The sequence below is a fragment of the Gambusia affinis genome, linkage group LG02 (assembly GCF_019740435.1).
Source record: "Gambusia affinis linkage group LG02, SWU_Gaff_1.0, whole genome shotgun sequence".
Lineage (NCBI taxonomy): Eukaryota > Metazoa > Chordata > Actinopteri > Cyprinodontiformes > Poeciliidae > Gambusia > Gambusia affinis.
In genome coordinates, this window is record NC_057869.1 from 6,216,988 (window position 1) to 6,357,072 (window position 140,085).

Here is a 140,085-nt window from a genome sequence, read left to right on the forward strand (position 1 = left end):
AGGAGACAGATGTGGTTTCTCTGTGAGACACTGGCAATTAAACTAAGCAGACACAATATAGACCTGCTTCCTAACACTTCAGTGACTGTTAAGCTTTGAAAGCAGAGGCATTCATTAAATACCATGTATATCCATGGTAGTATGTCACTTGTATGCTTTTCAGTACACTGGCTGACTCTTTCTAAGCAGAGCCTTCCCACTATTGTGGACAATTTTGTCTTGGAGATCCGTAAATGGTGCACCGAACACTGTCAGGGATGTGATTGTTAAGATGCTTTGACACACTGCATCAAGGTCCATTTTGTTTCTGACTGAAAGACTGCAGCTGATTGTATGTAATCTTATAGATATAGATCAACATCATAGAGGCTCTTTTCACTTGCTTCTTTTGCTAATCATCTGAATATGAACATCTTGACGGACTCCAAAAAAATTAGTGTGTTCAACTAAACTGGTGCAAAAAGAAAATGTCTTAGTGTGGCAGTTTTACATGGTTGCAATAGGATGAAATATGTTAACATTCAAATGTTAATAATTTTGTAAGGCTAAAATTACACATAAATATAGAAGACTTGTACAGAGTTTTGTCACACTTTTACATTGAACAGCATATTTTAACTGTGTTTTGCCTTTCCTCTGCACCAACTATTGATTATAGAATTTTTCAATAATTCTGAGGAAACAATAATTGAGAGTTAGAATTGTCCAGCATGTTTTTATCAGTTCAAAGGATATTTCAAGAATGATAGATGCGTAATTTTGAAAGACCACGTGTGGGCATAGGCAGGAAGCAGCATAAACAAGAAGTGTTCCTTATGAATCAATCCCAGTGCTTTGAACTAGGCCCAATTCTGCCCAATTACTCCCATGGCACCTGGGATTTTTAGATAATGAGCAAGGGTCCTGCATTCTGTCATTACTGGCAATATATTGGGCCAGAGGAAGTAATCAGCGCCAGGCGTGTTGAAATTGTGAGGAAGCTTGTCTAATCAAGCCTCCCCAGACATGCTGAACAATACAGACACTCTTCTATGCAGATGAAATCCTCAAACATCTCAAAGCAGGAGGAAAGGTACGGGTTAGCATAATGGCCTCCGAACGCTTTTGTCTCTCTGAAAGAAGGCAACTCACGTGATGTAAGGTCTGGTACCTGATATTGCTTTCCACTGGGTATGACTGAACAGAATATGAAATGCAGTTCCGTTACAGACAAGGCTGTTTTGTACCCTCATCGCCCACTCAATGCTTTCAAGCCATGATTCTTATTCTGCCTCTTTTTCAACACTTACTTTGTCCACAAAGCTTCTTTGATGAATTTTATCCCAGGTACTTTAACCCTTTGACGGAGATTCTCTGGAAGAGAAAAAGGCTGCAGCAGAGTGGAGGGAAAACGCTGCACTTCAAAGTAAGCGAGTTAAGTCTATTTCCATTGATTTTTGAAGTTTGCTCTTCTTTTGTTTTTGTTTTTTTGTTTGTTTTTTTACCAGATTTAAGTTTTGCGTTGCTTAAACAGAGAGAAAATCTAAAATTTAATATTGTACACAGTCATATTAAGAATGAAATTCTGGGGTTATTGTCAGAGCCAACTTTGAGGTTTGTGCAGCGCAGATTTCTGCCAACAATCACAGAACTCGAGATGCTTTCATCAGCCCCCTGCGTGTGCTCCTTCCGCATGTCAGCCAGCTGCGCTCTGGCCAAAATGTGTTGGTAAAAACTGCTTTACCGTCACAATGCAGTAGTTCCAAAAGCAATCGCAGAGAAGGAGGCAAGGGATTTAACTGTTTAAGCTGCCTTCAGCTGTAATGAGCTCTAAACTGCCCGCCTTTGCCAGGTGAACAGTGGCGCTATGTTTAGTGACAAATGAATGTATTGAAAATACTGTTGCTGCATTGCTAAAGTAAACTGGATATTTTGTTTCAGCATTGTTGTAGACTGGGAAATTCACAAGCAAAACTTAAAAGCCTTATCTCACCACTACTCAGCATCTAACACTTCTTAAATAGTTAGTGAAGTTTTTTTTTTTTTTATTATACCAGAATCTATCATGCTTCCTTGAAGAGGATTCATTAGAAGAATAAATAACACACAATCTGCTGACCAATTGGGAGACTTCTGAAGGCATTTATAAGTTTGAGGTATTGTGTGTCTGAAATGTGACAATTTGTGAAACAGATCAATAGGAACAAACTTTAGCAAAGCCCTGGATATATCACAGAACCTGGCAGCAACAAGGATCAATGAACAACAAGTGGTTGAATACTGGTACTGGATTCTGTCCTTGAATCAAACAGTGGTTCATCTTCCCTAAATATTGAGAGGCTTCACCATGGTAACCAGTGCTGATAGGAATCCTGGAGGAGGCTTTTCCTTCACAAAATAATGATGTTTTCGTGTGAGGGTGCAGACAGGAAAAACACAACATCATAGTACACATTAAACTCATAAACCCAACTTTATTTATTTTGCACCATGATGCCTCTACGTCCCCATTTAATACATTCAGTATATACATTTGGCCATGGGGGACTTTACAGAGTTGCGTTACACTAGTGCATACATACGTGGCACGAAAATGTACACAAGGAAAACTCAGACATGCCACGTTACCACAATAAAGCAATAACACAAGAGAAGACCCGGGGCGAGTCGATGGCTGATGTATGCAGCCACACACGCGCATTCACACACCCAGTTCATGGCTTTATGCATGCACAACAGTTTTTCAACACACACACACACGCACGCACACATAACCTTTAAGACACTTCCGATGGAGAGAGGGGCTCTTTCAGGTTTCAATAATAGAAATACCAGGATGTTAAGAATGTCTCTGCTGACTGCACATTCTTCCCCCTCGCCACAACTCTCTTCCCTCCGACTACCTTGTAGTCTTCCACTACAAGTCTAGTTTCCTTTTTCCCAAAGCTAAGGCCTCTCAGCAGGCATTGCTGCCATCATACATGGGCTCTTTCCTTTAGTAGAGTAGTACTCATCAGCAGCAGAAACTTAATAAAGAGCCACTTCTATCATAATCATATCTGCTAAACCCTGAACATTCGCGACAAAAAAAGACACGATACATAGTTTATTTTAAAATTAGCTTTCTATCAGATATCTTCTCTCAAGAGAACACAGGTCCACAATGACAACATACTATTCCTCATTAAAGCACAAAGAGACACCCTCAGAATGCAACGTCTGTCTGCCCACTTCCTACGCCTCTAACCAGGTCACTCTTCCGATTACATCTCCTCCTCCTCCTGCCGGACCTATTGTACCATCATAAGCTTTTCACTGAGGCACAAACTCCACCCACAGTTTACCATTTTAATGAGTGCAGTTTACAGTTGCATAGCACACAGCAGGAGTAATGGTGAAAGCCAAAATGTATTACACTTTTAAAATAATTTTTTTCAGATATCTTGGGTCATTTCCAGCCTAAACCATTTTACTGTTACGTACTCATTAAAGCACTGTACAGTATTTGAAACATGCGTATTAGACTGCATTTATGATGTCACGTTTTGACAGATCAAATTAATTTAAATCCATTTGATCTGTCATAAGAATGATTATTGGTTTGGGACAAAGTAGAAAGATTGAACCAAAAGCCTAACAGTGCTGCTTTGTGGTACTAAAAAGATACAGGACAAAAGTGAAAAAAGAAAAATCACCCATAAGTGCTTTTTTTTTTTAGAATTTAGAAGTGAAACAAAGAGCTAACATCCAGAAAAGTTTGAGTACAAGCAGTAAGCAGGTCTCAGCAGGGCTAGACTGAATGTGAACACATTCTCTTATGCATTCAAACAGTGGTTTGAATGCATTTGTGGACATCTGAAGGTTTTAATGCAAAGTGGTAGCCTGATCGGCTGAAGGAAGGTGTTCATATGGTTCGGACAGGCAGTGCTGTGATTGATGTGTCGGCTGGGTGGGTTGGTGGGTGGGTGAGTGCTTGACAACCTTGTTGGACATGTGTCTCAGAGGCAAGCGTGCACTTAGCAGAGCAGGAGACAACAAAAAAACCCGCAAAGTTCCTAAAAACCCCAAGATTCCATCAGAACAAGGAGGGCGAGCAGGTTGAAGCGGGAAAACGTCGGTAATAATTACCCAGAATAAATAACAGTCACAGAACAATCTCTGAAAGCAGGATTGGGAAATTAGCTGATCTAAGCGGACTTATGTGACCCCATGCATTATAAGGCATTAAGCAAACATTTGTTACTGACATCACATAATATTTAAAACAGTGACGATACATACAGTTCCTGATCTGAAACAAAAAGGCTTGTTCTTATAATTCTGATCATTTTTATAAAGAAAGAAAACATATATTCCTAAAACCAATGACACAGTTTTAAGGTGATTGGGAATGTCACAGGGAGAGCAGATCGATGTCTACAATCCCATTGTACCTATTGATCTGCAGATGGGGGAATGAAATTGATTTTTTGAGGTAGACAATGCAGGCATATTTCATTCTCCCCCATGCAAAGCCATTCCACACAGGGGTAGGGGGGATAATTTTGTCCATTTGGACAGGCTCCGGTCTCCAGCCTTGGCCAATTTTACTGTGTCAGATTAGTTGACCCATCCATCATGCTTTTCCTGCCTGTCTCACCATCGTGGTACTTACATTGTCAATGGCGTGATACACCCACTCAGTGATGGATAGCAGACAACATGCACTATGACAACATAGAGATATCAGTCCGCTCAGCGCCCAGGCCTGTTGTTTACCCGCAGCTGGGGATTCATACCTGGTTACATTATTCAATATCTGGGTTGTTGCGCAAGGTCTGCGTGAAAATATTGTGCAACAGGCATCATAAATGTTGTCGTCCTTGTTTTCTCTTCAAGTCCCCTTTGAAGTAAAATTAAAGCAACAACAGTGCCTATCCAAATGAGATGCTCAAACAGCTGGAACAGACACAATAGTTTAGGAGAAAAGACTGACCCCAGTGACCAATGATGTGTTGTACCTCTCTTTTCTTTGAGTGTTAAGTGCTACGAGCTCTCAGCTCAACAATTACTGAAATGACGGTCATCAGATAATCAGTCTCCAATGCGATAAGAGTACGTCTGCATAAATAAAACACAACAAAGTAATAAAAACATCTGGAATATTGAGTCTGTTTGTATGAGTTAGTATGAAAGTGGCCTTCGAAACCCATTTGGAATCCGTCAGCCAGTGAGGTGAGTCAGAATCAGCAGTTTCGAATGCCGATGTTCATGTTCCCGTAACTTCAGCCCAGACAGAAGGGAAGCGCAGAGGCATGATGACGGGCCCACTGAGTCCTGCATTGGGTCGGACGCCTGCCACATGCCCCACAGCACTATAGTGTCCTGATGCCTACGGGGTACAGCAGGGACATGTGTTCAGCCCCCTTAATGGGCAGCTTGCGGCTTGAGTAGAAGTGTATGATCTCAGGCACGCTGTCAAAGGGGCCACTGTTCTGGCCCAGGATGTACTTGTTCTCCTTGGTCCGTGACAGTTTCATGTGCATGAAGCCCTGGCTGCTCCTGGACACAGACAAGGGAAGAAAATAAATACATACCGTTAGCAAGTACACAAGAGGACATCTTTTAGACTGCCCAGCACTGAGATTAGAAATAAATCACATACATTCATAGCTTAAAACATTAATGAGATAGGGATGAAAAGAATAAATCTCTCTGTGGATCATCTCTTCCTGATTGGCACCTGCTTCTGTTTTTATATCCAAATCATAACAATGCTCTAAAAGCCGGATTACCTCTGATAAGGTCGAGGCCACCTGGGGCGCAGACTAAAAGGGCAGGTTGCTTAAAGTCCCTAGAATTCAAGCAGCACATAAAGATTGGGCTGATGAACCCCCTGGATAAATCACTTAAGCTACAGCAATAAAAGCACAGTAAATTAAAAGCCCCCAGTGTGCCAGGAGCTTTGGATCAATACATTTTACACTGTGCCAGTAATCTGCTCCCTAAAAATAGAAAGTTTTTTGAGCAGTGTAGGAGGTGTTGAGTAATGCAACACTAGGCTTTAGTGAAGTAAAATACAGAAATGCTTCCTTTAAGCAGCAAAAATATGCATTAGGAAAATTTGTCCTTGCACAACACAGTTCTGCATAAAATCTCTTTCAATCATCGGATGCTTCTAACAAATTAATCTCAAACATATTGTAGCACATAATGGCATGTGTTTAACATGATCTGAAATGGGTTTTTTTTCACCTCACTTAACTTCCACCTGCTCTGTTTTTTCTTCTTATTGGAAATATAAGCTCTGGATTTAAAAAAAACTATGGGAGAAAAACACAGCATTTGTTTTAGAAAAAATAAATGACCGAAAAAGGAATAAGAATGATGATAATTCATAAAGCAATCAAATAAGCAAACTATAGATGCAAGGATTGGTGGATTTCTCTCTTTTTCCATGCTTATGTAGACTTGGAAAATGCTTCAGTCGTGTCATAGTTTTTCAACTTTTAAATTAATTCTCCAATGCCTTTTTTTCTACCTGTATATTTATAAACAAAAGAAACAAAATTATGTTATGCATGTTTTGTCAAATTGAGCTAAACATGCTATTTAAAAACATGTCATTGTGAATCTGCTATATTTTTATTGAAGGATATCAAGCCCTTGGAATGTCACTGTTTTACTGTACAACTACAGAGCAGACATATTTAAGGCGCCTTAAATATGTCTTATAATAGATATATGGTGTATTTATGAAGAAAAAGGGAATCAGTGATTGATTTATATGAGCAACAAACAGGCACATATTTCTGTTTCAGGTTTATAAATATGAAATGCAGCTGTCAAGCCTGGTGATATGATTTACAACCACTTTCCTTTTTTTATTTAATCAAGACACAAAATTCTTACTTGTAACCACTCACCAGTATATCCTGCTATGTTTACATACATATTCACATAGTGTTATCTGTGATAAACAGGAGCACAAACAAGGCTTTAGGCACCTTATAAGCAAGTCTGTACTTTGCAAATCATGTAATTGCATGACAGAGCTGGCGGTAGTTCTTGCTTCCTGCATGCTAATAAACAAACCAAGGAAAAAAATCGACAGAGTTCAATTAAAGGACAACCATTAAGAATGAATAAAGAAGAATATATAAATACAGATTTAAATGAATGAGCACAGTTCTAGTTTTAGGAATTCGCTTGCTGTAAATTCAGAGATTACAGAGAATACATCAAGATTCAAGTTTCTTTTTATGGAGACTGAATGGGGGTATGTTTCAAATCTACAAAGCACTTCATAGGCAATTCAGAAATGCAAGATTGCTAAGCTACAAACTGAAGTAAACAAAACTATGAGACTGCTCCATTACTGCCCCTCTGATTCCCATTTCAGAGCACAATCATTAAGTCTATCACAGTTTGAAGAGAATGCGACAAATACTTCCCCTAATGCATTTCTTTCCAGTTTCATGATTCTGCAAACACTTACTTAAGAAAAAAAATTGCTCTCTAAAATGCGTTTGATGAATCTTCAGCATGAACACTGGGTGTTAGGTTACTCAGAGCCACACTTAAAAAGGCAAACACATCAATAGCAGCATTTTTAGATTCCCAGCTGGTTTCCCAATTGGAGTTCAGAGATCCTTTACAGAGATCCGTTACAGTCCAGCAGAGACAGAAACCAGGACACAGCAGTGTTGTTGATAAAATGAATGTGGGGTTGTTTTTAGAGCTGACAGGCCTTTGTAGCGTTATCATATTCCTCTGTTTGTGGACCCTCTATTTGTGTAATCAGAATGAATCTCACCAGGGAGGTCTGCTGTCGTGTTTATTGAGGTTTATGACTTTGATTTGAACCGAGCGGCACTCATAGCAGGAACAGCCTGACAGCTTATCTCCACCTCCAGCATATTGGATTGCTTAGTGAATGATGCTCGCTGCATTATGAATCCACAGCAGCTGAAACTGAGAAGTCATCAGCCAAAATGATGATGACCCCGTGTGACTTTTATTCAGGCATCAGATATTGTATGGCTATTATTTCAAATGTGGACAAATTATAAAATAATTGGGATGATCTATGCCAAGCTATTAGTCACTAATATTATGTAATAACAACTTAGCACTGGATGTTTTCATTACAGGTTTCTCAACAAATTACATCATATTTAACAAGTATAACTCATTATTTAGTTTCATTATACACAAAGTGATAAAGTTCTTATCTATTCATTTTAAACATTATGGCTTACATCCAATGAAAAAAAACAGATTTTCAGAAAATTAGAACATTACATAATGCAGAAATGCCAGTGTACCAAAAATTATGTCTATGTGCCATATACACTCAAAACCTATTCAGGTCTCCTTTTTAATCAAATTTTGCAATAATGCAGCATGGAATGAAGGTGACTAGTCAGTTTCACTGTTGATGTGTTAAGGAAGGCCAAGTTGCTTTAATAATAACCTTCAGTTTGTCTGCATTGCTGCATCTGATATTTTTTTTCCTCTTAAATTTTCTTTTAGGTTTTGGTCAGGCGAGTTTGGTGGTCACCCGTGTACAAAGATATCAAAGTACTGATACTTTTGGCATTGGAGGCATGTGCTCCTCAAAAATTAAATCAGTATCTCCTTTAAGCTGTTAATTAAAAAGAAGTTTGGGGTCAAGAGTACAGTTCTCCCTCGTTTGTGCATCTTTTTCAATCATATTTTTCTTCCACTATACTTGGCACAGCACCAAGAGACTGGTATTTACTGGATGGAGTTTTGGTTAAATGGTTTCTCTAAATTGCCTAAAGGTCCTAATGAAAAATGTATGGATGAACTTTTTCCTCCCATTCAACTTTCCATTAATATATTTGGATACAGCACTCTGAACACAGTTTTTGTATCAGTGACATTTTGTGCCTAACAGTCCTTATGGAGGGTGTCAGTGATTGTTGGACAAATGTGGTAAAGAGAACACTGACATAATGCATCACTTCTGTATTAAAATCCATTTTTATTGGTTGTACGTAATATTAACATTTTCTGAGAATTTGTGATGTTTCGTAGCTGAAAATGATAATGAAACTGTGTGCATTATATCCACACAGTTCATATGTCTTACCTTTGGTATTACTATATGTAATACATTCATTCGCTGATGATATTGTAATATATTGAGATGCACCTGTATATTATGAAAAAGGCCTACATACACATATGCAAGTTTTTGTTACCAGATGAATTTAGCTTTTCTATGTCTGCAAACTGACATCAAACAGAATCTCCTGGAAACATTTGACTCTCTCTCTATCAACTTCTCCACTTAGACAGCTGAGACAAGCTGCACAAATCTGTTCTGTGATGTGAAAAATGGGACAATGGTGCGCTCTGAAAACCTGTGAGGGGTTTAAAAATGTTTCAAACATGCCAAAGGAAGGAAGAATGGGGAAAAGGTGTGGGGCAGGTGAGCAGACACAAGGGTAAAGAGTACTCCTAAAAAAAGAGAAAAAAGGTTTCTGTTTAGACCAAATAGCTGAATAGGCAGGATGTCTTGGCGACGCCTGTCCTTATCAATAATGCAATGCACATTTGTGCCACCTCATGGCCTCATACATTTTTCAGTGACCTCAGACATGGAGGCTCTTCACCTTGGGTTTCCGCTCATTTTCTGTGGCAGCAGGAGCATGTGTCAGGAGGCTGAACCTGGAGCCACTTCTGCCTGTAAGGGTAGTGGCACCTGTCACTCCATTGAGTCAGATCTGTCTCTGGGTTTCACATGATTGAAGTCAAGGTTACAACATGTTGCTCTGTGAAACCCAGGAGCTGAGATACTGTACAGTACAGTATAATGTCACAGAGTATTCACACTGAACTTATCCACATTGTGTCACATTACAAGCACAAACTTTAATGTGCTTTCACTGGATTTTATGTGTAAACCAAACACACACAGTACAACATGGGTGAAGCAGAATAAATATAAAATTTGAAAAGGTGTGGTGTATATTTATATTCATCTACTTTCCCTCTCATATATCAAAAGAAACTATGGTGCAGCCAATTGCCTTCAGAAGATTATTAAACAGAATCAAACAGTGTGAAAGTTATTCTCAATATATATTCAGCAGTTCTATGAAGACCTCAAAAGTTTGCTAGAGAATATTAGTGAACAAATATCTTAATAGAGGAAACAAAATACACCAAACAAGTCTGGGATAAAAAAAGTGGTCAAGTATAAATAGGGTTTGTTAATAAATAATACTACAAGAACTGCTAATACCAACACACTCTCCTGGTTTAAGCAATTCACCAAAACTGACAGACTGGATAATGGCAGGATAAATATCAGTGAATCAGCTGTAAGGCTGTCAGAAAGCATATTCATCAGGAGTGATGAATAGAAGTGCAAAAATAAACAAAACCCAAAAAACATTGAAGTTTGTTGATTTTACTTGACCAAATGCAAGAAAATGTCAAAGGAAGTGAATACTTTTTACAACTTGTTTTATTGCCTTACTGAACTGAACTGAAGTAACCTTTTCTTAATGCCTGGTTGTAATTGGTCTGGGGAAAACAACAACCACAAATTGCCACATATTTGTCAGTAAATCCTATAATCTTGCAATCTGATATTTCATTTGTGGCTGTAAAACCCAGAGCATTAGCTCATCTGTATTTCATTCTTATGGTGCAAAGGGGAGAATGGATTCTTGGTAGCTTCATAATTATTACTAAAAGAAAAAGCTTTATCGAAATTGAATGATTGTCTGTTTTTTCTGTGTCTTAGCTTTAGTGAATTTATATGGATTTATACCAATATTATTAGCAGACTTTAAGCCCCAATCTGTAGGTAAGACAATCAGTAAGTCTAGATCCTGCCATTAGCAGTCCTGTATTTATACATGGATAAAATGTGAGGGGCAAACCCCAAGTGTTAAATAACAATATACTTTTGGGGAATGAAATAAGATATATGTCAGCGTTTAAGTTATGAAGAACACAAATCCTTTTGTAAAACATGTCAAGGCAGTGTTATGGCAATGCATGGTTTCCAACAAGAAAGGATATTAAGAAGTGATGCAAAGTAATTTCTGCGAGTGCAGAAAGACATCAACCCTAAGAATATTGAGAACATTACAATCTGAATGTAATTCCAAAACTGTGAATATTTATTTTCTTGGAAAATAAAAAGGTCAAATTTCTTATTTTACCCGCTTTTCCATATATATCTTCCCATAAGTATTCAGTTGTATAAGCCTGCTGAATGACAGGGTTCATCTACATTTTATAAAGTAACACATCCACACTTTTCTGAGCTCAAATATTCAGAGATCTCATTTCTTTCTTTGTACATTTCCGAAATAGAAATACAAGTTCACCTAATTTCCTGCTTAGAGTTTTCCTTGGATCAGGCTGTATAAATAGAACCAAAAAATAAAATAATAATAAAAAAAAGACAGAAGAAGAGACATTTCTTCCTACAATGCTTAATTGTATGTACCATTACATATGTTTGGATCTTTCAGCTTGTTCTTCAGTTAGACATGCTCAGAACGGCAGCAGATCTGTGTTTTAGGAGTCTGTTCATCTTTTTATCAGTAGTTGTAGAAGAAAAGCAAACAGCCGCAGCCAAAAGCAAATGATCATTCAGTGCAACAGAAAGTAACCCAGATAGCAACAGTAGCATGTAAAAAAAAACTACATAAGCAGTGAACAGAATCGTTTTCTCTTCCAAGACATGTGAGCCCCAAGCAAGCTGAGATCTGCTCTTATTGCAAAGGCTAATCAGTGTCTCGTTGCATATTCTGGTTTCATCTCATATCAGGATTGACAGAGGGTTGCGGAGTATTACTCATATCTAACTGTTTTTTTAATCAACAAAATGTTCTTATTCAACCACGATACTGAAATTTTAAAGCTGAATTGATGCTGTTTATTTTGGAAAGCTTTGGATGGTTAAAAGTTTCCGGCTATGTTTCCATGTCAGTTTGTCCTTATTAGCTTGTAGAGAGAAACCAAAAGTGACTGCTCTGCAGGGCTTTGACACAGAGATAACCTCTCCCCAAGAAAACATTTGTGTCTAAGCTAATTAGAGAGGCTCCTTTTAACCCCCAGCAGGATGCATCAAAGAGTAGGGGGTCACCAACGATGGGGTAACCGGTAACCAAGCCGTGAGCATGTCAGCAAATTAGGGAGAAAATGCTGTGAATTGGAGGAAACAAAGGTGATGTGGAGGACAGAGTAGGACCAGGAGGTACAGCAAGTGGAAGAAAGAGGTTTGAAGGGTGAAATTATTTCCATCCAAAAAGTAAGAATCATCAACACAGCAGACCACAGGTAAACAACTTGTTTGTGATGTCCTATCAGCCACCAGCTGTTTTTAACAGATGGTTGTTCACAATGAGCCAGGTCCTGCTGGAGGTTGCTTCCTTTCAAAAGGAGGCATTCTTGGGACACACAATATTGGAAAAACATGGAGTTGCTATATTATTGCTCAATGTTGCAATTAGGATTGTGTTTTTCAGTAACCTAAGTTTGCCTTATAAAACTCTCTGATCACTCCAATGCTACTACAACACTCCTTGAGATTTATGACCTTAGCCACTAAGGTCTATTTCAGGCATAGGCACAAAGGGCACTCCGGTGGCCAAATATTCAATATGTTGCACCTGAAATATTGCAGCTATTTAAATAAAGCATCTCTTTGCAAATGCAAAATGGGACGCATTGATATTTTCATGTGGTTTGTTGTTCACTATTAGGTATTGCTCTACTTTCCACTGTCATTTCATACTTACTCTTACAGCAAGAGATTGGTTGTAATAGATGCCATAAATTAAATTAATGTAGATATAATGTTCCATCCTTTTAATACCACTAGACTATATGTATTTTAAACCACAAATTTTCTTTAACAGACATGGCCATCTGGCACTGTCTGTTAAAGTGGATAATAGGAACTCTCTAATTACACATGAACAAAATATTAATTACACAAACACAACCAAATAGATTGTATATATATGTGTGTGTGTGTGTGTGTGTGTGTGTGTTATTTTCTAATTGGAAATCAATTGGACGTGTTTTTCTTCTAAAGTGCATTGACTGAATATGTAGTCTAGTAGGTACGTGTTGCTGATATCAGATTTATTTGAATGTCTTCTGTGTACAAATCACAAGGTAGGCTGATCTTGAGTAACACTGTAAAATGGAAGTACTGCTTTAAGTTTGCTATTTGGTGGAGAAATGTGTTGTTCTTACTTAAGGGAGAGGGAGTAGTCGTTTTTGCTGGTCTCGCTGTTCCTAACCAGGTAGCTGGCCTCCTTGCACATCCTGAGCAGAGACTCTGCATCTGTTCGGCTGATGGCTCCGTGGTACCAACTGCATCCAGCAGCAGGGAAGAAGGATGAACAAAATGTTGGCAAGATTAAAAAAAACTGCAACAAAGACAAAAACAAACAAACAAAAATCACACTCACAACTGGCTTTCCAGAGGCATCGTGGGGTCAATACGTTCCCCGAGAGAGGAGTTGCTGTGGTCCAGTGAAGTCATTTTGGTGTTGACCAAACAGCCACTGGAATGTCGCTGCAGCGGGCGAGTTTTCCCATCCTTGGTGGGTGACATTCGAGACTTTTCCACTCCATCAAACTGAACTACAATGAAAAAAGTATTTTGTAAGAAAAGGTTTATGTAGCTTAAATATATAATAAAAACTAAAAACGTGTAGGAGACATGGGCCAAGGACTGGTATAAAGACCTACCGAAGTTTTAAAATGGTGAGGAAAGAAATGTTCTGAAATGTTCCTGAAATTCTTTAAAGTGCTCTTGATCATAAGACAGAAAAAGTTCCAGTGAGACTAGAATGTAATGCGACCTTCCCACCAATGTGCTGTACACTGCTGGCCAGCTGGCTACTACAAGAAGAATTGTTTCAACATGTTTCCAGTTGTGAAAGGGACAATGCCAGGGTAACTACGCTTATCACTCTTATTAAAGTAAAGCTGTTTAAAACTACAGTTGAGAAGCTACTAGTAGTGTGCTTTTTGAGAAATCAACTGCAGGCTTGCAACCTAAACAGATAGCATAACACATTGAGCAGCTAAAATTAGCTTGTTTAACTGGTCTTAATATAAAACAGCAAAGAGGGTAAAACATTCTATGCAATGAGCTTTTAAAAGCACTAAATTCATTTTGAGTGTTTAACTCTGTATTTCTACATCAATACATCAAAATCATAATGTAAACATAACAATAACAGAAAATAACAAAATTAAAGCTGCACTTATCCATGTACCGTGTTTTTGTAGTAGCATGTGAAATACCTTTTTCAGTTGCTTTTCTGTTTTAAATAAAGGTGTGCTTTAAATTTTTGCTTAAACATTTCAGTAAACCACTTCATATTTACTCAAGGTTATCATACCATGAATGTCTCATACTGGCCCATGCCTGCTGCCTCTACTCCAGCTAGAAGTCAAGTTAAGGTCATTTATGTGCAGTAGGTATTTGTGAGGCTTACGACATCATGTATTTGTCAAACTACACCAGTGCAAATGTGTGAGAACAAAAACCATGGTTGTGCTTTCGCAAACACACACCCACACACTCACTTTGTGTAAGTCATCCAACAGAAGGACATGTACACACTATGGAAGACACATAAATCAGTCTGTGCACACATTCCAGTGAGAGAGAGGGAGAGAGAGAGAAAAAAAACACAGATAAACTTCCTTCAAAACATCCAAACAACTCCATGTGTCCATGAATACTTCTATGCCAACTAAAGTATTTTTGAGCAGTTGCTACTTTAGTACATGTAAATGTCCAAACAAGCAAATCTGAAGAGTTCATATGAGTAACCAGTAATACACACATGCAAGTTCCACAAGTTAAATATTAAACTGGCTTTTCAAACTCCCACGGTCAGCTCCAGGCATGAAGAGCTCCCCTGGCTAGGCCACAGGGAACTGTTTGATGGCAGATGGGGGCTTGAGGTGACCTCCTCTCATTACATCACTGCCAGAGTATATACCATGTATTTTCTCAGCCAAATCAACTCATGGAAGAGAGAAAGGCATGCAGGTTTGTTCACTGAAGCGGACAGAAGAAAAAATAACATTTACAGACAGAAAAAAAAAAGCAGATACGGCTGAAGGTTCCCTGAAACACTGGGCACCGGAGGCTGGAGTGGTGATCATGAGAGGTGGTCAAGCTGTGTCTGTGTGTGGGAGGGATTCAGCTGTTTTTCCCCGGTCATCCATCACTATAATTGATGTCAAAACACCCCAAGGTTTGGGGAAACTAAACTGTTTGCAGCCACTGACACACTTCCCAAGCAATAAGAGAAAAGAGGCTTATAGCATCAGACACACAAGCGGCATCAGGTGGGGACTGTTTTTATGGCTGAAGGCACTCAGGTTTGGATGGAAATGGTTAATGTAGTGAAAACTTGACAATGTCTGATTTTGTTGCTCTTAGTCACTCATGGTCAATCTTGCATTTTGTGTTTTCATTATCTGGTTGGAACATAGCGCTGATGGTCAGACAGACGAGCGCTGAGATCTTAACAGCACATCGATGGAAACAGCCCTACATCAGTCTAGACTCTACAGTCCACTTAGAGCGGATTGGCTTGCATGGCAGTTTGTGGCTCGGTCAACCTCTAAGCTCTACACTGACCTAAAAGGATGGCTATTAAAAAAATTCATAATCAGACATTGTAACATTTTTAGCATGACTAGAAGTACAACTGAGTTGGTCAGGATTAGGATTAAAGTGACACATTATGTAAAAAAAGGTGAAAATTAGAGACTTAAAAGCATTTTTCATGGTTATTAAGAATTTACCCATTTATTTAATTCTGTTTTAAATATGTTATGAACAAGTTGACATAAAGATACATTTTCTTTATTATTGCTGTTATTTACACTATCATATGAATATGTGTCTTGAACTGTCTTGTCAGGCTGCTGAGGAAGACAGCTGTTACCTCACGTTCAACCACCAGGGGCCCCCCTTGACCTCCACACTCAACCCCAGACTGAACTCGATGGCCTTAAGCTCACTGATGCATTTCTCCAAACATAAACTCATGGAAATGATTATTCCAAATGACTGATTGTTATCTTGGCCTCTGCGCTTCTGTTTGTTATAGGGCTACGTCTGAGTCTTACAACGAGAGCCAAATTGTACCGCTGCATGACAGCTGGGTAAATTGTGGGTCTAACCTCGGACCCATGGAGGAGTATGAGCTGCAGCTCCAATTTTCTCCAGTCTGATGCTTCAACTGCAGGCCGTCAAATGATGCCCCTCCCCCCCTGTTGCATCTAAGTAAATACGAAAGGATTTTTGAAGTTATCCCCTTCCTTCATATAGTCAGTGCTGACTGCTTGAAAACATAAAGAAAGTTAGATGGGAATGCAGTTTATGTGTTCGGGTGAGAAACAGCGTTTCCATGGAAACTGACTGAGGGGACACAGGAGATGCATGTTTGCTCCACTCAGCCCCTGTCAGTGCTGACAGATCACAACATGAAGATGCAGCCAATTGCTCTCACTCCTTCGCTTTCAATTTTGTTCATCCTGTTTGCATATGTCCGGTCCTACCTCTTCCTCTGCTGCTTCCTGTCACCCTCCCTTTTGATCTCTGCATCTAACACTCTCTGGCAAACACTTGGAAACTCTTGCCCTGTAGGCTCCTAACACTTGCTTGTGACAGAAAGAGGAAAATGGACTGTAGAAAAGAGACTGTTACTCTTTTATCTTCAATGTGTTGGTCTAAAGAGAGGAAATAAAAACCATTATAGGCTAGTAAAGTTCACTGAACCTTACTAGTTCAGTGAAGATGAATATGGTTATCTTGGTATTATGACATAGTCCATGTCTGCATTGCAACTTTGATTAACCTCAATTCTTCACATTTCCTCTGTTCTACAAACACTATGCTACTTCTTACCAAATTGTAACAGTTTCCTTTTGACCTTGGTTAAACTTTGGTCTTTTACTCCAGTTGTATTAAAGGCTGAGTGCCTGATCTCTATGGAATTTGTCCAATCAACCTTACCTGTCAGCATTGAATGGACTAGTTTTTGCTTCTATTGCCAGCCATCTCACTACGGCAGCTTCAGACGATTGAAGAATTATGTTTTGAGGTCGAATACAACCAGGAACGAGGGAGACCAACTCCCTTTTCTTTCTCTGGAGAGCAACGTCCGAGACATGGCCGACAGGAGACTGACAGGGGGATTGGCTCACCGGTGAACAAAAGCCCTCGGAGGCAGCCCTAAGAGTGGAGCAGCGGGGGTGCATGAAGACATGCACACTCTGGCTCGCGTGCACACGCGTCATCCCGTAAACACACTAAGACATATAGTGAAATGTGTTAGGGTATCTGGGATTGTTATCAGACCTGCTGCTTGTAAAGTGCAGCAAATGGAATCTGTGTATCAGATTGAACTGTCAGTTAGATGGTGACTGATGGCTGGAAGGCCTGTCCCCTTCAAACACGCATCTCCCTTCAGAGAATCTCACGAAGAAACACGAACCCAAACACACAGAAACACATTTACACAATGCAGAGGGGATTGGTGAGGAGCAACGAACTGATTTATTTGGACACAAACAAACATAAATGTCAAAAGGCTATTTCAGTGATGGAATCTGCACAGCAATATTACTCAACAGACAAAACAAAGCTCAGCACAATAGATTTCTTTTCACAAGAACAATGAGAATGTGTCCCACAGCAGGACCACACAGCTAAAACAGACTAGAGACAGAAGTGAACTGCTCTACATTTTATTACTTTCCAACAAAACTGGTATGTTATGTTGTAGGCCCAGACGAAATGGTGCAGAATTTTGAGAACAAAAAATGATACATGGTTTTCTAAAAAAAACAAAACAAAAAATTCCCAAATCTCTAAAGCTACAAAGTTACCTTTGTAACTAGAGAAATTACAAAGTCATCAGCTCATGTGAGAAAATCTGTTGAGTAACAACTACTACTCTCCAAGAGCTTGAGTTTCATAGAAGAGTGAAGCAAAAAGAAAGTCACTGTAGAAAGAAAGCTATTAGAAATCCAGCTATTAGAAAGCTATTAGGCAGTTTTCCACAAGCCATATATAAGCGACACATTAGACACGAAGAAGATTATGTTCTAATTAGATCAGACCAAAATATAACACTTTAAACCACTTGATGCTGTGGAGATTCTTTTCAACAGCAAGCCAGGAAAGTTGGTTAGAGTTGCTGGAAAAATTGATGGAACAAAACAGAGGGCAATCCTGGAAGAAAAACTCTTGCAACAGGCTGTAAGAGTTCTGAAAAGAAATAAGGACAAAAACTTCTCTATATTAGAGCTGCACAATATGATATAAACATCACAGTAACTGCAATAGTGTCACAATCAGAAAGGACTTAGATTAGATGCAATATTTCATTTCATTTTATATTCCAAATATCAGGCATTTGTTGAAGGATTAAAAATCAGAAAAATTGTACGTTAGTTACAAGCCATATCTCCATAACAGTCTTATGAATTTTCTCAGCATTGTGCTACTCAGCTTTAGAACATGCAAACCTTAAAGAGAAATAACCTATAAGACTTAAATAAGATCAGCAAATGGAGGCTCTGAAATCTGTTGAGAATTGTTTTGTTTACAACCTATAATTATGTATCATGTTGGCATGGTCTGTCACATAAAAACACAATACAATACTTTGAAATTGATGGTAAAATGTAGAAAAAACTCAAGTAATAGATACTTTTGCATAGCACTGTTACATGAAATTAGGAATTGATCATTTTGTTTGATAGCCAAATGAAAGATGAAGTAACACTGATTACTGCTGATTCCAAGCAATGACACCTTATCCCCAGCTGCACACACTGCCGTGCAAATTTCTCTAATTAAGCCAGCTAATTAATTCTCATTTGATAATGATACTCCTATCAAAAAGGATGACTACTCTGAGGTGCGACATGTGTCACCTACGGCTGCATTGAAAGGTGAAAATTACATTTTACAGCCTGGATGTGTGGAATTTAATTCACAGGTCTGCAACTCATCCGAATTTTCTAGACGCAAAAAAAGATCATCCAAAATTTTTTAACTTAGCAAGAAAGAATGTGAAAATAACCACTGTTTAATTTTATAATAATAAGGTAGTAGGTGCTGAAAAAACTGACTAATTTGATAAAAGGTAATAATACAGTTCAAGAACTCTGATCTGTGGTCAAAAAAATCGGTTCCTCTTTCCTGAAGGTTTCAAAAGAAAGCTCTAATTAAGTTTTCTCAGACAAAAGAATGAGTCTTTAAATTTCAAGCTAGTTTATAGATTTTAAACAAAACCTGTGTATCTTTCAAGTACTTTTAAAAGACATCTAAGACAAAAGAAGCAAAGAAAGAGAAACTCTTCATTGTGGATAATTATTTCATACAAAAACAAAGTAGACAAGCTCCTTTTGATACTCAAACAAATATGTCCCAATTTATATGTAGATTTTATATCTGCTGTGGCAATCTGCATTTCAGTCTAGATAATGAAGCTGAACTGACAATGCTGTCTTGTAATACATTGTTCTTCTGCTTATCTCAGTTAGAACAAAGTGATTATAAAATGGCATTTATGAATTTTGTAAGCATTTTACTCCTCATTCAGTTATATGTCTGTCACTGACTGATTCAAACCATTGTCGTCAACCCTGTCCTCAAATAATCTTCAGCTTATCTTCAACCTTCTTTTACCATCTAAAGCCCGTAGATAACAGCACTTGCTAAAAATCACCAAATCATCAACTTCCTTTCTCTGACTGGATTCCTCAGTATCCTCGTTCTCGTTGACCCTACAACAGCCTTTGAAACTAACAAACGTACCACCTGCATCACCGGCTTGGCTCTTTCCCAGTTCAGATTATTATCTGTGTAACAGACTATAATTCATGACATCTCTGTTCAAAGGTGTTCCCCAAGGTTTTTTGTTTGGTCCTCTCTTTTTGATAATGTTATATTGTCCCAATTGCCCACATCATTCGCTATCTTTAACTCTGCTTCCAGTGATTTACATCTCAATTAAATCCATGACCTTCACAGGCAAGTCTTTTTTACACCGACCGCTTCAAAGACATACACTCATGGATGCCAGCTGATTATCTCTGGTTAAACTACAAAAATTTTGACATTACCAAATTTGTGAAAATCTGCAACTAAACATGATTTCCACTTCTGCCTTATTCACTTTGAAGTCTATGCTAACCCATTTCTCACATAACTACGACCTTGAAGTCATCTTCCATCTTCAGTAGCCACCTCATGGGCTACATCTCGAAAAGCACCTGCTTTCACCTCACCACTTTTCCTCCACCTTTTTTTTTTTGAAAAAAAAAAAAAAAGGTTTTCTTGTCTCTAGAGGCCTTTATTTGATAGGAAAGTGGGTAATGAGAGAAGGGAAAGACATGCGGCAAAGGTCAGCAGGCCAGGAATCAAACCTACGACAGCTGCAGCGAGGACTAAGGCCCCCATATATCGATTGTGCTTAACCCCTGTGCCACCACAGCACACCCTCTCCTCCATCTTTTATACTTATTTTATTTTACTAACACATAGATCCATGCATTTATCACTTCCTGACCCAATCACTAAAACTTTCCATGTTTTACCTGTCAATCTCTTTAATAAACTCTGCTACAAACAGAACTCACACATTTTCCTATCCAATCCTGCCTAAGTTAATATATCAACCATTTTCTTAAGGACCTTTACTGGGTTTCCATTCCTTAATTAATGTAAATTAAAATTCTTCTGCTAACCTCAATAACCAAAGCCTTTTTAAAAAAATTTGTCAATAAATACACAACATCTGATGCTTCTGACAAATGTGTCCTTGGCTGAGGTACAATCTGCTCTGTTGGCATGATGTCTCCTACGTGTGTTAAAAGAGGTAATTGATGCTCATCAACTGATGATGCTCCTGATTTACACAACATCCTTAATGCTCCACCCTGTCCCTGGTTCTGAGATTCCTTACCCTCAAGTGAGGACACCCTAGCCCTACATCTGGATATTCAGGGACAAGCTCAGATAATAGGAAAACAAATTGCTTACTTCCTGACTGAGACTGCAGAAAACTAGGAACTTTGCATTAAAATACCAAAACACTTCTTTCAAAAATGCCTACGGTAATTTGTTTTTAGCTTCCATCTTTTGTTGTGTATAAAGCAACTTAGAACTGGGTAAAGATCCTGATGAATAAATATGTCCTACTATTTTGAACACACAGAGAATCTTCACGTTATCTGAGCCTGTTCAGAGGATTTAAGCAACTCTATGTTTAATGGATGTCTAATGTTCTGGTGTGGAAACGGAGGTCAATGGAGCCCATTGTAAATATATTCACTATAGCAGTTGAAGCTTTCAATCCCCTGTGTTTCTGACACATGGACCTTTGACCTGAAAGATGTAGAGTGGGGCCACACTTGCTGGGATGGAGAAGGGATCACTTTACAGGTACAGGACGGGATTCTAAAACTCCCTCACATCACTCAGGGAACTGGAGCGTTTCCCAGGGATCTGTGGGCATAAATCAGCTCCTCGCCCTGTCCTCGCCTATGGCACACAGTGGTGTCCTTTTTCATGGCCCCACTCTGAGCTTTCCCACTGTGCTTGGGGAAATTCCCATTCCTGGCATTACTTCAGAAACATATCCTTCTTTCCCCTGGATAATTAAAGCAGTTAAAGCCCCTGTGCAGGGGCTCCCAATATCAACTACTGCCTGTCTGTTAAAAATAGGTGACATACTTGTCAACTGTGTCCATTATGATGATGAATAAGTCAACAACTAAAATTGCTGTGAAGGAGTCTGTTTTTATTTTTTACCTTTAGTCATCCACTTGCATAGAACAGCAGGTCAGGGGGACATCTGGGACGGTTATGAGTATGTTGACAAGAGGAAATGGGGGTCACAACGAAAGGCAATTACGCATGGAGACGGCAGTTTAGCACAATTAAAACTAATGAGACTTCATCTTAAAACCTGCCCAGCAGTTAGTGATTTTCTGCCACATGTAATCCAGATGGAGAAGTGCAATCATTACAGCGCTAATACCTAAAGCCAAATTATTCAGTGCATCTGAAACCCTTTCAGTAAGTCACCATTAGCAGGAAAATGTTACTCTCCCTCATTAACAACCTTTTTTTAAGATACAAATGCTTGACAATTTTTGTCATTTCTCCCCATAGTTCAAAAATTTAATAGAAGAAGATTAAAGTTGTTCGTGGGGAGTCATTCCTAACAAACTAGTTGTAATGGTAATGCTTGTTTAGAACCAGTTCTGTGGTGTATTCCATAGCCAAGCTCTTACAGCAGCAACATAAAAATTGTACTTTCTCAGGACCAGCTAGGAACTGGGCCAGAGGTAAGAATCGCTTTCGCCTGGAACTCATAAAGACTACCAATCAAAATGTGAGAACCACTTTTAAAGTTGGTTTTCCATTGGTCTGTAAATTTCAACACAATAAAAAGTAGGAAGCAACTGAGTCCAACATTAATAAAAATTCTGAATTAGCAGTGGAATAAAATTTTATCACTGTTCCTTTTCACTACTTATTTTGATACAACCTATCCCAAAGTTTGACATTTCAAACATCACTGTCTTGGTATTATCAGGGAGAGTAAATCAATTCTTGGGATTTGAATTTAACCCATTTTCCAGTTTGGTCTATTTGTAAAGCACCAATTCACATAAATGCAATATGAAGGAACTTTATGAGTAAAAAAGTCTAGTTGACATCCAAAAGCCAATCCAATGCAAAATAAAAAAAGAGAATCAAATTTAATTGCATGCATTCAAAAAAAGTACCAGTCTGAGGAAGATGATCCAAATGATGAATGTTAAATTTTGCAGCAACCCCTTATCATGACCACACAAGTGACAAAAGTGGAAAGAAACAACTGCCTTTAAAACACTGCTAATTGCTCAGTGTTATTAAATTAAGATTAATAAATTTTGCTAAAAGAACGCAATTTGTGAAGTTAAATAGTCGGTCTTCACTCATATTGAGGATGAAACAGAAGTGTTTTACTAACACATTTATAGTGATGCAATGATGTGGTTCTAAGTTACCTCTATGGCTGAGGGAAATCAAATTTGATCTTTGATTAAAAAAAACACACAACTTGATCTGTCAGCAGCCTGAGTAAAGAAAACAAATGAAAAAGATATTGTGCCACCTAATTACTTCCTAAAGTAAACAAATGCGTGTACAGATGAATGGAATAATGGACACACAGAAGGCTGATGGTGAAGGGCAATTAATGGGAAATATGCTGGACACCAACACCCACCATGGTGGTGCTGGTCACAGCTCGTCAGTCCGGGCGACGGCTGAGCTGTCTGGGAAGGAGACTCGAGCTCCTCCGCCAAGGGAGGGCTGGTGTTGAGTTGGCCAACAGGAGGCGGCCATGGTAGGTCCTTGATCACTTTAATCTCTACTGCAAGTGTCGCCACAGGAGAGAGAGATGGAGGGGGAAAAAGAGAACAGCAACAAAAGGTAAAGAAAGGGAAGTAATGATAGAAGAAAAGTGAGGAAAAAGAAAAAAGATACAAGAAGTAAGTTAGAAATACTGCAGATATGAGCAGAAGGTGGAGGCGTGTGGAAGAGAACAGGTTTAAAGTATGATTAAAGAATCAGCAGCACCTGTGGACTAGAAAAGGTAAGAATGCAGCAGGACCAGAAAGAAAGTAAGGTTAGATTTAAGTAAGAGCGGATTGTACTTTTTTGTACGGATTGAAGACACAAAAATGGATCTTGGTGTCCGTCTGTTACATCACAACTCAGAGAAATACCTAAACTGACTTTATGCTAGAGCCAACTTACTACTGAAAGGTTAGTATATAAAACAGACTCTTCATTCTATAAATCTCCTGTTTTCTAAAAGACAATCCATGAGGGCCATTTTGAATACCATTTTAGCATGAGCCGAGATAAAGTTAAAGATAGTCTTCAAGGTCTATTTTATAATGTAGGATAAAAGGCAGCTCAATAGGCTAGAGAACATGCAATACAAAGAATTTGGGTTAAAAGTGCAAGACACAGATGATACCATCAGACATTGTGTTATTATTCTGAATTTAGGCCTCCCTATTAAGATAAAGAGCAGTGCAGATAATATCTATCACTGTCAGGCACCACACACTAATCCATCCAAGCACTGGGCACTACACAGGCTTTTGCCCCCAAGATAATGTATGCCTCATGTCTGGACAAAGCATTAGCAGGATAAATTGAGCACTCTCATGGTAGCCCATCTGTTTCCAACGTAAGGCCACTTGTTAAATGGCTGAAAATAAGGAATAAATGAGATGCTGGAGAAGATTTTTGTTTTCTTTCATCAAAGGATGTCTGCTTCAGAAGGTAAGACTAATAAATACACATGTTTTCCAGTAGCAAATTCTTTGCCCCTGGTTGGGTTATTTAATCTGTTATTATATGGTTGCCTCTCTTAAAAGGGTATTTTTTGGTGGCTCTCAACATAAGAAAATACAGTATATTTGATAGAAGATCAAATATTGCCATTGATACTCCATTTTGGAAGCATGAGTTTATCTAAATAAAGGTGGGGTGTAAAATCCAGTGTTGTGCAATACATAGAGAGAAAAAGTTACTTTTAACAGTGTCACTTTTTTTATGTATATATTTAGAGAAACTCACAATATGGGACACATTTAGTAATCTGAGTGCCACTCATCAAATATTTAAAAGATAAATTAATTGATAACTAGTTCACACGTTTGTCGGTCCAACAATTCATGACTCAGAAATGTTATTAGGCCAATTGTTGGCATTTGCATAGCACTAATCTTGTAGCAGTGGAGCACTAGGCGTTTGCAACACTAAAAGTTGCAACACTCAAGCTGTGAAAATCTTTAGCGTATCCAAAACTACATTGTAATCTTTCTTACTAAGGGTTCAAGTTGTGTATTCTATTAGTGTGAAATGTCAAGGAAGGTGATGCTGGAGTGTGAGCTAAAGCTGTATGTTACGACATAAAAACAAAGCCATTAAGCAACTCTCCACATTTCACCATTCATCCAATCATCCCTCTTTTGGACCATCTCCCAGAGCCAAATGTTGTAAAAGAATTAAAGTATTTTCAATAAATTAGGATAGTGTGAGATAGCAGCCTGGTTAGAGGTCTAATCCCATTGTTCCAATACTGCTGGTCTGTCTTTAATGTTCAAAATTAATTAGCAAAGTAAACAAGAACATATTAACTGAGACGTAGAGCTAATAATAATTCTTCTTGAAGAAGTGCAGTAAAGAAAACTCTTAGTACAAACTGAAGTAAAAAAAGAGAGCCAAGAATGATGGTTGCTCCTTTTTCTGTCTTCAGTTTACATTTGATATTACAGAGCCCTGGGCATTGACAGCAGATCTAACACAAAATGTTCCAGTTCCAAGTTGTAAAACCAGTATGATTTGTTAACTGATATGCTCAATGACCAGGCTAACTACCATTAGAAATAAAATAGATTACTACAACTCTGCTTTTAGGCATATTTACAAAAATATTATATAGTACTGAGTGTGTTTTTGTGTGAAAGATTTGATTCTTTAATCAATCCTGTATTGGTTAGTATTTTTGCTCCTTTTTATTTTTTGTCAAGTAACATCAAACTAAAGAAGTTCCAAGACTTTGGTTTTAAATTGACAAGATATAGGTACTTGGTATCTACCAATTCTTTAATCAATCCTGTATTGGTTAGTATTTTTGCTCCTTTTTATTTTTTGTCAAGTAACATCAAACTAAAGAAGTTCCAAGACTTTGGTTTTAAATTGACAAGATATAGGTACTTGGTATCTACCAAGGTGGTGTTTCTAAAAAAATAAATAATAGAGAACACTTGGTGTAAAAACAATGCGACAGATTTACTGTACGTCACTTGTGTTCAAGTAGACCTTACTGTCTACCTGAACATTTAATATGATTTGGTACACTGGTTGGTTTTCAGTACAAGCACAAGCATGATGTTATAGATTTGTGTGCTTTCTACTCTGCAAGAAAATGCACCAGTGTGGTTATCCTGAATATTATAATGAAAAGCAATATCTACAAGGGGAGGAGGAAAGGGGGAAAGGGGAAAACTGGAGAATATTCAATCTGACAAGCAATTAAATAGCTAGGCTGGCGGTGTCGTGGGGAAAATCTACCAATAGGTTGCTGGAGGAAAAGATCTTTTGCAGTCTATACTGGTGGAAAATGTTTGGGTTGGTGGTGCAATGGCAGCAGAAGGTCAGAAACTCCAAGACCTAATAAGACTTTCTCTATTTTGTGGTGAAGTAGGGGACTCCTTTGCTATGAGATTAAAAGCCCAATTCTCATTTCACATTGCAGATTAGCGTGTAATTGTTTGGGGAGCCAAAGGCTGCCTGAACTCTCCAGCCTCACTGTGGGGATGAGGAGATGCTGTGGGCGAAAGTGGCTAAGACTCGATTGTTTGCACAGCTGAATAATTGCATTTAGTACTGTGAAAATTTATGAAATTGATTTAATGCAATTTTTTCCATTTAAATAAAAATCCGATTGCCTTGCCTTTTATATATTATATCAGACCTGGGCATTTTAAGTCTCAAGGCCAGATATCACGTTCATCTGTCCTCAGTCAAAACAAAACACCGTATTTTCGAGTGCATGCGACACAGCTGTCTTTTATTTTGAAAGGGCTTGACGCACCGCTTATGAATGCATCGCATATAAATGCTAACGCACAGCAACAACAAGTGATGCTAGCAGCCGAATACCAAAATGTCATCTCACGGTAAAAAAGAAAAGTTGATTCGAATTCTGCATTTTTAACAAGGCATGGACAGCGAAATATTTCTTTATTGAAGTCAAAGGCAAGGCCGTGTGTTTAGTTTGTTGCTTAAAGGAATATAATATTTTCCACCTTGTTTGCCAGAAGAGATACAAGAACTTTTCAGAGAAAGAGCACGTCACTGAGTCGTCTGTACTCGTAGCCAAGTTGCAAGCTCAACAAACACTTTTTACAAAACGCCTGGCATCTAGAGGAGCTGCAGTCAAGGCAAGTTTTGTCATATCCCACAAGATTGCTAGGAAGAGCAAACCTTTCTCTGACGGAGAGTACATTAAGCAGTGCTAATATGTCCTGAGAAAAAAGACGCTTTTGAGAACATCTCCCTCTCCCGCAAACGGAGAAGGATGGAGGACATCGCGACGAACCTGGTGCTGCAACTGAAAGACAGCGTGAATGATTTTGAGTACCGGTATTTTCCCTGGCTTTGGATGAGAGCTGTGACATACGGGACACTGCCCAGCTGCTCATCTGTTAGTCAGGCTTTTCCAACACTTAAAACCATTTATTGCTCATATATGCAGTTGATCAGTTGATTAATATAACACACACCATTTCAATTGTGGAGAGATTAAAAAGTTAAAAATAAATTCAGATGTGATGACGATATTTTTTTTAACTATTAATTTGTTAATTCTCACTTCAGCCAAACCACAAATTGTTTTTTTATTTTTATTAATTTTTACTGAATATTCTTCTTAACAAAAGAATATGATTTAAATATTTTATTACAACAAGAGGTATGAGAAAATGAATAATGAGTCAAGATTAAATTTGAGTCATTGCTGGATCGGCCCTCCAACATATTTCATATTTTTCATGCGGCCCCCTGAAGAAATTAATTGCCCACCCCTGTATTATATAGTATTGAAAGTCTCAAGGCCTTCACTTGTTGTACATGTCTTACTGCAGCATTCACAAGCACATCCCTACATTGAAGCTTTCTTTCAAAGCAAAAGCAAATTAAAATTAAAGTCTAGGTGCACTGACTTGTGTTAACCATTTACACTCAATGCTAATTAAACTTGCTTTCTTAAATCGAGCTGGTGCAGGACTGTGAGTTTTGTGGGCAACTTGCTGAACTTTGCATCAATAGCAAGCACACAAAATAAACCACAGTAGGAATGAATCGTCAATGTCTCCTTAAAGAGCCTTACAAAAGTATTAATATCTCTGAAAGTCTGTGACATTTTGTCAATATACTTTATTATGATCCTACGTAGCAGAACAGCATAAATGTGTGTCTGACAGGTGTGCCACAACAACTGGTTTTTTCTCAGTTAAATCTAAGCATCCTGTTCTTTGACTATCTTTTTCCCCTTGTTTGCTGTGTACCCAACATGGCTGTGACTTCCCGTCTTTCTTTCAATAATTGCTTTCAATCTTCCATCATGGACAGAATTGTGGTGTGCAACACTAAATTTTCGCACCTGAGCTGTGGATCTCTGCAGCTCCTGACCTCTTGGCGCTTAATGCTCACCTTGGCAAATTTTAATATGTTCCATGCATTACTTTCCGCATCACAATTCCACGTCGAGTTTGTCTATAGCATAAAATAACCCCAAAAACAGTCTTCAGCTTGTGGCTATAATACGACAATGTAACAAAACACAAGAGTCATAAATAGTTTTCTCTTTGTGATAAACTTTAGGTACTACTTGGGTAGCACAACTCATTAATGCTATCTTGGCACATCTTTAGAGCTACCCTTACAGAGTTTGGAGGGTTTTTACCGTCTGTTTTTCTCTGTGAAATACGAATAAACAATAAAAATTCAAATGAGTTCCTCCAAAGGTGGAATAAAAGCTTTGTGTCTGCCTTGCCATCTAATCTGGTTTCATTGTGATCGATATGCCTCGTTCTCATCTACATAATCCCCAATCCACATTAGTAAATAACTATTTCTATAGACAAAAGCAGATTATTGATTCTGAATCAACAAAGCACCTGTCATTCAAACTGAAAGCACAAAATTGGCAGCACATGAAACATTCGCCCCGTGAAATCTATGGGACGCTGTATGTGTCTTGCTTGTTTATTTATAATGTTCAGCATAGTTAAAATGCTGAACATTTTTGCTACTTTCTCTCTTTTTCTTTCAGAAGAACCGCTATTTTTAATGCTAAGTATTTGTTTACCAGAGCCTTTTATTAGTTCATGACACTCCATCAGTCTAAATAGTTCAGCATCATAAATCATCAGCTCTGCTTGTTTCCACCAATGGCATTCAGTCTAGTTCTGCTTAATTTAGTTGGCTAATTACATGCATATTCACAACAAGCTGGAAGATGGTAATGTTTATGCCGCACACTATGAGCAGGGTAGTTCTGCACACAAAACCCGGCTCTCCTGAAAACGTGTTTTTCCCCATCTGCACCTAAATTATTACAGATAACAACAGTGTAATGCTCCGGGGAAACCGAAATGCCACCTCATAATTCTCTGCACACCGCATCCGTCACATTATACGGTCCCACTCTTTTTCACAAAGTAGATCTATTTTGAAAGATGGTGTGTTTGTATTAAAAAGAAAAAGGTGCAGGCAAACAGGTGATAGAGATGAATGGGCAGCAAAGCTTTTACCCCCCAATCTTCCATATAGAGAAAACAAAAGATGGGTTACTGACAGCTGGCCAGCCAGAGCCTCCATGTGGGTCAAGCTGGCGAAGACCTGCCTGCTTCTGTGCTCCGTGAGGGATGGTTGCAGTGTTGTTGTGTGTGGCCAATGTGTGTGAGTGAAGATAAGACCAGTGGCAGCGGTCTGAAGACGGCAGGACACATTTGAGGCTCATGAAAGAGGGCTGTCAGCAAGGTTATCAGCAGGGGTTGTGGCGAAGCTGCTGTTTTCAGAGGCAGAAGAAGCAGAACTGTAACTGAATCAATTATTTATTTTAGAACATTAAACTCAGGGTTTCAGATTCCTGGGTCGTTAATGTCGTAGAGGTTCACTAAAAAATAGTAAAACTTCTTTTTCCAAGACCTGTGATCTCCTGCAGGAAATGTAAAGGACCCTGGACAACCAGATGAGGTATCAGTGTTCAATCCTACTTCTGTTATTTTGAGGGTCAGATTTCCCAAGGCAAGATGTCCACATCTGTGGGTGGCTGACACTACATAGCTACGGCTAAAACACACAAGCCAAGAGGTGCAAGAAGACCTTTTCTTTGTCTGACTTGCCCATTTCTTTTTAAACAACTGTTGCTTTACACGAAAAATACACTAAAAGCCTGTGAATTAACAGAATAGATTTTAATGAAAAGGATAAACGTGTTCATCAGTAATCAGAAGAGATTTTAAGTTAAGAAGTTAAGACATTGTTATAATAATCCTATGAGGTAAAATCCCGTTTTCAGAGTCTTTGCATTTGTTTTGACTCTAACAGATGTTCTTGTGTCACATACAAAGAACTCTTACTCATTTGTATTTTACATGTTTGACCAATGTAGCCAATCTATTACTTTTGTCAATTTCAATTTCTTTATTATTTATTTTGCATTAGTTGTTATGATTCTAATTGCATTGAATGGATAAATTAAAATTGTGTTGATTTTACGTGTTTGACTAAGAATGTGAAACTACTGTTGTATTTAAGTGTACTGTACTGGTGCAGCGTTATGAAATAAATTTATAATTCTACACATTTATTTCTGTGTAGAAATAGTTAATTCATCACTATTTATTTTATATTGAATCGGTCATTTCTAAACCTCAGATATCTATTTCGGTTTTGAATGTGAAAAAAATGGATCAGTGCAACCCCAGTTTGGCAGATCAAATTTAGTGCAGCTGTCGGTTGAGGACCACTGAGTCATTGTTTACACACTCTCAGATATTTGTCCTCTTACACAGATGGGCATCAGGACCTCCCACTGCTCACTAGAGCCAATTTGTGAAGCTCTCTGAGTAATTGAATGAGATTTTATCCTATTTTTGCAATTTATTCCATTGAAAGGTTAGTAAATAAATTTTACCTGACTGGAATGGATTGCTTTTTTTTTTTTTTTCAATAACATATATTAGTTTTCTTCTGGGATTTTATTGTGGTACCAAAGTTTGGAGCATTAGTATAGATGGTGAAATTCTGCTGGGTATCCATACACTTCATCTCCAGACTCATCCATCACCCTCTGAGCTGCCAGGAGGCAGGCAGGAAGGGGTTGTGGCGAGTGCGTGTTTTCAGAGGCAGAAGAGTGAGGATGAGTGATTAACCAAACTCCAAGTACACAGCCTCCCAACACCCTAACAAGGCAGGAAATTTACATTCCATTGCATACCTGTCAGGAGATAGTCCAGTAGTGAATAATAACAGCAGACCAAGTGTCGTGAAGAGGCGAGTTTGCGAGTGAAAGGTGCGAAAGAAGGGCTGCCGCATGGCGCATTACTCTGCTTCTCTTCTTTTACTGCTGATAAAGATAAATAGTCTCTGAAAGTGATTGTGCTACTGTGTTATTCCATAGAGGCAGCCTGTAGGTAGGGGTTTGTTGTTTCACACTCAACTTAAAAAGTGATTTTAAGGCTGCAAATGTTGATTAATCACCACTTTTTTCAAAGAAGCTTTGTTTCCATCAAATTTATTAGCATATAAAATGTAAATGTTTTTATGCTTCTGAAACAAGAGGGCTGAACATTAAATAAAGTAATGAAGTTAGGGTTAGGGATTTGGAAATCTTAAAATAACCATGGGTACTGCTGTTTTTATAATACTAGCTCTTATTACTAATAACTAAAACACTAATGATTTTGTCTTTACTCTAAAATAATAATAAATGATTTTGGACAAGGCTTAGTAAAAAAATGGAGATTGGTACTGACCACCACATACTCATCAGTGAACCTTTAGCATAAAGTACAGTCAGGATGTTATTGTTTTAATTTGTTTTGTTGAAAACTTCTAGTTATACAAGCCCCCCAAAAAATGACTAATAGTGTACACTAAATATTAAAATATTTCTATGAAAACCAAAAGACCAGAAAATCGAGAAAAAGGGTCACCAGAAACCAGATAAAAATCAGTGGAAGATAGCTCTAGTAATCTGGAGGACGGCTAATCATAGTGGCAGTGGCCATCCTACTCAAGAAATGATAATGGGGATTGCACTACCCATCTACAATCAAGCTCCCAAACAGTTATAAAGTGATTGATGCACTGATGCATCTGAGATCTGTCATAGTTCAAGTATTCTCTGCATATTAACTATCAACCTAAAAAATAAAACTTTTTTTGCCACCAAATTGGAGAGAAAAAAATCCATAAAAATCATGAAAATAAACCATGTTGAAGACTGCTGTACTTTTCTTTGATCCAATATTTTATTGGCATTGATTAAGTCCCAATGTTGAGACAAGTGCAAGTACCTAACAATTATGGAGTTGTACGAACAATAGTATGTGGCTTTCTGCAAATTAATCAAAGGTGGGTTAAATACTTCAATGCTTTCCTCTAAAGAGCAAAGCAAAGTTGTTATTGGAAAGAATTTCTCTGGCATTTTTTTGAAAATTCTTTCTGACTTTTGATTCACTGATATTTCTGCCATAGGACCTGTCATTTCAATATAGTACATCTAAGCTAGATTGCATCATGTGTATGTAAAATATGAAGGGTTTATGTGCACTTCTACTAACAGAAACCAGTTGAAAGAATGGCACAGCCTAGAAATTTACATACCTGTATTATTTCAGATCCCGGAAATAAAAATGCAAGTGTCAGAAGACTATGATGTTAAGATAAATAAAGTAGGTGGAACTGGTTTCCAGGAGCACACTTCTATACCAAAGAGCTGAATGGAATAACATTGAAGTTAGGGAGATTACAGAGATCAGACACACACCAGCTTACACTTCAAAAGGTAGGAGCGTTTGTGTAAGCCTCTTGATGTCTAGATCCAAGGCTGGTCAATGCTGATACCTGAGAAAGCAAACAAGTTGGTTTGGCAAAGCTTGTGTCTAAGATACCTTTCCGTTTTTCAAACTCATTTTCTTTTTTGTCTGATTGCAGGACCTCTGTATGCACCAGTGCAATAATCAAAGCAGACATGCATTCCTCTTTAAAGACACAACTTAACTACCAATGTCTTTCATTCCAAGTCAACCATCTGAAATTCCAGAAGAACTAGGTAAATCATCATCAAAACAGGGGGTACTGTTTTTAAGGGGAGAGCTGAAACAGGAATGTGTTAGTGAACAAAACCCTAAACAATCTCGTCTGAATACCGTTTGACAGAAAAATATTGAGGGGGAGAAGGTAAGGGATTAACTTTTAATTTCAGGCAGAAACAGAGCAATGGGAGGACATCAAAGAAGCACACAAAAGTTAAGCAAAACTTTGGAGTATGACAGACGAATAGATGGTTACATGGCAATTCTTTCAGCTCAGAACTACTTACAGGAATATAAGAAAGTCCTTTGTCATCAGTTTTCTAAAATCTTCAAACCAACTAAGATTTTTCAAAATATTATGATGTTTTGCTGTGTTTTCAGGCTGACTGGGTTCACAAGTGATATGATCTTTATGTAATGTGGATGTTACAGACTGGTACTTTCATCATATGCTAAACACTCCCCTCAGCCTATTCTTCCACCTCTTCAAATGAGATTCATGACTTTGCAAGCTCCCTGTTGTCACATGAGACTACACACACTAAAAGTAGATGCATATTAAAACACAGCCCTTCTATTGGTCTTATGGCTACCAAGTAAATTGTAAGTGAACCATCTCAGTGATTTTAGACAGTTATCAGAGGTAACATCTCTATTTAGGGGTCCAAACTGGAAGAGCCAAAGGAACGTTTATTGCTATTGTTACTGATCTCTTCGAAATTAAATAGTCATGCCTGCACCAATAATCTGATGCAAAATTTATTATTGCTTAAACACTATTTCACAATCAAAAAAGATCAGTATTCTTGGATAATTCTCCATGAAATGGTGTGGCCATACCAAATTTAAACATCGTTTTGCTGTACTGCAAAATATACAAAATCTGGTGTTAGGGTCTGAATGTCTAACACAGTTGCACGTCCTATAAATTTTCCAATTTTAAACATATCATTTTTGAAGTCTGACATTTTTGAAACCAGAAATATGGCAATAAGTGTTCCCAACTATGAAAATGTCCAACAGGGGAAACCTCAAGGTCGAGACATTTTTTAAAAACAAGTTTGTATTTTGAACACTTGTTTCTTCTAATCTTCAACCTGTCTTATTTTGTCAATTTCATCCTAGCTTGTTTATCAAACTTAAGTAGAATTCAAACATACCATAGTGACAGTATGTTTTTTAATTGTAAAAACATATTGTCCATATCATTTCTGTACATGTTTTCCTGATCATCAGGGGATGGGAAAGAAAGTGCACCCTGCAGAGACACTTTTATAACTCCTTCCAAGTCTAATTAACCTTGAAAACATGATGTTAAACATAATGCGGAGAAATTATTTCAGAATTATGTTGCGAATATGGAAATACTGACAACACATGCAGGCTCATTGAGTCCCCCTGACCAGGTGCGAGTGAGGATGTCTGAAGGATTTGGTTTTAATAGTAAATATGGTCTGCTGTGATGCATGGTGAGTGTGTCACCCAATCTTTCAAGCAGTGAATGACTTAAGCACAATGATGGAAAATTACAAAAGCACTACAGCTAATTTGCATATTCTTGAAGAGAGTGTTTAAGTAATTAGTAGTTGCAAAAATAAAGTATTTCTTGATTAACGATTAAGTCACGTCAGTGTCTTCAAACACTTCCAAGTCTGAAATATAAATTTAACAAATATTTTTTGATATACATAGAGAAAAAACATAAATTATTTTTAAACGAAAGCTGCTTGATACAACAATTTAACAAATTAGAATAGTTTTTTTCTATTTGTAAATTACATTTTTAAAGATGTTAAAAGTGTGCTTTTTTGGTATTTTTAGACATAACAGCCAGAATGGATACATGTTGTTTCTGTGTATTCTGAATTATCATTCTGAGTTTGCACAGCCAGTCAGCTGTAGAAAGGAAACAATATGCCGCGTTTTCTGTAACTGCGGCTCTACAGTAAAAGGGCCGTAGAGCATGTCAGTGTTTCTCTAACTGCAGTGTTAATTGTTTTCTCTCAGCTGCGCTCTTGTAGCTGCAGAAGAGTTTCGCCCTGAACACCCATCACCCCACCACCTCTTCTTCTGAGCACCAGCAAATGTTAATTGCACTTGCTACACTTGTATCTATAAAGGGCTAATTTGAATAATTTTTTCCAACCATTTGCCTTTTGGAGTCCACTTCAAACCCCATGCAGCATCCTGATAATGTCATTCGAATTAGGCCACATTTTACATCATTGATTATAGTGGGTCGATTTTGAAAAAATGGCATTTTAGATCCAAATAGGGATGAAAACAGGACTAATTAACCTTCTACAAAGAAGGCTTTTGGTGGGCCGACTCAAAGGCAATCCTACTAAGACCTTAAGGATCCCCAAGGCATTAGTGTCTAAAAAGAGCATACTTTATAAACAGAAAGAAAGACACTTCCCAGTCCATTTCCAGTGGTACCTGTGAGGGATTTAGAAGAAGTGGAGTCCTTTCTTCCAGGGGGATCTGATCCAGTTCCACTTACAGAGCCCTCGTAGCTAATGCAGTCATAACAAAGCAGAGCTGTTCAAGAATAAAAAAAAAGAAAAAAATACGTATAAAGAGAAAATGGGTGATAAAAAATATTCAAGGTAGTAGATTTTTTTCTCTAACTCGAGTTCAATAGTTTTTTGTAATTTGAAGTATATATATGTCTTCCAAAGGCACAGTCTTTAAAGGAACAGCCCTGTTTGATGTTATGGCTGTGTTAGCCATGCTCAAGCTCTCAGGCTACAGTCGCTACCTGCACCTACATGCATCTGCAAACCGACCAGCCCCCTTCTTGAGCAGCTTAGGTATCAACTCATTTTGAAATGGAAGGTGATGGATCATAACAGCAAACTTTAGCCCGGACACCTGCAAAATGAATCTAGCAGGAAAGAAAAAAAAAAAGATAAAAGAAGTATAAACTAAGAGGCTAAAGCAGCAGCAGCACCATCAGAACCATCAGAACCTGGCAGAAGCCTATTACAAAATCGGTTGGAGCTGGAAAAGCAAAAGTCAAGTTAGTAAAGCAAAAGAGAATTAACGAGTCATACATTTGACATATCTATAAAGAAATGTCTGCAAAACTAAACAGAGATTAACTGTAAGAGGTACAGTCTTAAGTTCAGAAAGGACAGCAACATTGCTCAAGAAACAGAACAGAATTTAGAACTGAGCTGAAGTTTAAGTCAGGACCAAAGGAGCACATGCATCCCTCTCTTCACAGAAGTATATCACAGCCAGTTTCAACTGCACCTACTGTTTAATATTCACCATGACTGGGAACAGATAAGTTCAGGCTTATACCTGCAAAGGCTTTGGAAATCCTCTCCTTCTTCCACTCCCACGGTTGGTCGTACTCTTCCGGGGGCCGCTCGTCATCCTGGGGGAGTCGGCTCTCCCTGGGGCAACGTAAGCGCTCAGGGTCGGAGTCGCCGCCATTTTCCATTGGCTCATATGGCGTGTCGTAAAGGGGCAGCTGCCTGACAGATCCATCCTTAGAGCCTCGACCGCCAGATCTGATCTCTGCAGTCAGAAGAAAAGATTCATAATTACTGAGAAGTTTCCTTTAAAAAAGTTTCAAGATAAAGGTAACAAGTTTCAATGCATATACTATGAATCCAAATAAGAAAAGATGAATGAATGGATGAGGACAAAGTCACAATGAACAAGCTGCTTCACAACCAAACAAAAATATGCTGTATGTATAAAAAAGTGACAGTAAAATAAGTTTATGCTTTCACTTGCACTTTTTTTCAGTCAACACGTTGTGTTCTTGCGAATGACAGGTATCTAAAAATTGTTGAATTAATGTTTTTTTTTCCTTTTTCTTTTTAAATTTTGTTTTGTTTATTGCTTTTCAGCTGCTTTTTTTAAACTTGTTATAGAATGGTTAAAAATGAGACATAAAGAAAGTAAAATAAAAAAATATGCTAAAATAACTCAATGCGGCAATATCTTCTCGTTAGTTAAACTGCAGCCAAAACATAACATACCTTTTCCAGTTATTGCAATATCTAGTGTAAGAGGTTCTAATGGTCTCAGGTGCACTTCAATATCCTCTAAACATACAGCTCCCTCCAGTGTTATTACCACCCCCAGGTAGAGATGTTTATGAAAGCTTTGAAATAAATTATGCCACTCTTTATTGCAATTCTCAAACTGTAAACTTTAAACATTTTATCCTAAACATCATGCTTTGGGGTGCTTTTTGAAAAGAAAGCAGGAATGCAAAGACAGAGCAAAATATAGGGTAATCATAAAAGAAAACTTGGTAAAGCCTTCACAAGATTTGAAGCTGCAGACAAAGTTCACCTTCTAGGAGGACTACAATACCAAATGTACACTATGAACTGGAGTGGGAAAATTTAGATACAATCATAATCCAAGGTTTAAAACAAGAATGTGAGGGAAGATTTAAAAATTTCTGTGCAAGACCCACACAGATAGAACATAAAACATATAAAAAAAAGAACACAGAATAAAAATACTCTGAGGGCAATACTTCAACATAGATAATTTAATTTAGTTTAAATTGCAAATGCATGGCACACTGCTGTTTAAATGTAAAAACCCAACAATTGAAGTGTGTGGTTCTATGAGAAAAACTGTGAAAACTTTTAAGGCAAAAATAATCTCTGCAACATGCTATCTACAAGCAAAAGAAAAAAAATGCCAAAATGTCATAATAATTCCACCTCTCCACTAGAAAATGAAAAACACTTTTAATTTTGGCCCAGCACTTTCCAGAGCAACCTCTCAGAGGGATCAATTTGTGCCAAATCAGAGATTTAGAGGGAAGCTGAAATTTGAGGGCAAGAGAAAAAATAGACACAAAAATAGCTGCTATGTCAACAAGAGTAGATTTTTATCTACAATGATTGTTGTGCGAAAACGTGCACATAACGGCTTTTTTGTTTTTTGTAATCTTCAGACAATAATACAGTATGTTTTAAACTTAGATTTTCAAATCATGAATCAGTTTCCAGATCTCCGTCTTTTCTGTAGTTATGCCTCTTGTAATGTCCTCTTTTTAATCTGCAAATGTGCAAAATTATCAAAAACATACAGTTCCCTGAAAGGATGTGTGGGCTGCTGAACTGTCTGAAAAATTTACTTTAATGCAGCAAATATGCTTATCTCAAACACCTCAAAGACGGGATAAAAGTGCTTCCCTGAGAAACAGAAAGCAGCTTTTCAAAAACACTTAAATATAACTTTTTTGTGTAAATAGCGAAAGTAATAGCAAGATCACAATTCAACCTTGAGTCTATACTTTCCTTTTTTATTCACGTTGTAAATCTACTTAACAGCATCAAACCAAAACTAAGACACATGCCCACCCCTTTTCCTTCTCCATGCAAGCAGGTAAAAAAGACCTGACTGCTAATGAAGCCTTGTGCCCTTGAGAGCCCCCCCGCTTCCCTCTCCAGTCTTCCTCTACTCACATAAAGTTGTTAGGAGGCGGCACCCTTCCTCCAAGGCCACATGAAGCTGTTAGACACCAGCACAATCATAGCGCAAGGCAATGTGAAAAGAATGAAATATTATGCCACACTACTGCATAATTGCCTTTTAGCCCAAGGGAGCTCTTGCGGAAAAATGAGCAATGCGTTGAGCCTAATGGAGCTAGCCGCTACTGGTGATGGTGGTGGCTGCGGTGAGGCAGAACGAGGCAAGGCTCGTTCCACAGTGTAAGCCAGACAAACCTGCAGTCCTTGATGTAAACAGTAAAAATACAGCTACAAAAAATTGGGCGAAAAAGTCATTTTCATAATTTAATTAAAAAGGTGAAACACAGACATTTTACACAGTGTGAAGAAATGTGATCATTTCTGCTAATTGTGACGATCATAAATAATGAAAAAACAAAGCTGAGTTCCTCAGAAAATTTAAGTGTTCCATTACACCAAAAAAATTTATTTTCCAATGTAGAAATATCCACTTATTGAAAAGTATGTCCATGTGCTGTGCAGAATACTTATTTAGGATTATTAAATCCGCTATTGGTACTTTTGGATGTGTGATCAGGAGAAGTGGTCTGGTAGAAATCTGTACTGACTTCGAACTTTATAAAACAATTTGGATCAACATCAGGAAATGACATGGCTCCAAAGATTTTTACTATTTCCTAAAGTTTAGAAGGTCTTGAAATACAGTCTTGTGTTGCTTATTGCCTTGAAAATCTACCTAAAACCATTAAATGGAGTTTGCTTCTCTGAATGATATAATAATTTCCAACAATATATTTTCCTTCCACTCAATTTTCCTTTAGTAAGCATTGATACAGATCCTGATAATAGCCACCTGCAAGTGCAAAACACAATTATAGCTTACACTCCCATGGAGAACAACAACAGAAAATGTATATATTTAAAGGAAAATTAAAGTAAGCATGTGTGTAGTGAATCCATATACGGTAACCGAGTTTCAGTTTTTGAGTTGAATCACTAAATATTGCTTATATCATTTTTAGATTTTATTTTGCTTGCAAGGAAACTGATATCTCTAGAATAGAGTAAAATAAGCAAAGAGAAAAAAAAGAAAGGTTTTACTATTGATAAGATGAGTGATTTCTGCTAGGACGAGTCTTTCTCTGTAGTTATGTACCATTTGCCGCAGAGAACTGGCTCTAATCAAGAAGTTTTTGTTTGGAGATTGCTGCCCTCTTGACCCCATTTCCCTTCTACATCCAGTCCTTCCCTCCTCCTGTCATTTTCTGTCCATCTCCTGGGCGGGACACATCTGTCCAGGGAAATTATGGTGATTGACAACACCGTGGGGTTGCATGTTGGAACACAGCTGCAGTCTGTCTTCTGTCTTAGGTTTCTATCCTCTGCTGGGGATCAGAGGTCAGGCAGCCACGCCCTCTCCCTTTCTGCTCCTCCTACCTTTCCTCTCCCCGGATGTCCTGAAGTTCCTTTCCAGATGCGCCGTTTCCCCTCTCTTTTTATAACCTCTCACATCTCTTCTATTGAAGTCTGATTTATTTCCTTATTGTCACTCATGCACTGTATATATCACATGCACTTATGAGAGAATAAGAAACACCAGGGTGAATCATTATTTAAAATAACAGGTTGTTGCTTGAAGTATTTAGATGAAGCTGGCATTCTACCTTTTAGGAAGGAGGGATCAGAGTTTATTATAACTGCAGAGCATGGACAGGCAGAGAGCTCTGGATTAAATCAAGCAACATTACCAGCAACCAACCTGGCAGCAGCATCCTGCTGCACACAAAGAGCTGACCAGACCTCGAGGTCCTCATCGGCCAGACCACTCTAATCTCGATTGTCCTTGTTTTCTAACAAACTGATTGCATTTGCAAGAAAGTGGAATACAACTGGATAAATGCTCTTTGATTGTACGCCTGACGCTTTTGACGTGAAGAGAAAATACATTTATCTGCTATTGGACTTCACTGCCGCTCATCTGCACCCACTGAAATGGAAAGAACCAGTTTTCAGAGGCGTGGGGAATATCTGGGTTTGATTGAGGGCATCTCTTGCGTGCGATAAAGGATTAAATGTAATTGACTTCCCACACCTGGAATACAATGAGCAAAAATCACTTAGACTTTGAAGGACTTTTCCTCCTGCTTCATCCATTGAGTTTTTCTTTAGAAAATGTTATCTTTTCAGGAAGGTAAAACATTAATGAGGTTAACGGAAAAAACAGAGAAAAGCTAGACTTCATTCACTCTCCTTTTGTTTCTCCTGTAGACATTCAGTCGACTTCAACTGCATAACTGTTGTATGTCTGTTGCTGAAACAATATGGTCAATGTGAAAGAGATAAGTCTTAGAATATGGATCTATGTGAAAAAGTTTGCCTGTGAAGAAACAGCAGCGACATGACATTGAGATTTTCCTGGAGTTTTGAGTGAACACAGTTGATCTTGAGATGGAAGCAGGGACATTTTTTCTCTTTTTTTCTGCTTGATCAGCGGTTGTCCACAAATACCGAGTGTCAGAGAGTGGGCTGACAAGCAAAGGTGATTGCTCCTTGACCCGTGGCAGCCTTACTGAAAGTGCCATTCAGCTTGGTGAATAAAGCTGAAAGATACTCTTGTCTCAAGCTTTTCATACAATAAAGTCCCACAGTGTTTGTGTTCAAATGTTGCTCTCATAGTTTAAAAGAATTAATTAACATCAACTCTTGCTTATTTTGATATAATTTATGTCATTAAAATACTGCAGCCAGTCTGTTGGTTTTTTCTGTAAGCACAACTCATTTAACCGTCTTTAAAGGAGGATGTGTTTTTGTGGGTTGCTATGCCTTTGTCAGCCTCCTGTGGTCCAAATAAAAACAGCAATAAAGTGTCTCTTCCTTTGTCTCGACTCAGTGCGCCAAGCCTGCGGTGGCTGCACACTGAAGCATCTGTTTGTCACGTGTGTAAGTATATGTACATGTATATATAGGTACATTAAAGGAAAGCTGTAAGCAAAGAGTGAAACCAATTCTCTTTATCTTTAGCCCAGAAAACAAAACAAAACAAAGAAAAAAAACAACATATTTTTGATCCTGCATTATTTTGGGTTCAAGCCTTCATTCTGTTTTTCCTGTAGGCTGTCCTGTCATCTGGGCTGTTGATACAGAATGACGTAACTTGCAGCAGGATCTACAGAGCCAGGTCACCTTTATCAACTAAGAGATATGGCTAAACAGTATCTTAATGCTTGCACTGATGTGTGTTAGATTTCTTTTTTGCTTCAGTAGACAGCCGAAGGGAATAGAATCTGAACACTGTCTTCACCAACACAGTGACACATACAGAGATTCATCTCCCCATTGGGGCAGAGCGTAACCCTAAAGAGACAACACAATGAAAGCAGAAAACAAGACAAAGGCGGGTGATGACGGAAGTCAACCAGACAAACAAACAGAGATGGAGAGAGAGAAGGCAGAGAGCTTTGGGAAGAGATGGCAGAGATGTTTCAAAAAAAGAAACCAGGACAGAGTGTATAAAGTAAGGGAGGAGAACATTTGAGAAGAAGAAACAGGCAGGTGTTATCAGCTTCCCACAAAGGAAAAGATAAACAAAGAGGCTGATACAGGAAGTTGGTGTGATTGATGGAAAACAGATGGGGAATTCTAATCAACACAGATTATTTAAAAGTAAAGACAAAAGAAATCAACCAGTCAGGAAGGAGACTATCAACAGGATAGTTTCATCATGCACTGCACATGAAAGTGTGGCAAGAAGAAAGCCATCATTAAAGAAATACCAAAGAGTCATATTTGCAGTTTGTTCCAAGCTTTGCAGATGACTGTACTTTGGTGAGACGAAATCAATAAGTTACTATTTTATCCTATTAACAGAATACAATGTGCAACAGAAAACTAACACAGCAAATCATCCTAAGCACATCATCACGGTTGCGGTATTACACAGTCATGAATGCTCAAAATCAGAGAATCTTGTTACAGCTCATTTAAAGATGCAGGGGAATCTCAGAAGAAAACCTCAAGCTGTAAAAGAGCTGATACTGGTTAATGACCCTGAGCATGCAGCCAAGGCTACAATGTAATGGTACACATCAACGCATCTGTGGCATGACAAAAAAAAAAAAAAAAAAGGGTTCGATTTGTTTGTTATCCAGTCTGTCTGAGGTTAAACTATTTTACCAAGAAGAATGGGCATACTAATTGGAGTCTCCTTAAGTCTGCAAAGCTGGAAAACAAATAACTGACTTAAGGGAAATTAATACACGTACAAGAACCCTTTTGCACATTTATTAAATGTGCATTTAAAAATACTGAAAACTAAATTCTTAATCCTTACACACTATATTGTGTTGGTTTATCACAAATATCGTTTAACTTTGTGGTTGTAACGTGAAAAAATGACCAAAAATGTTGAAGGGTATGAAGACATTTGCAAAATACTTTACCCACCAAAAATTAAGGCACCACACAAATCAGTGAATCAACATCAGGAATCATCCCATCAGCATTGGAATATTTAAGATTGGACCAAGGTGTTGAGTTGATTATGGCAGACAGATCCTGCCAGAGAATCATGGTGCTTGTATCAAGACATAAAAGAATAAGCTAATGAGATAGCAAGAGGTCAAGAAATAAAAGACAAACAAAGAAACAGAACTGTCATTTCCCTGCCATTCTTAAAAGATCACTAATTGAAAAAGTCTGGCAGTAATAAGGGATTAACTGGATTTACTGTTTACAAAGAAAGATGGTGCAACACTATAAAGCGACTCTCTCGGATTTGATCCTGCCTCATTGTGTGACGTTAGCAATGCCTCAACTATGCAAATGTGTTCTCACTGCAGGGTGGATGCATGGATGGTGGCATTGATTCTTTGCAAAGCGTAACTGCAATTACGCCTCCTTAGGACTGAGGTGAAAGCTCATTAATAGGAGATGAATTGGTACAGCTCATTGGAAAGATGCCCATCTCCCTACATGAATCACAAAAATCGCCCTCACAGCAAGCTATCACAGCTCTGCAACGAACAAACCAAAGTCGAGCATTATACCACCATCAACACATATGATGAATTATTTGTTGTTCCCTTCAATTCCACCACAGCAGTAAAAATTCAATTTGGATGACAGTCAGGGAGAAAGAAGCTGGCATCTTTGCTTGACTCACACAGAGAATGTCTCAATGTGAGGCAGTGACAGGCTGCTTGGATGATGCTGTTGGATTCGGAGTGCCTCAGAGCCTTCCAACAGCCGAGTGATTTTCCTGCAGGCTGCGAATCGGAGCCACGCTCGTTCTGTCGCTATTGTTCCAGCACCAAGATAAGACTGGCGGCAGATTAGAGGAGAGTGCACCCAGAGTTCAGGTTGTGTGTAGCTAGTGTAAAGAGAACCCTACAACGTGATTGGTTTTGGAAGGCAGAGGCGAAGAAGAGAGGAGATAAGCAGGGTGCAAGAGAGGAAGAAAGGAAACGGACAGAGTGTAAAGGAAAAAGGCAAAGCATTGGATTCAGTGGGCGCCTGTTGTCATGATGCCTAATCTGGTTGGGTGGTCACAGAGGATGCTGATGACACGTGGACATGCCTATGATGAATAGCCACTTTATGCCTCGGCACCAATGGGGGTCAATAGCCCATTAATGGTGATAGGCCTCCAGCAACAGTCAGCAAAGACCCGCTTGCACCTCTTCCTGCCTCAACCTTCAACCAGCTCACATTCCCCCAGGAGATGTCAAGACTGCTCACTCCACTCTTCTCTGCTGGGATGAGATGAGGAAACAAAGAAAAGTGGAAGCCAAGTGTGTTCAAATAAAGACATGGGCTGAACAAGGGTGATGTAGATGAAGTGGTTGCATTTATTCATATTTTGCCTCAAGTTACTGAGTTATAGACTGTCTGTTTGTATTTTTTAACTGGATGTTGCCAGGAGCAGCTGGTGGGAGGTAACCATGTCAACTTCTAGTGTAGGTCAAGTGTGACATCTTCATTAGGACTTTGATATACAATCCTTACAACAAACTCCACTTGCCAAAAATGTCAACAAGAGTCACATATCTGAATCAGAACAACATGCCATCTTGTGCCAGAGGATTTTAGAACCAGGCCTTTCAGTTTTTAAATTATCTTTCTGGATGTAAGCAGTGGCTTTGACATGAATGATGAATTAGTGCTCCTCAAGGCTTAAGATTCTCTACTAGCTAGTAATCTAGGTCTGAATGTTTATACTACAATACACCCCTCTCTATCCTGATCACACAGTCACTTATTGTCATACAAATCCAGATGTCCTACTACGTGTCTTCAAACTGCATTTGGCATTATTCAGTCCAGAGAGAGGAAAACATTGTTGCTTAATATTGCAATGACTTCATTGATTGCAACCCCACATATTCCTAAATCTTCTTTTTAATTTCTCTTGCTTTGCACACATTAGTATTGCAATTCAGTATATTTCACACCTCAAAACTAAACTCCAAATACTCAAAACTGCATTACATTGGACTGAAAATTATTGGACTGTTTTGTAGCAAGCGTCCCCCCAGTTTTTTTTTTCTTCAGTTAATTTCTTGTATGCATTACATTACCACTACTTTTATGTAGCATGTTTGTTTAAAACTGAGAAATCTTGATTGTAATGCTAATTCTAATACTTTAAGTGGTGGAAAAATCTCCTAGAAAGAATATGAGCTCTTAAGTCCCTTTATGCTTTATTTTTTCTTTTATGTGATAATCCGCTAATCTCTTGCCAGACCAAAACAAAAAGAAACTGCAACTGAATAAATCAGGGAAATGAAGTTGTACCACTTGCGAGCTGAGCGTAGCTGACATTCGCTTTAGTCTTGCTGAGCTGTCGCTCGTTAGCACAGACTGATGCACGCTGAGACGCAACACACATATTTTACACACAAACTGGGTTCGAAGCAAAGGTCGACAGTATTCATCGTTTCTTGTGCTACCATTGAACAAACTGAACTCTGCACGACCTAATTTTTAACTAATAGTCAGGCAAGCCTGAACTACAAATACATATCAATATCACTTAAAAAAAACAAAGCATGTTGTTACAACATCAAGCCTGAGGCTCACTAGGAGTCATATCAAATACACATTATAATAAAGATGCAGCAAAAGTAGTTAAACAATTTTAATTGGTTAAATAGTGAAACTTTAATCTTCTCAATGTCAAAAAAAGAGAAATGCTTTGGAGCTTGAGGTTGAAAGGGGTGGTGGTCGGGGGAATAAGGGAATGCTTGGTATTGATTTGTTCCCTTTATCCTGGATGGCTACTTTTGCTGAAGCACCGCTGGGACCTGTTTACCATCCCATCCAGTCTAGAGGACAGGCATGTCCTCAGGGAAGTGTGGATCAGAAAAGCTTTGGCATTGCAAACAGTTACACAAGCAATGACCATGTTCTTTTGCTTGTGTGTGTTGCTTTGACCTTCAGAGAAATCCTTACTCCTGGTCTGCGCTCCCTGCATGATTACACATAGAGAGAGTAAATAACATTGAGCTGGATTACGCAAGTAAGCCGTTAACAGTGTTTACATGGCTGAGTGTGATCTGATCCCGGTCACCCTGCTCTTAAACACATAAAACACAACATCAACAACCAGAAAATTGAACAAAAAGAAGCTTGAAGAGAGCTCATAGAGGAGGAAAGTTTGTAATAGGGTGACATTACATCACAACCATTCACAGGTTTTATGAGCTTCATCAGAACTTCGAAGTTAAAATTCACAACTGCCAGAATTTTATAAAATTGATGCAAAATATCTTGAATAGACTGGTTCATATCCATTTAGCCAAATGATCTACAATCAGGAAATAAAACTTCACCTTAATACAGATTGTGATTTCATGCATAATTCTATTATTTGTGAGCCTCAACAAAAGCATGGTAAAAACAACCAGACAAGTGGCTCCAAATCCATTTTCTGGGATGGTTTTATTAGATTTTCATGCCTAAAGTCACTCCCATGTAAGCAAAATGCTAAATAGATTAACCCAATTGTGAGATATGGCAATCAACCATAGATTAATTAAAATACAGTGCTGAGCAACAATTGCTGGCACCACTAGTGAATATATTAATCTCACACTGAACAGGTTCAACATGGAAGTCTGAGTTAAAGGATTAAAATGATACACTTCACCCAACGACCTCTCTGTCTAAAAAAAGTCTGCCATCTCTGATCCCTGTCTGTGTTCACCAGTACAAAGTGAGCTGCACAGGAATCCCCCAAACCCAAGCTGGTGTGTGTTGCCATGTTGTTTTCGGCTCTCTTCAGTTTCTATCACATCAGCTGTCAGATAGCCCAGAGAGAAACTTCGGATAAACTCCAGTCAGACCTTTCAGTTCGGGCCAGCCTGATTCAGAGTGACGGGGCAGATGGACTGCAGGCACAGAAAATATAATCTGTCTGTAATGCTGCACACCAAAAAAGGATTCTACCCATCTTACTTTGCATGAATGAAATGGGCAGTTCCTTATAAAGAAGAAGACCTGGATCTCAGTTTGCATGTGCAGTGAAAATTAATGTAGCTGAAACTGAAAAGTTAGAACAGATATGCAGATGCATCTCAATAAATTAAAATAACTTAAAAAAAAAGAAAAGTAAAACCCATATACTAAGTAGGTTCATTACACACAGTGGTACATTTAAAGTGTTTTTTTTTTCTTTTATATTAGAGAATGTGGCTTATAGCTAATGAAAACTATAAATTCTACTTCTTTAAATATTTAAAAAGGATTTTTAATACATAAATTGTATGTTCCAATTCTGACTTTAGAGTCATGGTTGTGAAGTTGTCCAGGAAACTTGTAAGTTACAATGGACCCTTGCTAAAAAGCTGACTCTTCACTGATTTTTGTCTTCAAATATTTTAACGGAAAGTTCAATGAAAGGAAAAACTGTGTGAAAAAGTTGCCCAAATGTCACTTTTAGAGGATATTGAGGCAAAGCTTATTAACAATTGTGGACTGATTGTCTGTTAAGCATGCCACGCTCCAAATATGTAAAGTAATAAATAAGGAGCTGCAACCAAGTATTGAGATTATTTGTTGTGCAAAACATGGGTGTACTTTTTTTAAATATGAAAATTCTTTCTTTTATTATTCTGGTGTTATAAACATTTTTGAGCAACTAAATTGTGGGTTTTTACTAGCCGTAGGTCACAATAATTCAAATTCACAGAAGTAAATAGACAAAATATATCCCTCTTGTCATAATGAATCTACACAGTAAATAAATTCACTAATGGGAAGGATTTATGCAAGTCCATATGTTGTCATTTAAACCTTTTGTATGTCTAAACACAGTTAGGGTATGGTCCATCTTCATGCACCACAGTCTAGATAAGAGGAATGAACACAGTACTGCAGCACAAGCAGAGGCTTGTTTGCATTATTGTCTACCAAATCACTGAGGCTCTGAGGGGACATACAAGATAAGGAACATAACAGAAGCTGGAAATTCTTCACCTCTGAGATACATGAAGATGGTAAACGGTGACGTTGTCCTAGCGGACTACAAAGCAAGTTACAAAGACTAAATTGAATTAATCCAGGAACACTGCATCTAATGCAATCTAATGCTTTCTGTCAAGTAAAGTTACTTTCTTAATACATAAAGCACTGTAAAAAATCTTATGAGTTTCATTTGGTCACTAATAGAAATGCTTTCTAACTTTGATTTGTTCATAAGCTGTAAAAAATGATGACCATGATCACTGAAGCAGAGATGGATCTGATGTGAGTTACATTTTTTATTAAACATTTTTGTCAGTGATATTATGTTATACCATTTTTTGGGAGTTGAAAATTCATGTCTTTCATAACTTATTTGTTGTTCATGTCACGCCACGTAAAAATAAAAATTCTAAATCCCACACTGGTTTTTGGGTCAATATTTGACAAAGCTGTGTGGAATGATGCATAATTTTTTTGAGGGATGCATTTTTTAAAATTTCATTAGCTCCCACACGGCTTACTGTTAATCAAAGGGCTTTAAAATTCATGGGGCGAGCTTGCACATCAATAGTGCTGAGCACCTGCCCCTGAGGAGTAAACAAGACAACACGACAGCTAACTAATAAAAAGGAAGAGAAACAAGGAACCCAGAGGATGTTATTTCCACTCAAATGACAAGAATTCATTTTGTAATATTGTCAATTTATGTTGTGTGGCCACTTGAGAGCAAGTTTGTGAAGAAAAGTTAATAAGTACAACCAAAGTACAAAACAAAACTCAGACATCAGCTAAGCATCAATCTAAGCAACATCATACTCATATTTTACTCAGATTTGTTTTGTTTACACTTACTTAAAGCTTCACTTAAGAAATCAAGCTTATGTTGATAATGAATGAAAGAAATAACAGAAATTCGTGATAACACTGAAAGCAAATTAGCCCTAAGGGCACATGGCAGAAAATGAGAGCTTGTAAAGACAAAAGTTGTAATGTAAATCTTGACTAAGCTAGTTCTCACACTAATGAGCAATGACTGCCACTCATATATACACTGTAGTTCATAAACTGCTGGAGTGGGACCGGTTTATAGGCCCTTGAGTAACATTGTGTAGGTGGAAGTTAACAGATTTCCAGATTACTCCTCTGACATTAGTCTGAAGAAGTGCTGCTGTTCTGCAGCGTAGCAAAAAAAAAAAGACACTGGAATTCGCATGTCTAATTTTGATGGCTGCATTGGCGAGATCCCTGCAGGAAATGTGTTGCAACTGAAACAAAATCTCATTTCACCATTGTGTTAGCTATTTGTCTGTATAACTGCTTTGTGCTCAGATATCTCAGGGGTCTCTTTCTTTTGGGATAACAGACTTTTTGCACTTCAGCGCCTTTAAACTTCCTTTGTTACAACTCAAATTTGTTTTATAGTCTTACACCAATTTGCAAAAGCGAGCACACATAAAATTAAAGTAGTCTCACTGATTACATACTGTTGGATACACAGTGTTTTCGGTTTCTGTTTATAAATATTAGTTATGAAATTATGACCACAACAAGATAAGTGAATCACTGAGTGTGGAATGTATTACATGATTTCTCCATGTTACAACACTACTCAAAAGTATTATGATTTGAATTTAAGATCTACATGATTAAGAAATAACTATACATTCATGTTTGTAATTAAATTAGTAAAAGAAAGAATAATAAGCCACTTTCACAAGCAGACTAAACAGGTGAATTTATAACAAATTTATAGCATTGTCATCTAATGCATAGGTGGCAATGCATTCGAATAATTTACTGCACAGCAACACTGTAAATTCACAAATGTGCTGCAAAAGATCATTCACAGCACATTTGTCAAAAAAAGTAGTATCAGGTGTATGACTAACACCTAGAACAAAAAATATGGACATATTTAAGACTTTGTGGTTACAAAAATGTAAATGATTAAAAGCAATACTGCTTTTTATTTCTTAAAGCACTGCAGATTCAACAATGATATTACAATAGCCTGTCTGCAATGTGATAATAGCATGTTCAAATATCATGTGGTCTTAGTCAGCATCTATGACAAGTAAGAAAAAAAGAGTTCTTAACATTGGTGACCAAGGTTCACTTGTGCAGTTACAGAGTGAGGGTTGGCCCATGTGGTTGGATCCAACAGACAAAACTATTGTAGCTGGAAGGGTCAGGGATGTAATGGCAAAAAATGGGGTGGTCAAAATGTTATGCTTGATCAGTGTATGAAAACCACAGTAAAAGAAAAAAAATATTGTAATTAAGGTATATATATCTAAACAGACTATAAAAGTGTCATATAAAGGAAACCATTAATTGCCTCATCCACCTTTATAACCAGTCAGAGCTCTATAATGATAGTCCATGTCTGTTGTGCCAAGCCACATGCTTGAGTTTACGATACCTCTGCTGGCTGAACCCCAGATATGTGGTTATAGCATGTGACAGAAGCTTCTTCACCAATTTTGCCAGCAACAACAGAAGTCCCACTATCGTAGTTGCCCAGAAACCTCTGCCTAATGTCCATCAGCCCACAGCTGAGTTTTATAGTTCGATTCCACCCAAAAAACATCCTGATCCTGTAAAAAAAACAAAAAAACAGAAACACTCATCCAAATAAAACCGGATGATGCTGAGTGAGTAATTTTAGCCTCATCTGCTTCCCAGATCCAATAACGAATAACTGCCATTGTGGAAAAAGGTTGAAGAGAGTGCCAAGCTGCGCTTCATGCTACTGGCAGGGCAAAGAAACACAAAGGACTCCTTGTCTATTGTATTAAATATGCTATGCTATAGATAGAGATGAAAGTAAAAGCAATTCCGATTGGTAGAGTATTTTTAAAATAAGGCTTTAAAAGAGGTGAGGATGCCTTTTTAGGAAGAGAACATGCAGCTACTTCATCTACTGGTTCCCTCAGGAGTGTAATCATCTTTCCTGTGGTTTGGCTGCATCCTCCAGCCTCAGCAGGAATGTGTGCTGCATCGCCAAAATCCCCTCGCCAAAATGAGGATGCAAGCAAAACAAAAAGAGCCTGACCGTTAAGCAGAGTGAAGCGCTTTCTGCCACAAGAGCAGGGGGCGACTGATTGTAAGGTTGTAAACAGCTGCATAGCATGTTTTATAAAGAAATGCCAAAGTTCATTTAGGCCATCTCCTTTTCAACGTCACAGTATATAAAAGAAATACCACACCGCCTGTTTTTCCACAATAATTATTTATAAACTCAACCACTTGGGCGCACACAAACACTAAAATCTTCACCACGGAGGCTATAACCGTCTATTACCGAGGTCTTAATACCACGTCAGGGCCTCATGAGGTTGCATATTTGCTTTCAGCTGCTGAGAGAACCAGCAGGCAAGGAGCTTCTGGATTCTTCCCTTCCTCCAGCTGTGTGGGCGACTACCATCCTACATAAGTCCATATTAAAGGTCAGCTGGCCTACACACAAATATGAGACCTGTAGATACACATAGGCATTGAAGGACATGTACAGAAGCACACAAGGAGCATACCGGGAACTGACAACCACATGCACGCCCATAGAGACGTCAAACCAGGGCAGCGATACACCCTCCGCTCTGTCTCCCTACAGTGTTCCAAGTGTGGGCTGACAAACCCCATCCCGCTCAGAGCCGCTAACACATTCTTGCACCTGCTGCCTCCCTCCTGACTGCGGCTCATCAGTTTTCTTCGGGGAGCACGCACACACCAGATTCCACACTTGTGAGGTGGCTGAATGTCGAACAGTCATAATCTCTCCGCTATGCACAGTTGTGCTCTTAACCTCTGACAAATGTAATTCTAACTCAAGCTCTCTGTTTTCCCCTGATGAATAAAACATGTTGAGTAAGAGTCTCTGAGGGGGAAAGAGAGAATTAGGCAGATGAAGAAGTGGTGGGAGCAAATTTCCAACATCATGGGACATGGTGAGAGATTTATGATTTATGAGTTTGGATCACATCTTCAGTGTCTATTGCGCTGTTTATGTGGACAATGTGCTCTGAATAAGTATTTGCCTACTCACAGGTATTTGTTTTGTGACATAAAAACTTTTCAGATGAAATAAATTTGAACTTGAATTAATACAAAATGGAGTTCTAAAATAATCATTTTATCAAGTTATAAAATATCGAACCCTACCTGGTCATATGTCCTAGCAAATTACTGTGATTAATCAAATGCTACAGAAGGAAACAATTAACTTTACAAACCAAGCCATTCCTGATTGCAGTCTGACCTGTAGAATCAAGAGATCATCCACAAAAAATATCTTGAAAAGTACCATGGAATGGCCCAATCTAAAAAAAGTTACCCCAGGAACAGAAGAGAAAATAAAACTACTTTACATTTGTCAGTATGGAAAAGATTACAAAGTCATTGGCTTTTGGCATCAAAGCTATGGGACTTCAGAAAACTACAGTAAGAGCAAGAGCCAATCTCCACAAACTGAGTCAACATGAAACAGTGATCGAGTTTCGCAGGAGGGATCGGCTTACCAAATTTACTCCAGGAGCACAATGATGACTCAGCAGGAGATCACAACAGAACTCTGCCCAGTGTTTAGTATACAGTAATAAGAAAGAGACTGGGAAACAATGGATTCGATTGAAGAGTTTGGCAAAAATTACTTTTGGGAAAATATCTCTTTGACCAATGAGAAGGAGGTAGAACTTTTGCGTCTTGTTACATCAAGTGTAATATAGCACTGCAGAATGTTAAAAATTCCCTCAAAACATCATATATACAGCCAAACATGATTCTGGCAGTTTGTTGGTTTGGGAGTGCTTTCCTTTTCTTGAAACTTGATGGCTTAATGGTATTGATATAATCATGATTCTTATTTCTACCAGATAGAGAAAATGGCTAAAAAGAAAAAAGGAAAATAAACATTTTTCAAAGACTGCATCTAAATCTGATTGAGATATTGTGCATAACCTTAAATAGGCCACTCGTCCTCAAAAAAGCTTTAATTAAGCTGATAAAGCTATGAAAAGGGGACCATACATCATCCTTATTGAAGTAAAAACTCAGTGAAAGTTAACACATACATTTGATTTCAGTTGTTGCTGCCAAGTGTGGGACAATGAGTTTTAGGGTTATCTGTAACAGTTACATTTTTCACAAAGATCCAGGTTAATTAAGATAACATTTTTCATTCTGAAACTAAATTGTTTTAAAACATAATTTTTGTTTAAGCTTGAATGTTTATTTTATGACCTGAAAGAGTTAACATGAAAGCAAAAACAGAAAAAATCTCAAAGGCAGAACATACTTTTTCACATAAATCTATATGTGCTTTGTAAGTGTAAAATGTGAGATAGATCCAGTCAGAGAGAGTGAGATATGGAGGAAACGACAGAACCGACCAAACATTACAGAGGAGACAGAGGCTCTGGTCTAGTGGGTGTGGAGATGAAAGACTAAGAAGTCTGACTTCTTGCACTTCCTGCTGAGACATAGGAAGCTACCAGAATCCTGTCAGGAAAAGGAGGGCCCAGTTTCTTCTGGCTCAGAATCTCCTAAGCTGGTCATTCTTTCCTTTATATGTGCCAACTAACAAAACAAGTGTTTTATTGTGAAACATTATTGCATGTTTTGATATGTTCACCATGTAATCATTAAGCAGGAAAAACAGCATGATTCATTGCCCACTATGCTCATTTACAAGAAGTTGTGCCTAAATCACAGGGAGCTACACAAGAATAACACTGAGTGTCTTTTCACTATTCTCCCTGTGCACTGACATTTTCCACTGCTGTTGTGTAAATTCTTTTGGACACACGGTGGATGATGTGGCACCAGCAAAGGCATTCTCTGCTGGCTGAATGACCTTTCCATTGGCAGCTTGTGAAAGAGGGATCGAGTCCTGATTGAGGAGCTGCGAATTAGGGAGAAAAATACAAAACACTTCAAGAGCTCAAATAAAAATAAAGAATTTGATGCAACAGATGATGAGGCAAATATAGATCTGCCTCATCTCATAGATATTGTTCTATCCTGGTGGTTTTGCCTCCCTGAAACAGTTACTTTGATTGGCAGTCGGCTTCCATTACAAAGCTTCATTAATAACATTTATTATCCGCTGAGGAGAATCTCCAGCCTCCCCCCGGCTTTAGTCCTGATATGCTAACAGGGAGCGTGTAATGCCTGCAGGACAATTCAATTAGGAAAGGGGCATTTGATCACCATTACGACTTAGGATTCACAACCTAAAAGTGCAATTTATCAGCATCAGGGCCTACTGTATGACTTGGATAGATTAGGCGTCCTGAATGTTTTCTGGAAGGTGACACATGGCTTCTTAAAGCTGTTTGAGGTAAATGAGATTAGCTTCTCTGCTGAAAGTGAAGTCCAGCAGAATTAATGACACAATTGTGCTTGTTCCTTTCAATAAATTATCTTTCCATTGTTTTAGCTGCAATAAATTCTGACTGAGCCACCATTAGTTGGTCCTCTCCTGCTTTACTTAGTAAGCAGCAAATCAATCAAAAGAAGCTCTTCTGCAGTGCAGTTCACTTTGAATTATCAGAAATTTCTACAAAACAAAAATCTTTTGTGCTAACAAAGGATTTGTTTGAGCCAAATAGAAGAAAACAATTGGAAGCCGACTCTAAATAAATGGGGAAATAGGAAAAGAGAAACCAAGAAGTGTAGCAGAGCAGTGTGTGGTCAGCCCTCAGAGCAAGCTGATCCACTGCTGCCAGGTCGGCCTGCTGGGTTCTCTGCTCCTCTCGACAGTGCCCAGGCGCAGGGGGAATCCAAGGTAATTTGTCCACTTGTTTGGATAATCCACCATCTGCCACAATGCAAAAGGCCCCAGGCCCATCCACAAGCCTTTGTGTTAGACACAAATGCTAAACATATGACAGCAAGCAAAATCCAAATCCAGTATCTGCAGAGACAAACAATGCAAAAATAACCCTACACTGGAGAAAGGGGAAAACTACAAAAAAGTGTCAAAATTTAAGTTTTCTTTAAACACTTTAGACAATACAAATAGCCATTTCCTATTACTATATTTCTATCATCTTGACATCAGTAAAGATGATAATCCTGATCCATTTTTGGATACAACTTCAAACAAACACAAATATAAAAGTACAACCATAAGAATGTTCAGCTAACATACCATTCAGGAAGGAGTAGGACAAAAGCAAAAGACTTCAAGAACATGACAGATAAAGTTGATACAATACAAAATGTGTTTAAAGCTGCTGCAAGAAGTTTTGAGAAAACTGTGGATTTAGCATGAAAGTTTGAAGTAGTACACCTTACAGGTGTCTTCAGGTCAGCAGTAGCTTCTCCCCTACAATGGAGCCTGCTAAGAACTTCCAAAAGTAGGTTTTCCACTAATGTTAAGATGGTTTTTTGCCATTAGTACAGAGAACCAACTGTACTGGCAATAACAGTACAGACTATACTGTATTGTTATTGAGTAACAGTACTCAATAACTGACAATAATGAGAGTGAACAACAACACATAAATAAGCATATTTGACACTGCTCTGATTGATTATTTCTGTCTGGAGTGGTGTATTTCTGCAACTTGCTGTCTTATATTCTACTGTCAGGACATAGAGAGAGTTTTAACAAAATCTAGTTTTATAAACGTTGCCTACTGTGGCTTTAAATATTATCAATTTGAGCCACAAGTGTCCATTATCAGCAGGGCTCCAACTTCCAAATCTTAGACATAGCGGCCAGCTTTGTGATGTGCTGTAGCTATCTTTGGCCTTGCATCTTTTCCATTACTGCTCTAGATTCTATCACTGTATCCTCCAGTTTCTCCAACTGTGAACAATTAACAGACAGGGGCCCTCTTAACTGCACCGCCTGGATCAAACCACCTTTTGATAACACCCTCAGTCCTCCTCCATCTCTGGAGTAAGCCAAGAGTAAAAACAAGAGTAAAATAAATACCTGCCACCCATATTGTCACAAGTAAAACACAGTAGTAACATCCATCTTTAACAAGGAACATTCACTATCACTATCAACTTTTAAAAGTAAAAGTTGATAGTGAAAGTGGAAAGAGAGATGCAAAGCATAAATTCTTTCTCAAATTATCTTAGGTAAAAAAAAAAAAAAAAAAAAAAAAAAAAAGATTGCTTTCTAAATTTGGCAGTCAGATGAGGAAAAAAAGCAATTCAGCATGGCTTCTTAATTTGTAAACACAATCTGTTGAAAAGTAATACTTTAATTAGGGTCAGAAGATTGCAAATTACTGTGATTCAGAACAGTTTAAAAACAAACTTGGTACAGTGACAGGAAGAGAGATGCACTATGGGAAATATTCATGTAAATTGTATCCAATGCATTTAGATGTGCAGGAAACGTTCAATGCCTGCTGGAACACTTGAACTCATGGTTTAAGATGAGTTTCTGTGTGCATATATATAAAATTTGAGATAGTAATGTTGATCTACTACAAAAAGGGATAGCACAGTTAACAATGAATATGTTTTAAACACAGAATTTAACAATCTTCATTGTAAATAATTTCTCAAAGAAATATAACCTTCAATTCCCAACATTGGTTGGAATTTTAATTATGACCAAAAATATGTTTTCTTTAGGTTTCTACTTCACTTTAAGTCACTGACCATCTTGTATTTGTCCATTTAGCGACTTAATGAGATATTTCTGAGCTGGGTACAGTAGATTTAAACAACTGAGCACAATTTGCCTCCATCTCCTAAAAAAGCATATTTGAATATTTAATTTCACACTGTTTTGGTTTTGATAAAATCGTATTAACTGAATCGGATTGTAAAGGGTTTAAAAATGATTGTAAAGACATGGTGTTTTTAGGCCCTGCATGGCATTAGATTGATTGATATGAATGAGATCAAAACTGAACAAAGTGTAATTTTCTTTCATCTACCACATTTTTATTTCTCTGTTGGGCACAGTAGTGAAAATGCTGCTTTCAATCATCTCTGGAGCTTTTCTTTTCTTTCTTTTAAGTCTATTACAGTCAATTTGGACCACATCTTTACCTGTAGATGTGTGCAAAAGATGACCATCTGTTGCCTAAAAGTGTTATTTGTCAAGGACATTATAAACATTTCTCAGTCATTTGAACAACAGTTGTTTGTAGAAAAAGGCGGACAAGTTCATTTTCTCAACACTTACTGCTGCAACCTGAGCATCTGCATGTTTTCCCAGAATGCTGAACGAGTGCAAATTGCTGTAATGAAGCTATTTCATTATGGGGATGAGCATTGCTGAATAAACAGGAACAACAAGGGAGAGTATTTCATTGAGCCATCTGTGGAAGTACTTTGATGAAAAGAGAGGCTGTTTTTACAACACCGGGGGTTGGCAGAGGGACAGAAATGCCTTCCTGATATGATGAAACCCCCACCATCTCCATAATCTTTAAGCAAAACATTATATAATGTCAGAAAATGTACCTGTTTTTAGCTCTACCAAATTATTTTGAAGTCAATGGTTAAAGACCAGAGAAGCTTTGAAAATGCTTCAAATTATTCACCTTTTATAATATAAATTCATTCCATCAATACTTTATAGACACAGCTTCAGCTGCAAATATATAAGGGACTACATCTACTCCCATCTAGAAACTTCGTTTTGCAAACTCTTTGCAAAATATGTCAAGCTCAGTAATATAGGATGAATAGCTTCTCTGGATATTATATATTTTTTAATTCCATTAAAAGCCCAGTCAAAATGGCTTTGACTGGGCCATTTTAACAATTTATTTAAACCATTTTTGGCAGCAAATTTGTCCTTCTGGAAGATGAATTTCCACCCCATTCTTAAATCGTTTGCCATTTTTTCCAATTTGGACCTGTATTTACCTTCATCAATTTCCCATCAATTGTAACCAACTTTGCTGTACATGCTAAAGATATCCATCATCACAGCATAATGGGAATGGTGCTCAAACCACTCTGCAGTGTTAGTTTTCTGCCACATACAATGTTTTGCTTTCGTTTAAGTTACATGGCTTGTGACAAATGGCAACTGGGACTTCAACTAACTTAGTTAACAATTATTTTCTTCCTTTAAACCAGACTCTCTAAAGACAGATTTTATTTGCAAATTAGAGGACCTCTTAAGAGAATGAGATGCACTGGATTTGAATTCTGGGAGTTATTACTTATAAAAATAATAATCAGAATTTTCCTGCCACCTTACAATTACGTGCTATTGTCTTCTTTAGATTTATTGAAATCCTAATAAATCTAAAGAAGGGTCAAAGCTCTTGACTTGATCTAAAATGTTTTTGAGTCAAGAAAAGAAGAGACACAATGCCACCAAGGTCTAACACATTAAACCTTTATAACTTAGATGCTAATTTCTGAGGATGCAACAATCATTGTAAGTTCCTGTGATTCTGGAGTTAAGGCCTTCTGTGACCTTCTGCTTATGAGGAGACAATAATTACCATCCCTTTCTGCTGCAACAAAGGCTATAAATTACTTTACTTTTATTCATGTCACGCTCCACAGATGCACAGATAGGTGCATGCTACAGATGAGAACGTCCCCATGGTTTCCCCCAGAAATCTTGCTAAGCCCACGCCGAGGAGTTCCACTGTTTTTGTATTAAAAGATGTCCTCACAGAAAGCTGATGTAAATTTCCATACAGCTGAATCTGTGTCCAGTTTGAGTGAAAGGAGGCACGCACGATCCGCGCTGAGGTAAACTTCATCCAGCAGCGGCAGCGCACGAGGCAATGAGCAGAGGCGCCAGCTGTGTGATTGGTCCGCCCGCTGCCGGCTTTAAATGAATCAACTATAAACTTATCTTTTAGGAGTAAATCTGCTCCGCCAGTGAAATGGTCAGAGTAACAGAGATGCTTGTAATTCGGCTTAAAAAAACTATATAAGTAAATAAGGGATTATAATTTTTTTAAATTGTTATTATTTTTTAAAAACATAAACAAGCAACGCTTAGCCTGTGGGAGGCGCCAGTAAAGCATGGCGGGCGCCAGGCTAATAATACACTGATCCCCATAACATAAACCCGTATCCTCACTAATGTGTCAGTCTGGATCGGCTCATTTTCATGCATTGATCACATTCTCCAAACGTCATAATTACTTGTCTGCTGACATTCATTAAGTAACACACAGATATCCATCCTTCCCTCAATAGAGCCTAATTGACCGCTTTTAAAAGCAGAGCCAGTTCCTCCATTAGAACAAAAAGCGCGCAGCCAATTGTATTGAAGAATGATATGTGTGCTAGTGTGGAGGATAGCCCTATGTGTTTGCTGCAATGTGGACAGCGGTATTAGGCTATGAAAGCTGTTCTCATTCTGCAGTTATTCTTGTGACATTGACAGAGGCTTGACAGCAGACTAACCAGCACCTGCAGCTTAGTACTGAGCGCTGATTATTTATGTGTTGTAGAGAAAATTCTTGACAAATGTGCAAAATTTTTAGGGCGGATTTTTTCTCGTCTTTAATAACTTTAGAAATGTTCTAAAAGTTTAATACAAAATCAGTTGTTATTCAGAGTTCAAAAAGAAGGTAAATCATATGAAATTATTAGAACTTGTAAAATAGGTTTGTAAAATATGGGCATGCTCCAAACGCAGAAGACTAGTGAACACCTGCAAAATCAGTTCATGTGTTTTGCACCTGCAAAATTTGTTTTTTCTGTTGTGCAACACTAAATATTCTTCTTAATAGCTTTCCTAATAGATGGAACCAGGTGGGTATAATACATTATGCATCCCTCTCAAATCTTGGTAACTCTGCTGCGGCCCGGTGGGCCGGGCCGGATAGGGGAAGGAACCATCAGATAATGCTTCTGCATGTTGGTGTACCTGCTACAACCTTAGTTTTTTTTTTGCCCCGATTTTCCCTTTGCAACAATCTTACAACTTCTTGTAGTGAGTAGTGTGTTACTTGGTGGTGTGTTGAATATACCTGATGGGAGCAAGAATGCAGCCTGTTGAATGTGCGGTGACGTAAGAACGGAGGGGAATTCCAAACAGCTGACATGGCAACTGAGGTGGACATTGGAAGTGATATGTGGAAATGTTTATTACTATATGTAACGGTAATTTTTATGTATGTTTATTATATGTGGCTGTGTTTATTCAGTTAAAAATGTTAACTACGAAGAAACATAACTCACCTCCAACTCAGTGCAGCAAATAGAGCGGCTGCTCCCGGCGTCTTTTCTTTTTTCTTTACGTCTTTTATTGCTTTAAATGAGTCCACAAACTATCACTACTGCTTCTACATAGTCATCTGTGTTTGATTATTCTATGTATGGTATGGTATTCACGCATGGTATGTTTGGGATTTTACTGGATTTTCTCCTGGAATCGGGATGTTCGTGAGTGGAATCGGTTTGTGTGTGGCTTCTTTCGTGTCGTGTGTGGTCACAGAGGTTTGGAAAATCGGCCAACAATCCTTAAATCGTGCCGTTTGAAACAGACCTAAAACTCAAGCTCTACTCCTCTCATCTCGATCACTGCCTTAATGCTCTCTGACTCTGGTCGTTATGGTAACGTTTACATAACCCTTCAAAATAAGATACAAAAACGCCACAAAAATGAACATTTTATTTTCCTGAAAATTTTAACTCAGGATAACAACTACCAGAAAAGGGTAGAGTGCCTTCTCCGGGTCAGGGGGGGTGTCCTGCCCCAAGTGGAGGAGTTCAAGTATCTCGAGATCTTGTTCACGAATGGGGAAAGAAGGGAGCGGGAGATCGACAGGCGGATTGGTGCAGCGTCTGCCGTCAAGCGGGCGCTGTACCGGTCCGTCGTGGTGAAGAGAGAGCTGAGCCAAAAAGCGAAGCTCTCGATTTACCGGTCGATCTACGTTCCCACCCTCATCTATGGTCATGAGCTTTGGGTCATGACCGAAAGAACGAGCTCGCGGATACAAGCGGCCGAAATGGGTTTTCTTCGTAGGGTGTCTGGGCTCTCCCTTAGAGATAGGGTGAGAAGCTCAGTCATCCGGGAGGGACTCAGAGTAGAGCTGCTGCTCCTTCACGTCAAGAGGGGCTAGTTGAGGTGGCTCGGGCATCTGGTCAGGATGCCTCCTGGACGCCTCCCTGGTGAGGTGTTCTGGGCACGTCCCACTGGGAGGAGACCCCAGGGAAGACCCAGGACACGCTGGAGGGACTATGTCTCTCGGCTGGCCTGGGAACGCCTTGGGATTCCTCCGGAGGAGCTGGAAGAAGTGGCTGGGGAGAGGGAAGTCTGGGCCTCCCTTCTGAAGCTGCTACCCCCGCGACCCGACCCTGGATAAGAAGAAGATGGATGGATGGATAACGACTAATGGGAGCCCTGTGCTTGTTTCTCTGTAACTAGATGGTCCCATCTCGGAGTGATGAGAGACAATGACACTTGAAGTGTTGCTTAGGGACATGGTGCTTGGTCTCTAGTGGCAAAGCACTTTGAAGGTTTCATTTATGTCTTTACTGAATAAATGCAATGGAAAGGTGACTAGAAGATTGCTAGCAGCAGAATAGAAATATGAATACTTATTTTACCTTCTTATCTGTGGGCTGTGTGAGCATATAGAAGGTGACCACTTAACTGAGCCCAAGCCAAAGAAAATAGAGTGGTTTGCAAGTACATTTTGTCAAGTCTCAGCCAGAAATTTCAAATTATTTTATTGCGATTTTATAGACAGACCAACACAACGCTGAAATGTGGCCACTTGTTGCAGTTTTTGCAGTTTCTCTGATTACTGTTGGTCCTGTCAGTTTTCTTTTGTCTTGGTAGGCTTGGAGCTGTGATGTAGTCTTTGCAGTTGGAGATGAAGAATTGAGTAATGTTTCATATTAAAAGCTTGGGGTATTGTTTTAAGAAAAAAGCAGCCATAATCAAATTTATCCCTGACCTGGTCTGTCTGTTTATTAATGCTCTCTAATAAACCTATAAAGCATTCACAGAAAAGTTGCATTCATACTGAAATTAAATCGCATACATCAGGACTCTATCAATTAACGTAATAAGATCTGAACCTGAATTCTTTAACAAGCTGTCGGAGTAACAAGGGCAAATAATGCTTGGTACAATCTTCAAACTGTCTTTTAATTCTGAAAGAATATGAAAACAACATGTTTCTTCCACCTCTAAATTATGCATGATTTTGTGATGGTCCCCAAAAAACACAGACGTTTGTGGCTGAGATGGTTGCAAAAGCCCATTCCAGCTGAAAATGGTCACAATATCTAGAGGTCTCAAACACAAACTCGCCTCTATTTGGTTACCAACTGAAAGCTAATAGAAAAAGAAAATGAGATGTTTTTATCCCAAAAAAGTATATATAATCAAAGATCAAATCTATGTTCCATCTTCTATATTTATAAAACCAGTCCGACAAAGACACCATGTTCCGCAAACGTGAGAGCTAATGACTGAAACCCTCAGGATTCATTTGTCTTTTCAGGATACAAACACATATTAAATTATTATCTCATCCATCTATGAATGTAAAACTGGTCTTGGTTTAATATTAATTACACAAAGAAGAAATCTGACAAATATTACTTGAACAAGAAAACCAGATAAGTGATGGGAGAGATTTCTAACCTGACACGCCAGACGGTTAGTTATGTAGAACTGGGAAGCCGTCCATGTGAAGTGTGCAGATAAGGACAGCTACTTTAAAAAAAATGCCTGGCAGGTTATTAGATGAGCGATGAACCATCTGTTCATCACTTACTGTCAAAATCAGTAAGTGTGGTTGATTCATCAAAGTTGAGCAAAAAGTTTAAATTCGGAAAGGAAACATTTCTTGTCTCCAACTTTCGTCTTCCTTCAAAGAAGAAATATATCAACTTAGTGAAACTGAATGCTGTAGCAGCTTAGCATACCAGCTTCTTTAGCAGCGGACCTCGTCAACCGTCATGACAAGAAAGCTGTGCTTAATAAAATACGCAGCCTTAGTGCTGCAGAACTTAAAACTGCTGCAGAACTTAAAACTGCTGCATCTGTTTATGGTACTGAATCATCAGCAGGCAAAGTATTTTCCATGAGAAGAGAATTTGACAATAGAACACGAGTAGAAATTCTGCAAGCAATCACTTATGAAAGTCTTACCATAAATACTCAGACCACATCTTTATTCACATCCATGTGTGGAGTTGTTTCTTAACTGAGTTGATGAAAGGAGAAGTTAAGCTAACTGCTTGTGTTTAGGGTGTGATGGAAAAATTACAATAAGGTCACATCTGCTAGTCATGTTATATGAAATGCTTATGAACTCTCACCAAAAGAACTATTTGGGTTATATGTAGAAGGTTGGAAGTTGTTTTCTACAGCTGCATCACAACCAGACTGTCTCGCCCATTGTTGTTAATTCTTTATCTTTGGTATAAAACTCATGTGTTGTCTCTGCCTGACAGAGCTTTTCATCCAGACTTGCTTCATTACTGATTGTCTATGAGCTCTTTGTATTGTGCACAATATAAGAATAAACCTGATTGAGTGATTTTACCCAAACAGTGCTTGGAAATAGTATTTTTTTCCACGACAAGGGCAATGCAGCAACAGTCTAAAGGAGAGCAACTGATCCAGCAGCACAGATCTGGCTGCAGCTATTTCCGATGGGTATGGGATACAACAACACAGCACTCTCAGCAAGAAGAGACTAATAATGACATAGCAGGACTTTCTCCAACATTCTTCCACTCAAATAAGCAAGGCACCCATTCTCCTCCTTGTGGCCTCATCTCCTGATTCAACACTTTCCAGGGCTTGCCTTATGTCATTTAGATTATTTTAATAATGCATCATCCATGGATCAAAGCCAATTAAACAAGCAGCCTTTTCACTCCCTGGCTTTTAACCTTGTAAACTCTTTAGTTGTGTTGAATAACTTATCAGCCAAAGTTATCCCATGTTTGCAAAGTTTTGTTAATAGATTAAAAGGTCTGCTGTGTGGGTGGCGATGCACACCCATCGATTCCGTCTTACTCAGGTCTCTTGGGTAAATCTGCAAGATTTAGTACATCTGCAGCCTTGGCAGTCGCTACCTGGGAAGAAGAGATAACATGATCTGATCCTGTCCCATCTCAGTCAGCAAACCGGTCCAATCAGTATACATCTTCAGTCGGCAGACAGAGGTATCAAGGCAACAGCCCGGAACAATAAAGTGTGTGATTTTCGGAGTAAAAATCCTTGAACAACAAGTCAGTATTCCATTTCTGCAAGAAAGTATGTCCGACCTCTGACAACATAAACTTATTTTATATTCAAATATATTTACACTTCCATATCTACTGGAGCAATTTGCATTCAATATTTACCAAGGTTGCATTCAATTTTAGAGGGTCAACTTCATCCAAGTCAAACCAAAATGGAATTTTTCCAAAGGTGAATAGAGAAAAGGTTTTGGAGAAAGCTAAAAAATAAGTGCAAGCTGATTCACACCTTGGAAAAAGGCTTCCATCTCTGTCATAATATCTACAGGATGCAAAACACAAACACAGTTTTGAGTCTATATCCCACATGGCTTCTGTCAGAATCTATTTATTATAATAACAAATACCAACTTAAGTCTTTCTTATTATTTTAAGCACTAGAGACTAAATTCTTTATTGTCGAAATGTCCTCCCTTCACTCAGAACAGAAAATTGTGCGATCACTTCCTTAGAGCTAAGAATAAGAAAAGTCTCAAGGATCATTACAGAAAGTGAAGAGACGAGCAGGATGTCAAACTCCCTTTCTTTCAGTTTGTTTTAAGAACATGACCTATTTCTTTCATGGACTCTCCCTGTACACTCAGGCTTCTTTCCCTTGGTACATTTCCGTGCTTTCACAGAACAGAGGCCTGAAAAGGAATGGGAGTTTTCATACCGGATCTCCTTTTCAATTAAAATCCTTCTCTTTTCTAGGAGGAAAGGCTGTCCAGCTCTTATGCAATATTCTTTCCAACCATCAAGCTGAAGGGCAGGGGGAAGAAAGAGACAGAGAGTGAAAAGAAGGAAGACGGAGAGAAAGGAAAGAAAGTGTCAGTCACTGTCCGACCCACTGAGTGGCTTTCCTTTGTGTGGATATGAGGAGTGTTATTGTGAAGGGAAGCAAGGTCATTCAGTCTTTATTGTTTAACAGAAGCAACCACTGTTTCTGCATGCATCTGTGCAGTTCTTGTAATAATTCGAAGGCTGCAGGTAAACAAACGGACAGCCTACCAGATTTCTTGGACCCATGTCTCCTACTGACTCCTATACTTCAGTCACCTTATTCTGAAGTTGTAGTTTGCATTGAGAGGGGTGCAGAGATGGTGGGACTGTAAAGAAACTGTGGCCAAGCTGGAGCAGTCGAGAAACTTTGATAAATATGTGAGGGGGGAGTTGATAACCAAACCCCCTGGGGAAGAGAAGCTAGAATGAGAAATGGAGAACAAAGGCAAGCTACAAGGTTTCGGAAAAGTGCTGCGGTGGCTGCACATGAACCCCCTTCTGTCCTCGAAACTCCCCCCACTCATCCCCATCTTCAGCTGGAAATAGTAGGTCAGACTCGTTTACGAAAAGCTGCAGGCTGCTTACGCTGGGATAGTCGGCATTGAACCTCTACAACAATTACGCTAAATTATATTGTACTGTATTGACCAGTGGTACAGTAACTCTGAAGTGATAACAGGCGTGGAGTTGCATGTCTTTAAAAAATTATAACACAGTTTAATAACTCCTCTCACATGCCTTATGGATTGCCTGCAATGGTTTGAATATTCACTACCTGCATGAATAAATGTAACTCTCAAATCCAACAATCCCACTGGACTTCCAAGTTAGAGGAGAAGTTGCTCCAAGGAAGAGAGGCCTCTAAAAATTCAATGCATCTTTCAAGTAATAAGGAGGCAGGCTGCTGTATTTTGCTTCAGGTTATGTGCACACAAAGTGGAAAAGCTCTGTGGCTAAGAAATACAAAACTAAATACATAACAGGCCAGGCATACTAAAATACACAGCCTTAGGAAAAAAAATACAAGGCTTATCTAAAATAAAATAAGCTAGATTGTAGATGTTGCTCAGTGTAGTTTGAGACTTAACGGCAAATCAGCTAAAGTAAAGTTCAACTCCTATGAGGCCATAAAAAAATTATTGGTAGTTTTCTTGTCCCTGATTGTTGACTGGCTGGTAGGAAAATCAGCATGATGAACATGAAAATAAATACAGAATACCATTGTTTGGATATATAAGCACTTTGTTGTTGAATATTTTGTATGGTATGTGTGTAAGCTATAAAATAACTAATGTATGTTTGAAGTAAAGTTTTTTCAGCTAACTAAATTACATGTATTTCGATTAAGTTTCAAGTAAAACTGCAGAATATAATGTTTTCTTTACAACTGAAAAGCAAAAGTTTTTTATATTATTTTTATTCTACAGCAACTGGAATAATATAACAAAACAAAACATAAGTGCTTAAATTCTTACAGATGTATAACAATTGTTAATTCCTACATTTATATATACAGCTTGTACACCTTGCCTACAGCCATCTGCTTAGCAAATATAGATCTCATAGTTTCCCATATTTAGTTTTAAATCAGAATTACCTAAATGAGCATGATCGGTGGCCATTAGTTTAGAAATTTGAATTTTTAACTTTTTCGCAGCCAAAAATGGTTCCCAACAACTTCATTTCTTTTAAGTGAGCAAAACATGTAGCCAGCTAACCAACAGTGTGAACCAGCGGGTGTAAGAAAAAGAAACGTGCGGTGCAATTTTATGCTCCAGTCAAAACAAACAAACTGGTCATTTCTGAAACCATAAGACCGTACACTGATACCAGTAATTGGACTATGTCTAGCCATCGTTTTTATTTGTAGCTAAATTTTGGCTTCACGCTATTTTAAAATAATAGAGGAATCTCCCGTACTAATATAGCCAACTGCAATAATTCAAGCTTCAACTGGAAAGCTGCTCTATGAGAGAAGATTCCCTCTAAACAAGGAATATAATCAATTTTCAATATCAAGATATCTTGTTCCTGTTCTACTCTTGGGGTTTTTATTTCTTCTTAGAGATTTTGCCCAGCACTACTCTGATTTTTTGATGCCCTTTAGTATTTGTCCTTATTTGCAGTCTACTCTGGTGGAAGAAAAGTACAGGATGAGAGGTGCCTATTGTCATTCTGATTGTCTTTAAGTCTCCACACTGGGCCTCTGTATGGCCAGGAAATGACCCACCTGGTGCAATCCAAGTCTAGTAGTTTTACTGCTCAAGTGTTTTGTTGTGCTGAATTCTGCCTCTTATGAAAGGAGCTCTGGCAGCTGAGCTGAGGCTGAAGAGAGTAACCCCAGAGGAGCTTTGAAATTTTTCCTCCCAAGATAATTTGCCAATATTATACATCAGAGGATCATAAGAGTTTTCAAGTGAAGTAAAAAAAATGATTTGATGAAAAACTAAACATAATTTAGTATTAGATTAATCAAACAAACTCATTATTCTGTGTTTACAGTTCCCACTTACATGTGTACCTTGGCAAGCCCAGCTTGAGGGAAAGAGGTCACCATTCCTTGACAAAATGATTTATTATTCTAAGAATAATAAGAGGGAGATATCATAACTTTTCAAGTTTGATCACTATAATCTTATGAGCCAGCTTCATCTCTCAGAACTGTGAGCAAATAGTCCAACCTAACAAACTGAATAATGAATTTCATGATATACAAAGAGCATTTTCAACACCTCAAAGATTGAGGGATTGTCTGAGGAAGTGTTACGGTGCCAGAATGCCGCTCACAGGTAAAAATCTGTCACAATCACAAATAAGTTTGGAATTATCGCTTGAATACAAATTGGCATGCACCACTTCTTTTGAATGTTGAAAATACAGAAACAGCTTGATTAAAGTTCAGTCTGCTTTATCTGCCTCTTTAATTCTGTTCACGAACTCTAAACCAAGAAGGCAGCCAAGGGACACAAGACTAAAAACAAATTCAATAAAAAATAAGAATAAATGGGGAAAAGACCCTGAGCCAAGTGGTTTTTTATGCGTTTGTGGATGCTGATGAACCAGGCTGAGAGGACATAGACAGGGTTTCCTGTAGGGCAGCAGTCTGCTTTGAATGGACCAGCTGTTCCCTGCTCGTTCTAGTGTCCCAGTGCCCACTGAGCGGCCAGGGTCTGCCAAAATGAAGGACAGGCACAGCCTCACTGCGATGCACAGACTGACAAAGCATGCTTTTACGAGGACTTCTATGCAAGGGTTACCAACAGGCCTTAGGATAACTGGGGAGGCCATATGCTGTAAGCAGGATGGAGCTTCTGTTGCTTTTTTGTGGCTCCTTAGGAGACAGTGCACCTTCACTCTACCCAAAGACTGGTCGAAACTGACCTGGCACGGCTAGACTGCGGGGGGTCCCAGCAACCCCAGGGAGGTGTTGATGTGCCTGGGGCCCAAGACTGGACGGCCTGCCTTCCTGCCTGCTGACAGTAACATGTGGACCTGCTGACGGCGCACTGAGTCGGGGCTGAGAGGAGCACAATGCAGCAACTCAGTAAGGGTTAACCTTAGGTTGGTTGGAAAATAATAGATGATTCCAATTTGTTTGTCAGAAAGTGCACATATAAGCAGAGCATAAGGGCATAATGGACCGAATAAGGAGAACCAATTAATCGTCGACTTCTACAACTTGACTTTTCAATTTCTCTGAGTGGGAGACCTTGAATCCTTTCTCTCTGCAGAGAGTAAATCCACTCTGGAAGCATGAATGTATTTTTTATCAGTTCAAACCGGTGCATCACCTGTGGAGTCTCTGATGGGAAGCTTAATGGCCTCTAAATTAACCTGTGGAAATTATTTCACTGAAAACGTTTTGTGAAAAAAAGCTTACATGGTCAGATTACAAACTTGCTCTGTTACTTCATGATGAGTAACAACACGGCCTAAAACCTTCATTAAGAGCAACAGATAGAAAAAATGCTGCATATGCTCTGAGAAAACAAAGTGACTATATTTAAAAAGCAAATAATCACTGGTTGTCAAGACGTAATTGCCGTTTAAATTTTAAATTAAATCTCATTCCTCATCAGTAACAAACGACCAGCCAGTCATGGTATTTTATAAGTATAGTTGTTACATGTCCCATAAACATTAAATTTGTGAATATGTGAGTAAATCTACAGTGTGCCATTAATTTTCCCAGAAGACTACATGAGTAACTCTGATTGATGTTGAGAATGGAATCATTGCCTCAACTCAATCGTTTTAAAAATATGTTTAATAATAAATTCAAAAGATCATTTTCAGCAGCTCCTGGAAACAGTCGGGATTTCAGCTGAAAACTGTAATAGAATACTGACAAAAAAAAGTTTATATTTTTGTGCAAATATTTATCTTTTATTTGAAAATGGTTAATTTCTTGGGGAATCGAAGCCCAAAATGGTGATATTTTCGACGTTCTGTGTAAGCCAAAAATTAACATTTATTTTCTCTGTCTTAAAAATTGTCTGAGGAAATTTGGTTTTTGGAGCAAAGTAATTAATAACCACCAGCAGGAGGTTCCTTAGAGCTATTTTAGTCGGATTACAAGCAATAATTTACCATGTTTTAGAGTTAACTAATCTAAACAGAAATCAGAATCAATATTATTCAGCATAAAGTGAAATTCTAAGTTTTCACATGAACTTTGTAAAACTGAAATAAAGGTAAATGATCCACAGAGGATGTCAGAGTTTCTACAGATCTATCAAAGGGGTTCAGAGTCCAGGGAGTTTGCTGATGACTTGACGGTGGCAATTTGTGTAATTCCATAATTGATAATAATTTTAGCAACAATGACAAAAAATTACCCCTCCCAGCCTCGCTACAGGGTGTACTGTAGGGTGCATAGAAAATGGATGGATGGATGACAAAAAAAAATGGCTTAATTTAAATGCATGGAAGGTTTTCATAAATGCACAATGTAGGAGGGGAACAGTTAATGTCCTCTTTGAGACCTTTGGCATCTTGGGCACTGTTCTCCTTGGCAGCTGTTTTATCTACCCTAATTAACTTGCAAAGTGTATAAACATATCGGCAACACTTGGCCTGCGGAAAGCAAAATTGTCAAGTCTTTGAGAAATTTTACTTTGCCTACCCTATTCAGACTTCAAAGTCTCTGCACAAGGATATTTCTTGTGAACTGCAGGAACATAAAACAGAAGTAGTGTCCACCTGCTCCCTGTCATCATGTGTTAAATCTCTGCAATGCATTCAGGCAAAACATGTTCAGAAAAAATTACACTGAAGACCATGCAATGCAGTACAAATGGACATGCAATGTATGTGAGTGTGTATGCATGTGACAGTTCCACACATCTTGTGTAAATACATTAAAGCAAGCAGACGCATATTAAAGTAGACACACAGCTATAAACAGACAGTGCAACACAAAGGCGGCTTACTTCATCTACCATCATAATGACAGATGCTACAAGACATGCAAGATAAAAAGTTTCCTTTGCATTTCACCTGCTGCCCTGTGTAAGCAACACATCTCTCTGTGCCACATCTGCTTGGGCTTAATGAGCTCTGAGGTTGGATAATGAAATTAGTGCCTGCAGAGAACAGCACAGCAATGAGGTTTCTTGCTGTTGCGACATCAAGGGACCACCCGAAAACAGACATTCATACGCTGTCAGTACTCATCACTGAGATTGCTGAACTAATTTGCCTACATGCAAAAACTTAAACAAAAAAAATAAAAATAAAATAAACAGAACGTGCATGGAGATAAAGTGATGTCATTCATGTTTTCAGCACAAAATGTGCATATAATTCAAGCTGATGCTGGTACTCCACGTTGCAGCAATATTTTTTTTTTCTCTGCTTCATTCATTCAACTGACCAAAGTTGAATCCAAAAGTGACCCATCCAACACAAAGCCATTTTTAACAGGATGGAGGATTTCCTGCTGTCAGTGAGACCTTAAAAACTAAAATGTTACTAGATGAGTCAGACTTAAAGGTGCTGATCACTGCAGGCTTTACACAAAAGCAAATCTGATGCAGGTTGAGAGACCTTAACCCGTTCCAAGGCCTGTAATGTTTTTGTGCTTGACATTTTTGTGATACCCATTTCATCTCTTAACCCCATCAGATATATTCCTATTTTATATAGTAAGCATGGTATTTAACATGCACATTTAGCATTTGGCCATAAAACCTAAAACATAAGAGAAACAATATCCTAGCTAACAGTTCATCAGTGAAAAAAAAGTCAAAATATCAATTTTGTTATTTTTCAAATTACTTTTAGTAGGCTACCACTGTTGAAGTCCTTAAGTGATAAAATACAAAGTGTATAGGGAACCGTTAGGCTATGTTTGCACCCAAACAAAACAATGCTGCATCTGTGTGTGTATATATATATATATATATATATATATATATATATATATGAGAAAGAAAAGAGAAGCTTCGTGAAACCTGTTTAGGAAATATTTTATTGCCACCTACAATAACTGTTTCACTGACAAGCTTTGTACCTCAGTGAGGTGCTCACTTGTTTTCACTCCCAAAACCATTTCTGTTTTCTCACAGATTTCTTTGAAACCAGGGAAAACTATAGGAAACGTCTTCCAGCCAGCTGACTGGAAGTGCCCAGTAACAAGAGGTGCTGGACGAATCTTGTAAAATCTTACAATATTGTAAGATTTTAGCATTTCACAGATGAAGTCCTTGATCAGTCCTTCAAAATTAAAAATCTATGGCAAAACATGGACATTTACCAAAGTATTGAAGCCAATCTAAGAGGTTGGACAAGGAAAACATAAATCAAAGCAGCAGCCAACAGGTCAGTTATGATTCTTGAGCAGCAGCAGAGATTCACAACTCAGGCAGGAGACATTGTTGTCAGGCCAACTATTAGTTAACTAAAAAATGGGTTTGGTGATCAACTTTTTTTTTAAATGATCTAGGATCAGATGATTGCATAGATAAAACATTTAGGAAAGAACCATGTCCTCCTTGGTTTCCTGTAAAAATCAATTGTTATTCTGTATTCTGAAGACACAAACCAGTGCAGTTAAAAAGCATGTCAGCCACAGGAGCTCTAACTGCAGATCAGCCAACCTGTGCATCATCCCAATGATGATCCCCTGAAGTCCCACTTGCACAGAGGTCACCTTCCCAGTGGATTTCTCTCAGCAAACTTCACACTCCAGTGGAAAGCACACCTCTCCTTTTTTTACAGTGTTCCTCACTTACCAATTTATTTATTTTGTTTGTGTGTTTTATCTGTTACCCTCCACCACCTCCTTTGAGCTTTAAGTTCATGGCATCAAGCATGTCATTCTAGTCATGATTCAACTCTGATACGGTTGGACTGGCAGTAGCTAGAAAGAGAGAAGAATACAGAGATACAACAAAACAAAAGGAGGAGGCATCTGTGTCGTGCAATTCTTGCACAAGCCAGTTGAAAACAACAAGGTAACGTACATAGAAAGCAGAATTTCTACAAACTAATGTTGTGTGTCTGTGTATGATGAAACCAGGAAATCTAGATGGAAAATGATGTCTGGGCCAAATCCCAGATTTCGTAACCTCTAGGATATTACCAAAACCTTTCTGGTAACATACCAGATTTGAAGTCTGTGTAATGCATAAAATAGACATGCACATACATGTTTGACATTAGGAACCATGGCAAAAAGTTGAGAAAATAAGTATTGTATTTATTGTTGAACGTCAACAAAGTCATTGTGTTTCAGAGTACTGAGTAGAGAGTAAAACCTGGTGTCAAAAGAAAAAAAAAAGATCACCAAGGAGAGGCTTTCCTGTGTGTTCTAGCTCTGCTTCTCTTAATCACCATGACCCAAAAGCCAATAGCCTGCAAAAGTAAATTACAGTACCCTGGAAGGAGAATTCAAGGTGGCACATAATCTAGGAAAATCCCTTATCCAGCCTCACCAATCCTTCTGACAGTCAAATCACAGATATGTTATTGGATTTGGCAAAGAAGGGGATCTTTATATTAATAATTCACTCTGTCTGTGGGTGCATCTCATCTTCCTCAGACTCTGAGACCACGCTGGCACACATTGGAGGTGAGAAAATGTAATGTTTAAATGGAAATGAAGCTCTTCCGCCTTAACAGCTTCAATCTCTGCATCCTTGCCTTTTCTGATGTCCTGTTTGTGTTTTCATTGCTACTTGCTGCTTTCGCCTTCTTAGCCATTCTGGTTAACTGGAGAGTTTCAGAAATTTGCAGTCCCTCGTGCTGTCTGTACGCATGGAGATTCTGCTTAAAATAAAAACATCAGATAACTGGCAGCATTGGTGCATAAATATTTATACCCTTTGAACTTTTTAATCTTTTTCATTTTACAATCACAAACTTCATTTTCTTTTAAAGGAATGAGCCAACAAAAAATTGTATTTTAGACGTAGAGGGAAAAAGATGCATGGCTGTCAAAATGATATTTTTGCCCACATGATTGCTCTGTTCAGGCTACAGTGTTTGTATTTTTAACCAAAAGGTGCAATTTCAGTCTCACTGGACCAAACTTCCCCATGCTGCCAGTGGCAAACTGCAAGCAGGACCTCTTAAGAGATTTTTCACTGTTATTTAGGGGTTCCGGTGTAAAAGTGGTAAATACAAATACACTTTCAAAAGAATGCATTTTATGTTTATCAAATAAAACTATTTCCTAAATTCAAAAGATAAAGCAATATGAATTCTTAAACACGATACTTTTTTGTCTGAGTTCTTCTGACAAAGATATTGCAATGCAGGTAAATGATCCTACTTAAAAATAACTGCTTGTGCATATAGTCTAAAGATTACCATCCAGTTTCACAACAAACCATGTCACTATCCCTGTTAGTTTCTCTGTCTACATCTTTATCATCTCCATCACTGGCCCATGCTGCACTGCTACAGACAAACCAAAAGACTACTTTCCGTCTTTACCTCCAAACCATTTCTCTTTTGACAGAGGCATCCCACTGCAGATGCAGAGTCACATCTTCTCTCTAAGTGCTGCTGGCTCTAATGAGGCTCCTCAGCCACATACTGTATCAAATTAACAAGCAGCGCCAAACTATTACTACTCAACCCCAGCAGCTGGGCCGCAGGCAGACCCAGCGCCTCACCTCACCACACTTGCAATCATCTTGCGTGATTGATATGATGGGAGGCAAACAAAAGCAGTGGGGAAGAAGAAATAGGAGCAAATTGAACTCTGTTTCTAAATTGTAACATGTATTTCATTTATTCCTTATAATATGAGATCAAACAAGTAAAAAAGTTACAAATCGGTAAATGAAAAACTCCACAGACTCTCAAGACCTGAATAAAGGGATATGTAGAGGCCTTCTACAAACTGTTAACTATTTATAATTCTGGTCTTTCATCATCATTCTTAAAAGACGTCGGATGGGAATATGTGTTATTCCGTAAAACTCCATCTGACTAATTGGAAGCAGAATGTTGAAACACACTCTTGACATGCTCTGATAAGGTTATAATCTCCCTCGTGCCTTTTGTGGTTCTACTTCCCTATTTTAGTTAATTAGCTGTCTCGAGCTTAAGCACTGTCTTGCCTCATAAATGTGAAAGGGGAGGGAACATTTACGGAAAACAAAACAGATGCAAAAACTGGAAACTGACTAATAAAGTACATATGTGGTCTTTGTTCTGCACAGACGTATAATTTTATTATTTATTTATTTATTTTAATGGGAATATTCAAACTACAATAATGGCTGCTTGGTTTATGCAGTATGAGGAGATAGCATTGGGTGTTTCTGGAAGACAAACCTAGAGAAGGTCATTCCTGAATAAATGTCACCAGTAAACTGGGTTCCTGAGGGAGAAAAAGCCCCTCTGTTATTTTACAAGACAACAAGGCTTCTATAAAAGAGCTTAGTCCGTAGTCTATCACAGTGAAAACAGGAATGTCCCAGACTACTGCCTCCTGGCTAGACTGATAGAGAGAACTGAGAACATCATGAGGGGAAGACAGAAGCAGAAAATGAGACACAGAAGGCCTGAGGAGAAATGGATTTAATGTAAAGAAGACAGATGGGGACACGAAGAGGTAGATAGATTGAAAGAAACAAAACAGGGGAAATTAAGATAAAACAGAGTTGAGGCCTAGGAGAACCAGGGCACATCAGTGAAAAAGAGACCCATGGATATGTTAAATGGCTGCAATGAAAGGAGAAAAATACACACAGATGAGTCTTGAGGAGATATCTAGTTCTGGTTTAGGTGATGGCATCATCGCAGTGCCCTGGCTTTTCTCTCTGACTTGAAGCCCTTTGTCAACAAGCCTATCCAGCTGCATTACTCACAATGAAATAGGCTCGTTTCCACTGAGACAGAAAAATTAGCAGTTTTGTCTGCAAACACTAAAACAGTAAATCATGAAAAAACTTCAACATGCCAAACTATAAGTCCATCTGTAGATAGTTTCTCAACATGTCATTTGACTCTAAAAGGTCATTTTAAGCCAATGCTACATATGCAGTATCTAAACAGGAAGTTGGAAATACACAAACGGTCATATGCTCTCTCCTTCATTTTAATTATTTGGGTCAGAAATATAGAAAAATAAGGATCCAGTTTTTTACTATACATCATACTTGTATTAGAAATGGGGTTGTACAATATTGGGAAAACAAAATGTCCCCATTATAGTGGAAGATTCCAATGACAATACAGATTATGATTAACCCACATTTGTCTTACTCTTCCCTTATTTTCATCACCACAATGTCTCCAATACTCTGAGGTCAGCACCTTGGTCATGTAAGATAATATAACCAGTAACATATTGCATCCAAGCAGTCCTTTCAAATATGATATTGCACACACTGAAACGGTGATAACGACTGTGATTTAATATATTTTGCGGCTCTACTTAGAAAGGTATTTTCCAACAAGAGAACAATCTGTTCTTTGCATACCAGTTTAACAGACTTCAAAATTGTGCAATTCCAGATATTAAATCAACTTCCTTATCAGGTAATGCCTTCCTGTTTTAAAATACATGGCTCAAAAGGCTGTATTTGTGTCAGAAAATAATTATGAAATCAGAAAAAAATTATGGAAAGATATTTTTATGTTTTATACCTGCAACATTTTGATGCTTTTCAATATTTCTAAATGAGAACTCAGATTCAGATGCGGATAAAATGAAAGGCTAGGATATAGTTCTGCTTCTGTCTCTTTGAAAAGTATTTTTTTTTTCTTTTCTTTCATTTTGTTCTCCTCATGGCTAAGCCCTAAAGTGAAAGAAAATATAACTTCAGGACAGTGACAGAAACATACATCGCATTGATCTTGGTGCATTAAAACATCAGCTCAAGAATGGAAGGTTACACACTACGTCTCCTCAAAAAGTGAGAGGAGCTTTGGGCTTCATTAGATAGCTGAAAAACAACATACTGCTGCCAGGCCAACTTAACCTAAATCCGTGAAACAACAGTGATTCACAGTTTGGCACCATTTTTCTGTCAGCCACTAATTCACTATGCCAGTTTCTTTCTTTGCAATAACAGTTGTGTCACTATGTTAACAAAGGCAGAGAAAACAAAGAAAATGTGAATGCACATATCAAAACAAACTGCAACATTGCCACATCACTGTATATTCTCATACTAGCTGGTAAATATGACTAAAATACTCCAGCAATTAACTGCTCGCAACAAAGATGCACAGTTCTTTATCTCCAGGGTAAATGAAGAACTAACACATCAAATAGCTCACAAAGAAAGAGTGCATGTGTCTACAGCAAATGCATGCCTCAATCTGTGAGTGTGCATTCATACACAGGTGCTGCAGGCCCAGGTAGCCAGTAGCAGGTATGAATTTCCCCCTGTCCTCTTCTGTAGCAGGACAGAAACGGATTAATGATGTCATCAATCACACCTTAAAAATGAATGACTTCAGCACCTCTACGCAGCACCACTGAGTCTGCCCAGTCCCATATTCCTTGGCTCCGCCCCCTCCTAACTTACTCAGCTGTAACTGATGGATACTAGGTCAGTCTACCTATCCATCCTTGACTTGGCTCAGTCAGGCACAACAGGATGTCAGAGGCCAGTAGGAACTGTTGCCAGCACACACCGCTCCTTCTCTGACCTGCTGCTTGCATGTAAAATTACAATGTGCACTCTTAATGCATGGCTCTGCAATGGCTGTTTCTCATAAAGTCCTTAAGAACCTACTATAGGGAAAGCATCCTAGCAAAATTGTCACTGTAGAAACATATTCCTAATTTCACATAGCCAAATTAATTGGCTCTACAAACCCTGGACTCTGGACTGCTGGATCAATATTTTTGAGGTTTTCCTTTTAGCTTTTTTTAAAATCAGACTAAAAACACCCTGAAATCTTAAAAACTTGAGATTTCAAGACATTACAATTTTGAAACGATAGAAATATGCTTTTCTCCTGCTGCTGAAGCTATGAAACCTAGAAATCAACTATTCAATCAACCAACCATTCAAAGTGAAAATATTAAGTGAGTTATCTACTGCAGGTGAGACAGTTTTGTTTTTTTCAGAAATGTGTCCTGTCTTTGGCATTTTAGGCATTGCATATGTTAAAGCTGGTTTACACACATTACAAATATTGGCATATTCTTCAGATTTTTGATTTAAACACTCAAGCATTTTTAGACAATATTAAAAAGAAATTTTAAAAGAATCCTTTTTATTAGTATTTTTTTAAAAGATGCAAATATATATTTACATACAAATGCTTTTTTTATCTTAAATGCAGAATGTTTATTTTTATTTTTTTAACAGTTAACATTTATTTTGAGTGTGTTTTTCTCTTCTATGGAAGTCATGCTAATAGTATTAGTTTTATGTATGTTACTGAAAACATCAGAAAAAAGCCTTGGTGGTGTTCTTCAATGTAAAATATATTACTCTGTCTTATAAGGCTTCAGATTTGTTTCTTATGGAGAACTTAGACAGCATCTTCCAATCTGTTAATTTATGGGTTTTTTTATTATTATTATTTTATAAAGCATAAACAATTCATCTTAAAAAACAGATCATGCAGGACATGTGCCACAGAACTGTGTCGTGTGAAAGGTGTCAAAGATATTGACAGTGGCGCAGCCCTGCCGCAGTGTGCAAAGCCATGTGAGAGCTTGAGTTCCAGCGCTGAATGGCATTTATCACTAAGTGAGGGGGAGGGAGGTTATCAGGCTCTGCTAGAGATTTCTCTTTTCATCAATAAGTCGTCAGTCTTCCTGCTCTCCCCTTCTCCACCCACCTCTTCTACACCCTCCACCCACAACCCTTCAGCTTTGCCAAATGACCCTCCACACCACAGAGACTGCTGGCCATAATCCAGGAACCCCAAAACACACATTCAAAGGCAGTATGTCACTGTCAGAGGAACAGAAGAACACAAAACTTTTTTAAACATTTTTCAAGAAAAGAAATGCATTGCAGTGCAGATACAGTGAGAAAGACAGACAACTGACCATCATACAAAATACACTATTTGTACTTGTACAATGTTTCTATGCAGGATCTACACCCTTGGAAGATTGCCAGTCTATCACAAGGCAAGACTGAGGCACCGGTCAAGCAATCATGCACAAACACGCACTAAAATGTAACTTGGTGTCCAATTATCCCAGCAGGCATATTTTCGGACAGTAGGAATCCAGAGTCCCCAGAGAGAACCCATGCACGAACAGCAAGAGGATACAAGACCGGTCATGGCCTCAATTTAAACCCTGAACTTACTAGCTGCATTAACAGCAGCAGCAACTTTTACTGCTCCTGCTGTGGCCTAGTCCACTTTGCAACCAAAAAAATCTAGATTAATTTGAAGTTTCATCTCAAAGATAATATAATAATGTAATATAATATATAATATAATCCCCAGCTCCAGGCGTGACATGTTACTGCTGCAAAAACATGTCAAAAAACATAACACAAACTTCACCTTTTGAACAGTTAGCACTATTGTTCAGAAAGTGTGTATTTTCAGTGTGACATGTTTTATGAGCCTATTTAACAACATGATGTACTCTATATTTATGAAAGGTGATGTGTGTTTGTGCATTGAGGGAAGGTGTGGTGTAAGGAGATCAATATCTTATGATGAGGTAAATGTAAATATTAGGAAGTTCCTAGATATTCACAGAACTACACCCAGGCAAAGGTGAGGTACTGGGAAATTCTGCAGTGTGTGTTTAGCCAGTAAATAACCTGAAGATGATAGTTTAATGGCCTCAGCCCTCATCTGAACTAAACCAAAAAGAGAAATTGAGGTTTCATCTTAAACAGTAGATTTGAGGTGAATGAAAACTGCTTTTCTGAACAGTGTTAGGGTCTTTGTGGAAGCTACTGGAAGAGTTGATTGTGAAAAGATCAAGACACACTAAAAGACTCCATGAATGGAAAAATAAAATTGCCAAATTGCTCACCAATTCTTTTTATAAGACAATAAAATGCTCATTTGCACTTTGAAATTGTGTGTTTACCCTTCTGACTCACCAACGTAAACAAAGTGAGAAAATGTAGTTGTTCAAAAACATAAACAATCCTTATAAAAACAACTTGCCAAAAATTGTATCACACAACCTATTATTGCTTTGAGTTTTTGTATGCTGTTGTGCATTATTTGACAGTTATATTCAAAGACTGAGAGTGACCAGAGAGCTCTTTAACTCACTTTTCCTGTTTAGGAACAAGGCTGTTGCATGGAAACTTAACTCACAGTCTGCACTCATTTGAAATCTGTCATAACTTGTTGGCCCTAAAGCTTTATTAGAAAATGTCAGCCATTGTAGAAGTCAAGACTAAGTGGTTGTCACATGCCTTGTTTTGCTTTGCTATTTGACAAAAATGATTTTGTAAAATAAATGCCTTAAAACATTTAAACCACTAACCAGAACATCAGTACAGCATAATGGCAGTACTGATACAACTTCTACACTTTGAAGCCTGTCTGCTACACAGTCTTACGTTAGCTAAACAGATCAATATACAATGTGTACTGCATCTGACATATATTAAAGATTTTATTTTAGCAGAAAAGGCTTTGGATTAAACTGTTACTCATGTTAGCCACTCTAGCATCAGGTACAGTTAGTCTGTGTTCAGGGAAGCGCTGATTAATAATCAAGAAATAAATATCAAGCCTGCAAACTTGATATCATAACGGACTGAATGTTATGTTTTTAACGTAATCTTTGCTCATCTTGCGGGGCGCAGGCGGTTGCCACGGTAACAGGTGTGCTTAAACTACAAAGAGACAGAGAGAGAGAGTAAAAAGGTACGAGTGGTTTTGAGTTGATCACCTGTTTGGGTTATTTTACCTTTGTTTACCTTTGCTGTGGCGCATTACAACCGCTGTAGTTTCTAAACGTTGGACTAATTACCTCGTTCGTTTGTGAGCATACGCCATTCACAACATCAAATAGAACAAATATATTTTATAAAACTTTAACAAACAAATGGCTTCTACTGCAATAATTATGTGAAATTAAATGAATTTTATCCCAACCTCAAAAGATTTGCCTTTACCTTTACAGAGCTCTTTGGTTCCTCCTATCAGTCTGTAACTTCTCATATTGAGGTCATCAAACCAAATTTCAGCTCTACCATAACTGAGTGACACCTGCTGGCCTCAGGTTTGCAACCAGCTTGTGACTGAGAAACCAGCAACCTCCTCCCAGATGATGACATGAACTTATTAGTTCCTCTGTCCATTGTAGTAGCTGATATATTGTGAAAATCTGGTAGAAATGATGCACTAATTGAGTCATATTTACATAGAATCAATGCGCCGCAAGGCTTTGTTTGTGAGACTGGAGGTCACGTGGGTCGGTTGGGGCGGAGCTTGGTAAGGTCCATGGGTTGACTGTCAAATAACTTTAAGGAGCTATTTTAAGGTGTTAATATTCCCTTCCTTGTCTAGTTCATGGCCAATTTCCTTGTTGTCCATTCTTATGTATAGTTAACTATAATCAGCCAGGGTGATGATAAATGCATATGTGTGATGAGGTAGTTCTTGAATGACCCATTAGAGAACTACCTCCAGAGATAAGAGGATAATTGCTAAGCTGTTATAATGTTATAAGAAACCACTATTGCAATTAAACAATAATAATGCAAATTTCAAAATCAGAACAAAAAGTAACATTAAAAGCAATAGCCAATTCATGCTCCGGATATTCCTTAAGTCACAGCTTGGGGCAATAAAAGCAGGCTTACAGGATAAGAAATGTGCTGCCACATGTACCTGCCATTGCCTGGGGTGAGTTTTCTCCCTTGTGAGTGAGTGAGGAGGAGATGGAAACCATTTGGTACACCATCCTACCATTTTTTTCTCTTAAAGAGTTCCCATAAACTAACCCACACGTGCTGTAATACGAAGTTCTTCCCACTGGTTCTGCCTCAAGACCTCTCTCTCTTTTCACTTTTCTGTCAGTCTTGGCCTGTTTCTCTACAGTTTTGGTATTTCCTTCCCTTTACTTTCACTTTCTCAAAGCATGTTCTCACAACTATTCAGGCCTGTGCCAAAATGGATAACGTTCAACAGGGATTTAGCTGTGAAGCTGGAAAAAAAAAAAAATCAAGTTTGCAGCAAATGATTCATCCTGTTGGCACCAAATTCATGTCTCCGCATCACTGGGAGGGAGGTGCAGGTGGTGCCAGTGCTGGGAGGCATTTCCCAGCACATTCATAAAAAAAGGAAAAAAGCAAAAAACCCATCTAACATGAGTCAACCATTATGGAAAGCATCAAGATTTTTCCCTCTCAGCAAAATGCCAAACACTCTTGCTGCAAAATTACTTGATGAGGGTAAACCTAGATTACAAATTTGAATAACAAATGTAATATTTGGGTGTTAATATTTACATATTCCATTAATCTCTTTTCATACATATGCATCTTCAATCAAAACTTCCAGTACATTCACTAAGTCATAGCTTAGTGCGCGCACCAGAGTTTGTTTGTTTCTATCACACAAGCAGTGTGCTCAACAGGCCTGCATTGCAGCGTGGGAAAACTCTTACATGACCACCTGCCTTCTCACCTGCTTGGCTCGGCAAGGAGTAAGAGGATGAGTATGCATTCATTGAGAAATGGCTTGACGTAGTCTGTGCTTCAGAACTAGTCCAGCCTCTTTTTCTTGTTGGTACAAGTATGAACAGCTACAACAAATTATGACGGAACTGTGTTGACCAAAAAAGAACAAAAGAATACACCAGGAATTAGTTCAAGAATTTCCTTCAAAAGCTCATCCTGTGATTGAATGCTGCTGCTTCTTGGGATTGGTCTTGATTTTAGCAGATGATACAGCTAAAACCAGATATTCACAAGCATTGTTTAAAACATAACCATTTTTTCCACTGTCTGACAATAGGCAAGACTAATATTTTTCTGTTTTAGATCAGTTAAGATTATCAAAATTGTTAGAATTCCTTAAATGTTAGAATAATTAAAGTAATATTTTTTTTTCATTAATAATCAATTTTATGAAGCTTGTAGAAGGATACTAAAAACATGTGACAAAGTCATACTGCTTAAAGGTAAATCTATCAAGCAATAAGGAAACATGTAGTATATAGACTTCTAAATTTAAGCAAAGTCAAGCATGTTTTCACACTTACTAGTCCGGTAGACTCAGTTCAATTGAGGACAAAAATTGCAATATTTGCAACATTTTTACCAGGAGCAGTTCACTTTCACACTGCACTGTCACACAATTCAAACTACTGTTCACCTCCTCGCCTGTGGTGGCGCAGCACCAAGAACTTCTGAAGGAAACAACACAAAAACCTCAGAAGAAGACCAACACAGCTTCTTTTTTCACAAAATGTAAACAAAAATTATTTTTGCAGGTGTAGGATTTCTCTTTTGTCTCTAGTAAAATACCAGAAGTCATTTCTCAGTAGTGCTAGACTCGTGAATTTAATTTGGCTCCGTTGACCCAGAATGAACTGCCTGCTATAGTTCACTTCCAGGTTTTGGATCTGTCTCGAGTCCGCTTGCATTCACATATGCATTTGAACTGCTCCAGAGTTCACTTCAACCGAATGAAGAACTATGTTTTTAGGCAAACTAGAGTTCGCTTTTTTGGTCTGCATCAAACTTTTATTGCACATTTACACTTCCCCAAATAAACCAGACTTTCTAGACAAATGAACTACAGTTCAATTAAAGCGGGCTAAACATGGCTAGTGTGTGGATGCTGTGCTTGAGTGAGTAGAGGTAGTATTGTTGTATATGTGTAAGTAATAAACAACAATGTAAAGCATTACATTATTGACCTATGTTCAAATTTAAACAAAACCCATACAAGATACAAGCAGAAAAGGGATTAAAACTTATGCCACTGCAACAGGCCGATTCACATTGACAGAGAGATAGCCATTGTAATGGCTGGCACGTGTAGACATGACAAACATTCGAGGCACTCTGGAAACACACACGCTGGGAACATTGTTACGACAGGGCAGCTGAGCACATGTCTTCACATAGCTGAAGGTGGTGTGTTGAGCACTGGCCAGCAGCCGGTGGGGGTGTACATGTGTGTGTGTGTGTATCTTCTAGCTCCTATGTGGGGGTGTAGATGAGGTGCGGCTGGCTTTTTCAGGTTAAGGGAGTTGTGACATGCCCTTCCAACAGACCCATTAATCAGTAGCCTCAAAAGAGACGTCGAGAATACAGCACAGACACACACAGGCATCAGCAATGGTCAATTCAGCTATTTCATACACACACAGTCACCAACAAATTCCCAGTACTGTGTGCCAACAAACACAAACACACAGACAGCGGGAATACTCATTCTGTTATGTAAACGGCTTTGGAACTCCGTGCCTCAGGTCTTACATGCCACACCTTCCACTATGTAGTAGTGTTTGTCTTTGTGCTTTTACGGTGTGAATGTCCCTATAATCAGAAAATTACTTTATAGGCTCAAAGAGACACCTTCAGTTTTCACAGAATCTCTACAGAAAAACTTTTAAAGACTTCCTCCATTAGGTTTATTATTGGTAGATTTGAAAAAACAAAACAGAAAAAAACATTACATTTAAGATAAAACAAGAGTGCTAAAGGAGCCAGCAGGATGAAATACAAAATTAAGGCTCCCACATACGCAGCTGCATACGGTTCATATTCTGTGAGCCACAGTATGTGGGGGAACACTGTTAGGGGAAGGAAACAGTCCACCTCATGTCTTTATAAATCTATACAATATATTCTATAGGATCAAGGACATATGGTCATTACAGATACCACAATATAGTAATTCTGCAATACATGAAAAGCTTCCAGACAGAATATAACTCAATATATATCTACCTAGAAATAAACACCAATTAAGGATGGGCAGATATGGATTTTTAACCATACAATACTTCATGATTCTAGCAAAATAAAAAGTAGAGTAATTTTTATTTAAAAATGAAAACCAGAAAATTATTCTAAAGTTGCAAAAATATTTTTACATTTATCATTAGTTATGATAATGTTAACATAAAAGGCTATTTAGTATTATTTTGGTTTTGAGACTTTATAGAATAAGCGGATACCAAATATAGTATAAGTTTTCAAGAAAACTTGTTTCTTGATCAGAATTTTAAAACATACTTTTTTAATGTTAGCTGGTTTATTAGTCAGGCTATCTGCTAAGGTAGCCAGGGTGCAGTCAGACATGCTGCACGTTGTTTGCCAAACTTAGCTTTAATAAAAGATAATAAAGACGAGGGGTTGGGATCCTCTTCCGGAAGCATGACTTATTTAAGTCCTTTCTATGATTAACTGGGAACTTATTTTTATAGGTAGCACACCTCTGAGATTTAGGTTTTGACAAAATTAGGAGTCTGTTTTATGAGCCAAGATGCATTTTTATGTCTAATAGGTGGCGTAAATCAATGCGTCAGTAGCTAAATTATTCAAAACTTGCTTTTACAGCTATAAATAAAGACATTTCTGTTGGGCTGACATGCTGTCGGTTTGGTTCCATCTGAACCCATCTGTGCATGACAGAACTGCGAAAAGAGTAAGGCTGCAAGCACGGAGGAAAATGTAGTTATTGGTAAATTTATAGGTTGTTATAAGTAAATCAAAATACTATTGCAGTTGAGATGACGACAAATGAAATGAATGAGAACAAAAGTGATAGAATTTCAGTCATTCTCTCTTCTTGGCTGGACTGGTACATTGTCAGTGAGATGCAGCAATTATCTTATATGCCCATAGTCAGTATGCTGATGCATTGCTAGAGGCACCCGACCTTGCACAGTGGGAAAAGGTGAAAGTGACCGACCCTCATTATAATGGTCAGAAACCCTCAGGCAAGACATTTAACCCATAAATTTATCAGCGGGGTAAACAGCATTGGTGGCAGAGTTTTGTGGAGAACTTTTGCTGCGAGTGTTTATGTCCACTTCATAAAAGCCAGGAAGGCAGCACTAAAAGAGCATATATTAAAGGTTTCTATTAAGCAGCATAGTACAGGAATTACTAGAACTATAATTCAGACGGATAAAAGTCTAGCTAATGGTCATCAGTTGCACACCTGTGAGTTTTTTATTCACTGGATAATTTCTTTGTAGGTGAAGATGATAAACAGCCCTCATATTTCCAATTATAACATTAATTTCCAATTTCATTTAGCCTTTACTTATTTGTCTATTGAAGCTCTTTTTTTAGACTGAACAATGCAATACCAGCGTTACAGAAAACAAAGTCCTAAAGAAGTGCATGTCACTAAGCATGCACTTAGTGAAAGAACATATGTCTTCCTGAGGTTTTTTAAGACAGAAGAGACTGTAGTCTTGAACTGATGACTTAATCAGATCAAACAGAGAGCAACTGCCAGATAAGAAGTTTTCTCAACACGTCAAAACATTCCAAGTTCAATTTATAAAGCTACAAAAACCTTGGAGTGAGCTTAAGAGTTGATGGATACCACAAAAGCCTTATTCAGACTACTTCTTTACAGCTTCCTCATTCTAAGAGCAGCAATAAATCCTGTTTTCGTACTTGTGCTGAGGCAGTGATTCGGCCAGAGGTCAAACCACTGAGACAGATGAAAACATTAGATTGTCTGTAGGCCCATTAAAAAGAAAATTGCTAAGGATTGTCAAAAGGTTTCTGTTTGCAGCAAGATCAGTAGTGTTATGGTAAAAGGTTACTGTTATATGTTATGACTATGTCAGTAAACACCAAACTTTGATATATTTGATATCTTGTGGTAAATTGCAACCAACCTAACATCAGATATTCATGCCAGCATCTTTTGTAACATTCCTGACTGCTTATGAGAGGAAAACATCAGGTCCATTTTTGATTTGCTGCACATTTTTCCTCTCTTTCTGCATTTTCTTGTTCTTTGTCAGTGTCACACTCATCCGCAGTGGGGAATGTGGTTTAGCTAAATTCTTATGTTAGTATAAAGCTATTGTTATTGAAGAAAGAGAGCCTTCCTGGAAATCTCAGAAAGTGCACACATTCCTCTGATCAGATTAAAACAGGATGCATAAGTTAAACTCTTAAAGTTCCTGCCTTTGAAAATGTTCCAACATGGTTTGTGACGCACAACTCCTTTCTGCACTGCTGCACCTGTCATGTAAAATCTGAGCTTTTGCATTAATTCACATGACCAATCCACAGTGAATAATAGTCATTTTTACACAAATGGTGCTGCGAAAAAGTATAACCTGCTGATATTTACCAGTCTGGAATCACTTTCAATGCCACCAAAACTTTTGAGACTCTAGCAAATCACAGTGAGAACCACTATCCACAAATGGACAAAAAATGTAACAGCAGTGAATCTTCAAAGAGAGGTCAGTCTACCAATATTACTCCAAGAGTGCATCTCGGACTCAAATATGTGATCACAAAGTAACCCAGAATAACATTTAAAGTAAAAATTAAGGGTTTGAGTGGCTTGAATAAAGGTTGAAATGGTGTGCCACTTTTTAATACTCAAAAACCACCTACTGTGAGTAATTTTCATTTTCTTATTTTTTTTTTACATAAGGTGGCTTGAATAGCCTTTTTTTTTATTGTTTGATGATCTGAAATGCAAATGTGACAAAAAGCAAAAAAAAGAAGACATTTGAAGGGGGACACATCTTTTTCACTACACGGCACAATATGAAGCCACAGCATAAAAAAAACAGTACGTAAGTGACAGAGAGAGACCACAGAGGTTGAAATGGAAATGATCAAAGTCGATCTTCACCTGCCATCATCTTCTGAGCCTCATATGGCTCCATGTAACCATCGTTTTCAGTTGCAACTTTTTCAGTTGTTGTCTGAGCACCACCGGTCTGCTCTGCATCAAAAGGGTCAGCGTAGTCTTCGAGGATAATCAGCTGTGTGAGACAAAGAAAGAAAAGTAAGATTAGGACAAGCGTCAGAGAGGGACTTCTCTGGCTCAAGACAGGAACTGGGGACATACACTGAGAAAAGCCAGAAAATAAAGGGAGAAATGCATAAATAATAGCAAACCTCTGTATGCCTCAGCACAAAGCCACAATTCCTCAGCTTATAGCCTCAAATCATGCTCTCCGCTACTGCTGGTCTGCCTAATTATACAATATCCCAGTGACAGGACTTCATTTTATACGGGGAAGACAGAAGACCACAACTGCTCAACTTTCATAAGAGAAACACTATGGCAGATTTATGCCAAGCTTGCAGTGAGCCACAGCTAATTGCAGTCCTGTTCTTTTGCTGAGTTTTTTGTGCAATGGATAGCAATTAAGTGGACGTCCTGAGACCCAGAAATACAACTCAAAGCTTTGGGGAATGGAGTAGGTCTATGACAATGGTGCCTTAGGGGGACATTTGTTTTCTTGAGATGTTAGTTTCATTTGAGAGGAACAATATGCCATTTCAAAGTCATAGCTGTACCTTTTGTGGTCTTAGCCACTGATTTTAATGAGGGTTAGCAGCAGTTTAGACATCTTATAGAGAAACAAATGTTCGCTCAGTTCCAATCTAGACCAAACATGGAAAAAATTTTAAATGCCAAAATTTTATTCTGTTTGAAACCATGTAAAAACATTCTATGGGTTTAAACCACTGCACAAAATAAGAAAACAACAAAACAAGTGTGAGACAATAAAAATGACTGGCACTACACCCAATGACTCATGCATAACAGGAAGGGATTTGGTTTCATTACAAACAAGCTCCTCAGTCATCTGTTGGATGAGGCAGGGAAGGGAAGAGTGAAGGAGGGCCGAGCGTTGTGACCACCAAGCAGCTCCTCCACAAAGCCAGATTTTCTTAGAGCCTATATCCAAAGTTGCAAAATAAAAAACACACTCCCAAACACCCAACCACCAGCCTGCATATGGAGGCCACCCAACTAAACCATGTCAATAAAGTTGTAACTTAGAAAGTCATTCCAAATTAGAGACTTTGTAATGACTCTTAGCTAAAGACACATGTTGAAAAATTTCCAAAGAGTTAAATGTCAGAAAGTTCACTGGGGGATATTCTATAAGCTGCTTAGTGACAAAGTAGACCTGGCAGGTATGTTTCCGCACTGATCATCTCAACTATACACGGATTAAGCAACAACAACAAAGGAAGTCGGTACAGTGGATGTGATCTTAGCAGAAACTGTGTGTTAAATCTGTTTCCCTCTCCATCTGTTCAGAGGGGAAAATAAAAATCACTTTTCTGCCACAGCATAATTACGGGTTTCTAGAATGTTTTATTTCTTCTTATTCAAGCTCAGGGAAAAATCAAACATATTTTCCGCATTTGTTTTTATCTGCATAAAATAAACATATTTTACTCAAGTTTGATTAAATCTAGTCGGCCAGATAAGAAAAATCTTCACAGCCTAAGAAAACCGAGTAATTATGCATTTCTGGTACACTTGTCATGATCCGGGAGCTTATTGCAAGAAACCTCAACCACCAATAATTATATCCTGTTATATCTATTCAAATTTGGCAGTAATGATTTCAAAAATAAAGAGAAATGGACACTAGCTGTCAGATCTTGATTCTTACATCCTCTAAGCAATGCTTTATCATAAAATTATTCATTATAACAGAAGTGAACTAACAATTTAGCGGTTAACTATAATAATAAAATTTTAGCTTGATCACCAAGGACTGCGGACCGATGGATTGGTCAGAAACTCAAATGTCTGATATCTTTATTTAGACATGTCTGACATTTATTCAGGTTGAGATAGAACCAGATTTTCAGCAGATAGCAGGAAGGCTATAAAAGTAAAGCAAAGTTATTCTCTTTTTCTATTTGAGCTCTCAGCTTCCACCTGTCATGGAAATAGCAGGAATAGCAACACAGTTGAAGTTAGGAATTATAATCTCTTGATACTTTTTGAGGTGCATACAATTTCTCTCAGAAGAGGGAGCATGGATCTAGGAATGACATCACATATGAGTTGAGTGTGTTCAAATTGCACGTCATTGTACAACTGGGATATCCTAACATTATGGAGGTAATTCCAAAAAGCAAACAATAAACAATCAAGTTTAGAAGCAGAGGTTGGGCAGAACTACGTGCTGCTGTTTTGATAGTGGTTCACACTTGCAACTTTCAGTATATTTCATAAGGAAAGCCATATGGGATAATGAACTCAAAATGTCAGACATTCCCAGTCAGAATTTTGATGCCAGGATTAAGAGTGGATGCTAAAGACTTTTGAAAATGTGAATACAATATTTTTTCAGACTATTAAGAGCCTACTGCTACTACAGTGACTGTTCTCTCAAACAAGTAACCTGATGTCAACTCTGCTTCTAATAAAGGTAAATAATGACTATTTACCTCCAGACAGCAGGGGGCCTAGAAAAGTCTATTTTGAATGCAATTTTTATATCTTCTTGTATTATGACTCTGAAAGACATCAGATTGACAAAATGGATTTTTGTCCAAAGTCAAAGTTTTACAGACATCCAAAAAATTATATTTGATGAATCTCTGGAGTGTACATATTGGATTAATTAAGTAATTAAGCATTTATTTATACAATGCCTATCAAGACAAAAATCACAAATTTCTGTGAAGAAAACTTACAAAAGAAAATAGAACCAGTACACACAAACAACTAATTGAAAGAAATTGTCTTTTAAAGCTTAACATAGTTCACAGCCCTCAATTAAAGTAGCTCAAGTCCATTTTTCACAATTATGACCGTTTATTAATTTACACTGGCAGATTTCTCTGTGTGTAAATCATATAATCAAATCTAGCTGAATATTTTCCCATATTAATTTTTAGCTCATTCCTTGAACTCAATCACCTTATTGCACCTTTGTCGTGGACCAGAGTATGTTTGGACATGCTTCAGGAAATAATGGAAAAAACTTATTGAGTTATGCACTCCAAAAGCATGACATCATCGTTTTGCCTTTCCTGTTGACATAATCTAGGAAACATCCAGGGCGAGTGATGAAAATTCCTGATAGCGATACACCAACAGATTCAATGCAGTCAAAGACAAAAGTACTACACAAAATTAATATTTGAAACACACACTGTACCTTTCTTTTGTTTAGCTCATACCCCTTTGAGTCCATACAGATTATCCTACGGGTCTGGTTTTAGAAAAACAGTATAAGCAAAAGTCATTCCTGATTGCTATAAACTTCTAAAAATACTGAAGTAGATGTTGAAACATGTTAAAATCATGCAGTCACAGAAAAATTAAATCAGTCACTTTTCAGCGCCAATCAGAGTCGAATGCAGTGATATGAGCATCTTTACTAAATTTTTTGAGGCACAAACATGCACATGCGCAAATCACTAAATTTTAAAAAACAAAAGTGGTCTCTGTTAGTCCTGGATTTAAATCCTGAAGATTTTAGGTAAATTTCTACTGAGGCACTACCATCGCCTGCAGCCCCATTCATAAAGGAGGTGCTTAATATTTCTAAATTGTTCCAATGACTCCTTCCTATCCCACCACAGTGATGACTCCTCAACAGAAGGAGAAGTATTGGCTTGTGAGGAGAGGGGTGTTAGAGAAAGGCAGCAGTGCCTGGGGGAACACCATCTGCCTTGTGGCATGCCAGGGTGTGTCAGGACTGCAGCCAAGCCACACTTGTCATGAAAGTAAAATTCTCCCTGTCAGCACTGTGCTGCCTCCATATATCAGACCTTTGCTAAGCTGTGATGTAAGTCCACATGAATCTCATAAAGACACCTGACAGGCTTAGGGCATATCCCTGTGGCAGCTGGGTCCTTCGCTAGTCCGCAAGATGAAGAGAGAAAGGGCCCACTTAATTACTGGATTTGGTAGCTCAGATCCTGGCTGACTTTGACTTATACCTGCCTTGGTTCAGGCAGCTCACAAAGCAAGCAGTAAAAAAAAAAGACTTCTTGAAAAGCACTGCTGCAGCTCCCTGACCTCAAATCGGTGGGAACAGAGGGAAGAGCATTAACAAAGGAGGGAGACTGTGGCAGGCACCTGCCACTTTGGCTCAGTGTTCAGATGACACAAGAGCTTCTAGGATTACACTTTTATTCAGTGCAGGTCCTCCATTAGAAGCGGTGAAAATGTGAGCACCAGTTCTCCTGCTGTACCCTTAATGCATAATGGGTTCAGAGAGCTCATCAGATAATCAAGGACAAAAAGAATAAAAATTTCATAAAACACATTAGATGAAATTTGAGTACAGAGATTGAATTTTTTTGTGGTTTTTAAACTGAAAGTGGGCTGCTGCTTCTTGAGTAACATATCCAGTGTGGTCAAATTAACCACAATAATCAATAAAAAAAACTATTAAAATAGAAAGAATGCTTGTGATTTTACTCCAAACCCAGCAAACCAAAACTCTACTAAACAACAGAGAAAATTAAAAGTAGATAGAGCTTTTCTTTTGATAGATAAATGCAATCAGATCATGATCTCAATGTCATGACTAGTCCTGTAAGTATTGGCTGCATCAGGGGCTAGTCAATGTTGAAAACCCTTTGAGACTGCCAGAAAAGTCAGCAGGCCGTAGAAAGAGAAGGGAGGGAAAGAAAAAGGACTGACGTGTGTGATTTATGCCTCACGCCACAAGGGATTTTAGTCACTGATAACCTAATACACCTCAGTGCTTAGCAGCTCAATTGCATTATGGCATTTCAAAAGCTTTTTTTTTGTTGTTGCTGTTGCTCTTTTGTTCTTCAGTGTGACACAAAAGGAAAGCATGCCTCCATTGTGAAGAAAGACAGCCATTGCAGAGGAGATAGGACGGGAGGGGAGAGAAGACAATGGGTGAGGAGATGCTTTATTTTTCCGCAGAACACAGTTGCAGAACAGACTGACATGTATGAAGTATGTTTACGCCTGTTGGGTTGAGGGACAAAAGTCCAATGTGCCTCATTGATGGCTCGTCTATTTTCTGCTCGTCGGCATGTACAGGATGAATGCAATGTATGCAGTCATGCTGAGATAACTTTGCCATTTTCTTAAAAGACTATATTGGCAAGAAACACACCCTCAAGGCACTTTATTTAAGATGAGAATGCTCAAAGCTTCTATGCTGACATAACACTGTTTCCAAAACTAAGATGTCTTCATGTTTGTAAGAAGCAAGCACAAACCTGGTTACAATTCATTCAGAACCCCTTGTGAGGACTGAGCCCTGCTGCCTTCTGCATCTCCCACACAGATTAGGCAGATGGAAAACTGGCTTTGCCTCTTGGGGAGAGGCAATGCAGGAGTGCATTTCCCACAATACAGCTTTGACATTAATGAAACTTTATTGAAATGTTTTCCTGAGAAACACAGTTGCCACGAGAGCATTCCAGGCTCTCTGGGAGACACAAAGAGTGATGTGGCTCCTGTAAAGGCCTACTTAGGAGTCTGGAGAGGTAACTAATCAAATTAATATATTTGCTGTAGAGGCGTTGCTTTGCAGTGCATTGAAAGCCACTGGTGAGGACCACTGCAAGAATAAACCAATATTCTGTCTACAGTTCTCTGCAAAAGTATCCATTCCTCTTCCACCTTTTCACAATAGAAAGCACAACTTCAGTGTGTTTGATTTGGTATTTCAGTTATATACCAGCAAAATGTAGCACACAATTAAGTATAATGAAAATGACAAAACAGTTCAAATAAATATTTTTTATAAAAATGTGAAGACGGTGGAATATTTTTAATATTACCTTTAATCTGATACACCTAAATCCAGTGCAACCAGCCACCCTTATAAACCACCTAAATAGTCAACCTCTACATGTAATTTGATCCAGATGTTCTGTGAAAGCCTGAGAAGTTTATTAGAGAACATTAATGAACAAACTGCATTGCAAACAAAAAGGCAACAACAGCAGACAAGCTAGGGATAAATCTTATAAGAAATGCAACAAGGTTAAGTTATAGCATAATCAGAGCTTTTAATATTTCAGAAGTCATCATTCAATCCATCATGTGAAGATGGAAACAGTATGGTGCAACTCTGTTTCTCTGTTGACTCAACAGTGGATAAACCAAAAACGAGAATTTTATATGGACCAGACTAAACGTTTCTGCACACATTAAGTGTATGTCATTTAAGTAACACTGAAAACGTCTTTTCACACATCAATAGGCTCTACCATCAGTTTTGCACATGTTCCCCACTGAGACATCTGCACTGCGGGTATCACCTTATTTACTGTATCCCCATCTCTTTTTAGGACTCACACCACATAAAATGTTGGTTCCTCTAATCTCTACCCTTTTCCAGATGAAGCAGCAATCACAAGCCACCAGGGTAAAATAGGTTCTTTAGAGTGTTTAGGCTCATGTTGATCGGAGTTGGCACGGGAATACTTCAAGATGCCGTGATAACTACTGATACAAATCCCGACAATGTAGTCTGTCTGTGTGTGTGTGTATGCAGAAATTAGTCTAAATAAAGGAGTTGAAGCATGCTACACTACTATAAGTACAACCGCTGTGCAATTTAAAGCAATTAAGGAGTTTTTAGTTCCATGTGGGGCTGCTGAGTCAATATTCACTTCTAAAAACATGTAAATGTAATTATTGACAGAATAACGTGGCTTGTGTTAGTTGTGAGTACTCAGTGTTTCAATCAGTTCAAATTAAGACTCGGGAACCCACACACCGCTGAAACCTTCCAGAAACTCAGGAAGTTAGGGGAGGCTTTCAGAAGGTTAAAAATAGCAGCTGGCTGTCATTTTCTATTGTTAGCATGACAGCTGTCTTCCCTCTTCTGTTCTTATTAATGAAATCATTTCTGCTGCATATTTTCCCAGGTAAACTGATGTACATGTAGTACACAGTCCATTACATGATCTCACTAAAAACAACTTTGTCAGACAGCCAAAGTTAACCCACTGTACGAAATGATTTGAGTGTACAGTGCTTAGACATTCGTTTTTCACCAGGCCAGACATTTGCTGTGTAATTTGAGTGTTAAAACATTATTTACAGGTCTAAGCATGTTAAAAAGCAGTTCAGAATTGACCAGAGTTCCCCATCTACTAATGGCTTCACAATTTTTTGTTAGAAAACTGCTACCAATTAATCTCTGTACAAATTAACTTTAAATTAGTAAATGCCATTTCTAAAAAAACATTGTCTCATCATTGCAAAAGCCTGAAGAAAAGTCTGTCTATCCCACAATTTCCTCAGGAGAATTGTTGGATGTCACAGTCTCACAAGATGCAATCATTGCACTGTACTTTTAATTAGACCCAACAAAACAAATATTGAGATCACCAATAAGGCGTTTCCATTCAAACGCAGTTATGCTTTTCTTCAAAGCCTGATTCTCTGATATACAATTTTGACAGAATCAGAGTATTTTTCCTAATGACTGGAACAAAAAAATTCCGCAGGTTATTTATTTATTGAATTACAAGTTTAATTAGACAGTGCAATTGAATTACCGTATATGCTATTAATAGAATGAGGTGAAAATGTTTTTTATTAACTTTTTAGTTTTATGAAAATATAGGGGAACAATTTCTTGCATTAAGATTGATAATTTTGTAAATCCTTTTTGTTCTGTTATCAGTCAAAGAACTTGCAGGGCTTTTTTATTATTATTATTTATTTTAATGTTTAGTTACTGGAAGAAAACTAGGTTTGGTTACATGCATGAGTCAGTATGTGTTTTGTAACACATATTGGTGATCTTGATTTGATGTAAAGCACTTTGAAATGCCTTGCTGCTGATGAAATCAATGTCAGCTAGGAAATTCCTGACAAATGCATTCCTTGTTTTAACCTGAGATTGAGAAAAAAAATTCACACCACAAATAAAACTATACCCAGGGTACTTGAGCAAAGTCAGAAAATGTGTAATTTTTATCAATAGAGTGCCTCAAACAAACAGTCAGCTAAGCTACACTCTCTTTTCCTTTACTTCTAGCAAAAATATGCAGTATGTAACTTTGGCTTTTACACTTTTAAAAATGCTAAATGTGCGCCCTCCCTCTTGATAAATTCCTATTCTGCCTGCTCACGTCTCCTGAAGAACGAATGCATCTTTTGTTAAAGCACCCAAGGCAGCGAAGCACAAAAAGCACCTCAACTTGTCCCAGTGGATCTCATTCATGAAAACGAAATCCGCATTGCCACTTAAGACCTCCAGTGGAGAGAAAGAAGGAGCCCATGGGTTGCACACTATGAAGGTCCTCTTAATATGCGACAGATATTCAAGATTAAGTACTTGACGACACGCTTGGCAAAATCCAATTTCCTTTCTCTGTCCCCATCCCGGTGTGATAGATTTATTGGCAGTGTTTTCTACATACAGTTAGTGGTGCGGCTCAAGAGTTGAAAATAATTCAGGTGTCACAGTGGAATGTTGGAATATTATAAAATATAATAATCCGCTATACGTGTGCACGGGTGATTTGTTCTTAGGGTTCACTTTGGTCAGTCAATTAGGAGAACTGGGGTAAACTAAAAAACAAAAACAAAACAAAACTGCATGCTGACATACATCAATCAAAAATATTCACACCCATCCCTAACTTAAAAAGACATTGCCATGATGGGACAATGTTTTCAAATTCTTTGTGCCAAATTCTGACCCTACCATCTGAAATCAAGATTCATTCAACCAGGCAACAATTTTCCAGTTCAGTTTTGTCCAAATTTACTGAGTCAGTGCCAAATTATAGCTGCTGTGTCCTGTTCTTAGCTGAGAGGAGTGGCAGCAGGTGTGATGTTCTGCTTCTGAAGTCCATTTGTTTCAACATTTGGTATTTGTGAATTCAAAAATGCCATCCTGCAATTTGAGTTTAATTTAATTACTTTTTTTTAATCACTCTGAAAACAACCTACCCATTTTGCTCTGATATCAACAAGGTATTTTCATCTACATACCTGCAGCTCACTGGACAACTTTTCTTTTTCAGTCACTGGACAACTTTTCTTTTTCAGTCACTGGACAACTTTTCTTTTTCAGTCTATTCTGTAGAAATCCAAGAGATGATTGTGTGTGAAATTCCTGGCAGATCATCAGTTTCCAGTCACAAACCAGCCTGTCTGGCACCAATAACCATGTTCAAAGACACTGAAGTTTCCTTTCTTCCTCATTCTGATTCTGGGTTGTGAGGTTCAACAATTCATCTTTACTACATCTAGACAGCTGAAGGCACTCACTGGTTGCTGTGAATTAATTCCCTGATTGTTCGCTCTTTGTGTTACAAGCGTAACTAGTAAAATGGCCATTGAGAGTCAATGGATCACAACTGAAGCAAATGAAACATTATTATTAACTCCCCAAAAGTTTAATTAAATTATACTTTAGACCATAAGAGATGTCATAATACTTTATAAAGTAACGACTGTGTATATCTTAACAATATCTAGCCTGGTACAAACCAGCTTCTTGTTTTATGCTTTGCTTTGTAGAGAGGGTCTGGACCTCCGACTATTGAGAAACAAATGCTTCCTGAAGTCGTGTACGCTGTCAAAGTTTTACATTTTATCCAATCGCTAAATTTGTAATGTGCCAAATCAACGCTATGAAGCTTACCAGAAATTGTGTGTGCTGTAAAGAATCATCCTCTACTACAAAGAGAGAAGTGCCGAGCCAAACGAGATGACTGTTAGTGTTAATTCAATATTTGGAAGCGTGGTAAACACTGTGTCAATGGCTTCTTTCATTTCCACCTCTGTCACTGCTAAAACTACAGGCAGACAGCAATGATAAAACGGCCCAGAAAATTGACATCATCATTCAGACCTTCTCCTTCTGTTCGCTGATTGGCCCGGTTGAAATTCTCATGGAGAACTCCACTTCAACGGGAGAAAGCCCAGATGTAGCAGTGAAGGAAGGTGACAATCGAGCAGAATTGCATAGGAAAGCAATGGCAAGGCTAGACAATACCTAGTGTTGTAAACAAATACTAAGTTATGCATTTTCAAAGTTTATTTTATCCTTCACTCAACTCATGAGAAAGGAATCCAAAGCCTCTTGCTATTTAAAAAAAACAAAAAACAAAAAATTTTCATTGATAAATCCTTACCATCTTTGGAAGGGATAAATATTTTTGACTCCAAGTATGGACTGTTGACGTGCAGTTCACTCCCATTTCATTCATACATAACAGTGTACCACCAAAAACAACACAACCGTTTATCTTCCATAACAGAAAAAACTGACAAGATTAGGACAGCAGAACTGCATAAAACAATGTGGTGAGGTCCACTGGGAGCGAAGCTTTGATTTTGGTCTCTCTTCACAGAGGACGGAGGAAAAGAAGCCACAGTTTGTCCATAAACAAAGCTGGAGGTTTTGTGATGCTATGCGAGGACGACTGTGACTCTGAAGCCTTGGATAACCTCTTTGCCAATGATTCAGTGGGATCGCTGCACGTTGCGAACGCCGCAAATGTGCAACAACAGGGTGGAGCCCCACTGGGCTGCCATTGCTACGTGGCTGACCTCTCACCTCTCTGGACTGAATAAAAGTTGAGTGAAGATACAGAAAGTATTATGATGGAAAAGTTCTCAGAGTGTCGCCAACTGCAACTGTTTCTTACAGCCGGACACGTCAAGTCAAAACAACAGGGAGAATTAACTTTTTTTTATTTCAGCATTCAAGCATCAACCTGAAAATCCGGCCTACACAAAGGGGCAAGCACAGACTTGTCAAGCTAAAGAAGGGAATGTCACCAAGCTGTAAACACTTCCTGTCAGGAAAGGAGCACTTCCTTAATCCTAGATATACCAAATAATGCCAAACAACAAGACAGTGGTTTGCAAGCTCTTCCCATACTAAAATATCAGCATCTCCCGATAACATAAAACAATAAAATCTCAAATGAAAGAATTATGATGTGTGGGGAAAAAAGCACAGGAAGGGGATTAATAATTTGTTTTTCACATCCACTCATTTCCAGTTAATTCCAGTCCTGCTGTGAAGCCCAAGAGGTGGTTGACTTCTCTGTGGGCATTCAGATCACAGGCCAGAACTCTCTGAACACAGAAGTCTGACCGCTCCAAGAGTGTCACAAAAACAACGATGTGTAGTTAATCAGAAGGTGAATAGCAAACCACTCACTCTCTGCATGACCTCAACATCATAGTGTCTTCTGATGTAAACAGAACCATTCATTTACAACTCAGTGAGTTTTTTGTTGTTTTTTTTTGCAAAAAGAAGCTTTAGGCTTCTTGCATATCTGTTCCTTGGGTCTCATAAGGCAGGCAAGCATACGCATTTCTCTTTAATCTGTGGGAGACGATCTGCCTGCAGACCAGGGCTCCCTCGTTCTACACTCAGCTGCACACACTGTCATTAAACAAAACAGAGCCATGTGTCTACAACTCCCCAGCGGCCAGAGCTGCAGCACCAGTCTGAGGGCTAATTGTGACCTGGTGGAGACATGTGACTGATGTTCAGGCCCAAAGTTAGAAAAAGAAAATTGAGCAACACAAACACAAGCAGACTCCACTGGGACTCTTTAAACTGGAAAGAAGGCTTGCAGATGGAGAGAGAAAAGAAAATAAGCAAACAATGGCTAAAGGCCATCTTTTCCCAGAGCTGTAACTTTGCTCCACTTGAGGTGGTTGGTAGTAAAATCTAAACCATGACTGGTTATTATCCTCATTTACTACATAGAATTACACTGCCAAGATGCTAATGTAATAGGATACCAAAATGACATCTTCGTAAAAATAAAATGTTCTGCCATACATCTTTTCCATTGACAGAACTAGTCAATCTGTAAGCAAGAAGCTGCATGGTTGAACTTGATAATTTCCTTTATTTCAAAACTCCCTTTGTGTTTAAGTAAGGAATGCATAGAAAGGCTCTTTTGTCAATAAACACAAGGAAAAAGAAGGACTTTGAACATATGATATGCTTGCATGAAAACTAATCAAGATTAATTTAAAAAAAACCTCTTAGAATCAGGACAGTTCAGAAAATACTCTGCATTCTTTAATGTCTCAAGAGTCGAGATGTAATTAATACTTCATTTCATGACAACAATAACACTGTCTAAATGGGACAACACTGAGGTAGCCATAGCAACCCACAGTTACTCTCACAAGTGATAATTAATCAAATAATTACTTTCTTGCTTAAAGATGTGAGTCTCATGCTGATTATGAAAAACAACAGCTGCAAGGTCCAAAAACATGCACAACACAGCTTTCACACAAATCTGTTGATTACTTGAACCTCGGCTTAGAGCTGTCAAAGCACTGGAAATTACTTAAAAACATTACTTTTCCGGGCTGCACAGTGGCGCAGTTGGTAGAGCTGTTGCCTTGCAGCAAGAAGGTCCTGGGTTTGATTCCCGGCCTGGGGTCTTTCTGCATTGAGTTTGCATGTTCTCCCTGTGCATGCATGGGTTCTCTCCGGGTTCTCCGACTTCCTCCCACAGTCCAAAAACATGACTGTCAGGTTAATTGGGCTCTCTAAATTCTCCCTAGGTGTGAGTGTGTGTGAATGGTTGTTTGTCCTGTCTGTTTTCTGTGTTGCCCTGCGACAGACTGGCGACCTGTCCAGGGTGTACCACGCCTCTCGCCCGGAACGTTAGCTGGGGATAGGCACCAGCAACCCTCCCGACCCCATTAGGGACAAAGGGTGTATAGAAAATGGATGGATGGACATTACTTTTCCACTTCTGCTGCTGCTATACAGTTCCACAGGGTTTTACTTAATCAGTGTTGCCTAATTCAACATGCTTTGATTGCTTTTGAAATTGTTTGGGAAAACGAAGGAGGGTCGTGATGGGCTGTGACGCAATTCAGCCTGTTATTAATCTGACCGGTCAAATAAAATTTTTGTGACTTGCAAAAATGTATTTCCAGCCCCTGGACTTTTCCACATTTTTTTCAAGTTACAACCTAAAACTTTAAGACATTTATTGAGATTTTAATTGATAGAAAAACACAAAATTCATTGTGGATCATCTGTGGAACTGCTAGAGGTTTACCTTCCACCAGAGCAATGGCCCCAAACATACAGCCAGAGCAACAATGGTTAGAGAGAAACATCCTAGAGTTAGAAGGGCACACTCAATGTCTAGAGCTGAATCCAAATGACAATCTGTGACAAAACGTAAAACAAATCTTCACTGGCTCTCAATCTACTCCAGGTGAACCTGAAATAATGTGTGTAGATGCAAAAAGTTGGTGGAGACATTCTGCAAAATCCTTACATCTGTATTTGCAGGGGAAGGTGGTTACAACGACTTCTTGACTCCAGGGGTGCTGAATGTGCACGTCATACTTTCCAGGCTATTATATCCAGTTTCCTTCCACTCTACTATGTGCTGCTTTGCATAATATAAATTCCAAATAAAACACATTGAAGATTGTGCTTGCAACATGACATAACATGAAAAAGGTCAATGGTTTAAATGCTGTATCTAGGTGAATGAATCTCAAAGAGTCTGATGTTTTGAGCTGTTGTGCAGATTTGTGAAGAGAAGGACTTTCACAGAGCCAGGTAATATTGACGTTTGTGCTGGATGTGACTTCTATCTGCGAAAAAGATAAGTGTGTGAACGACCGGTGGGATACACTCATAAAAATCCACTGATGTCTCGCGTAACAAGGCTGAAAAGCAGAGCAAAGCATTCGGGATGAGAGGAAATGATGCTGAGCAGTTTAGCCAAGCTCAGAAGGCAGTGGAATCTGTCAAGCATGCTCAGTCTGCTCCTGGTAATTGGAAGTTGGTGGATGGTACATTTGGAAGTAAACTACTTCACATTCTGGTGCACTCAAAGTGATAAATACTTTTTATATTTGCTTATTCAGCTGAAAAAAAATCTTTCATAGAAACATAAAACTGCAAATAATCCGAGTAATATTTTAATGTACATTTTTATGCTGAGGAAAAGTATCCATCAAAGACATCTGTATATTTTGCAACTGAGTAACAACAATGTTTAAGCCTTTCCAATTGAAGAGCTTCTCTTCAGACATATTAATATGCATCCATATTGATTGGACTGCAGAATTGATTTTCTGAGCACACAATAAGCATGATATATATATATATATATATATATATATATATATATATATATATATATATATATATATATATATATATATATATATATATATATATATATATATATATATATATCCATCCATTTTCTGTTCACCCTTGTCCCTTAGAGGGGTCGGGAGAGTTGCTGGTGTCTATCAGCTGCGTTCCGGGCGGTAGGCGGGGTACACCCTGGACAGGTCGCCAGTCTGTCGCAGGGCAACACAGAGACATACAAGACACACAACCATTCACACACACACTCACACCTTGGGAGAATTTAGAGAGACCAATTAACCTGACAGTCATGTTGTTGGTCTGTGGGAGGAAGCCGGAGAAAACCATATATATACACAAAAATATTACACATTTTCAAAATCATGGATGCTAAAACTCAATCCAAATGAGAATAGAAGTTTTGTTTTTGCCTCTGTAGTGATAATAAATGCAACAGAATATAATTAGTTATTGTTTGACCCAAGACTTACTTTTTGCCTTGTAGACATGTTTTTAACAGGCAGTACTATCTGATGCCTTGTGATCGTCATAGTCGACCCTCAGAGAGTCCGGTCCAACACGTTTCCACATAGATAAAGCCAATAGAGCTGTGAGCATTGGAGGTTGCCAAACACAAGTTTCCCAGGTGAACAAACAAGATAGCAACGATAGCGTGAGGTGTTTCATGGGAAAGCAGCAGCCTGTCAGTCAGCTTCACCCAACTGCCTGTTTACACATTTGTCGAACAGAGCCCATCATCACTTTGGGGCGTCCTTGAGAGGAGTTAGTTTAGCGCTGAGTGGAGCGATGAGCTGGGAGATGAGGCCTTTAATTAGTTTCCAGGCAGGATGATAATTGATCATCTCTTTGAGCTAACTCTACCATGAAGGGCTCGGCGTAATTAAGAACAAAACAAATCACAATTTCCTGTAAACTCTAAACTGTGAGTGAAAGCAATGTGCATCAAAGTTTTACAGAGAAAGGAAAGCGAGAACTGGAATTCTAAAAATCTAAAAAACAAGAAAATAATCAGACCTTTAGTGGTTGATTTTAGTTCTTTATCTAGCTTTTCTTTCTTCTGGAGTCTGCTGAATAGAAATGGACTCAGAAAATTCCCTTGATGCTGCTATTGGCACTTCAGGCATTAGGTAAGCAGTAATATAATTAGCATTCATGAGTCAAGTAATTAAAACATCAATGCAGCCGAGCAGTGCTGTTAAGACACTCGTGTGCTCTCTGCTCAGTCAGAAGTCAGTGTTAAGCCTTTTCAGTCAGAAGATGGCCAGGTACATTTATGAGCAGGCACGCATGGCTATTTGTGAGAAGTTGTGCCAGAACCCATCTAGAAATAACCAGAGAGGCAGCAAACTAAAAGCCAAAGGTCACTGAGCTGAAAACATAAAGATCAGATTTTTTTCATTACATTGATGCGTAGTTTTAAAACGAGAAAATTCCTCATTTTTTTTATTTATGTACTGCAACCTCCAATAACAATCAAGCTGAATTTGTAGCTCAGACCTTGGAGAAAAAAAGGAAATCAATATTGGCCAAGAAACAACTAATCAGTTCATCCCTAAAATTAACAATAGCTGAAAAAGGCACCATGAAGAGTACTTTAACATTAGGCAGAATGGAAACACTAAATATGTTCAGCACTTTAACACCTATCTGCAGAATTAGGGGACAGGAAATAAAACAGAAAAGAGCTCATCCTCCTACATAGATTGTTGGAACATGTGTATAGGAAGGAGTATGATTCTTTATTCTCATGTTTTTAATTTATTCTCAGCTGAAGAGTTTCTCTGGCATAGATTTACAAACAATTACCTTCACTAGCAGAGTGCAAGAGAAAACAGTCAGTTCCCACAGAACCTAATCCATAAAAACGTTACGGTTGTGCAGCTATGAAGGAACACAGATGTATCTAGTATCTGTGTTTCACCTGAGATTCCACCCTGGATCATGAAAAATAAACATGCATTATTCCACCAAAGTACTTACACACATACTCAGACACACATTTGAAATGATATGACAGACTGTCTTGACACATAGACTTTATGCAACTATCCCACCTTTTTTAAACTCATATCTGCAAAAGTTGTCCCCAATTTTTAAATAAATAGTTGGCAATTTCTATAGGAAAGCATGTTTGAGATCAGTTACTGATGATAGACAAAATGTGTCTCTCAGGCTTTGCTCTTAGTTTATGTTCTCACAGCAGACAAAGTCCAATTTTTTGGTCCTTATGCAGCTTTATCACAACAGTCTAAATTAACCATTGCCAATTTTTCACTGGAACTGTGTGAAAACATAGCACACAGTACAATGTCTCCACCAAACTTTAAACATGACACAATACAATCAAATAAATACGGTTGAACCCGACTCTTCTATTTGATTATCACTATATCATATAATCATTGCTTTAGAATCCAATGGCACCATCCAGCTGCATCTGACACTCGGTTTTGCATTAGGCAATGTAAGGTGATTCATTCTATAAAGACTTCTACACATAATCCCTGAGGAAATCTAAACACCAAACAAGGTTTAGAGATCTGGAGCTACTGAATCAGCATATGATTACAACACACACAAATTCACAGATCTTAGAGTAAGAGTTGTTGGTAACAGTTGGCACCTGAATTTGATAACTTAAAAGGGTGATTTATATATTTTGCCAATAGTTTTGTAACTGCTCCATATTTATCCAACCTTCCTTTTCTCCACACACACCCAAACCCCACCAGCTGTCAGTACTGGTTTAGCTTGGCCATAAAATCATGACATCAAGCTCATACTATTCCATCAACTGCCTGTCAGTGTCAGCCATGTGCGCCCATGATGAGAGACACATTCGAAGTGCTAACACATCAGAATCCCTATCTTCAGAAAGCGCTGGTTAACGTGAGACAACCATCATCTCTTTCATCGGCCTGAGCAGTTGAAATGAAAAATAAAAGTATGTTTTTGATAACGTTTGACTATGTTAAAATTAAACCTATGCATGTTGAAATTGAAAAGTAAAACTAGTTGGGTGTCAGTGTGTGAAAACAAAACGTTATAACTGACTGAATGATTCCTTTAGGCTTTTATTTGCATTATAGGTTTGCAACCTATAATTCCTTGCTTTTATCTCAATGTGTCATCAAACCACTGTTAGGGAAGTAAAAATCTCACTCTTCCTTAATACAACATCCTTACGACAGCCTGCAGACATTGTGAAATATAAATAAAAGCACTGAACGAAAACCAACCGTAAAGTTGCCACATGTCACAAGACAGGTGCAAAAGCAAAACAAACACAGAGGAGGAAGTAACGTGAAGGTGAAAGCAAGGGGGACCACAAAACATTTCAGCACTCAGTCGTGACTGAAGCATGATCTGAGGGCTGCCGGGTGTGTATATTCACAGTGATGTGCTTTCATCTCTGCTGATAAGCAATACAAACACAGAAAAACATTCCTCAGATAGATCACTTTCAGTAATTCAGAAAATCATGAAGCTCGCTGACGCCAAACATCTCTGCAGCCTTCAAGACTTGAACCCAGAACATAGATTCCTGAGAATCTAGAGATGACAGCTGTGCTCCACGGCATAGCTTGCATACCTTCTCCCTGTTTCCATCTTGCTGTGGGCAAGTTTGAATAGTTGGTGAGGGGTTTGGTGAAGGATTTGAGGTGCTTCAAAGCACTGTGCACATAAAGAGGATCAAACTAAAGTCATAGAACCTAACATTTACAAACTCTTCTCATAACAGAAGAGATCATCTTGGTGAACCCAAATTGACTGATGAACCTGGACTGAAATTTGGCAGATTTAGATTCAGTTGTGATGTTTTCAGATCATTCAGTTTCAAAACGTAGAGAAATTCAGCTTTTTTTTCTTGCATCAACTGTATAGCTGTAGAGTTGTGCAATAGTACTCCCTGCAGTGTAGGTTGGATATTAGACCGGGGCTGATGGCGCAACTCATGCTGCTATGTGGCTGTGATAACAAGTTCTGCCAGTTGTAATTTCTAACAAAAGTTTGGCAAGTGCCTCTAAAACACACCACGTTTTCTTTTTAATAAAGAGACAGGCAGCCGTTTTATGAAAATAATAGCCTACTTTGGACAGAGAAAATAAGACTTGTTTTTGTGGGGGGGTTTCTAACTATGTCAACAAAAATGGTAAAATATTATTAATAAAAAGTTTCTGCAACCAAACTTCCCCCACCTTTTCCTTGTTGTCTTGTTCCAAAGGAGGTGAAGAAGTAGGAGACTTAACGCTACCCACAGCTACGGGTTGGGTGACTGTGACACCCCCGCCCGGAGCTGGGCTGCTCTTTTCGATAGTTTCCACCTTAATAAGTCGGTGTTTCGGCGACACAAATTTGTTATCCGGCGGGACCACAGTGTTCAAGCTCGAACCAAAAGAAATATTTCCACCCGGAGTGTACGGATCTTCGAAGTCCAACTCCTTTTGTAGTTTGTAAGCAGCGAGGATGTCCGGCTGAGCTGGACTCGGAAAAGTAGCCCCGGTGCCAGTTTGCTGGAAGCCAGGCGCTCCGGGCACACCGGTGTGACAGTGTCTGTAGTCCGGTTTTGGTGGCGCCGGAGGGGGTGCTTTGGTAGTTTTGAATCCTAGGTGCTCCTTGAACCACTTGGCCATACTGCCAGTTCATCGCTCTGAAGTCAATGAATGTCGTTTCAGCTTCACCGTTTCCGCCAGCGCAGCCCGAATAAAGTAGGGGGTCCTCGGGTCACGCGCGGCCAGCCGACCAGGTTCAGAGCGTGTCGCCAGTCTCGTGGCGGACCGAAGAAAGAGTGCGCGGGCGCCGGCGGAGAGCAGCCACGGGGACTTTTCTGATCTGCCCCGCCGCAACTCTGTCACTGTCACACTCGCACACAGCCACCCCTACACACGCACACACACGCAGCTGTCGCCCTGACCGCTCGGCTCCGAACCACGTCAGTTTTCCCAGACTACGCAACACGGGAGCGCTTGTGCAAGAGGAACACACGTCTCACACAACCTGTCCTCCTCTCCTCCATACCTGAGAACACTCACTGCCACCTACCGGACTTTGGAAACTGCGCTTGCTCGCTGTGAACCTTAAACACAGTAACAGCAGCATGCACAGATTTATCAACTGAAATCTCATTTTAAAACTTGCTCCCTTAACAATACCTTCTGAAAGAGTTGGGCGTCCCAAATGCTTTTGTGAAGGGAGAGAAAACCAAAGAGGTACAACTTTCTAGTCTTTAACAGTAAATATTTTTTCAGAGACACATAGAATTAAAGATAATTTAATTTCCATTTGGGATCAATAAAAAATGTCAGAATTTGAATTAAAGTGCAAGGAGTTGTACTTTAGTCAAAAATGTAAATAATGGCACAGTATCCAATGATATGTAACGTCCTTATGCATCTGGTTTGATATATGTCCTCTTAATCAGCAAAAATTACTTTAATAATTAATTTAAAAATAAAATGTTTAATTACAATATCAATTTTTATAACAATTATGTATTTTTCATATATAATTCTATTTATTTATTATAATAATTAACTTTTCTTCTTTTTAACAAAATGTATCCCATTTCTTGATCAGTATTCCTCTATCCTACTTTGTTTGGGTGTGCAAACTGTTTTATTGAAAATTGGAAAAGGACAAAGTGAATTGACTTTCTGGCTCTTAAAAATGTAACAAATGAGGAAAAAAAAGGCTGTACTTGCAAATCTCAATATTACATTAGTTAAAAAACACAGAAAAGTTTATGCATTTCTGTCTTTTGCATTTGGAATCACTAATAAATACAGCTCAAATATTCAGTTCAATTCAGTTCATCTACATCGCGCAGATTCACAATAAACATTGTCTCAAGGCACTTTGCAAAACAAAATCCTATTTATACACAGAAATATGTAGTAATTTCAGTCTAATTGTACAGAAATATTTGAAGTTAATTCCATACATTCCAATTTGATCCTAGTTTTAAACCAGTGTTGTCAGATTTATTTCAGTATGTGTACTGGTAAAAAAAAATTCTCACAAGTAAAACCCAACCAATCATAACGAGTTATTAACTTTTCACCATTCCCAGTGAAAAGCAAGATCCCTTTATACTGGAAAGCAACCCCAGACTACTCAGTCTGAATGGCCTTCAACTGTGAGGTTTGAGAAGATAGAAACACAGAAAGTACAGATGCACCGATCGTGAAATAATTTTGATATTAAATGCAAAGCAAAGAGTAAATGGCTGGGGTAGTTCTTTTAAGGACTTTATCTAGGAGGGCTGAAAAGATAAGCTTTGAGCCAAAAGTTAAATCTATGGGATGGAGAAGGCACTATGAAATGGGCTTCAGCCTAGTTTGAGATAAAAGCTAAAAAGGCAATTTTTTCTAGAAATATATTCTACCTTTTATATTCACACAGGTAATGCCAGCAAGTATTTAAATGCTTCTTTCATCACCTTCTCATACGCCTCCCTTCAACAGGACTCAAGGGTAAAGTGTCCTTTGCTTATTCTCAGTACTCTTATGTCCAGATGGCCACAGCGGCATGTTTTAATTGCAAATTGCATTGCAAATGATGAGTGGAGAGGATGCTGAAGTCTGTATTAACATTGGGTACAGTCCTCACAAAGGCCATTATGCAAATAGATGAGGTAAATTGTTTAAAACACCAGCTTCAGTAAACATTGTTCTCCAAGGTGTCTTTCAATACTTTTAGTGGATATGACCATTGCTTCATTTGCTTGACACTAATCGTCTTAACAATGGGCAATGAATAAAGAAAAAATAAATCACTTCTCTTCTCCCAGAGTCAAACTGGAGCTACAGTCTGCATTAACAGGATTCCCGGTTGCAGCTCAGCAGGGTTTTATGAAACAATACTTCTTTTTAATATCACCACAGACAGCCTTGAGCAAGTCACAGTACACAGATCAGAGTTTAGCCATGGCTGGCCCTGGAGAGAAACAACTCCACGCACTGAAGATCAACACAAAATCTATTTTTTTTTTTTTTCAGTGGTATATTAAAATATTGCACTTTGGGTTGAAACAAAAACTTTACCCATGTACTCTTATTTTTCGTATGTCATTAAGCACAACAACATATTTCATTCACCAGTATCTCAGACATAAAAGAGTTGATAGAAACAAAAAATGCCTTTTATGTTCCTCAACCCAATGTGCTTTCACCCTTATTTGATGCGCTATAAATGAGTCTCACACGGTAGAGGGTGAAGCAGGTGTGTCATTTGTGTTACTTCGCATGACACAAATTCCCTATCTTTTGTTGAGCTGCCACAATTGTGTTCACCTGTTCCCTCAGGCTGCCATGGCTGATACCCTTTAAAATGCAAATCCTTTAATCTAGCACTTTATAGGCAACAAGTGCAGCCTTTCAAAACCCACGCAGCAAGCATTTGTTTGTTGGGAGAAATTTCTGCGTAGGGATTCTCCTGAACTTGTCACACCTAAAATGCGCCAGAGGTGTTAGCAGTCTATCAACTCAAACACCCTGAACATAATTTTCCTTTCCATTAATGTTTTACTTTGTGTTGGTCAAACTAATTCAATACTTTGAAGTTAGTTTTTGTGACATGACAAGATCTAATGTTCTATTTACAACAATATAACAACTTAGCTGAGCCTGGATGATGGTTTATTTTGACTGTAAATAAATATGAATGCATCCAGCAGCTTCTGCTTACAACTCAAACAGCTGTCAAGCCGATAAAGACATTTGACAAGTATATTTTCCCGTTCAAGACAGTTGAGTGGAAGAATGATTCCTCTGTAGCTCATGATACAGTCAGAGTAAGAGAGGATAAAATAAGAAAAATGTGTTTGAATATATCTATGATCCATATCATAAGGCATCATAGATATATTTTTATTTGTATTTTACAAGTTAAGATGTGACTTCACAATTACAACATCCTGTCTTTCTAACATTTTGGGTATGACAGTTCATCTCAGAATGCCTGTATTTACAAAATTCATGTTTTAAAAAAATGCCAACAGCTTGATTAACAACTAAAAAATGTTACCTCAGGTGGATTAAAAACAGTGTGTGCCCTCTCTAACAAATTAAATAAGACCTTTAATGTGGAAAAAAATTAAACACCTAGAACACCTATGATACCAATTTTGTATGCCAAACTGCCATATCACTATAACTAGATATTTAAATTAAAACTTTTTCATAGGATCTCTCTTGCAAGACATTTATTATCTGAGCATGCTGTTACTATAGTAATGTTTGCTCAAGCATGTGAGAAATTTGTTTTTTTGATCATATTTAAATAGATTAATGAATGCAGATAAATACAACTTGACATCACAACAATTTCCACCCGCATTGCAGTGAAAAAATATGCTGTAAATCTGGCTTTGTGTACTCTAAATATTATAATCTATTTAACATGGAAATGTGTCCATGTGATTTAAACAGCTGTCTTCCTGCCAGAGTAAGAGCCTGAAAGATGCACTTTAATTCTAAGATTTTTTTCCATCACTGTCACTCACGTAGCTAAATTTATGGTTTGATTCCCCAGGGTGAAGAAGCATTTGGTTGACGATGTAACAGCCTCTTGTCTGTCAACGGCTGAATCACAAAGATCTTCTTCCAAAGGAATCAATATATAATTGCTCAACTAGACAGCAGAGAACTCTTGAACTGAAGTGAAGCTCCCTACAAGTGAACACAATAAGTACATAAGTCAAGTCAGCTAATTAGATACTGCAGACACAATCCCGGAATTAAAAACCAACAAACCAAAATAATCCTTATTTTCTAGCCTTTCTCATCTGGTCTACTAATGCAGTAAAATGTCCGAAGATACTTAGCAGGACTTTAATCCAATGACTGATGTGGATTAATACAAAACTGCCTAACTCTGCTGACGCAAAAGACAAAATAAGTTCAAGATCATCACAGAAGCAAAGAGAGGAAATGCATGTGCGAAATCATACCTCTCAAATTTTTCAACATCTTGTCTTATTCTAGCCAGAACTTTCTATATGTATTTTAATGGGATATTATGGGATAGATTAAGACAAAGAAGTGCATATTTTTTAAAAAATAAATAAATAAATTAAAAGTGTCTTTAGAGATAAATCTGAAAAGTCTGGGAGGCATTGGTATTCAGCTCCATTAGTTGAACTAAGATTTGTGCCCAGTTTTCTCTGCTGCAGTTAGGTTAGATGAGACACGTTAGTGAATTAACATTTAAAGTCCTGCAGCAGAGTCTCATTGGATTTATGACTGGTGTTACGGCTGCAGTGGGTTTCTGCTTTTTCTCCTTTTAGGATCCTGGGGGCAGGCCTTCTGCAGGTGTTATGTTTTTTCCCTGATTAGTGCTCTGCTGCTTTAAAAGCTGTCATGCTGCAGCAGTCAGGAGGCTTTTTCTCCTCTCCCTCCTCAGAACCCCAGTTGGCTTGGTTTGGACCTTATGATTGAGTTTTGTTAGGTTTGTTTTGCGTTTGTTTATTTCTAATAGGTTATGGGTTTTGTATTAATCTGTTTTGGCTTCTTATTTCAGGTAATCCCTTTTCAGGTTTTACTTAATATAATTTAATAAATTTCATTTTTCATTAACTCAGAAAATCCTTGTGTGGTCTCCATTAATGTTACCCCACCAAACGAGCCAGGTGGACGTAACACTGGACATCAACTCAGTCATTCTAACAGATGGAATCATTTCTTTGTAGCCCTGGGCTTAAAACAAACATCCAGCCAAAGCCTCTGGCTGTTTGTTTAAGGCTCTTGTTGAGATGCACAATGTCTGTGAAGGGATAGAATTTAAAATTCTACTATTGGCCTATGCAATACTAAATTGCTTTGGGCCAAAATATAATTCTGAGTTGCTTGTCAAATACAAACCACATATACCCTTCAGGTCTTCGGAGACCTGCTTATTCGACATTCCCAGGACCAAAACTAGGTCCTGGTCCAGAACTAAGTCCTGGTCCTAGACTTTTTCCATGTTAAGGGAGGTGAGAAGAGTGATATTTTGAACTATGCTTCATGGTTGGTTCTAGACAGAGGCCAACAGGGGCCAGTGACCCTGTGGATCTAGGTCCTGTACTTAACACATAATACTAAATCATCTGCACTGGCACAGAAACTTAAACTAATCGGTCCTTAGGAACAATTTTATGTTTACACTCACAATTATACTTTAGCAATAAATTAAGAATTAAAGTGTTGCACCTTTAGCTTCAGTTGAATTGAGACAGGATCACAGCTTTCTTCCATGAGGTGCAACTCTGGAGCTAGAAGTGACTCTTTGACTCTCTTAATATTAAACAATGAAATATTGCCCTGTTTTTCTTTTTATTCCATTCTTTTGTCCCATGGCCTTATTGGCCATTTTGGTAAATATGTTCTACGACTGCCACTGCTCTGGCCTGTCAGATTAGGGTGCTGGGGAAATTCTTCATAGATCTGCACTTCTTCCACACAATTTCAAGGTACAAACAGTGGGCTGATAGCTCTATTGCTATTGCTGCTACCATGATGAGGAATAAGCTTAAAACCTTTTTATTCAAACATACTTTAATGCCATTTGGATTCTCTAATACTTGTACATAACTTTACGTGCTGATCACATGTCATCACGGTTCTTAGACACAAAGTGGATTGAATAGTCATCTGTTTCCGTAATTTTATGATGCTGTTTATTCACTAATGGTCTGTAGGCACAACTTAAGGATTCACGGAACAGCTATTTTTATGTCAATTAAATTACTCTTTATTTACTTATTAGGTGCCGTTTGAAAGCAGTTGTTGCATTGGACTCATTTAAGAGTGAAGAAGTGAAGGGGGTTGAATACATATGCATACCACACTTTTCCAGTTTTATTTGTTTAAAGCCACAACCCATTTCCTTCCTGTGTCATGTGATGTTGTTAATATAACGAACATGACAGTGACGTTTGTGGTTGTAATGTGACAAAATGTGAAAGGTTCAGAGGGTTTGACATTACAGAAAATAGATAAACAAAACACACAGGATGCTTTGGAGCAGTGTGAAATATTTCTTTTGAGAAAACTGTTCATGTGTGTATGAGTGAGAATACGTCCCATTTCTTCTGTCTGACTATGCAAATTTGTTTACTTTCCAATGTTTGTCACTCAAAGTGCAGGCTGGGGGCCACTTCATTCCATATCTCATCTTGAAATAGAATAGATGTCACCTCTGGTTGTTTTAAATAGGCTACTCACCCCAGAGGTGAACTGCAGTAACCTAAATTAAATACTATACTGTGCTCGCTGAGTGGTGTAATTAATAAAAACTTTAAACTTTATCACCAAATGTAAAAGTCTTGTATCAGGTAATGACATACATTCTGTTTGAAGAGGGGAGATGATGTAAGGACAGAGCGAAAGACCTGAAATTTTGAAAGATAGGTAGTAGCAACTGATAATAAACTCTCACACAGCATCAAAACAAAAGACTGCTAAACTCCTTGCAGATACATAAACAGCTGAATGTATGTGGTGAAGACACCAAGTCTCACAGCTGTTTTTGTTATCTGTCCTTTTGTTGTTGCTGCCGCTGTCAAGAAAAATGATGGAGAGTACAATATGTCTTTGCCTCTTTGTTTTACTTAAAGATATAATAATGACAGAACGCTGCATTCCTGACTGGCATTCAAAAGGTACAATTCTCACTTTACATACCAATGATCCAACATACCCCAGTAACATCAAGGAGAGGATTTTTTTATTATGTCCTTTCCTAAATTTCGATTTGGACTCCTGCTCTACATCCAGCATATCTCTTTTGCTGTTCGTTTCGGTTTGGGGTCATATTTCGGGCATAACGTGGGCTTTCCAAAAGTCTTTTTGAAACAGCTTTCCTGTTGTCATGGTTACAGATCCTGACAGATGTACCATAATCTTATTTGAGCAACACCTCTAAATCAGCACAGAGAAACTGTTTGAAGAATTTACTTTGAAATCACTCAGGTTAATAATATGCAAAGAAAGACACAATTGGCTGCACCACAGCAACGGTTTTTGTTTTGATGACTAAAAATATGTGTTTATGCTGAATATGTAGATGTGTAGATCCCCAAATAATGAAAAACAACCAGTGTTAGAAAAAACACTGCTCAGTAGCTTTTATAAATTTATAGCTAATATATCTATATAAAGGTTCCATTACCACTATGTTAGGTTAATAATGTTAGGTTGTATAGCAAGAAACACCAATCCAAATTAAAAATAGTTCAATTGATATTTTCATCCATCCATCCATTTTCTAACACCATTGTCCCTAATGGGGTCAGGAGGTGCTGGTACCTATTTCCGGCTAATGTTCCGGGCAAGAGGCGGGGTCGCCCTGGACAGGTCGCCAGTCTGTTGCAGCACAACACAGAGACAGACAACCATTCACACACACATTCACACCTACGGAGAATTTAGTGAGACCATTTAACCTGACAGTCATGTTTTTGGTCTGTTTGAGGAAGCCGGAAAACCCGGAGAGAACTCACGCATGCACAGGGAGAGCATGTAAACTCCATGCAGAAAGACACCAGGCCGGAAATCGAACCCAGGACCTCCTTGCTGCAAGGCAACAGTGCTACCAACTGTGCCACTGTGCAGCCCCAATTAATTATTTTTCTCTTAAAAATCTATGGAACTGGTACTGTACAAAGCACAAACCATTCTACTTCCAAACGTCTTTGCAGAAGTTATTTTTTAAACTTTCTTCAAAAGAAGGCAGAATTTAAAGGTACCTGAGCTTCTTCTTTTTTTTTAAAGGTCAACACAACTATTTAAAAATGATGCAATGCTGTTAGAGTGGTGTGAGTGCAGTGGACACTGTCTCCTTGTAGTTTTTTATTCTTTTAAAACTCTGTCTGAACATATTTGTTGCAGCTTTTTGAATTATTTAGAAAATATGTGATTAAATCCCCCCAAAATCCTGCCAGTCTTGGTTTGTTGATTCTCCTGTCACTCTATTGGATTCATCACATTTGCTGCCAAGAAAAGCACTCCAGTCGACATGTTACCTTTTGAACCCTGCTAAGTATGTCACCCAGTTTGATAGAACCCGTGCTGTCACACCATGCAAAATGAGGATTTACTGCCTATTAAGTGGAATCCAAGTGTGTACTTGGAATGCATAAGATGCTGTGAAGCCTTGCTTCAAATGAAACAGAGCATTTAGAATTTATTCTTAGTGATCCATGGTGTTTAGGAAGACCATGAAAGGACAGTGAAGGGGTGAAAAATACAAACAGCATATTTCTAGCTTCTGTTCTCATAAATACGTAACTTACATGAGCAAAACTCTGCCTCTGTGGTAGAGCAAAAACTATTCTTCAAACGCTGCTTATGAGTCGTATTCTTGAGGATGACTCTCACTATTGTCGCTGCATAATAGCGGTCGTTTAGGCTTGTGAGTGCATTGTGTGTGACTGTGATGAATCAGAGCGGAATGGTTCACGAGTCTGCTTCCTCAGTCAGTGTGAAACAGTCAATGGCCTCTGACGGATGAAAATTTGCTGCTCTTCTCTCCTTTTTTGTCCCAATATTATCCAGTCCCACACTGCTGTGTTCCACTGTGGTACTGACGATGGGGTTAGAAAAAGTCTTATAACAGAAACTCAAAGTTTTGAGTTTTATTGTCGCTATAAAATAAGAACATGAACTCTTTCATTTTAAGTTTAAAAATACAATATTTTTACATATTTTCCTCATGGCCCAAGCCGCAGCAGAATGATTATTATGTCAGTCATGCCTCTCCTTGAATACGATTTCATTATTCCAAAACATAATTACCAAAGTGAGAATTGCCAACAGTTAAACTCATATTGATTGCCTTGCTGGAGGTTATGGTGATTGGATACCCCCCACTGCAGACACCCTCATTTTCTTTTTAATTTTAATTTTAATTTTGAATGTTTTCTCTGACTGACAAAGAAAGTCTCCAGCAGAGCAGGTAAACTGTGTCTGGTGTGTGATAAGGAGAACTTCCCAATCTTAAAGGCTGGTCTCATGGCAGCCTATTAGGGCAAGCCCTGTGATGGATGGTGATATGCACTGAGGCTCTGGGCATACAGAGGAATTTTACTCAATAGCTTAGCTCCAGAGAGGTAGATATAGTTGTAGACAGTAAGTGGCATATTTTCTGTTCAAATGTGAAGGAACAATTTCTTTGGGTTGTAACACACAAATATTTGTGCCTAACTTTGATCTTGCATCAATGCCCGAGCCCCTATTCATGTGTTCGGAGCTTGTGGCATCACTCAAATCCTGCAACACATTCTCAATTGGATTCAGGTCTGGACTTTGACCGGACCATTCTAACTGATGAGTAAGCTTTGTTCAAATGGATTTTGTACTGCCACTCTTCCATGAAGACCAGATTTGTGTAGCATACAATAAATATATCTTCTGTCTACAGAATTTCAAACCTAAGCTGTGGATTTCAGCAGCTCTTTTCTAGATTTTTTCTGTCTTTTTGTTGCTAATCTGATTAATTAATTTTGCTTGGTAAAACATTCTAAAAACCACTTATCAATTACTGTCCACTTCACAATTATGCACTATTTGGTGTAAGTCCATTACATAAAATCCCTATTAAATACATTGAAATTTTTGGTTGTAAAATGTGAAAAACGTTCCAGCAGTACTGAAAGCACTGTACATGCATCAGCAGCAGTGACTGGCAAAGCTGCATCAAAACCAATAACTGGCTGATTGAAGCTTCCATGACTTGTCAGAGCCAAATCCAGTGATGGACGTGCCCTCAATCATGTCTTGACTTGTATCTTCCAAACCCGATGTTGCCCTATTTAAAATGCACAGCTCGAAGGCAAGCGAATGCATCCTGTCTTGCTCTCACAGCACATGGATGGAAACTGGCAGGAAGCAGTTATAGTCTAAGAGGGTTCATTGATGGGCCTGTTTGATAATTAAATCCCAAAGTGATTCACAGAGTGCTGCGCTGCTGTTTTTCAGGGTGTGTGGTGAGGGCAGTAAACTGCATGCAGACATTTCTCTAATTAAAAATGAGCCAGAGTGTCTATAAATCCTCAATAAATCAAAAGTCAGTCCAATTAATACCTCCTCAAAATAAAGATAGTACTTAAGATAACGAAAATGATACTTATTGCTGGATTTACGTTAAGGCCATGTGACACAATTTTTAAAAACAGAAGTGACTTTATCCATTGATCTCTACCTTGTGTTTTAATGTTATGGTTCATTTGCTGCCCAGAAACTTCAAGGGTATCAATAACTTGTTTGTCTTGTAATTGCATATTGATTCAACAGATTCAATGCGGCTGTTTACCTTTTTTACTTCAGTTTTTTAATTCTCTTGAAGCCAAACCAAATCCCTACAGGTGCAGGGAGTCATAATATTCTCTTTAGAGGTGTACGAAAGCGTTTACTTATCCTCCAGGTGATTATAACCACCTCTGCTATGCCTTTGTCTTGCATGGGGATATGTAAACTCCTCACTCCTTATGTCCAAAAACAATGTGTTGCTAAGAGAATCTGGCGCCACATTTCACATGCCACAAAACATGAACACCCAGCAGTGTAGAGTACCTCTCCAACACCTTCCCAGACAAATTAGACACAGCTGAGTAGCACTCAATGGGCTTCTCCCGAGGGAAATCATCACGAGACAATGGGCTTCTCATCCTCGTTTTATGTTTTGAGGGAAGAAAAATAGAATGAGAGAGAGAGAGTGAGGCCAAAAGTCTTCTGAGCATTTAGAATACAGGTGAGAGACTGCCTGGATCTGACAGTCATAAAGCTATGAATGATAAATAATTTCCTCCTGAGTTTGCTGATGTGAATCCTGGAGACTTTATAGAGGTTGTGTTTTTAGAAGGATGATTACACGCTGAAGATGATGGATGTAGGACGAGTAGTGTGGGAGACAGGAGGATGTCCAGGCAGTCCTATGGAGGGTGACTTGCCACCGGCAGCTATTACCACAGCCTCATTACACACATGGCATGAGGTAAACTCTTTATCTTGTGGAATGAACAGCAGAGAAGAGATTTCAGCAGTCTTGCTCAATTAGGCTGCAATATTCACATCACTTTCTTTTGAGTGGGAGTCTGTGAAGACTTTCAAGTGTAAACAAGGACATCATAGAAGAAGTAGAATCTTTTATTGAGGAGTACAAGTAAAAATAAGAAAAGTTCAACATCTTTCTAGGAACTGTCAAAATGATATTCAGCACTCGTAAAAAAAGAGAATCTTCTGAGAAAATTCTCTCCTGCTCATCCTTGGCATCAGCTTACAAATGTCTTATTAGCATATTATTTTTGGACTGGAGGAGGTGACATCCAACCCTGCTATCCAGCTGCACTGACCTGTGTCAAGTCATTGACCCGAACAAAACAGAGCAGATTTCCTATGATGCTTCGGTTCAGTGAGTGGATAAAGATGACAGTTTGAGCGGTGAGACTGTCAACAGAAAACATCCAACTGTTTAACATGTTGCTGCTGGAAAAAGGAAGAAAAAAAGCAGTCTGGTTTCCTGCATCAAAAAAGGCAGAATAAAGTCTAAAATTAGATCATTTGCTCCTGTCATCTTTTCCATTCCAGTTTAAATTGACAATTTATTTACCTGCTTTGTGAGAAAATATGACACTTAGTTTTGCCGGCTCACAGATATGCAAAGGTTACGCCCATGTGATTATGCCTGGAACACATCTTTTTGCTTAAGTACACCTGACAAATCTGACAAGAAAAATATGTTCATGTTTCCTATGTGTTAATAATTCATCTGCTAGGTGTTGTATGTGATTGTGTATTTTAAGATGGCATAAAAGATGTTGGAATTTGTTGTAGTGGCATTTATTCATCAGATCTATTCTTACAGAATTACCACAGCTACCAGAAAAAATAATTGTCATTGGAGAAATACATTATTTGAAGTGTTTTCAAACTGGAGAAAAGCTTGCAAAGATTAAAGTTTATTTCTGGGAAGGGGTGGGTTGATTCTAAGATATTCATTTAAATATTCACTCTGTACAAGAAGTTTATTTGCACAACTATCAGCTGATTAAGTCCATGTGTTTGTTAACCTGACAATGAAGTGCACAGAAGACACATTTTCCACAGAGAAACCACAGCTTGTTTTCTCTGGGAAACAGCCACCTAGTAATAAGTAGCAGGAGTTTATTGGGTGTATCTTTATGTGCTGTGAAAGCTGAAGAGCTGCAGGCAGTTGTCTTATATCCTTCCTATTCTCTTGCTCACTTTTGTCACAGCTGTAATTCTGAGTCTGTTAGGTTGAAATCATGACACTTTGCACACAATGCTGATCAATGCAGGTTAAAACCACAATTATATCACTTTACAATTGTGCGCAGTTATAAAGTGCAATTATTAAATTGTGTATAATTAATTATACACAATTGTGTGCAATTGTGTATGATTATCAGTTCTAAGACTGATTGTTTTTGTATTTTAGAGCTGACATCAAAGCTATAAAATGCTTGTGTGGAAATCTATGTTCAAGTTCTTAAATTCAGAAACTGTGAATTTCTCACATAATTTTGATTTGGTGCTGGAAATGTTTCGGCTAGATCTCAGCTATTGTCACTGTGAATTTAAATCAATGTAACTGTAAAATATATATTTAAATGGTGGAATAGAACTATGAGACAAACTGTTAAAATGCATCTAGTTGCACTGATGTAACTAACTCAAAAATATGGAAGCCGCCATTTTCATGAGGTTCATTCATAAAATTTTTGTATAAGCTCATTTTAAAACACATTTTTTTATTCTGAATCATGGTACTACTTAAAAAAAATAGAAATCTAGGATTAATCTTAATCTGCGGTATCCAAAGGTACTTTCATTGGATTATGCTCAGAACAAATCTCAAAGTTTCAAATCATTTGCTGTCAGACCCAAACAACAGACTGCAGTTTTAAACAAAGTATTAAATAAACATCATCACTCACATATCCTTCTCCTCCTTATTTGCTTATTGGCCCAGTTAAAATTCAACTGGAGTGAAACGGTTCAATAGGAGGAACCACATTGAACTCTTTGTGGGAATAAAGGAGGCATTTCAAAAAGCTCCCAATTATGACATCACAATCTGCGTTCATGGCCCCTTACCAAGCAATGCAAACAGAGCTGCCCCCACCTCATCTTCTGCTTCTTGGCCAGAGATGTATGGTTGTAAAATTTTGCATCTGTTTCCAGCTATTTTTACGTCTAAAATGCAATTCTGGTTCGGTCAGCAACAGCTTATTTGCATAAAAGTAACAGAACCCTAAAATAGATAATTCTGAAACAAGCTCAAAATATGCAAAAGAGAGTTAAATCTCATCTGAGAATGATTGTGCAAAAAATGTAAAGAACATGTTTTGGATAACCGATAGACTTATCCTAACTTGTTTAAATGAGTGATCTGCACCCTTTTCTTCCCAAATGGCTTTGGGGTGGAACTAAATGTTCTTCCAACAGAGTGGAGTGATTTGCATGCAGTCATATGTGATAAACAATTTATCTCACCGTAGAAGGCTTTATAGTGAACTGATATTCAATTCTGTCCAGCCGTATTATGAGCAAAAATAGTCATTTTCTCCATACAGAAGTTGAGGTCTATGTGAAGTCTGGCTCATATTTGATCTTGTCTTCAGGACAGAAAGCCCACTGTGACAGTTCCTCCCATGGGAGCACAGCCAGTATTCTTATAGACCAATGTAATGGGTTACCAGGCAGATTGAGAGAAACTGAACTTTGTCTACTAAAAATATCCTTGTGTTCACAGCCATCTGCCTCAGGAAAGTTCTGACAATTTTATTGTGTTCAAGAGGATTTGTCGTTTTTATAGGTACCTCACCTTCAAAAAAGACTATTTAAGTTTTTCTAAGCAAATCAGCAGAAAACATGCAACATGAAAGCAAACAAAAGATTATTCCCCCCTCTGAAGAGACTAAATTTACTATCCCTTCATAAAGATACAAGTCATGTCCCGTCTGAATGAACATGATTAATACCAGGGGATAAAATATTACCTCCAGGGAGCTGTCTAGTAACAATATATTCAATTAAAGTAAATGATTTTAAAGGATAAACTATGACTTATATTGAGGGGCCTCAACCGTAAACTATTTTACAGGCTGAGTCATTTTCTGTAGAGGACTCATTAAATAAAATGGTTCCAGGAGGCAGCGACTTGGACAACGTTCAACCTCTCTGCTCTCTCTGATAATGTGTAATATTTTATATGTGAAGATATCTGTATGTGCGAGTGCATCTTCCCATGCTAATTCCCCACTTTTGACGTCTGAACTCACCTTCCTGCCCTGGTCTGATCAGACCTCTGACAAAGCATCACAGAGGTCAAGGCATCTGCAAGACAGGCCGCCAGGCTTCTGATCCACTGACTTCATCGACATGCACACATGCAAACCGGCGTATGCAAATTCAGAAGGGCAATTTCCACTGGCACCCAGTGGGAGACAGTATAGCTGACTGACAACTACAGACCCTCGTTCAAGAAGCAAATGGATACGGTTTTTGCAGATGTATCAAATTTACATCCACTTAATGCTAATGTGGTTTTCCTGCAGGTGAAGATACCCAACACAGATGGTGCTCTATAGTTAGGTGTGCTGTGAGGAGACGCAGCAGAGGAAGCAACAGCGTTATTAAATGAGCAAGAAAACACATGTTTCAACTGTTTTTCTTAGTTATGTATCAGCTTAACGGTGAGCTTTTGCAAGATGTCTTTGTCCTTTAAAACAGAGAAGCCTTTGTGCAGAACACAAAAGCGTCTCTGCACAAAGGTGCAGAACACAAAGTGAGTATATTTGTATAAATTTATATAAAAACGTGGTTCAGCTGCTGTTTTTCATTTAATAGATACTCCCAGTGGCTACAGAATCCAAAGTTTTACTCAAGTAAGAGTGGCAGTAATTCACAATTATAATACTAAAGTAAAAGAAAAACGTTTGGTGTAGTAAAGCTACTTCCAGGAACTAGCTGAACTACAAACTGAATCTGCTTTACCTCTCAGCCCTTGCGACTAAGAGATTTTACAAAGCAAGAATGCATATTATGCACATTGTGAAAAATTTAGCAAAAATATTAGCCAATCAACTAAAATGCCTAAGTAAACAGATGCTGCAGTGCCATAACCTCTCTGCCGCCTTTTGTTTTTCCAGATCACAGCAAATGACAAAACAGAACCAGTGAGTGTAACGCTGTGTGTTCCAGCTCCTCTCCCACAGGAAGGCTGTGCAAAACAATTTAGCAACAAGTTATTCAATAAGGAAAGCACAATGCATGACTAAATAAATTACTAAGGAGTAGTGAGGCTGCATTCCTACAAATCCCTCGATCCAGACATGAATAGAACAACAATTAATAAATTTAAAATCAAATCACAACCTCTAAGTCACTGCAAGTTCACAAAGGGGAAAAAAACAGCTGCACCTGCTAGTTCAAATTACAACAAAAAAATGATGGATTATGTTCTTTTGTTAATCTATCAAAATTGCAAGATCAAAACAGACAAAAGAGAAAAAACACATTTAAGCAAAATTTTACAAGATATTTAAACAGTCATAGAAATGATTAATATTAGATTTTAGATAGTGATATAGCTAATTTCCCAATCAATACCTTTTATCACTCACAGTGACAGTTCCACACTTAATCCCCGTTGAGAGTTAAGTTCCCATTACTCCCAGTGAATAATTTAAGCAACTAGTGAGTCTTTGCAGCATGTCTGTGTCCAACTATGTACACTTGTATGGTTAAAAAGCGCAAGCTCAGAAAAAGCCATTATGTATTCTAATGTCAAAATGACATTAGAGATGCTTTTTGAGCCACTTAGCAGCTGGATCAATATTGGTTCCCTGAGATCGTTTACACTCTTTGTGGCTCATTTTTAGGGTCGCATCTTGTCCATCACTTACTGACAAGCACCTGCTTATGTTTCAAGCCACTAAAAAAACAACTTGCTTAGGGTCAAGCCACCATTTTGATGAACCTAATCAAGTACAGCTTTTGCCTACTGATGTATAGATTTTTGAGTCATTCCAGTTGAGATCATCAGCTAAGTGCGATGACACATAAATCGAACACTGGCTTGAATTTTGCGTGGAGTTTATTGACCAGAGAAGAGATTCAGCGATGTCTGTTTGCAGGTCCGTCAACATTTTATTCACACTGCTCAATTTCACTTTATAAACATTCTGAACATTCTGAAAGACAAAACTAATTATCTGAATGTCAAAAGGATTTCCGTTTTATGTCAGTTCAACTTTTTTAAATGAAAGCACTCCAATATGTGAGAATTCAATTCAAACGTTTGTTTTTATGGTGCATAATTTACAAAAGGATGTATTTCAAAGATTTATTTCTGCGAGTTATGATTTACAGCTAATTGATTGTTAGCATTTTTAATACAGAAATGTTATATTATAGCCTTCACTATCCAGGAGAGTAAATCCCAGAAATAGATTTTGAAAGAAGCTGGCTGTTTAGAGTGCTGTATCCAAATACATGAAAAGTTTAGTGGAAGGAAAAGTGTGGTAGAAAGGTGAGCGACATGGAAATCAATAATTTTAAAATGATTATGTGGAGATTCACAAGATATGGACATCAAGATCCCAAAATCTGGAGGAAGAAAGGAGAGACAGAGAATCTATGCTGCTTTAAGTTCAGTGTGACGTTTTCACAGTTAGTCACATTTTTAGGAGCCATGTCTTCAACTGGTGTTAGACCACTGTGATCTGATTTCAGAATATTTTGAAATATTTCATACTTTACTTACTGAAAAACTTAATGGATGTATAGATTTTGTGATCATTCAGAGCTGTTTGTGTTTTGGTTCTTGCTTGTGTTTTTATTTATATCTGGAATTTATCACTTAAGTTTTACTGTGGTTATGTTTTACTTATAAATTAATACATAAATCTAATCTCATGCAATAATTCGTATGAACTCCAGCCTAAAAATATTTACTTTATACAAGTTTAAATCGGAAATACATCTCAGTTCATCTGCACCAGCCAGTGAAGTCATCTAAGCATTGATTTTGCCATGGCGTTGCCAACATCCTCCGCTGTGCTTGTGATTTGCTCTTCTTGCCTTTCTCACTTTTCCAGGATCGTCACAGACTAGCAGTGAGGAATACAAATGCCTGGAGTCCAACCTCTCCAGCTCCTCTCCACCGTTCGCGGACCGCCTCCCTTCATCCCTGACTGCTCCTCTCCAAGGACAGCCAAAGACATTCTCCAGAGTGAGATAAGAGTGATTTCAGCCGATACAACATGGCAGTCGCTCGCATGAGCGCCTGTGGGTGTCCCTTGTTGGGGCCACAGTAAGATTGAGACTTAGAATGCATATATTTGACTTGCTGTCACATCACCAGCAGTGATTCCTTAGAAAGAAAGAAATACATCCATGTTTGTTTTTCCCCATCATGGCAGCTAAATTCCAAAAACGCAGCATGTGGAGGGATGAAACGCTTGTCATGATACAGATATTTGTGACCCAGGTTATGAGGCGACGGCTCAGCAAATGAAAGATGAACTTGTTGTCAACTGGTTGTAGAAAAACGCATAACCCATATAGTTTTTGTTGCTATTGGCTATTACATCCATACCAGATGTCGGTGACAACCAAAATAATCCACACATTCACAGACTCAAAATTAAAAAGTCCCTAGACTACGTTACGCGTAATAAAGTTACAAAAAATGACACAATGGAAAAATATTGAACACAGTTACTGAAACATATTTAAAAATGATTTGATTTGTAGATGATCATTTACTTACTTTTTACATGTAAGTTGACCTTTTCTTCTACACAATCTGCTTCCAAATATTGAAGTAACTTTATTCTATGATTTTCAGTTGGAATAGAGTTGAATGACTGGGCCACTCTGCTATAGTGATAGAGTTCATGGCATTTGACTGTTATTGTCTATATATTTTTTTTTTATGAAAAATTGTATCTAATTCCAGGTCTATCTGAGGCTCTCTAAAATGTGGCTTTGACTTTAATAACCTCAAATAAAAATATCTGTATAAGGTAGATTATGAGAAACACCTAGTCATAGCAGGTTTAAGGTAAAATTATAATTTTCTTCAAGTTGGCCCCAAAGGTCTCTCTGGACCATTTAAAATATTTCTACTGCCACCAGGACTTGCAATAAAAGGGTTGTGAAGATCTTTAGAGAGAATAGAGAGAACTCTTTGCTTCTTGTTTCATATAATGATAATGAGAAACGTTTTTCAGGGCACCATGTCAGAGTAAACACGTATATATTAATTTCCACTGAGAGGGAACAAGATTCCTTTCTAAATATTGACAGACTCCATCTATTTTTGGGGTTATTATCTTGTTGCATCTTTTTTAATATATTCAGTATTTCTTATGTTTATCACATCATTTTAATACGCAAAACTTAATTTATGAACATTTGTTTTGCTTTTGTTGCATGTGTAGATTTATTGGCAGAACTTTATGTCAACAGGCTCGTTAAAAATAAACTTACTGAGAAAAGATTTTGATGTATAAAATACTTTTTCCCCCGCTGTATGAGCTGGAACATCATCAAACTGTATTTAGGCTCCATCTGGAGATCTTGACAAGGAATGTATGTGTTTATGACCGTGATCTGTGAAGTTATTTGGCTCCAGAAGGACAGAGAAGAGAAAGGTGATTAAAAAGTCGAATGAAATGTCACACCTAATAGATACAAAGCTGGCCAGAAGAAATAGGAAACAAGAGCTGGTGGAGGAAGGGACGGCAAACAGGAAAGAAGACGAGATGTAATGAAAAAATAGGTCTACTGGATTTAATGTGTGTTGTGGTGTGTGTACGTGTGTTTTTGTAATAGTCAATTCATTTCATCTGTACTGTGTACTGTGTATGCGTGTGTCTCTGTGTGTGTGCATGCACATGAAGGACCTGCAGAGAAATTGGATACTGCAGGACTGCGGGTGTTCTTGGCTCCCCCAATTTCAGGTGTAATTACCAAGACACAGAATGAGAGTTAAGTGCTCTCGACAGATCTCCCATGAGCCCTATTTTCTCAGATGTTCCCTTCTTTCTGTATAGGACCAGCAAAATGAGATTTACAGCTATAAAGTCTGCAGTGTAGCCAATAAGGAAAAGTGTACTTGCTGGCATTAGCAAAACGTCTAGACAGAAAAGATGAAATGGGTCATAATCCTGACTTAAAAATTAAAAATGTGGTAAGTGAAAGGCTTCGATAGTTTATCTATCTATCTATCTATCTATCTATCTATCTATCTATCTATCTATCTATCTATCTATCTATCTATCTATCTATCTATCTATCTATCTATCTATCTATCTATCTATCTATCTATCTATCTATCTATCTATCTATCTATCTATCTATCTATCTATCTATCTATCTATCTATCTATCTATCTATCTATCTATCTATCTATCTATCTATCTATCTATCTATATATATATATATATATATATATATATATATATATATATATATATATATATATATATATATATATATATATATATATATATATATATATATATATAAATATATATATATATATATATATATATATATATATATATATATATATATATATATATATAAAGATGAATATGTAAAAAATCCTCCATGGAGTGAGAATTAGACATTTTTAGTTTTTCTCTACTGGCAGCATTTCTGAATAGGAATGCTTTCAAAAAAATTCACTTTTTGTGTGTCAACTGTTCCCAACTTTTTCTTTATTATGTGCTCTAGGATTTTAAATTGTTAGACCATCTGGTCTGCTGCAGCCAGTAGAAGATATCTCCTCTGACGATTCTTTACCTGCCAACTCCTGACTGCATGTGTTGGTCCTCATTCAGGAGTTGTCCTGACTGACTTGGCCTGACTGCCTGTAAATAAAAAAAATCTTCAGGATGCTCATCCCATGAACTACATGGGTACAGCTGTTGTGTACAGCTGTTCTAGTATGCTTTGGATATTGATTGAAGGTAAAAGCTAGAAGCACCTTCTAAAGATTGAGCCAGATGGAAGATTGCCATCAACTCATTTGAATTAACATTTCATCATCCCTGCATTTAAAAACAAAATGTTACTTGGTGTGAAAAGGCTAACCTTGGCTCAGCATGATGTATCATAAGAACAGTGACCTCTTGTCAAGCAACTCTACAAAAAAACATGTATGGGTGGTTGGAGCTAAATATCCATTTACTGTTGATCCAAGGAACCTGAGGAATGTTTGGGTTTCCTGGGCAAAAATCTCTTGAATCCTGTTACAGAAGCTGTTTGTATGCTGATGGCAGATTTCTTAACTGCCATCACGAAAACGCTTGGAGTGCCTTGTATTAGTAGTCATTCCTTAAAGCTCTTTAGCTTACAGTCCAAAACTTATTTTTATTTTATTGAGCTCTTATAAAAAAATTAAAAGGAACCCACTCACTTTTGTAAGCCTTTGAAAAATATATATGCTCCAATTTGAGCTGCATATCTCTTTGTGTTTCTTATAGATATCTAGAGGAGTGTTTTTTTCTTCATTCCTCTTTAAAATATATCTCAGCATAGGAAGGAATCGATAAAGAGCCTATGTGAACAGAGGTTTTCAAGTCTTGCCACACATTTAAGTCTGAACATTAACTGAGCCAGTTTAACACATTACTGTCTTTTAATTTCACCCTTCTTATTGTAACTCTAGCTGTATATTTGATATGATTATCCTGTTGAAGAAAGAACATGCAACAGATTTTCTCTCAGCTCTGATTTAATTCAATTCATCTTCCCTTCAACTTTGACTGACTTTCCCATCCATCCATGCTGAATAAAAGCATCCCTGCAGCATGATGCTGCCACCACCATGGCATTACTTTCTTTTATTTATTTACTGATCTATTTACTTTTTATGGTGAAAAATAAGTTGTGTTATTTTGTATTCAGAGTTATCAGAGAAAAGGTCATTGTGATATAGTCACAAAAACATATAGATTTTCTTCTACTCCAGCATTATGTGCTTCTTTGAGTTGATATATCTACATCACAAGGAAATACATTGTGGTTTTGGTTATTATTTGTGATTATAACATAAAGACATAGAATTTGAATACATTTACAGTCTTTATATTTTATAGGGATCAGACACAAAACACAGTTAAAACATTTTTTTCTGAGCTCAAATAACAATAAGGAGTCAGATTGCATGCAGTTCATTAATTTCTTTATACTACACATATAAACATCCTGGTGTCCTATTAGCCTACTATAGTCATTTTTAAAGGGAAAAAATGATTGCATGTTTGTTACCATAAAATGAAGCAGTGACAATGTCACTGCAGCTGCAAGAGAATATTATTCCAGCTTAATCTTTTATAAAACCCTCATCTTCAATTGTTGGTGCTATGAATAATAGTAAATTGAGATTTATGGCACTTTTCCGGTCATTTTGACCAGTCAAAACCCTTTACATTAGAGCCACTCTCACAAACACACACACACACGCACACACACACACACACACATATATGTGAACCGAATGATAGACAATTTTGGGTTAAGTGTCTTGCTCAGTTCCACATCGACACATGACAGAAGGATGCTGTAATTAAACCTACAACCTTCCGATTGCAAGACGACTGCTTTAAGTACACATAACTAAAGACTGTGTGACAACAGACTATAGCACAGTGTTGCCTTAAGTCAGTCCTCAAGGGCCGGCATCCTGCATGTTTTTGTTTTCTCTCTGGTTTAATTCACCTGGATCAAATGACGGATCATTAAAAGGTCTAGAACATTGACCTGCTGAAAAGGTTTTTACCAACAGGGAGAGAAGTAAAACATGCAGGATGTCGGCTCTCGAGGACCGACTTTGGGCACCACTGCATTACAGCTGCTGCTCTGGAGAAACTAGAAACCTTCAGAAATTCTTCAAGGGCAATATCAGTTTATATTCTCTTTTTCTGTGTGTTTATTTTATTTATCTGAACGTTTAGGTTGATGTGTAGAGAGAGGAGGGTGTTTAATGGTACAAATACCCCAGAGGGAGTGTCTGCATCAATCCATGCCTTAATATGGGAGTGGAAGACAAGCTCAAGCAGGTGAATGCATACTGTGTTTAAGACTTAAAGCGGAATCATACATGCACTGCTTATAAATCTAGTGAAAGCAAGAAATATGCAGATTTCTGTCTTTGTGCATACAGCTGAAGCAAGTAGACTTTGTCCATCTGGCCTCAGAAGCCTGGATAAATAAACAAGCAGAGAGGAGCACCTGCAATTTTAATCTTGGCAGAGATTAAATAGTTCCATGTGCAACTCTGGTTCATCTACATAAACATATAAAAAGAGTCACACATTTCTTAGAGACCTTCAAATTTACTCCCCACCATTATACCTCCACTTCTTCCAATATCAATTTTAACTATGGCTTAAAACAGATGCTTCCATTTTAATTCTGTATGCTCTCAAAGGTATAGTAATAAAGAAATAACAGCCAATAAAGTTGACTGTTTTTTTAACCTGAAAAGCATTCAGAAAATATGTCTTTGTGTCTTTATTGGTTTTAGACCGACTAAGTTGAGCCATCAATACAGAGGTGCAGCTCAGCTCTTTCTTCCTTTGAGCTGCTCACCATAGGCTGTGTGAATAAAGGGCTCCCTGTGAATTATTTGAATTGCTGAGCCTGTAATATTCTGGGCAGAACAGGGTCTAAATGCAAGGAGACATCTTTTTATAGTGTGACCTTCTCCACAGACGCCCCTCCTGTCTCCTCCTCTCTCCGTCTGGATTCTTCAGCTGCCATTATATGAAACATTTTCCCACCTGTGCCCTTGGATAGTTTTGATTCTGCATGGAATATTGTTAAGCTTACTAGATTCTTGGGGTAACGTAAGTGGAGAGCATGAAAATGAACAGAAGCAAACACAGCACAACACAAATCTCATGTAAGGGGAAATTGTTTTTACAGGAAAAAGAACAAACATTTGGCTACGGAAAATTGCAAATAGCATTTTCTTTCACCATGCTGTTTCTTCACTAATATGATTTTTAAAATCTTATTTAAAAATATTTGAAAATTGTATTATGGAGGCAAGCGAGATGAAAATTAAAAAGCCTCATGTGAGGAGGATCATGAACCAGAATCCTTGGGAAAGGTGATAGAGCTGGAGGCAAGACGGCAAAGGAAGTGATGGGAAAACAGGAAGGAGAATTGTTCCGTCTGGAATGTGCTGGAGGTGAATAGCTGCTGAGGTCTCTCAAGTTATTCAAATAATACTCGGCTAAATAGCCAGAGGCCTTCGCTGCTACATGTGCTTGATCTTGATCTTGTAAACTCCCCAGAATCTGATAGATGATGCATTCTCCTTTCATGTAGAGATAATTTTGGTTTATTCACAATATGTGCAAAATATTTAATACAAACACATTTAACCAGATTTTTAGAAATGTTGGGTAAAAGCCATTACAAAAATTATATTTGCTAAAGGCCAAAAAACTGAGAGGTAGAAGTTAAATTAGTAAGTTTGCAGACCTTCACAAGTTTAATATGATTTTCAGATGCCTGAAAGTATCAGATTCATTTCTTCATACAATTACATTTATAAGAACCATTGAAATGTCCAGTGAAAGTACTAACTTGAACTGAAAGAATCCTCAGTGAAGAACAAGTTTTCACTATAAAAGCACCAGAATAAGCCATATTGTAGTTTGTAAATCCACACTGGGAGAAAGACCATGATTTTTGGGAGGCATCTCTTGTAGTCTGATGAAACTAATACTTCAGTGTCTGGCCATCATGCTGTGTCAGCATTTCCACGGATTTGATAATTGGGAGCTTGAAATAAAACATTGAATCTATAATGAATCACTTTCATCCAAAAAGCTCCCCATGGTGCTTTTTGTCTAGACTATTATCAAAGATGTAGACATTTATTTTTTTCTGCTGAGCCTTTACAGAAATATTTTAATGTTACTCAAATATTTTCTGGTAAAATGAACTTGAACATTGATTTGATTAATATAAAGCAGATTATTATAAAATACATTTTTATCATTTCCTAATTATATTTTTTGCCATGTTGAATTGCCTTTTAATCAAGAATCAAAAAGAACAACTTAATTACAACTGACTTCATGTTAAAGCTCAATTTTCTACACCTGAAAGAAATATATGATACTGGCCAAAATGTTATCATATTTTCAAAGAGTCACTCTTTCAATTTTCTGATCTATTTATTTTATAGGATTTGTAATTATATCATGATGTACCATTAAGTGACTATCAAAGTCTATAAAAGCATATAGATCAATACATAATAATTGTATGCAGCCATATTTTATTGGATATGCTGCCAACCTATGTCATGTCTCTGCTGCAGCTGAAGCAAAATGGTCCCATTGATTTAAATGCATTGTGTTGGTTGTTGCAAAGCAAATCATAGGTTGCAACATTTTTAAATAATTTGCCAAATGAACTTATTTTCTTTTATATAATGCCAAAGTTATTGCACCTGGAATCCATCTGTGCAGACTAGTTTTTCAGCAGTAGCAAAGTAGGTTGTGAATGTACCGTTGCTAAGAGACAATCTCTCAGTGCGGAAATCATTCGGTAGTGAAGAAATTGTGAACAAAAAGACTAAAGATAATTATTTCATAGTATTTTCCCACTCAATGCCATTACAACGTATTAGCATGTAAAGTTAATGTTACTGCGTTTTCAAGTGTACCTGCCATCATCTTGCAGTCCTTTCTAATCTGTGTTGCACTCTCTAAAGATAACACACATTCACTCTCACATACGTGTGCTCCAAGCCACAGATGTGTCAGTGTCAGCAGAAAGCAGTTTTATAATCAATTTGGAATCGAGGGTGGAGTGGGTTGATGTTCCTTACAGCAAAGTAAATCCCAAAGTGACTGTTGCTCATATAGTGCAAGCAGGGCAATCAATTTCACCAGACTGACCGCAGGAGAGCTGGCTGCTGTGAAAGATATGAGCTGAGCTTGAGTTCAGGGAGAGAGCGACACTTTCCCCACATTTCCTCTGAGTGGGCTTCACTTAATCTTATGTGTCCCACTGCAGAAGTCCATGCTGAACTCCTACCTTTTTTTCAGAGACCTCGCTCTGGAAGCGCACAGATTACAGGGTGGGACGTGGTTGCTTCACAGAATGGTATTTATTTACACGGTTATTTCAACCCATAGTTATTTCTTCATGTTAGAACCAAACTTGACCTTTTTAACTGGAATATTATGTAATAAACCAAGGGAAAGTGAAAAATTGTGAAATGAAAGGAGAAGGATAGATGGCAAAATTTTTCAACAACAGCTTTTATTGTCACTGTTACCTATGGAGATTTATAGAGAACACTCTACTGGCTGTCTTCTTGACAGTTATAGTTGACCGTCCTTTCTTGAAATGTGAAGTTTTGCAACATGCTTTCCAATGGATTTTGTTTTGGGAGTATCAGAATGTAGGGAGCTGACAAAAAGTCTGTCATGCGTTTAGATTTGAGTAAAAGGTATAATATTATACATGAAATCTGGTCAAAAACTATTCATCTTTATGGATGCAATGTTACAAAATTTTAATGATAGTTAAATTTGGTTAAAAATGTCCAAAATTAATCCCGCTCAAGTCCATCACATAAATACAAAATGTGTTGTCCTTATATAGAAAACTTTACTTTTAAACACAGAGCCTCTTCAACTATATTTAATGTTAGGATACAGCCTTCTGATTCATTCCTCTAAACCACCATTTTTGGACCAAATACTCTGAGAAACTGAATGGAGAATAATTTATAAGTTATTGCATTTAAAGTATTTGACAAAATATTGAAATTCAAAAGAGAGGAAGTCCATTAGCCAACAGCAACATGAAATATTCAAAAATATCTCCCTTTTAACTCCATTTGCACCAAGCAAGCAAGTTGCCCCTCTCTCCCCCTCTCAATCCATGTTCTAAAGGTTTGTTGCTGATATCAAAACACAATGAGTGAGGAACATGGAGATGAGGTAGGAAGGGTGAGGGATGCAGGGTTGATTGATGAAGAATAAAGAATGAGGGGCCTTCCCCACCCTGCCTGTTGGTAATGATCTGTTAGCCTGGTGGAGCCTCTTGAAATGTTGTCTCACTTCTGTCAGTCTGGGGGTAGCTGTGGCTACCATGTAGCTTCAGTGCATGAATGTGTGATTGTATGTATGTATGATTGGGTGAATGACTGAATGTAGAGTAAAGTGGTTTGTAGTCTTCGGACTTACTAAAGACTTACGCAAGTCTCCATTTTACAGTTGATTTCCAATATATCAAACTGAATAGTTGCTGAAGAATCCAAAGTTGTTTTTGAAAAACTTGGACAACACAACTTAAAGAAATACCAGAATCAATCATTTTGTCAGTTGTACTTTTTCCTATCTATTTCACCCGTGACCTTCTCTTTCCTCCCAATTCCCTTTTTATGTAGGTATCTGTCTTCATGCCATTTCCTTCCTGACATTTATCCAATGTCTCTTTCAGGTCAAACCCATTTCCCCTATCCTTCTTTTTAACCCCTGTCTTTTTTCTCCTCTTTTTCTCCTTTTCAGTCTTGTTTTTTCTCCTGAAGGCGCCGTCCCAAAACGTCACAGCCTTTGTGATATAAGTTGACATGTGAAAAGTGGTTAATTGGAGGTTCTGGTACTGCTTAATTCAGTCTGACAAAAAAATCTATTTCTTCTCTCTACTTTTTCTCCTCATTCATCAACTGAGACTAGCAACAAACTTGTTGCTTGAGGTGTAAAAGAATCGATTCTAAACGAGTCAGAAGGATCATATTTCAGAAGATGGATAACAGAAAACTTCCTACATTTTTGAGACTCAGGCCACATTGATCCTGACATCTATGATGGATGTTTACTAAAGTTGACTTGTAAATAGCTAAACGGAATCCGTTATACCAGGAACTATTGACTACCTGTCAGTTAGCTATGCTGAAAGCTGGACATGTTATGCAAATCTAAAAGAATCCAACAAAGTAATGAGCTGCTCTCTAATTATGCATTCCTGTTTATTTCCAAAAAAAAGAACATGCATTGAATAAAATGACGATAAATATAATTACAGCACAATTTAATCATATTAAGGGAATATTATTTTTCTCTTTTAAACCATATCTCAACTTAATTTAAATAAGTAATATTTAAATTGTTAAATTCTTAAATTGAATACTTGAATAATCTTTCAAATAATATGATTAGCTTTTTATCTGAGTTGAAGAAAAATATGGCACAAACAAGTCAGATATTCAGTTCAGCCTCCCAGATGGCATTGATACTGCAGCCAGTAATATTTGCTGTTATTCCATCAAGGCAGACGCAGAGTAACTTTGAGTTGTCTGCAGCATAAAATGAAGAAATCCGTAAACATCTGTGGAAGCTGCCCTTTAGCCTCTAAAGATCACTTTCTTTTTTTTTTTCTGAAATCATTTTTTTATTTCTTCAGTTTTGAAGATGATAGGCTACTGACAGCTTCATCAAAATGTGACCTTTAAAAGGGAGTAGAAGATGGAATAAAAAACAACACTTTCAAGTATGAAGCCATGGTTGATTACTAAAGTGCAAATTGATCAGTCTAGGTTGGAAAAGCGCTACAGACTTTAAGGGATGATTTGGATTCTTTGAAGTATTTTTTGTGAAGGTGTTATCAGTAATAATTACCTTACTTGCTGTACAGATCTCTCTGGATATTCGTCTTTTTATGGCTATTTAAGACTGTACTATTTTAAGGGATTAAATCACACTGAAAACTGGACACTTTTACATAGAAAAGGCCAAACGTCCAAGCCAAAGAAAAGACATTGAAAGTCAGCATGACCAACCTCAACCACCCTTCACAGTAATCAATAAATGTCTTTAAGTGGACGTCTTTTCACCTTTCAACCACATTTTCAGGCAATTAGATAAAGGCTAATAGATTTTCTATGCGTGTTGAACTAAATTTTCCACAGGAGGATGCTATATTTGAGTGAGTCTGCAGAAATTGAGGAACTCTTGAGAGCAGTGTAATGCTTATAGCTAATTAGTCAATTTTAGCTGATTTGAGCAAAAAAAAAAAAAAAAAAAACACAACTGAAAGTGGGATTCAATGCAATATTAATTAACATGTGTTAAACATCAACACTCTCACAATAAACCATTGCTTTTATGTTGCAATAAACCATTTGTTGATATGTTGCTACTTGAGGTTGTTGGCTCTATCACTCCATCCCATCATCTGGTCGTGAATCTTCTGAGAAAGGCTTTAGCATAAAATTAAGATTAACCTAAATTTTCCAGATAATTCCCTTTTGACCGATGGAAAAATTAATTCTTTTAATCAAGTGCTTTTAACCTCCTCTTAGGATGTCATGTTGTCATCTACTGCCATATAACCCCAATATCTCAGCAGAGCAAGGAAGGGTAGTGAATTAATAATATTCTCTGAGGGCTGTGGCTCAAACCTCTTCCAGAAATGAGGTCTGACTAAGTCTTCTCTCTAATTGTATAAGCGTTGCCACTTTTCATCCGTTTCCAGGCACATCAGCAGGAGTGATGCTTGCACAAGCTGCCCTCTTGGCCCTGATGCGGCTGTCGCATCTTCGTCCTGCCAGCTAACTCGCCTTCAGCGGGGAATCAAATACACTTAATGGAGATAGGAAACATTACGAGTGTAATCGAACCTTGAAGGAGATAAGTGTGTCACTGATGATCACCTTCCTGTATATCATCGCTTTGGTGGAAAACATTTGAGTCTCCAGTGTCACCAGACTTTGTCATTCTCTTGAAGGATGACACGGTGTTTCAAGGAGGGAGTAAAATAGATAACCTTGGTGCATCTGAAAGTAAAAAGTAACAATCTGAAAACCACTGGAGGAGAAATGAAAATGCAGAGTAAACATCCGTGGTTACTCAGACATCCATACATGCCACAAATTCCCCCCCACTAATGATTTAAACTGCTTCTGGAGGGTTACAGAGTGCTTGCCCAGTGGATCAAGTTCTCGCTTTGATTGAGGTCAATGTTTCTGAGAGCTCTGGCTTGGTGGAGCTCTCCTCACCGCAACTTAGCTCCTGTTTCAGGGAAAATGGTTCACCCTGAAAGGGCAACCTCAAGGTGAAAGACTTGATAAGTGTTAGGTTGTATCTAGACACTGATGCTGTAAAGATGTGGATTTTTTCCCCTGAGTCAGACGAATTAAGTTCCTAAGAAACGCTGACACTGAGCTGCAACAGCCACAGTGTTCATAAGAAGGGGAAAAGATCATTAAATTGTTGCTCATTCATCATGAAAGTAAAGGAAAGGCGTAGAAATCAAAGATTAACTATGAATGTGACCTTTGGAATGGTGCTAATTTATGATAACATTTTAGCTTTACATAGAAAATCTTCATCATTACATTCAAATTACAAATCATTTAGAATCTCTCTTTAATGGCCAAATGCAGTGTGGTGAAAAAGTATTGGTACCCCTTCAATTTTTTTATACTTTTGCATGATCGAGCAAAACAGTTCTGTGTATTTTATTGTAAAGTGACAGACTGTGCAAGGAAGAAATTAATCAGAGAAGCAGCCAGGAGGAGTTGCAATAATCTGCAGCTCAGGTGTAAGAATCTTCAGAAAATAGAAACATTATAAACTAATTGAAAGAAAGTCCCAGAAGCTGGTTAAAACTTACTTCAAGACTTAAAGCTGTAAGCGGTTTTCTACGGTGAGTTAATTCAATAAATACAAATACATGTCACATTTTTTAAATATTTTATGTGTAAAATTAGTCTATTTCTTCCACTTCACCTATATTTCTTCTGTCAAGAAAACCAGCCAAAACTTTGATTTTGAATGGTAATTCTATGCCCCAGTTTGAAAGTGAAACTGTACATTTATTATTGAGGCTTGTGAAGGTGAAGAAAGCAAGTCTGTGATAAGCTGGTATAAGAATCTAATTTGAAATAAAACATATAATGATGCTCAATAGCAAGTGAAAGGACAAAAAATAAACAAAACAATGAAAAGTGGAAGGGAATGCAGTGTCTGCTGTAAACTGTTCCTATTTTTGTCCAGTCGAGCCTTTTCTCTGTGTTTCTAATGGGGAAAGTTAGAGTAGAACCAACAACCATCTCTCCTCATCAGGGCAATACAGTGATATATTAACAATAAATAATGAAAAAATTCATCAGAAGAGACTTTGCATATAGATAGCCTACTTAAGCCGGAAGCGACTATTAACATAACTTGCCGGAGCTGGAGGATAATTAGAGTGGCTCTCCTTCATTTCTTTCCTTTCTGTGACTAATAGAGAGGTGATAGTGACAGAAAGAGGGTACAGCTCTCAGAGGACTGTGGTTCATCAAACAGTCACCAAACTCTCTGGTGTCTCACAGCAAGACCTCAGACCTGCACACAGGCTGGAGAAAGGGGTTGGCGTTTAAAAAAAAAAAACAGGTGCTATTTCTAACTCCTTCCAGACATGCTTTATTGGTTAAAAGTAGATCAGCAGAATATTCTGCCCGTTAACACCTTGGGTTCTGTTTTTTCTTCAAGTCATTTCATGGTAATGAAATTGCACGCCATAATAAAACCAATTTAACTGTTGATTGTTTAACATTTTGCAAAGTCATGATACAATGCAGTCATGTTGCCGAATAAGGAAGCTAGGTTTTGGCTGTGATAGGCTTTGTCTTTAAAAGGTTGTTATATCATAAAGGAAACTATGCCTGAAGAGTGAGTCTTTTCTTCAATCTTTTATAATGGCTCCTCTTTGTTAGTTTGTACCACTTCCTTACCATTTAGTCCCTATTTGCTTCTAAATTAGATAAATGCACTTCAAAGGGGACCTATTATGCAAAATTCCCTTTTTGTAAATTTTTATACTTCCATTTGGGTCTCAAACACTTTTAAAATCAGTCCAAACCACCCTTCTGTTTTTTGGCAATAAGTTCATATGTTTTGGTGTCTGGAAAATGAGCCATCTCAAAAACCATCAGATTCTTGAATCACAATTGATGGCCATTGCACCACTACTTAGCAACCCCAGCTGAGTTCCAGCATGTTTGGTCAGCTGGAAAAGACAAGTAGTTTGTTGCTAACTTACCATTCAGAAACCATTTGCTGCATTCTTGTTAGTTGTGCAGGAGGCTCTACTTCTGCTTTTCAAAGATGTACAGTTGTATAATTGCGCAGCATGGCCACTGGTGACAGCGTATAAACTGCTTTTCTGTAATGATAATTTGTTTCTCTATTACTATACACTATTTGTAGCAGTAAGGAGAGAGCCTATGAGCAAAGTTTCAAAAGTATACCCCTTGTGGAAACCTTTCAATGCACCTGGAACAGTGCAGCATTAAAGAGGATTGACTCATTGTGCTGCTTGATAAATTGAATTAAAAAGTATGACCTTAGTAATGAACAATGCCATGCTTCACTGACTACGTTATACAATATTGGCTTGAAATAGCAGCTTTGAAATCATGATGGAAGAAGAGAAATTAAAAAGTAAGTTTAAGAATCAGGTGCAGAACTCAGTGAAGGCTGGAGAAGAAGAACATTAGTAGGTAATTCTGGGATACCAGAATCACCTGCTGATGATTTAAATATTGATCTGGTTAGTTTCCTAATAATATATTCAAACTGCTTTTCTATATAGTTAAGAGTGGCTTTAAGAAAGACATTCATAATGCAGCAAGTTTGTTAAAGGTCTGGAGATTTAAGGGCCAATATTTTAATACTTGTGTCCTTTAGCATGGGGCTGAGATCACCACCTGCACAACCACTTAGGAACAACAAGTCTCCATGACTCCAAAACATAACCTTGTGCTTGTAGTTTCACACTGATATTTAAACTACTTCCTCACTCTCTTCTATTTTATGCTTAGTTTGTACTTTGCATTGTGTCTATTCTAAGGGTAGCATGTATGTTTCAATGGAAGCACTTTACTTATTATGTGAAATACAAAAAAATTACTTTATTTTTCTTGTCAAAACCTGCATGATTATAGAATGTTATAGATAGCTTAGTGATTATGTTTAAGATTAAAAGCTTTGCTGCTTCAGCCTGACATGTGTTTGGAAGAAGGTGACATTTCTGGACATGAAGAGAAATACGAGAGAATCTGCAAAGACACACACCGAGATTGACCATAGGTGGCTGTATCTCTCCCTCCATGCTGGTCTCTGATAAGGCCTCTTTTTGCAGCCCAGGGTGGAGGGTCTTTTTAATGGAATTGCTCTCATCTGGATAGCAGCAGCCCATCGACTGCTCACACCAGTGACAGAGGACCCCGTTAGTGATGTGACAGAACTGGTAGATTGATGAGACTCTGCATTGTGAAACCGTCCCACCCTAGCCCGATATCAAGCCTAAAGGCTGCAAAGGTCTGTTAATAGAGGAATAATGTATAAATGGATGACAAAATGAAATGCCTCCACTGCGTGCTCAGAAAACCAATGCAGTGACAACATATGTCACACTCAAGCCAAACAGCCTAAGGACGCTCCATGTAATTGGCGACAGAAAACACAACATAATGGATGTGGCTGTCTTGCCTGTGCATTAGCAGGATCAGAAAAAAAATAGAAGATTAAAGACAGTTAGATGTGTAGGCAACAGCAGAAGGAACTGCACAAACTTCTAGCGTGACCCACTTTCTGAGAAAGAGAAATGACTCACGGGATAATTGATACACTGTCAAAGGGATGTTTTGTCTTAAATGCTTGCAGTGCAAAGGCACAACAACAGAACATCCTTTACCTGCAGCTAGCCGTCCAACATACCGTAATATAGCAGATTTCCTCTAACAGCTCAAGAGACAGACGAAAAGCCGATAAGATACTTATCACCTCTATAGTCCTGTCCCACTTACAGAGGCTCTTACCTTTTGGCTTCTGCACAGATACAAAATGATTCATTCTCAGCAGAAATCCTTGTGCTATGCCTTAGAAGCCAGTAGTTTTCCTGGTATCTGTAAATGTTTTTTTTTTTTTTTTTTTTTATTTGATGCTGCCTGAAGTGTTGGTGTATAATATGTACATTTTACCCTCAACAGTGTAACAAGGGTTTGTGAGGTAAAAGTGATTTTTTTAATTATACTTGCAGGAGAAAGTGATGGTTTTGTGCTTGTGTTCATCACATGTGTATTGCCCAACAGAAGCCAAATATAACTTCACATCCATTCTCCTAATTCAATTGTCCTCCAGTAATGGAAACTCCTTTGTCTTGTCCATTTGGCCCTGTCTCTCAACCGTGGTGGTGCAGCCATTTAACTGCTGCAGAGACACCATTCATCAGGCATGCGAGTGCCCTCATGTCTGATCACCTGTCAGCAGAGCCTTTACTTCTGCAGCATCCCTCCTGCTGCTTCTTAAAATAAAGCTGAAGATTATGGGGAAAAAGGAGAACTTTATTGCATTCTCTGGAGGTCAATTATTCCCTTTATCCGTCCTTTAAAACTCCCAGTTCTCCACTCCTCCTTAAAACATCCCATCCTCCTCCCTCTCTCCTCCAGCTTCTTCACCTAATGGAGCCATCTAACGAAATCACTGTTCAGAAGATGTCCTGTGCTTTCACAGGGCTCCATCAGTCAATGGTACACTATAAAAAGGAGCATGTTGGAGACTTACTTACATTCATCTCACTTAATTAATTTCGTTTGGTGATGACAACTTACTTTTGTGGGTTAAATTTAACGCAGAAATCATCTGAAATGAACTTTTACTTTCAGTCCAAGTAAAACAAATTGTGTAATATGTCTGATGTCTTTATGTAAACTCAGCATGTTACTCACACAATAGAGCAGTACCACCTGCGATATCTCAATATCTCTCTAATAAAAATAGCAATAGGTATTTTGTTCCATATAACACAGTAGGAGTGTAGC

At 38.1% G+C, this 140,085-nt stretch overlaps 1 protein-coding gene across 4 annotated transcripts; it reads right to left on the minus strand.

Annotated features, from left to right (window-relative positions):
• Window positions 1-2,427: 2,427 nt before the first annotated feature.
• zgc:158464 (uncharacterized protein LOC791139 homolog) lies at window positions 2,428-106,286 on the minus strand. Of its 4 annotated transcripts, none has more exons than XM_044142741.1 (7): window positions 105,420-106,286; window positions 86,988-87,120; window positions 36,229-36,447; window positions 23,295-23,438; window positions 13,434-13,608; window positions 13,216-13,335; window positions 2,428-5,520 (listed from the first exon to the last, which is right to left on the minus strand). In XM_044142741.1, exons 1-7 carry the CDS (start codon window positions 105,852-105,854, stop codon window positions 5,334-5,336), a joined length of 1,413 nt encoding a protein of 470 aa, XP_043998676.1. In that variant the 5' UTR covers window positions 105,855-106,286; the 3' UTR covers window positions 2,428-5,333. The 4 variants fall into 4 exon arrangements, with proteins under 4 accessions (XP_043998676.1, XP_043998666.1, XP_043998684.1 ...); XM_044142731.1 differs by having other exon boundaries at window positions 23,295-23,441; XM_044142749.1 differs by lacking the exon at window positions 23,295-23,438 and adding an exon at window positions 35,359-35,460.
• Between the last annotated feature and the right edge of the window lie 33,799 nt (window positions 106,287-140,085).

Excerpts from the sequence above, each read along its gene's own strand:
- zgc:158464 (XM_044142731.1), bottom strand. The coding sequence starts at position 105,854 with ATGGCCAAGTGGTTCAAGGAGCACCTAGGATTCAAAACTACCAAAGCA. Across the intron at positions 87,121-105,419 it reads AACAAGACAACAAGGAAAAG|CTGATTATCCTCGAAGACTA; the intron begins GTGGGGGAAGTT and ends TGTCTCACACAG. Across the intron at positions 13,609-23,294 it reads CTGTGACCAGCACCACCATG|TTCAGTTTGATGGAGTGGAA; the intron begins GTGGGTGTTGGT and ends TTTTCATTGTAG.